We start from the raw sequence: 142,880 nt of genomic DNA on the forward strand, positions 1-142,880 counted from the left end.
CAAAGACCTTATTTCGTTGTAAAATACGGTGCCTCTGCAGAGATCTCAACAACAGTTTAAAAAACAGATGACTAGGAGAAAGAGAACCCAATTGCAAGTCATAAAATGTATATTCAATTTAATTATATATACATATTTTAATTAAATGAATTGTGCACTTTATAAGTGTATAAGTCTTACAAGATGATATTATAGTCACTAAGACATGAAAATCACTCAAATGCTATTTTTATCATTTGTAACAGTTTTTATATAAACATGTGGTTTATAAAGAGATCACCCATAACTTCATACCTCCTGTGAAAGAACTTTACCAGCCACACAAATCAACTTTAACAGTAGTTTCTATCACTTGGCACTTGAATTACAGAATTTTTAAACTCACACAATTCTCCATGCTTCATAATGGAGTTTATTCATCTTTCAGAATCCAGATGAGACTCTACTTGCCCTGACATCTCACCCCATTCATCACTCTCACCCTAACAGAGCTTGGCACTCTCTCCAGAAATGATTGTAAATCTGTCTACTATTGCTCTTATGTTACTGTATGGTAATTTATTTGCTCAAGCACTTGCCTCTACAAAATGGCTTCCTAGCAGGTTGTGACTCTATCTTATACATCTTGGAAGGAGATGGAAGAGAAAGTGCAGAATCACTTCCAAACTTAATAGGGCAAGTAAGAAAGCCCAGTGAAAAGATCATTGCTATCACAAGCATGCTTTGAATGAGGTTTTTCCTCCAGCAATCATCATTGCTTCTTCTTGTCCTGCCTCCTTCTAAATGCTTTTTGCTTCTTTGTCTGTTTGAGATTGGATAACTCCTAAATGCCAAGCAGACAAGCATTTCATACTATAACTATATCTCAAGAGAAACAGAGTAGAAGCACTCTGAAGACATAGGGGACCACCAATTCATGCAGCAGCACAGACTGCTGAGTGTTCTAAGCCCACAGAATTAGTAGCCAGGACAGACCTCCCAAATTCAGGTAAAGAGGCCTCCTGTGCCTCAGCAATTTCAGAGGCTTGGGGGGAGAGTGCAAAACCCAATAACCCACAGAATCACAGCTAGTTGGCTTCTGCTAAGTCTGGAGCCAGGGACAGGAAAACTTAAAAGCCATTGAGGTATTTGTTAACCAATCAATAAAGCAAAAAACATTTATCAAGGACTTACCATGTGCCTAGGACTCTAATGAATGCTTCCTGAGATTATAAAAAGAAAGTGTAAATCAAGGACTACACGTCAGTACATAATCAATGCTAAAATTGGTTAGAGTGAGCATACAATATAGGGTGACTACATGTGACCCAGGATTGTTACAGTTTATGCCTGTTGTCCTGGTTTGGGTTATAAATTTGTGTGGTCCAATTTCATTCAAGGGAAAGGATTTTTCTTTTTCCATTTTTTTTTTTCTTTTGCTTTGGGGTAATGATCTTTATTGCTAATTTTTTTCTAGGATAGAAGAAGAAGTAAGACATTTTCTAGTAATCAGTTATTACTTTGATTTTATAAATGTAGTCCAATCTTTTAAAGTAATTGGTGGCATTCATAGTCAATATTCATATTTCTCCTACTTAAAAAAAGACAAAGTTGTCTCTCAGGGAGCAAAAGTGGAGATGAGAAATGGGACGATTTTACTTTTGAGTTTATTCCTTTTTATAATGTTTTAATTTTTTCCATGTGAATGTACTATCTTTATGGTAAAAGTTATAATGTTTGATTTTTACTATGTAAATGTATTATCTTTATAATAAAACAATAAAAGCATTTTTAAAGGAGAATGAGGACTACAATCTGTACAAATGTTGACTTTCTGTTAACATCTCTTTTGCGTAAGAAAACCAAAAGTCTATAAGGATGTCTGAACACCCTACAGGGATTTTTAAGGCAATGACCAGCCTGTAGCCACAGCACTTGCAAGGCAGCAATTACCACTGCTGTGGAAATGTTTATAGACTCTGTTTGTTTTGTTTTACATTCACTTTAAAAATCTAAGGAAAGCAAGGGGAGGGATTAAAGGTTCATAATAAATTTTTACAAGCCTGGACAGTGAAGGAAAACTATAGAGTATTATGAGGTGTTAAACAAATTGAATTGGCTAAACTTTCTGCCCCACTGTCATGATGGTCTAAAGACACACAAACGCAGCACACAATGTGGAGGCAATTAAGTGTTAGACTCGTTTGAAGAAAGATAAATTTCCAGACAAGAGTGTTGATTTAGGATGTGTTGTGTGGGCAAAGAATTCTTGTTCTAATCAACTCTAGCCTTTAATGTTTGCAAAAATGCAAGTGCACATAAAGAAGCAAGACAGAAAATGATGACAAACTTTATACAAAATACAAATATTTTCATTTTCTTCCTCATTACTGATATTTTCCTGCAGTGACAGTGATAAAAGGACCCCAAAGGCAGAACAGAATTCTACATTCATTTTTAATTATTACTAAGAAAACAGTCTTCTACGGCATTTTAGATGCAAATTCAAAATGAACTGACAATTTTAATGCAAACTCATTTATCTATTTTGCTATATAAGCTGGTGTTCTAGTTTGTGAATGCTGCTGTTATGCAAAATACCAGAAATGGATTGGATTTTACAAAAAGGGTTTATTTGTTTACAAATTTACAGTCTGAAGGCCATGCAAATGTCCAAATTAAGGCATTAACACAAGTATACCTTCACTGAAGGAAGGCCAATGGCATCCGGAAAACCTCTGCTAGCTGGGAAGGCATGGCTGGCTGGGAAGGCACGTGGCTGGCATCTACTGATCCCAGGTTGTATTCCAGCTCCTCTCTCAGCTCCTGTGCATTCTTCAAAATGTTGCTCTTGGGGTGTTTTGTCCTCTCTTAGCTTCTCAGGAGCAAAGTGTCAGCAAAAGTCTGCTTTCAATGGCCACCTCCAAAATGTCTCTCTTGGCTGTAGCACCGAGCTCCTTCTGTCTGAGCTCTTACAGGGCTCCAGTGATTTCATTAAGACCCCCGCTGAATGGGCGCAGCCACACCTCCATGGAAATAACCCAATCAGAGTTATCACCTATAGTTGTGTGGGTCACATCTCCATGGAAACAACCCAATCCAAAGGTTCCAACCTAATCAAGACTAAATACCTCTGCCCCCACAAGATTTCATTAAAGAATATGGCATTTTGGGAGACATAATACATAACCACAGAGGCTTCTCTCATGTCCATTATATAGTCTCCTTATAACCTCATAATTTCATGCATTATGGAGACGTCTACTATAATACTAAAACAACAGCCATCTTTCTGTATGAGATCATTCCAGTCCATTCAAGTCAGTTTGTTAAAGACAGTACATGATTGATATTCTCATGGGATATATCCTAAGACCTTTGAAAACATGCAAATTTGTAAATACCACTATAGAATAAAGTTTCATTCCTACTTAAAAAAAAAATAGAAACATTTAAGCAACCCAAAAGTTCTGTTTGGGGGTGGAGACCAGGATTTGGGGGAGCCTCTTTATCCATCACCAATATGTTTCAAGTCAATTTTTTTTACAAAGAACTAAGTTTTTTTGAAGTTACCTTGTTTATAAAAATAATAGTAATCAATACAGCAATCAAATAAATACCAAGACCAACAAAATAGACAATTTTAATAAGTCAGATTAAAGAAAAAGAAAGAAAACCCAAATAATGACTTTAGGATGGTGTAGTGGATTGAATTGTGTCCTACAGATTGGACATGTTCTTGGTCTTGGCCCACATTCTAGTGGGTGTAAGCCCATTGCAAATAAGAACCCTTCAAGATATTACTTCAGTAAGGTGTGGTTAACTAAATTAGATCAGGCTTTAATCTGTATTACTGGAGTCCTTTATAAACAAATAGAGAGAGGCCACAGGAAACAACCAGAAGCTGGAAGTCAACATAACTCAGAACAGAAAGAAGTCAGGAGAGGCTGCCTTGTGCACTGCCATGTGATAGAAGAGCCAAGGACCAAAGGTCACCAGCAGTCAGCCCCAGAATGCCACAGTCTTCAGGGAGAAAACATTGCCTTGCTGACACCTCAACTTTAGACTTCTCAAAATCATAAGCCAATAAATTCCCATTGTTTAATCCAATTCATTGTATGGTATTTGTCTTAGGAGCTAGGAAATTAAAACAGATGGGACCAAGAAGAAGCATATAATGATAGCTACAAAGAATATTTTTATTTTTTATTAAATTTTAATATTTAGGTAAAATGAGTGATTGGGAAAATAAAAATTAACAAAATCAACTCAAGAAAACTTAGTAAACTTAAATGGATCCATAAGCTTAAAATAAAATTTGAAAGTAGTCAAAAATCTTTCCCATAATAAGTTACTAGCCCAAGATCATTTTACAGGCCAGTATTACCAAATCTTCAAGGAACAAATAATTTCTGTGTCATATGAACTAAGTAGCATTTTCCCAGGAATACAAGAACAGTCAACATTAGGAAATCTACTAATGCAAATGAATACATTAAGAGATTAAAGGAGAAGCTCCCAACAAAGAAAAGTTCAGAAGCAGACGGCTTTACTGGTGAATTCCATCAAATATTTAAAGAAGATTTAACACCAATACGACTCAAACTCTTCAAAAAAATAGAAGAGGAGGGAACACATTCTATGATGGCATCTACAGCTCATACCAAAAAACAGACAAAGATATCACAAGAAAAGAAAACTACAGACCAATGTCCCTTATGAATATAGTTGCAAAAATACTCAACAAAATAACAACAAAGCAAATCCAACAACACATTAAAAGGATTATACATCATAACCAAATTGGATTTGTCTCCCAAATGCAAGGGTGGTTCAACGTAAGAAAATCAATCAATGTAATACAACACATTAATAAAGTTAAGAGGCAAAAAGTATATGACTTTCTCAATAGAGGCAGAAAACCCATTTGAAAAAACTCAACACTCTGTCAGCAAACTAGAAATAGAAGGGAATCTCCTTAACATGATAAAGGGTCTTTATAAAATATCCACAGTTATATACCATTCTAGGTATATACCCAAGAGAAATGAAAATACATGTCCTCACAGACCCTTATACGCAAGTATCTATGGCAACATTATGCACATAATAGCCAAAAATATGGAACAACTTGTCCTTCCGTGAAGGAATGAATAAACATATTGTGTTATATAAATACAATTGAATATTAATTAGCCACAAAAAGGAACAAAGTATGGAAACATGCTATAACTTGGATATGACTCAAACATCATGCTAAATTAAATAAACCAGATAGAAAAGGTTGCATATTGCAGGAATCCTTTTATATGATATCCAGAATAGGCAAATCCATGGAGTCAGAAAGCAGATTAGAGGTTACTGGGGAATGGAGAACAGGGAATGGTTACTTAATAGGGATGTGGTGTTTTCTAAAGGTAATGAAAAATTTTTGAAACTAGAAAGGATGGTAGTTGTACAACATTGCAAATACACTAAATACCACTAAATTGTACACTAAATACCACTGAATTGTATTCTTTAAAATGGTTAATTGTATGTTACATGAATTTCAGCACAATGAAAAGAAATATTTAAAAACAAACATCTTATTAGGTAAGAAATAGAATAGAAAAGTTCATAATTAATTATTAAACTTAAGAAGGATTCATTTTAAAGTTAGGAATAAGACAAATACTTCTATCATCAGTATTCTTCAACATTGTTTCTGTTTGTCCTTGAAAAGTTTAATGACTTTTCGAGATTCTCTATTTTAAGCACTTAGTGATTTATATGACTGAAGATATACAGTGTAGGTCATAAGGACCAAAGATTAGTTTAAAAGTGCAATTAGTTAGAAAATGTTGTTAGAAAACAAAACATATATTTTTTAAATAAATATTCAAAATGCAGCATCTAAATCTTTTGAGAATTGTTTTCTTTTTATCAACCTACTAGAGAAGCTCTATCTATTCTAAACATAATTATTTGCTATAAAGTCATTTAAAAATTAAATACACTTTGTTGCACATTCTGCCTGACAGGAATATGAACTTAACGATTATCAGTACAGTAAGAATCATTTTAATGGTTCCATAGCAGCTCAGTTCAAATACAATATGAATTCATCTCAACAGATCTAATTCAGGGGATATGTCACCATAGTAAGTCAATGGATTATAAGCACCACAGGCACCATGCCTTCCATAGATTGGTTTTTGTTGCTAACAGAGAATGCTGACTGCATTTATTTTAATAAAAGATTGTGACTGGTGTACATGTTGGAGAGCATTTTTTCCCTGTATCAATTTTATGTGCTTTACGATCTAGGCTAAAAGCTATAGATTGGAAGAAAGCAAACTAGAATATTCTGGGCCTTCGACCCACAGTACCTCTGAAATACACAGAAATAAATAAAATAGTATTGGATTGTAATCCAAAGTATAAAATAAATATTCATGAGTCAACACTGATGTAAAGAAATGATTGAGTAAATACAGAAATGGAAGAGAATAGACAAATCTCCCATGCAGAATTCCAAATAATTTATGTAGATACTCCTTACTCAAGGAGGTGGAATGTAACTCCTATCCCTTAAGGGAGGTTTGCCCACAGTGTCTTTGTCCCTGTAGTAAGAAAAGGGGCTTAACTTCAACAGTGATTCATCCTGTTGATAACATGGACCTTTGATACAATGTGATAAAATGTGGGAATGGCACTTCATCTGTGGTTACCCTCCCCAAAACTCATAACCCGGTCTAACTATGAGAAAAACATTTGACAAATCCCAAGTTAGAAACATTCTATGCAATACTTGGCCATCAAAACTGTCAAGGCCATCAAAAACAAGGAACATCAGAGAAATTGTCACAGGCAAGAGGAACTGAGGAGATATGATGACTAAATGTAATGTGGTACCCTGGATGGGATCTTAGAACAGAAAAAGGACATTAAGTAAAAACTAAAGAAATCTCAAAAACTTAAGAACTTTAGTTAACAATAATGTATCATTCTTGGGTCATTGACTGTGACAAATGCACCATACTAATAATATAAAATGTTAATAATAGGAAAAACTGGGTGCAGAGTTTGTAAGAACTGCCTGTACTATTTTTTTCTGTGAAATTAAAACTATTCTAAAATTAAGATTATTTTTTAAAAAAAGGGACCTGTCTTCTTTTTCATTTCTCCAACAGCATCCAGTCAGTGCAATGATAAAATGGAGCCTTGCCACTCACAGATTTCATATTTATTAGATACCTTGATTGATAGATTAGCTGCATATAGAATTTTAAATTGGAGATCATTTTCCATCATAGTTCTGAAGGTATATCTCTATTATCTTCCAGCTTCTAGCACTGCTGTTGAAATGATACCATTTTAATTTCTAATTTTTCTCTTCCTCTCCTCTTCCAAAAATTTGTAAATTTCTCTTATTCCTCTTAGTGTTCTGAGATTTCAAGATGACATGACACTGTCCTGGAAACGAGGTGGGCCCTTCAACTTAGAAATTCACGTCCTTCAGTTCTAGGTAATTTTTGAAAACTATTTTCTTGATGATTTCTTACTATTCATTTTCTCTGTTCTCTCTTTCTAGAACTCTTTATTTTGCAGTTTGGATTTTCTGGCCTGATCCTCCAATTTTCTTATGTTTTTTCTCTTATTTCTCATCTGTTGCTTTTTTATTTCCTCCATTTCCTAATTAATGTCCTCAGCTTTATATTTCCACCATTCTTTTTCCAAGAAGTTTTTCCAATAACTCTTTTGGGTTTTTTTTATTCTTTCAGTGTTCCTTTTTAAATAAGTATCCTATTCTTGTTTCCTGGATAGAGTATCATCTATCCTCTGAGGTTTTTAATTGACAGTTTTTGTAAAGCTATCTTATCCCTGAATGATCTGTTGTTTTATGTGTACTTGTCTATTTGTTTGTTTTGGTCTCTCTCTTTTTAATGCAAGAGGCCTTTATCTGATGTCTGGTTAACTGTAGTTGTCTGCACATATTTAAGAGTGGAGTATTAAAAGTTGATTAGAAGCTCTGAGTTCAAAAGTGTGGTCAGTTTGCCTTGGGCTTCAGTGCCTTGTGATAAGAGGAGCTTTTTTAGTAAAGAATCCCTGACGTTAATGGCATTAGGGTGCCCAGGTTCCCCAGAGAGACATCTTCCAAACCCCTCTCCTACCTCTTCTGTGAGGAGTGTGGGGAAAGAGAGTCAGTGATTCCAGCATCAAGAATGCAAACTTTAACTCTTTCCCCTCTGCTTTCAGCATGGTCCTCTACCTCAACTGTGTTTGGGATCCTCCAGGCTAGTGACTTTCTGCTTTACCCTCTCTAAAGAATAAACGCCAGTCTTCTCCCAGTATGAGGAAGGAGCAAGCTATCCTACTGCTTTGTGGAGTTGGGACACAGATCTAGAGAATCTGCTTCAAAAGCAGACTCATTTCCCTGCCCTTATAGAAGTATCTGCCTAATTCTTGAGACTTGGGGATTCCACAGCATCAGTCTATTTTTTTATTCAACCTTCCCTATTGCCAGATTGGGGTTCAGTTTGCACAGGTCTGCTTAGTCAATTTCTACCTTCCCTTCTACTTATCCATTTCCCAAGTATTGTTATTTGTTTCCTCTCCTGTTCTTTGTCCTCAAGTGTTTATGCCTTTTTAAAAAATCCCATTACTATGGTATTAGAGAGGTGTAGCAAGAGGGTGGCAGCTACTACATAAATCCAATTCACCATCTCTACCCAGGGAAAGTGACTTGTTTTCTATAGATTCAGATTCCTAAGAATCTGAATTTCTGTGTTGAAGATGATGTAGCAGAGAGAATAAGGGCCTTAGAATCAGTTGACCTGAGCCAGATTCTGGGTCTAACACTTTTCTGTTGTTTGATAATTATTTAATTAAATTTTACTTGCTCTCAGTTTCTCTGTTTATAAAATAAAGGTATTAATTCTTGGGCTTATTTTGAGGATAATGTAAAAAAATATGGAAGGTATATAAAAATAATATACATAAAGCCTATATGAAATGTGATAGTTGCTCAATAAATATTAATTCCCCTTCCCTGTCCAAGATTAGTTATTCAGTTTACCTTCACTAGCAACTGTAACATCCTTCCCAAACTGAGTTCATCCCTCTGGTTATGACATTCAGTCTCCTTTGGCTTTTAGTTGGAATAAGTACAATTTTTTTTAATTTTATATTCTTAAAATTTTTTTTGACTAAATGTATTATTTTGAGTCTCTTAGTCAAATCTATTTTTACCTTCTTATGATATAGAAATTTTCAAAATTTACCTTAAAAAGTAAAATTAACTTGTGTTAGTTATCAAGATCTGGAAGACCATGTATACTTTTACCAGGTGAGCCCAGAGTTTATTCATTTCCTTGGAGGTAAAGAGCAGCTGGTCCTCCATGTAATTATACTTTTGTCCTAACCCACACAGTGATAACACACTAAAACTGAAGCAATGACAGGCCAAGTTTTTACAATAGACCAGGCACTAAGTATTGCTCCATACATAGAGTCAAGAAATTTAAAAAAACAGTGGTTTAGATTCAACAAATTAAATTCGACAAAACGGTGGTTTAGAGTCAACTAATTAAATTCAACAAATATTTCTTGAATCTACTATGTTCCAGACATTATTCTAGGCACTTGAATACTTAGATTTTTTTTTAAATCCTTGCCTTCATAAATATTGTATTCTAGTGGGGGAGACAGACAATAAACATAATTAATAAATCAGTAAAATATAAAGTATATTTTTAAAATAGAGAAGGGAAAAGAGGTTCAGGAGAACTGTTGGAAGAGGGGTTGCAATTTAAATAGAGTGAACATTTCTAATGTACTCTAAGGATCATCATTGAATTAGCTATACATTTTTTATTACAAGTAACAGAAACCAACTCTAAACAGAAGAAGGTATTAGTTGGGTATGAGGAAATATACAAAATTGACTAAGACTGGAGAAACAGGCTCAAAAAAGGGAAAGAATCGGGAAAGCTCCAAGGAAAGTGGAATTTATGAACATTCTCATTAAATTCCATCACTGGAATGAATGATCTCCTGCCATCTTTTACCCTTTTTGCATTACTCAAATCAAGATCAGAATTTCCTCAAGTGTCTGATTATCTAACTGGAGTCTCATGCCTACTCCCAGGGATTAAATGATACTCCCAAAGTAGAAAACATCCAGAGGGAAAGATAATCCCCCAAAAGGATATTAGTGTGCTTGTGCAAAAGAAGGGAAAATGGGAAATGGGCTAACAAAACACAATACATGTCCACCATCTCAAGTGTCAGTTTCAGAATTTCTACATAGAAGGGACTTAAAGGTAGCAATGTCTTCAAAAGGAGGCAACAGGGCATTTCTCTTAAAGCTGCGTAACAATAGCAACCACTCTTATAACTTAGATTGAACCTTCACGTAGATTTTAAAGGGTTGCCGAAGATTATTGGTTGGCTTAAAGTTCTCCAAGAGAAACCTTGGCCCCTCTACAGACCATAAGCCCAAAGAAATCCCCTGATTCTATGGCAGTTTTACCTTATTCTGGAATTTCTAGTATGGCTAGCCTTGATAAGCTGCCATATCATTATAATGACACCATAAGGCACATCTTAGATGGGCCTAATCATCAACCAATTAGTTTACTTGTATGTTTTTCATTATTCAGGGAGGAAGGTTTCAGAACTTCCAAAGAGGATTCTTAAATGATGGAGCACAGAATGGATTTGAATCCACATAAAAACAATCAAGATTCAAAGAAAGCTCTGTCATAACATAAGCTGAGGACAAGCTTAAGGAACAGATGCCTCAGAGTCTAAACTGCAGTGATAACATGAAAATATCAAAATGTACAGGTTTCAAGAAAAGACTTGAAAATATACAAAGAAACAGAAAGTGCTGGCACAGGCAAAGGAAAAGATAAAAGGTTAGAAACCATCAATGAGGGGATCAGACCTGGGACATTCCATAAGAAGACTTTTTAGAAATGGTCCTAAATATGCTCAAAGAGCTAAAGGAAAATATGAACAAAGAACTAAAGGAAATCAGGAAAATGATAAATGATTTTATCATTTATCAATGAGAATTGATAAATGAAGTATAATGTTCAAACTCTGAGAATTGAATTAAAGAGCATAGACTATCAGGAGAATGTTCCTTGATTGTAAGTTCTTCCAGCAGAAGAGAACATCAACATATGGAAATTATGCAAAGGAATGAAACAAAATTGAAGCCCACAGTAACAGGAATTAAAAATTCCCTAGAGGGGTTCAATAGCAGATTGGAGTGGGGTAGAAAAAGAATCAGTGAACTTGAAAATAAGACAGTTGAAATCATCCAGTTTGAGGAGCAGAAAGAGGAAAGAATGAAGAAAAGTGAACAGAACCTGAGAAATTTGTGGAAGACCATCAAGAGAACCAATATATATTGTGGATGTCCCAGAAGGAGAAGAAAGAGAAAAAGGGGCAGAGAGAATATTCAAAGAAATAATGGCTGAAAAGTTACCAAATTTAATGAAAGGAATGGATATACACAGTAAAGAGGCCAAATGAAAGCTAAACAGGATAAACCCAAGTGGACCCATACCATTTTATATTGTACTCAAACTGTCAAATGCCAAAGATAAAGGGAATTCTGAAGGCTGCAAGAGAGAAGCAGTGTATCACATACAGGGGAGCCTCAATAAGTTTAAGTGCTGATTTCTCATTGGAAACCATGGAGACAAGAAGGCAGTGGGAAGACATATTTAAAGTGCTGAAAGCAAAAAATTGCCAGCCAAGAAATCTGTATCCAGCAAAACTGTCTTTCCAAAATGAGGGAGGAATTAAGACATTCTCAAATAAACAAAAGCTGAGGGACTTCATCACCACTAGACCAGCCCTACAAGAAATGCTAAAGGGAGTTCTGCAAATTGAAAGGAAAAGACACTAGACAATAGACTAAAGCCATCTGAAGAAATGAAGATCTCCAGTAAAGATAATATCATGGGCAAATATAAATACCAGTACTATTGTATTTTTTATTTGTAATTCTGTTTTTTACTTCCTACAGGATCAAAAGTCAAATGCATAAAACATAATGATAAATCAATGGTTTTAGACACATAATGTATAAATATGTGATTTGTGACAAGAACTACATAAAGGTGGAGGGACGGAGGGGTACAGGGACATAATTTATGTATGGTATTGAAATTGTTAAGTTGGTATCAAAAACAAGATTGTTGTAGATTTAAGATGTTAAATCTAAGCCCCATGGTAACCACAAAGAAAATATCAAAGAATATGCAAATTCATAGAGACAGAAAACCAGGGGTGGGGGCAGGGATAATGGGGAGTTGATGCAAAATGAATGTAGAGTTTCTGTTTGGGGAGAAGGGTAAGTTCTAGTAATAGGATGCTTGGGAGGGAATATTTATATTGTATATATGTTTCCACAATTTAAAAAAGAGAAATTAAAGAGATAACGATAATTTAATGCAATACATGATACAAATGGAATCTAAGAATAAAGGCTCTAAAGGACAATATTGGAAATAAGAAAAAATGGAATATAGAATGTAAGTTTTATATCTACATTAAATTTCTTAAACTTGGTAACTGCATACAAGGTGATTACATAAGTGAATACCCTTGTTCATATAAAATGTACATGAAGTATTATGTGTTCAAGGACTATGATGTGTGCAACCTCCTCCCAAATGTCCAGAAGATAGATAGATAGATGATAGATAGATAGATAGATAGATAGATAGATAGATAGATAGATAGATGAAAGAGAGAGAAAGAAAGTCTTAAAAAAAGAAAGAGAGAGAGACATGGCAAAGTTAGCAAAATGTTAAAATTGCTGATCTGGGTATCATGGGGGGTAGGAGTATGTTGGAGTTCTCTGTATGAGGTTTGCATTATTTTTTACAATTGTCCTGTAAGTTTGAAATTATTTCAAAATAAAAATTTTTTTAAAAATCAAAACTATAAAACAAACCCAAAAAGCCACAGACAATATTTACAACAAAATGTTTTCAGTAGTCATATTGGCAGTGTTGTAATAATATTATTATTCTGAGATGACTGTGTATAATACAGTATAAAGCAAATTAGTAACAATACCTTGTTCTAATTTTCACATCCCTCACATCCTTGAAACCATGATTCCCAATTTAGGAGATTCAGATTTAACATATGAGAGCATAAGTAAAAATTTTGTATTCCTAACTTTGAATTGGAAGTATCAGTATGAACTCATGAGGTTTTTATTTTTAAATATACATATAAATTTAAGTATATATAAACACACATATTTTAAGAAAATATTTATTAAATATATGTATATATATTTTTTAAATTTAATTTCTTAGCTCTGTTTAATGAAAAAGCATAGAAACAATGATCAGCCCAGTAGCAATGAGCATCCCTACCACTGAGATTGTGGTTTTGAAATTCTGTTTACCATAAGAGAAGTCAAGTCTTCTTAGGAAAATAGCCGATTCCATTAGGTGCAGGAAATGTACCAGGTGAGTCTGGAAAATTTTGCCCTACCAGATAGTAAGAAACATATCAAGGACTACTACAATCCGTGTGAAAGGAATGTGGCAGACAACCTGAAGAGGCCCCCAGCAAAAAGAAGAGTACTTACTAAATACTGAATGAATAAATGCACCAAGTTTCCACATTTACATGGATGGGTTTCTGAGCTTTTAATTTTGTTCCAAAGTTCTAATTATCTCTCCCTGCATCAATAGTACCTTAAGATAATTACTAGGCTTAATATACTTAAAGTAACTATATCTGGGAACAGAAGTGCTATCCTTATTCTTTTTCAAAATTTCCTTGTCCATTCATAGTTCTTTACTCTTCCATATGAGTTTTGGACTCAGGATCCCAAGTCTCAGGAAAAAAAAATTTCTATTGATATTTTCATTTGAATTCAACTGTTTATATATTATTTTAGGGACAACTGCATATTTGTAATATTGGGACACCTCATCCATGAACAGAGTATGCCTCTCATTTATTTAGACCATCTGTTATATTTTTCAATAAAGTTTTATAATTTTAGAAATAAGATCTTGCATTTCTTTCATTAAATTTATTCCTAGATGCCTTACAATTTTTTGCCATTATATATGAGATTACTGTTCCAATTACATTTTCTAATTGTTTTTGTCTCTGAATAAAATACCACTCACTGTTTTATAATTATATTGTATCTAGCAACTTATTGAATTTACTTGCTTTTAATTTTCTTGACTTGTCTACAAAAACAATTACATAATCCACAAATACCAACAGTTTTGTTTCTTGCTTTCCAATTCTTATACTCATTATTGCTTTCTTAGGGGATGCACTAGCTAAGAGTCTCAGTATAGTGTTTATATAGTAGTCACTGTTATCTCATTACTTAATTTAATGGCAGTGCTTCTGTCACAGATTTTTCCAGTGACTGTGGATTTTATTTACATATGGATAAGATCTTGTATGAAATGTATATATAACCAGATTTAAGGATGAGTTTAAGTTGGAAAGCTCTAAAACATAAGCAGTCTGTCGTTGTCTAATGTCAAAACCAAACATCGAGCACTGATACCCGGAAGTGTTTGAATGAACGAGGCGTAAGAGTAAACTATCTACAGATCACAGCTCATCTGACATGAGCTGCAGTTTATCAGTTAGTATAAAAAGTTCAAATATATACTTCTTTGGGACTTAAAAGAGAACATTCTCCAATCATGCTAAATAAACTACATCTCTGTAAATAATAGTGCAGTCTGTTTCCTTTTCAAATGTATCACTACTAGTATGATGTTTGCTGTGGATTTGACAGATCCCTTTTTTAAACTTAAGGGAGAGCTCCCGGTTTCAAATTATATTTACAGATTGCCTATTGTTAATGTCTTTTATCCCTGAAGTAAAATCAACATGGGCGTGATGCATTTGTTCACAATAAGCAGAGCAAATTTTGCTCACTGATAATTTACTTAATTTTTTTTGTTTTGCTTTGATTTTAAATGCAATTTTATAGAGCTAAATTCACATACCATACAATCATCCAAAGTGTACAATCAATTGATCATGGTATCATCATATAGTTGTACACTCATCTCCACAATCAATTTTTGAATATTTTCATTACTCCAAAAAATAAAAATAAGAATAAAAATAAAAGTAAAAAAGAACACCCAAAACATCTCATAACCCTCCTACCCAACCCCCCGCCATATTCATTTACTTTTTGTCCCCATTTTTCTACTCATCTGTCCATACACTGGATAAAGGGAGTGTGAGTCACAAGGTTGTTTTTTTTGTTTTTTGGGTTTCTTTTTTTGGTGATGTAGTCAGTCTCCTTTGCACAATGCATCTGTGATAGTCTACTATAGCAGAAATGAAATAAGGTAGAGGTGATTAGGTATTAGATGGCTGGAAGTATAATAGTATGATGCTTATGTTTTCTAAGTCTTTATCAGTTAGAATGCTTATAAGAAAGATAGCATATTTCTGAGATCTGTTTTAAAACGCACCTGTGAGGAAGGTAGAGCAACAAGATTGGTGAAGGGTTGAGAATTGCTGAAGGTGGGTGATGGGTGTACCCGGGAATTGTTATATTAGTCTTACAGTTTTGCTGTATGTTTGAAATGTTGATGGTTGGATTTAAAATTAAAATAAGACCGTTTTTCAGCTTTTTAAATGTGATATAATTGAGGCCTTTTTTAAAATCAAATTTTGTGCAAATCATTTGTCTGAAAAAGGACTTTTATCAGAATATATAAAGAACCCTTACAATTCAATAATAAGGAGACAAACAACCTAATTTTTAAAATGGATATAAATTTGAAGACACTTCACATAAAAAGATATATGAGTGGCAAATAAGAATATGAAAAGATGCTTAATGTGATTAGTCATTAGGGAAGGCAAATTAAAATCAAAATGGGATACCACCACCCTCCTATTAGCCTGAAAAAATTAAAAAGACTGACCACCCCAAGTGCTGGTGACAATGTGGGGCAACCAGAACTCTTATCCATAGCTGGCAGGGGCACAAGTGTCCATAGGGATGTTTATAGCAGCTTTATTTGTAACAGGCAGAAACTGGAAACAACCTAGATGCCCATCAACAGGTGAGTGGATGAGCAAATTGTGATATATAAAAACCTAGAAAATGCAAACTAATCCATAGTGACAGAAAGACTGGAAGAGGGAGTAGGGGCAATGGAGAGATGGGGGAGGGAGGTTTTTGCAGGAGACAGAAGGAACCTTTTTGGGGTGATGGTTATGTTAATGATCCTGATTGTGCTGTGGTTTCCTGGGTAACTATACAAGTCACAAATTATCCAATTGCTCAAAAAAAATTCCAATGATGGGGGATAGGAGTAGTCCAAAGGGGCCCAGGGCCCAACTGAAAGAGCTCCCAGCAAACAAAGCCGAGCAATTTGAGTAGCAAAATAAAGTAGTATTAGATTCTAACCCAAATGCTGGGGATTGAAGCACGCCCCCTAGAAAAACAGGTTCAAGTCTTAATCCATGTTCCTCTGGGTTGAACCAACTTGACAACATGTCCCTTGGAGAGGCTATTATTCATTAAGGTGTGTTCTTCTAGGGCATGTATGGGATCTTCCAGGGTGGTAGATTGCATGAGGCCAAAGGAATTAGGGAGGCCCTTAATCTGTATGGCTGGAGGCCTTATAAAGAGAGAAATCGGGACACAGGGAAAACCACAGGAAGAGGCCAAGGAGTCAGCATGACAAAGGCAGAGATGAGAGCCAAGGAGCTCCAAGGATGGCAACAAGCCAGCACCAGAAGACCCCAGACTCCAGGAGGAAGCACAGCCGGTCTAGACTTTGATGTCAGACTTCTAGCCCTCCAAACTGCAAAACAACAAATTCTTGTTGTTTAAGACATGCTCTGTGGAGTAGTTGTCAGACAAGCCCTAGCAGACCAAGATGCCAAAGTAGAAAATAAATATCCGTGAGTCCCACTGAAATAAATGATTGAGTAAATAAGCAACTGGGGGAGAAGACACAAATCTCCTGGGCTAAAGAACTCCAAATAATTCTTGAACATCCTCTGCCTGCAGGGAGGGGGGACATACTTCCCATCAAACATGGGCTGTGCATGGTGGCCTCCTTCCAAAGAGTGCAGCATGGATGGGGGATAGAGTGCCTTTACAGTGAGGAAACCTGACACACATCCCTCAGCCAGGTAACCGAGGTCAACACCAAGAGTAAGCCATGTTGGTGGTGTGTACTCTGGATGTGATTTGATGAAATTGGCACCTTACCTCTGCAGTCTTCCTCCAAAATACATAACCCCTGGTTTAACATGACAAAAATACTAGACAAATGCCAGTGGAGGAGCATTCTATGAAACACCTGGCCCAGCCTCAAAACCGTCATGGTTATCACAGCCAAGGAAAATTAGAGAATCTGCCTCGGCCCAGAGGAGCTGAGATGTAATGAGTAAATCCGATGTGGGGTGCTGGGTGGGCTCCTTGGACAGAAACAGGACCTAATATCCTGGATAACACAACATTCCACACCAAGTATCCAAGCGGCCAGTGTTTCTCACGAGGCAGCTGTATATCTGATACCAAGAAGAGAAGCAGCCTCTGAAAGTTGGTATGGTTCTGTTCCACCATAAAGTTTTAATTTGAGAGCACTGTTTGCTTAATGTTCTGAATCTGGAAGAAATCATGCTGAGGACACCCTGCCTCCAGAGTTCCCTTGGTGGCATTCCCTCGACAGTGCGTGGGTGCGTGGCTGCCTCTGCCGGGCCTACAGCTCTGACGGGTGGGACGCGAGGGCGACGGGTCAGTAGAGGGGAGCTGCCGGGCCCAGGTCCACCCTCTCAGCGCCCCTGCACCGCGCACCCCTTCCCCAAAGGGGCCGGAGCCCTGGCTCCGCATGCTGCATCCCCAATTTATTTAATATTTTTATATCTATGTTCATTATTTTCTTTTCTTGTATTATCCTTGTACATCTTGTTTTTTCTTAAGTATATGCAAGTGTCATAAAATGGGTCTGGGAATAGAAAAATCCTTTTTTATTCAGTGCAATAATTTGTATACAGATAATTTATTTCTTCAGGCTTGTTCAAACTCACCCTTAAACTATCTGTGGGCTTTTTTATGAGGAAAGATTCTTTTTTTACTCAATGTTTTTAATGAATCTTGCTTTGTGTGAGTATTCTATTTCTTCTTAAATCCAATTTGAAAACTATTTTTTTTTAGAAAATTTTTCCTTTCATAAAAGGTTTCAGATGCATTGGTTGAAAACTGTTCATGATTATCTCTTACACTTGTTTAAATCTCTCCACCATTGGTAGTTGTAGCTCCTCTTTATCCCCTGAATTAGTTTTTTTCTGCATTCTCCCTTCTTAGTGACATGTAACATTTAATATTTCTTAGTAAAAGTCTGGGAGAATTAAACTATCTTATTCTTTCTCTGAAAATTTCTTATTTCACCTTCACACTTGAATGAAAGTTTAGCTTGATATAGAATTCTAGGTTGGCAATTTCCCTCAGCACTTTAAATATTTTGTTCCAATGTCTTTTTGGCCTCTATTTCTAGTGTGTGAAAACTGTTGTCAGTCTACCTTTCTTCCTTTGTAAATAATCTTTTTCTCTCAAGTTGATCTGAAGATTTTTCTCTTTGTCTTTGGTGATCTGCAATTTTTAAATGATATGTCTAGATGAAAGAGAGAGTTAAAAACAAGGAAGATGGAAGAACTATATTAAAGGGGCAAAAAATAGCTGGAAGTTTTCTAGAACTGATGAAAGACTACTTAATTTGAAGAAATATTGACAATGTCCCAAACAGAACAATTAAAAATAAATCTTACTACATAGAAAACATATATATATATATATATATATATATATATATAAAATACAGGAATAATAAAAGAATTTAGTAAGGTCACAACATACAATATTTTAAAAACAATTGTATTTCTACATAAGCAACAAAAAATTCTTTTCTAAACAATATATTTTATACCAGCATCAAAAAATATCAAATGCTTAAAAAATAAATCTAACGAAAGATGGGCAAGAACTCAAAACAGAAAATACCATGCCCATGGTTTGGAAGATGGCAAGTCTCCCCAAATTGGCCATTTCAATGTAACCCCAATCAGAATGCCAATACTTTGGGAATGGAGTAGGTTAATGGCCTGATTATAAAATAGCCTAGATGATCTTCGAGAGGAGGAACAAATTTGAAGGCCTTCACTACCAGATATCTAGAATTATTACAAAGCTACAGAAATTAAAGCAATGTGTTATTGCTACAAGAATACACAAACAGACCAATGGAAGACATTGAGTTCAGAAACAGATAAAAGTGGAAGAGCATAGCTGTGGAGAAAGGGTGATCTTATCAACAAATGGTTCTAAATTAATTGGGGGAAAGAAAAAAGAGTGTTGACCTCTACCCCACACCAAATAAAAATATCAATTCCAAATGAATCACAGACCTAAACATGAAAGGCAAGGCACTAAGTCTCCTAGAAGAATACATAGGAAAATTGTTCCTGATCTTAGGGCAGGCAAAAAACTTTCTCAAATGGAACACAAAGAACACCACGTATAAAGGAAAAGAACAATAAACTAGACTTCACTTAACTTTATAATTTCTGTTAATTAAAAGGCACCATTAAGAAAGCAAAAGGACCAGTCACAAAGTAGGAAAAGAATTTGCAGTACATATATCCTACAAATGACTCATGCCCAGCATTTAGAAAGAATTCCTACAAATCAACAAAAAAAAAGACAATCTTTAAAACTGGACAGAAGAGGCGGGGCAAGATGGCAGACTGGTGAGCTGTAAGTTTTAGTTACTCCTCCAGGAAAGTAGGTAAAAAGCCAGGAACTGCGTGAACTGGACACCACAGAGCAATCTGTCTTTGGGCATACTTCATACAACACTCATGAAAACGTGGAACTGCTGAGATCAGCGAAATCTGTAAGTTTTGGCGGCCAGGGGACCCGCGCCCCTCCCTGCCAGGCTCAGTCCCGGGGGAGGAGGGGCTGTCAGCTCCGGGAAGGAGAAGGGAGAACTGCAGTGGCTGCTCTTATCGGAAACTCATTCTACTGATTCAAACTCCAACCATAGATAGACTGAGACCAGACACCAGAGACTCTGAGAACAGCCAGCCCAGCAGAGAGGAGACAAGCATAGAAAAAAAACAACACGAAAAACTCCAAAATAAAAGCAGAGGATTTTTGGAGTTCTGGTGAACACAGAAAGGGGAAGGGCGGAGCTCAGGCCTTGAGGCGCATATGCAAATCCCGAAGCAAAGCTGATCTCTCTGCCCTGTGGACCTTTCCTTAATGGCCCTGGTTGCTTTGTCTATTAGCATTTCAATAACCCATTAGATCTCTGAGGAGGGCCGTTTTTTTTTTTTTTTTTTTTTTTTAAATCCTTTTTTCTTTTTCTAAAACAATTACTCTAAGAAGCCCAATACAGAAAGCTTCAAAGAATTGCAATTTGGGCACGTCAAGTCAAGAGCAGAACTAAGAGAGCTCTGAGACAAAAGGCAATAATCCAGTGGCTGAGAAAATTCACTAAACAACACAACTTCCCAAGAAAAGGGGGGTGTCCGCTCACAGCCACCATCCTGGTGGACAGGAAACACTCCTGCCCATCGCCAGCCCCATAGCCCAGAGCTGCCCCAGACAACCCAGTGTGACGGAAGTGCTTCAAATAACACGCACACACCACAAAACTGGGCGTGGACATTAGCCTTCCCTGCAACCTCAGCTGAATGTCCCAGAGCTGGGAAGGTGGAGCAGTGTGAATTAACAAAGCCCCATTCAGCCATCATTTGAGCAGACTGGGAGCCTCCCTACACAGCCCAGCAGCCCAGAACTGCCCTGGGGGGACGGCACTCACCTGTGACATAGCACAGTCATCCCTCAACAGAGGACCCGGGGTGCACAGCCTGGAAGAGGGGCCCACTTGCAAGTCTCAGGAGCCATACGCCAATACCAAGGACTTGTGGGTCAGTGGCAGAGGCAAACTGTGGCAGGACTGAACTGAAGGATTAGACTATTGCAGCAGCTTTAAAACTCTAGGATCATCAGGGAGATTTGATTGTTAGGGCCACCCCACCTCCCCGACTGCCCAGAAACACGCCCCACATACAGGACAGGCAACACCAACTACACACGCAAGCTTGGTACACCAATTGGGCCCCACAAGACTCACTCCCCCACTCACCAAAAAGGCTAAGCAGGGGAGAACTGGCTTGTGGAGAACAGGTGGCTCGTGGACGCCACCTGCTGGTTAGTTAGAGAAAGTGTACTCCATGAAGCTGTAGATCTGATAAATTAGAGATAAGGACTACAATAGGTCTACAAACCCTAAAAGAACCCTATCAAGTTCAGCAAATGCCACGAGGCCAAAAACAACAGAAAATTATAAAGCATATGAAAAAACCAGACGATATGGATAACCCAAGCCCAAGCACCCAAATCAAAAGACCAGAAGAGACACAGCACCTAGAGCAGCTACTCAAAGAACTAAAGATGAACAATGAGACCATAGTACGGGATATGAAGGAAATCAAGAAGACCCTAGAAGAGCATAAAGAAGACATTGCAAGACTAAATAAAAAAATGGATGATCTTATGGAAATTAAAGAAACTGTTGACCAAATTAAAAAGATTCTGGACACTCATAGTACAAGACTAGAGGAAGTTGAACAACGAATCAGTGACCTGGAAGATGACAGAATGGAAAATGAAAGCATAAAAGAAAGAATGGGGAAAAAAATTGAAAAACTCGAAATGGACCTCAGGGATATGATAGATAATATGAAGCGTCCGAATATAAGACTCATTGGTGTCCCAGAAGGGGAAGAAAAGGGTAAAGGTCTAGGAAGAGTATTCAAAGAAATTGTTGGGGAAAACTTCCCAAATCTTCTAAACAACATAAATACACAAATCATAAATGCTCAGCGAACTCCAAATAGAATAAATCCAAAAAAACCCACTCCGAGACATATACTGATCACACTGTCAAACATAGAAGAGAAGGAGCAAGTTCTGAAAGCAGCAAGAGAAAAGCAATTCACCACATACAAAGGAAACAGCATAAGACTAAGTAGTGACTACTCAGCAGCCACCATGGAGGCAAGAAGGCAGTGGCACGATATATTTAAAATTCTGAGTGAGAGGAATTTCCAGCCAAGAATACTTTATCCAGCAAAGCTCTCCTTTAAATTTGAGGGAGAGCTTAAATTTTTCACAGACAAACAAATGCTGAGAGAATTTGCTAACAAGAGACCTGCCCTACTGGAGATACTAAAGGGAGCCCTACAGACAGAGAAACAAAGACAGGACAGAGAGACTTGGAGAAAGGTTCAGTACTAAAGAGATTCGGTATGGGTACAATAAAGGATATTAATAGAGAGAGGGAAAAATATGGCAAACATAAACCAAAGGATAAGATGGCCGATTCAAGAAATGCCTTCACGGTTTTAACGTTGAATGTAAATGGATTAAACTCCCCAATTAAAAGATATAGATTCGCAGAATGGATCAAAAAAAATGAACCATCAATATGTTGCATACAAGAGACTCATCTTAGACACAGGGACACAAAGAAACTGAAAGTGAAAGGATGGAAAAAAATATTTCATGCAAGCTACAGCCAAAAGAAAGCAGGTGTAGCAATATTAATCTCAGATAAAATAGACTTCAAATGCAGGGATGTTTTGAGAGACAAAGAAGGCCACTACATACTAATAAAAGGGGCAATTCAGCAAGAAGAAATAACAATCGTAAATGTCTATGCACCCAATCAAGGTGCCACAAAATACATGAGAGAAACGCTGGCAAAACTAAAGGAAGCAATTGATGTTTCCACAATAATTGTGGGAGACTTCAACACATCACTCTCTCCTATAGATAGATCAACCAGACAGAAGACCAATAAGGAAATTGAAAACCTAAACAATCTGATAAATGAATTAGATTTAACAGACATCTACAGGACATTACATCCCAAATCACCAGGATACACATACTTTTCTAGTGCTCACGGAACTTTCTCCAGAATAGATCATATGCTGGGACATAAAACAAGCCTCAATAAATTTAAAAAGATTGAAATTATTCAAAGCACATTCTCTGACCACAATGGAATACAATTAGAGGTCAATAACCATCAGAGACTTAGAAAATTCACAAATACCTGGAGGTTAAACAACACACTCCTAAACAATCAGTGGGTTAAAGAAGAAATAGCAAGAGAAATTGCTAAATATATAGAGACGAATGAAAATGAGAACACAACATACCAAAACCTATGGGATGCAGCAAAAGCAGTGCTAAGGGGGAAATTTATAGCACTAAACGCATATATTAAAAAGGAAGAAAGAGCCAAAATCAAAGAACTAATGGATCAACTGAAGAAGCTAGAAAATGAACAGCAAACCATCCTAAACCAAGTACAAGAAAAGAAATAAGAAGGATTAAAGCCGAAATAAATGACATAGAGAACAAAAAAACAATAGAGAGGATAAATATCACCAAAAGTTGGTTCTTTGAGAAGATCAACAAGATTGACAAGCCCCTAGCTAGACTGACAAAATCAAAAAGAGAGAAGACCCATATAAACAAAATAATGAATGAAAAAGGTGACATAACTGCAGATCCTGAAGAAATTAAAAAAATTATAAGAGGATATTATGAACAACTGTATGGCAACAAACTGGATAATGTAGAAGAAATGGACAATTTCCTGGAAACATATGAACAACCTAGACTGACCAGAGAAGAAATAGAAGACCTCAACCAACCCATCACAAGCAAAGAGATCCAATCAGTCATCAAAAATCTTCCCACAAATAAATGCCCAGGGCCAGATGGCTTCACAGGGGAATTCTACCAAACTTTCCAGAAAGAACTGACACCAATCTTACTCAAACTCTTTCAAAACATTGAAAAAAATGGAACACTACCTAACTCATTTTATGAAGCTAACATCAATCTAATACCAAAACCAGGCAAAGATGCTACAAAAAAGGAAAACTACCGGCCAATCTCCCTAATGAATATAGATGCAAAAATCCTCAACAAACAACTTGCAAATCGAATCCAAAGACACATTAAAAAAATCATACACCATGACCAAGTGGGGTTCATTCCAGGCATGCAAGGATGGTTCAACATCAGAAAAACAATCAATGTATTACAACACATTAAAAACTCGAAAGGGAAAAATCAATTGATCATCTCAATAGATGCTGAAAAAGCATTTGACAAAATCCAACATCCCTTTTTGATAAAAACACTTCAAAAGGTAGGAATTGAAGGAAACTTCCTCAACATGATAAAGAGCATATATGAAAAACCCACAGCCAGCATAGTACTCAATGGTGAGAGACTGAAAGCCTTCCCTCTAAGATCAGGAACAAGACAAGGATGCCCGCTGTCACCACTGTTATTCAACATTGTGCTGGAAGTGCTAGCCAGGGCAATCCGGCAAGACAAAGAAATAAAAGGCATCCAAATTGGAAAAGAAGAAGTAAAACTGTCATTGTTTGCAGATGATATGATCTTATATCTAGAAAACCCTGAGAAATCAACGATACACCTACTAGAGCTAATAAACAAATTTAGCAAAGTAGCGGGATACAAGATTAATGCACATAAGTCAGTAATGTTTCTATATGCTAGAAATGAACAAACTGAAGAGACACTCAAGAAAAAGATACCATTTTCAATAGCAACTAAAAAAATCAAGTACCTAGGAATCAACTTAACCAAAGATGTAAAAGACCTATACAAAGAAAACTGCATAACTCTACTAAAAGAAATAGAAGGGGACTTAAAAGATGGAAAAATATTCCATGTTCATGGATAGGAAGGCTAAATGTCATTAAGATGTCAATTCTGCCTTAGCCCCAGGGGCCCTGGGGTTCTGTGTTTCCAAAACTGACCCGCACTTAGGATTTTTAAGTTACTCCTCCAGGAAAGTAGGTAAAAAGCCAGGAACTGCGTGGACTGGACACCACAGAGCAATCTGTCTTTGGGCATACTTCATACAACACTCATGAAAACGTGGAACTGCTGAGATCAGCGAAATCTATAGACTGAGGCCAGACACCAGAGACTCTGAGAGCAGCCAGCCCAGCAGAGAGGAGACGGGCATAGAAGGAAAACAACATGAGAAGCTCCAAAGTAAAAGCAGAGGATTTTTGGAGTTCTGGTGAACACAGAAAGGGGAAGGGCGGAGATCAGGCCTTGAGGCGCATATGCAAATCCCGAAGCAAGGCTGATCTCTCTGCCCAGGGCACCTTTCCTTAATGGCCCTGGTTGCTTTGTCTATTAGCATTTCAATAACCCATTAGATCTCTGAGGAGGGCCGTTTTTTTTTTTTTTTTTTTTTTAAATCCTTTTTGCTTTTTCTAAAACAATTACTCTAAGAAGCTCAATACAGAAAGCTTCAAAGAATTGAAATTTGGGCACGTCAAGTCAAGAGCAGAAATAAGAGAGCTCTGAGACAAAAGGCAATAATCCAGTGGCTGAGAAAATTCACTAAACAACACAACTTCCCAAGAAAAGGGGGGTGTCTGCTCACAGCCACCATCCTGGTGGACAGGAAACACTCCTGCCCATCGCCAGCCCCATAGCCCAGAGCTGCCCCAGACAACCCAGTGTGACGGAAGTGCTTCAAATAACAGGCACACACCACAAAACTGGGCGTGGACATTAGCCTTCCCTGCAACCTCAGCTGAATGTCCCAGAGCTGGGAAGGGGGAGCAGTGTGAATTAACAGAGCCCCATTCAGCCATCATTTGAGCAGACTGGGAGCCTCCCAACACAGCCCAGCAGCCCAGAACTGCCCTGGGGGGACGGCACTCACCTGTGACATAGCACAGTCATCCCTCAACAGAGGACCCGGGGTGCACAGCCTGGAAGAGGGGCCCACTTGCAAGTCTCAGGAGCCATACGCCAATACCAAAGACTTGTGGGTCAGTGGCAGAGACAAACTGTGGCAGGACTGAACTGAAGGATTAGACTATTGCAGTAGCTTTAAAACTCTAGGATCATCAGGGAGATTTGATTGTTAGGGCCACCCCCCCTCCCCGACTGCCCAGAAACACGCCCCACATACAGGGCAGGCAACACCAACTACACACGCAAGCTTGGGACACCAATTGGGCCCCACAAGACTCACTCCCCCACTCACCAAAAAGGCTAAGCAGGGGAGATCTGGCTTGTGGAGAACAGGTGGCTCGTGGACGCCACCTGCTGGTTAGTTAGAGAAAGTGTACTCCACGAAGCTGTAGATCTGATAAATTAGAGATAAGGACTTCAACTGGTCTACAAACCCTAAAAGAACCCTATCAAGGACAGCAAATGCCACGAGGCCAAAAACAACAGAAAATTATAAAGCATATGAAAAAACCAGACGATATGGATAACCCAAGCCCAAGCACCCAAATCAAAAGACCAGAAGAGACACACCTAGAGCAGCTACTCAAAGAACTAAAGATGAACAATGAGACCCTAGTACGGGATATGAAGGAAATCAAGAAGACCCTAGAAGAGCATAAAGAAGACATTGCAAGACTAAATAAAAAAATGGATGATCTTATGGAAATTAAAGAAACTGTTGACCAAATTAAAAAGATTCTGGACACTCATAGTACAAGACTAGAGGAAGTTGAACAACGAATCAGTGACCTGGAAGATGACAGAATGGAAAATGAAAGCATAAAAGAAAGAATGGGGAAAAAAATTGAAAAAACTCGAAATGGACCTCAGGGATATGATAGATAATATGAAGCGTCCGAATATAAGACTCATTGGTGTCCCAGAAGGGGAAGAAAAGGGTAAAGGTCTAGGAAGAGTATTCAAAGAAATTGTTGGGGAAAACTTCCCAAATCTTCTAAACAACATAAATACACAAATCATAAATGCTCAGCGAACTCCAAATAGAATAAATCCAAAAAAACCCACTCCGAGACATATACTGATCACACTGTCAAACATAGAAGAGAAGGAGCAAGTTCTGAAAGCAGCAAGAGAAAAGCAATTCACCACATACAAAGGAAACAGCATAAGACTAAGTAGTGACTACTCAGCAGCCACCATGGAGGCGAGAAGGCAATGGCACGATATATTTAAAATTCTGAGAGAGAGGAATTTCCAGCCAAGAATACTTTATCCAGCAAAGCTCTCCTTCAAATTTGAGGGAGAGCTTAAATTTTTCACAGACAAAGAAATGCTGAGAGAATTTGCTAACAAGAGACCTGCCCTACTGGAGATACTAAAGGGAGCCCTACAGACAGAGAAACAAAGACAGGACAGAGAGACTTGGAGAAAGGTTCAGTACTAAAGAGATTCGGTATGGGTACAATAAAGGATATTAATAGAGAGAGGGAAAAATATGGCAAACATAATCCAAAGGATAAGATGGCCGATTCAAGAAATGCCTTCACGGTTTTAACGTTGAATGTAAATGGATTAAACTCCCCAATTAAAAGATATAGATTCGCAGAATGGATCAAAAAAAATGAACCATCAATATGTTGCATACAAGAGACTCATCTTAGACACAGGGACACAAAGAAACTGAAAGTGAAAGGATGGAAAAAAATATTTCATGCAAGCTACAGCCAAAAGAAAGCAGGTGTAGCAATATTAATCTCAGATAAAATAGACTTCAAATGCAGGGATGTTTTGAGAGACAAAGAAGGCCACTACATACTAATAAAAGGGGCAATTCAGCAAGAAGAAATAACAATCGTAAATGTCTATGCACCCAATCAAGGTGCCACAAAATACATGAGAGAAACATTGGCAAAACTAAAGGAAGCAATTGATGTTTCCACAATAATTGTGGGAGACTTCAACACATCACTCTCTCCTATAGATAGATCAACCAGACAGAAGACCAATAAGGAAATTGAAAACCTAAACAATCTGATAAATGAATTAGATTTAACAGACATCTACAGGACATTACATCCCAAATCACCAGGATACACATACTTTTCTAGTGCTCACGGAACTTTCTCCAGAATAGATCATATGCTGGGACATAAAACAAGCCTCAATAAATTTAAAAAGATTGAAATTATTCAAAGCACATTCTCTGACCACAATGGAATACAATTAGAAGTCAATAACCATCAGAGACTTAGAAAATTCACAAATACCTGGAGGTTAAACAACACACTCCTAAACAATCAGTGGGTTAAAGAAGAAATAGCAAGAGAAATTGCTAAATATATAGAGACGAATGAAAATGAGAACACAACATACCAAAACCTATGGGATGCAGCAAAAGCAGTGCTAAGGGGGAAATTTATAGCACTAAACGCATATATTAAAAAGGAAGAAAGAGCCAAAATCAAAGAACTAATGGATCAACTGAAGAAGCTAGAAAATGAACAGCAAACCATCCTAAACCAAGTACAAGAAAAGAAATAAGAAGGATTAAAGCCGAAATAAATGACATAGAGAACAAAAAAACAATAGAGAGGATAAATATCACCAAAAGTTGGTTCTTTGAGAAGATCAACAAGATTGACAAGCCCCTAGCTAGACTGACAAAATCAAAAAGAGAGAAGACCCATATAAACAAAATAATGAATGAAAAAGGTGACATAACTGCAGATCCTGAAGAAATTAAAAAAATTATAAGAGGATATTATGAACAACTGTATGGCAACAAACTGGATAATGTAGAAGAAATGGACAATTTCCTGGAAACATATGAACAACCTAGACTGACCAGAGAAGAAATAGAAGACCTCAACCAACCCATCACAAGCAAAGAGATCCAATCAGTCATCAAAAATCTTCCCACAAATAAATGCCCAGGGCCAGATGGCTTCACAGGGGAATTCTACCAAACTTTCCAGAAAGAACTGACACCAATCTTACTCAAACTCTTTCAAAACATTGAAAAAAATGGAACACTACCTAACTCATTTTATGAAGCTAACATCAATCTAATACCAAAACCAGGCAAAGATGCTACAAAAAAGGAAAACTACCGGCCAATCTCCCTAATGAATATAGATGCAAAAATCCTCAACAAAATACTTGCAAATCGAATCCAAAGACACATTAAAAAAATCATACACCATGACCAAGTGGGGTTCATTCCAGGCATGCAAGGATGGTTCAACATCAGAAAAACAATCAATGTATTACAACACATTAAAAACTCGAAAGGGAAAAATCAATTGATCATCTCAATAGATGCTGAAAAAGCATTTGACAAAATCCAACATCCCTTTTTGATAAAAACACTTCAAAAGGTAGGAATTGAAGGAAACTTCCTCAACATGATAAAGAGCATATATGAAAAACCCACAGCCAGCATAGTACTCAATGGTGAGAGACTGAAAGCCTTCCCTCTAAGATCAGGAACAAGACAAGGATGCCCGCTGTCACCACTGTTATTCAACATTGTGCTGGAAGTGCTAGCCAGGGCAATCCGGCAAGACAAAGAAATAAAAGGCATCCAAATTGGAAAAGAAGAAGTAAAACTGTCATTGTTTGCAGATGATATGATCTTATATCTAGAAAACCCTGAGAAATCAACGATACACCTACTAGAGCTAATAAACAAATTTAGCAAAGTAGCGGGATACAAGATTAATGCACATAAGTCAGTAATGTTTCTATATGCTAGAAATGAACAAACTGAAGAGACACTCAAGAAAAAGATACCATTTTCAATAGCAACTAAAAAAATCAAGTACCTAGGAATCAACTTAACCAAAGATGTAAAAGACCTATACAAAGAAAACTACATAACTCTACTAAAAGAAATAGAAGGGGACCTAAAAAAAAAAAAAAAAAAAAAAAGATGTCAATTCTACCCAAACTCATCTACAGATTCAATGCAATCCCAATCAAAATTCCAACAACCTACTTTGCAGACTTGGAAAAGCTAGTTATCAAATTTATTTGGAAAGGGAAGATGCCTCGAATTGCTAAAGACACTCTAAAAAAGAAAAACCAAGTGGGAGGACTTACACTCCCTGACTTTGAAGCTTATTATAAAGCCACAGTTGCCAAAACAGCATGGTACTGGCACAAAGATAGACATATAGATCAATGGAATCGAATTGAGAATTCAGAGATAGACCCTCAGATCTATGGCCGACTGATCTTTGATAAGGCCCCCAAAGTCACCGAACTGAGCCATAATGGTCTTTTCAACAAATGGGGCTGGGAGAGTTGGATATCCATATCCAAAAGAATGAAAGAGGACCCCTACCTCACCCCCTACACAAAAATTAACTCAAAATGGACCAAAGATCTCAATATAAAAGAAAGTACCATAAAACTCCTAGAAGATAATGTAGGAAAACATCTTCAAGACCTTGTATTAGGAGGCCACTTCCTAGACTTTACACCCAAAGCACAAGCAACAAAAGAGAAAATAGATAAATGGGAACTCCTCAAGCTTAGAAGTTTCTGCACCTCAAAGGAATTTCTCAAAAAGGTAAAGAGGCAGCCAACTCAATGGGAAAAAATTTTTGGAAACCATGTATCTGACAAAAGACTGATATCTTGCATATACAAAGAAATCCTACAACTCAATGACAATAGTACAGACAGCCCAATTATAAAATGGGCAAAAGATATGAAAAGACAGTTCTCTGAAGAGGAAATACAAATGGCCAAGAAACACATGAAAAAATGTTCAGCTTCACTAGCTATTAGAGAGATGCAAATTAAGACCACAATGAGATACCATCTAACACCGGTTAGAATGGCTGCCATTAAACAAACAGGAAACTACAAATGCTGGAGGGGATGTGGAGAAATTGGAACTCTTATTCATTGTTGGTGGGACTGTATAATGGTTCAGCCACTCTGGAAGTCAGTCTGGCAGTTCCTTAAAAAACTAGATATAGAGCTACCATTCGATCCAGCGATTGCACTTCTCGGTATATACCCGGAAGATCGGAAAGCAGTGACACGAACAGATATCTGCACGCCAATGTTCATAGCAGCATTATTCACAATTGCCAAGAGATGGAAACAACCCAAATGTCCTTCAACAGATGAGTGGATAAATAAAATGTGGTATATACACACGATGGAATACTACGCGGCAGTAAGAAGGAACGATCTGGTGAAACATATGACAACATGGATGAACCTTGAAGACATAATGCTGAGCGAAATAAGCCAGGCACAAAAAGAGAAATATTATATGCTACCACTAATGTGAACTTTGAAAAATGTAAAACAAATGGTTTATAATGTAGAATGTAGGGGAACTAGCAGTAGAGAGCAATTAAGGAAGGGGGAACAATAATCCAAGAAGAACAGATAAGCTATTTAACGTTCTGGGGATGCCCAGAAATGACTATGGTCTGTTAATTTCTGATGGATGTAGTAGGAACAAGTTCACTGAAATGTTGCTATATTATGTAACTTTCTTGGGGTAAAGTAGGAACATGTTGGAAGTTAAGCAGTTATCTTAGGTTAGTTGTCTTTTTCTTACTCCCTTGTTATGGTCTCTTTGAAATGTTCTTTTATTGTATGTTTGTTTTCTTTTTAACTTTTTTTTTCATACAGTTGATTTAAAAAAGAAGGGAAAGTTAAAAAAAAAAAAAAAGAAAAAAGACAAACAAGGAAAAAAAAAAAAAAGATGTAGTGCCCCCTTGAGGAGCCTGTGGAGAATGCAGGGGTATTCGCCTACCCCACCTCCATGGTTGCTAACATGACCACAGACATAGGGGACTGGTGGTTTGATGGGTTGAGCCCTCTACCATAAGTTTTACCCTTGGGAAGACGGTTGCTGCAAAGGAGAGGCTAGGCCTCCCTGTATTTGTGCCTAAGAGTCTCCTCCTGAATGCCTCTTTGTTGCTCAGATGTGGCCCTCTCTCTCTGGCTAAGCCAACTTGAAAGGTGAAATCACTGCCCTCCCCCCTACGTGGGATCAGACACCCAGGGAAGTGAATCTCCCTGGCAACGTGGAATATGACTCCCGGGGAGGAATGTAGACCCAGCATCGTGGGATGGAGAACATCTTCTTGACCAAAAGGGGGATGTGAAAGGAAATGAAATAAGCTTCAGTGGCAGAGAGATTCCAAAACGAGCCGAGAGATCACTCTGGTGGGCACTCTTATGCACACTTTAGACAACCTTTTTTAGGTTCTAAAGAATTGGGGTAGCTGGTGGTGGATACCTGAAACTATTAAACTACAACCCAGAACCCATGAATCTCAAAGACAGTTGTATAAAAATGTAGCTTATGAGGGGTGACAGTGGGATTGGGAATGCCATAAGGACCAAACTCCACTTTGTCTAGTTTATGGATGGATGTGTAGAAAAGTAGGGGAAGCAAACAAACAGACAAAGGTACCCAGTGTTCTTTTTTACTTCAATTGCTCTTTTTCACTCTAATTATTATTCTTGTTATTTTTGTGTGTGTGCTAATGAAGGTGTCAGGGATTGATTTAGGTGATGAATGTACAACTATGTAATGGTACTGTAAACAATCGAAAGTACAATTTGTTTTGTATGACTGCGTGGTATGTGAATATATCTCAATAAAATGATGATTAAAAAAAAAAAAAAAAAACTGGACAGAAGACTTAAACAGGTAACTTCACTTCACAAAAAAAAAGTATCCAAATAACTAATAAGCAAATGGAAAGTTGCTCAGAACATTAGTGATCAGGGAAGATTATTGAGGAAGGACCACAAGGGAAGCTTCTGAGGTGATATTAGTGTTCCATATCTTATTCTAGATGGCACTTAGGTATATTTATTTTTTAAAATTGATTGAGCTGTATGCTTAAGATTTGTGTACTTTGTGTTATACTTCAACTTTTTAAAATTTGCAAAATAAAATAAATCCATATATAGCCATATTGTATTTTTATTTCTATTCTTTTAGTGCTAAACTAAACATGTACACTTAACTAAACCAAGTCTAAACTTAAGCAGTTTTTCTATGATCTTCCAGAATAATTAAAAAAAAATTAGAACACTTTAATTCCAATCACCCTCCCATCTTCCATTTATTGTTTATCAGTATTTCAGTTTCACCTGGTTTGTAAGTACCACCATCTCTCCTTTAAAAAATAATTAATAATATTTTATTATTGTAGAGTTCCTGTATAGTCAGTCAATGCTTATTTAGATTTAACCACACATTTATCAATTGCTTTCTTGTCATTGCTTCTTATATTTCACTTCTGCCTTCTTGGTTCCTTTTCATTTTCAGTGAAATATATCATGTGGCAGCGGAGTGTTTGCGCAAAGTCATTTTTGCATTGCCTTGGTAAGCACACCAGGAATTTCACTAAGCTGAGGCCAGATTTATCTTGGATACATTTGGATTCCACATCCACACATAGGGGTTTAATTTTCTAATAGAGATTTTTTTTGTTCTCCATCTAGGCAAAGGAAAACATCTGGCTAGTTGGCACAATTCTTCTATAACTCATTCTATTACACAGAGAGAAGGCTTGCAGGAGATTTGTAGGAGCTCTCCATTTTGTACAGGCTTCACTCTCCTGCTGCCGTATGGAGGTTAAAACCCCGACATCATACCATGAGGACTTCTGTCTGGGTTTGATATACCTCCAGATGGCCCTCATATTCCCCTACAATCTCATACTTGTGGTTTTAAGTATACTGTTTATTTCTGATAATTTTTCCATATTTTCTCCAGAATTTTAAAGTTTTTGTAGCAGAATAGGTAACCACATTAGCTCAATCTACAATTTTCTAATCTCAGAAATCCTCTCCAAGTTATTTCCAAATACGATGTCCATATATATTTGTTTTGTTTTGTTTTTTTACAACAAACAAACAAATGTATTGCTTGAAGTATCTGAAAAAGGGCAAAGGGCTTCTGGTATAGTTTAATCACTGCTCTGCCTGTTTCTCTGTGATTTTTTTTGCTATTGTTAGGTTTGCCTTTCAGGTAACTTTTCTCAAGGAGAAAAGATGGTTGCCAGCAGCAACATGAGGCCATATGCATTCTTGTTCCCTTTTGGAGACAGAGAGATGTTCCAAGAAGTACTGTGCTTCTTGGTGTTTGGATCACCTCAGACCCAATCCTTGTGTCTGGCAAAATACAAGCACTGATTGGCTAAGGCTGAACCATTATTGAGGCTAATTTGAGATTAGTATTATTGTGCTTGGCTTAGGTCCCACTTCTGGGTCTCACCTAAACCATAAAGCACCTATACAAGGCTGGAGGTGGGGTCCAGTGAATGTTAGAGACAACTCTAGTATCTACTTTACTCTGTTTAAAATAGAGTAAAGCTCTGTTAAATTTCATAGCCCCCATCCTTTACTTACACAGATTGCTCTTTGAACCCAAGGATAGGACTTTACCTTTATTTCTGCTAAATTTCATCAAATTAGCTTTGGCAATATTCAAGCAGATTTGAGGATTAATTATCACTATTTCTTTGTCTTTGTATGTAAGTCCCTATTTGTCATTTTTCTACTCTATTTAATTAAATTTCCACCTGGTTTTCTATTACCATGCCAAACAAAAAAAAAAACCAATCAGACTCATCAAATTTGCAGTTATGTTTGGAATCATCTCAGCATAAAATATAAGCTATATAATAATGCTCATTATATCTTTAGAGGGAGAACCTGGAAAGGACATCAAAAATACAGACCATCACTCTTAAGAATAGCTGAAACTGAGGCTTAAGATACTAAGTTGACTAGTGGTCAGAAAAACCATTTCATATTTATTAGAATTCTTTGAACAGAGAAAATAAACTATGGTTTCAAACATGAATCACAAAGTAAAAGTCATAAAAGCAAATGGTATAAGTCATACGGGCACTGGTTTGCAATGGAGCTGCATCTCATGTAGGCAACTCTATGTATTGTGCTGCAAGATGAGTAGCTGACAGCAGGGATTTATTTATTTGATGATGATGATAGCTAGTAAAAAGAATTAAAGGGCAAACACTCTGCATTGTTGCATTTTTTCTAAAACGTAGTTTTTTTATTACTATAATCATCCAGTCTATAGTGATGCAAATGACTCCATCATATTTTGCTCAGAGTATATAAACCAGACATCAGTAGTTATGCCAGAAAGCTAAACTCTTTATTTGCTATGTTAAATGTTTCATTAATTTTACTGAAAATGATACCTCAATGTAAATGGCTTTCATTAAAATCAATTATGATTAATATAAATGTAGAAATAACACACTAGCATTTATTATGTTCAATATTTATACACTTCAAAGACTTAGGTATTTCTAGTTTAAAAACAAATAGGTGAAACAGTTCTATAACTTGAGACTTCAGGATAGAGAAAAATGAGTTTGTTGAAATGAATCAAAACAGCTTTATGAAATGTATGTATTTGGGAATCAATTACCATGCAAGTAACTATACTGTCCACACATTCACCTTGATCTTATGGTAAATAATTACCTCTTACCTGTGGAGATTTAGACAACAGAATCTTTTCTTGACAAAATGGCACCAGTAGAGAAAGATGGTGTCCTCAGAGCAGAAAGAGCAGCCGAGCCAGCCAAGCGCAACTCCAGGAAGTAAAAATGTGCTGCAAGAGCTGCTGATTGCCATAGCAGTGATGTTTCTACAGAATTCCCAGGTCCATCAGAGCCCACTTGCCACCAGGAAGCATTCCTTAAGAAGAAAGGAGCTGGAATGCCAGTCTCAAAATTCTGAGCTTTGAACTTTAAGTCATTTCTGGCTGGGATTAGAAGACAAAATGGTTTTGTGGTGTTTCCTCAGTCAGCTTCATGACATCTCACTGAAGCGATGCTACAGGAGCATGTGGAGCCCTTCACCCCAGCGTGCCCAAGGTCTGCATCTCATTAGGGTTTAGTGGAGAGAGAATAAGTCCAAACATTTCATTCACAGGTAGCTACTCAGAGGCACATCCGTAGCCCCAAGGCTGGAGTCCTGTGATAGAACTGGAGAGCTGTGCTGTTGTGCTGTGTGCTTGCTGGCTACACTGGGTGCTGGTCCCCCATCATTATGAGATTATTAAAAGTTGGAGTGCATTGGTAGGCCTCTCCCCTCTGCAAGTATCCTGTCAGAAAATTAAACAATAAAAAATAATTAAATTTAAAAAGAAATATGACATTTTTCCTACTTTCAAAGAGTTTATAATTGAATGGAGGAGACAAAGAAAAGGCAAGTGAAATAAATAGTCAAATTCCAATATTGTATATATAGACGTAGAGATAATAAATTTGCATGTAAAAACCACAATGCTTTTGGAAGATCATGAAGAGAGAAACCAAAGAGGGCAGGAGTCATCAAGAGAAGTCTCAGATAAGAGGCAAGATTTGAGCACAGAATAAATAATAGGATTTAGATGAAGTGAAGAGCTGGCATTCCCGGTGAGAGAAATGACACAAGCAAAGGCACAAAAGCTTAACTGAACACAAGAGTAGCCAGATCATGACAGAGGTTGAATGCAAGGAAGAAGTAATGATTAAAATTATAGAGAAGGGATGGTTCCAAATATAAAAGGTTCATAAGGCATTAAAATAAATATGGATCTCATGAAGTTGTCTAGCAGGAGCCATTTCAATGGGGAGGCAAAATATGAATATATGTAGTTCGAAAAATGGTTCTGGGAGATGTTCACATTCTAATCCCCGGAAGCTGTGAATATGTAGCCTCACATGGCAAAGGGTCTTTTCGGTTGTGATTAAATTAACGATCTTGTGAAGAGAGATTACCCAAGAGTATCCAGGTGGGCCCATTGTAATCATAAAGGTCCTTATAAGAGGTGGGTTGGAGGGTCAGAGTCAGAGAAATAGACATAACAGCAGAAGCAGAAATCAAAGTGATGTAGGATCATGGGCCAAGGAATTTCGGCACCCTCTAGAAGCTGTAAAAGACAATAAATTGATTCTCCCCTAGAGCCTCCGGAAGGAGTAAGTCCCCTAGAACCATAAGACCCATTTTTGATTTCTGACCTCCTGAACTATAAAATACAATATTTGCATTTTTGTAAGCCACTAAATTGGTGGTAATTTGTGACAGCAGGCTATATACAAAGTCAACAGGGTAAAGGCTGAACTCAGGAGAGCCAGTCACAAGATTTTTCTAGGTAAAGCAAAGGGGATCCATGAGACGAGAATTGTTGTGACTCTTTCCTATCAAACACATATGTAGTTACTTGTGCCTACCTTCTTTCCCAAGAACCACAATAATTTAGCCAATAATTCTACTGTATATAATAAAGCTGCTACCTCAAGGGTACTTGCTTTGAGAAAACTCAAAATCCTGATAAGAAACAACTGAAAGTCCATACACATTTAGAACAGGAAATCTTGTTTACATGGACATGCTTTGGGAAGTTACAGATTTTTTAGAGAATTCAGAAGACAGTGGCACTAACAGAAATTATGCATGCAATCTGTAATCATGCAAGAGTTTAAACATGCGACCTAAAATTTTAAGTCCAAAATTACAAAATGAGAAGATTTAATTTGTCTCTCATAGACACTCTGCCATAGTCTACAAAGAGCCAAAATTTTAATTACACAAAACTACAAGCACAGAAGAGATTTTCATAGCTGAGCCCAGAACTTCAGAGAGACATCATTTCATACACAAAGTGTGAGCATGTTTGCAAATATTTTAATATATGATGTGTCATATAATATAACTGTTTTTCCAATCACCATAAACATTAAGCATAGAAGAAACACATGCAACAAAAAAGCATAGCATCAGAGAACATTCAGGGTTTTATTTTTTTTCTTTTGGTTTTAGCTTCTAGGCTTGTAGTCTTACTTGTCACTTTCAGTATCCATGAGACTTTTATTGTACAAATAACACACCAAATCTCCCCTTAAATTTGGCCCCGAACCTACCAAGAAACAAGCCCAAATCTAAATTCATAAGGCATGGACACTCAGCACCCTCCTGGCAGCACTAGAACTTAACAGGGTAGGGTCAGTTGTTTGGAGAGCAAGGTAGTTGAGGGTTCTAGAACTCAGACAACTGATCTCACTCGCGCCCTAATGGAACATGTAATCACATGTCAGGCCTTGGGCAAAAGTGATTACTGCTCAGAATGTCTATTGTTGCTGACCTGTGACAATGACATCTCAAGAAGGATCACTGCACTTAGAATTGCAAATGTTATGCCCGTTTCCTACTCCCTAGAACCATTCCCAGGGATATTCAAACGATTGAGATGTTACATGAAAGTACTTAGCACTGTGTTTGGTACAGAGCAAGTGTATTAAGGATGTTGGATGCCACGATGACAATGATGATGAAAATTGCCTGGGAGACAGAAAGTTACAACTGTGCCTTGAATACTGTAGACTTTCCCCAACAACCTACCAGAGGAAAAAACACTTGAACCCATAAGGGCGCTTCCACGAGGTGAGTGAACCCAAATCAATCACAGGGGTTACAGCCGCAATTAGAAACTAATATAGGTGCCCACAGAAGGCAATTTTTAAAAATACGCTTGACTTGAAAGCTTCATGTTAAATAGTAGCATGAGAGCCACTGATATCTGAATATGAGTCACATTTTTTCACAGTACCTACTTTAAAAATAAATCATTCAACCATGAACAACTGATTGTACACTGTGGATAAATGTATGGTATGTGAATATAACTCTATAAAATTGTAGGAAAATATATATATAGGAGTAAAAGTGTTGGAGAAAACATGGTGAGAGGGATGATGCCTCACCAATATGGACTAACTACAATGTGTAAACTCAGAATTGAATCTTAGAACATAGCCTAACATGGACACAATAATTGTAATAGTCCCTAGATTGTAAGCTCTTACAGCAGTTAACTCTATCCCTGAAGTGCAAGGCCTATCTCTAAACTTTGAGATGCTGATCCCCTAGCATATGTTGTCACAAACATTGGGACTGGCGGTTTGATGTGCTGAGCCCTCGAGCATGGGACTTGCCCTTACGAAGCTCATTACCACAAAGGAGTGTCTAAACTTGTATGTAATGGTGCCTAAGAGTCTCCCCCTGAGTACCTCTTTGTTGCTCAGATGTGGCCCTCTCTCTCTCTAACTGAGCCATCTCGACAGGTGAACTCGCTGCCCTCCTGCCTACGTGGGACCCGACTCCCAGGGGTGTAAATCTCCCTGGCAACGCAGAGTATGACTCCCGGGGATGAATGTGGACCCGGCATCGTGGGACTGAGAGTATCTTCTTGACCAAAAGGGGGATGCAAAATGAGACGAAATAGTTTCAGTGGCTGAGAGATTCCAAATGGAGTCGAGAGGTCACTCTGGTGGACATTCTTATGCACTATATAGATAACACCTCTTAGGATTTAATGTATTGGAATAGCTAGAAGTAAATACCTGAAACTACCAAACTCCAACCCAGCAGTCTGGACTCCTGAAGACAATTATATAATAATGTAGATTACAAGGGGTGACAGTGTGATTGTGAAGACCTTGTGGATCACACCCCCTTTATCTAGTGTATGGATGAGTGGAGGAATGGGGATAAAAACTAAAGGACAAATGGGGTGGGATGGGGGGATGATTTGGGTGTTTTTTTTCACTTTTATTTTTTATTCTTGTTCTGGTTCTTTCTGATGTAAGGAAAATGTTCAGAGATAGACTGTGGTGATGAACGCATAACTATGTTATCATACTGTGGACAGTGGATTGTATATCATGGATGATTGTATGGTGTGTGAATGTATTTCAATAAAACTGAATTTAATAAAAAATAAATAAATAAATAAATAGATAGATAGATAGATAAATAAATCATTCAAATTGAGAGTCCGTCAGCAGCGGGACGGCCGCAGAGGACGAGACGACCCCTGAGCGGCCGCAGCGGCACCTGGGGGAGTTCAAGATGGCGGCGGGGGCGTAGGGCCTGCGGGAGGAGCAGCGCCCCGGGCCGACGTAAGACACGTCCCGGTACTGCCCGTGAAGCTCATCAAGACAGCGGTCCGGGCGCTCCAGACCTATAAAAGCCACAAGAATTTAATTCCTTTTCGACCTTCAGTTTGGTTCCAAATGTCCCAAGGGCTTGTCAGAATTCCCCAAAACGATTCCCCCAATGAAGTACATAACTTTAACTTCTGTTTGTTAAATGTGAGTAAAGACAACCCTCAAGGCAGTTTTGACTGCATCCAGCAAACATTCTCCAGCTCTGGAGCCTTCCAGCTAGGTAATTGCCTCGGATTTATACAGGACAGAATTACAGTTTGTGCAACAAACGACTAGTATCTGATGACACCAGAAAGACCCAGGCAGAGGAGGAATCCCACAACCGTAGCAAAAGTTATCAAACCTGGTGGACCATATGTAGGGAAAAGAGTGCAGATTTGGAGAGCGCCTCGAGCTGTTTCAGATGCTGTACCTGAGAGGAAAAGGTCAACTCCCGTGGACGTAAATACGATTCTAAAGACATACAGCAGCAGTGGCCATACAGGGACAGAGTGATTCACTTACTGGTACTGAAGGCCTACAAGAAACCTGAGCACTTGCTCAATTGCAGAAAGATGGCGTTGATCAAAAAGACAAGAACTCCCTCGTAGCAATTCTGCAACAGGTAATCAATCTGAATCCTAAGGATCTCTCATACCTTAAAGAATGATATTTTTAACAAGCTTCAAAGAGACTGGCCTGAATACAGAGAAATAGACGCTCATTGGAGTCAGTGCACTCTAGAAAACTAAATCCACCTCAGAATGCTGCTGGCATCAGCCGTTCAGAATCTCCCCTATGTTCTGGTAGAGACGCTGCATCTTCTTCTCACAAACAGCTTTTGGATTCAGATTTCATTGATCATTTAATGAATAAAAAAGCTCGATATCTCGCCCAACAAATAGAGTAGCAACAACATTAAACAGTCATTCGAATCATACTTGTGAAAAGTCTGCTGAGCCTCTCCTTCTGCCCCTGCAGCTACTGCCATCCCCACCCCTTCACCGCTGCCTTCAGCCCACCTGCCAGTCTCAAATTCTCCTCAGACTGTATACTCTAACTCCAATTCCCCTAGCACTCCAGAAGGTTGGGGAACTCAAGATCTACCTGTTGAAAGTTTTAGTCAAAACTGTAGTATCTATGAGGACCAGCAAGACAAATATACTTCAAGACTTCTCTGGAAACCTTACCCCCTGGTTCAGTTCTACTAAAGTGTCCAAAGCCTGTGGAAGAAAGCCATTCAGTATCTCACAAAAAGTCCAAAAAGAAATCTAAAAAAACACAAGGAAATGGGCCAAATAAATAAACATGACATTGAGACTGTTGAGGGCCTTGAAAGAAAAGAGAACATTAACAATCTAAATAGACCAGTCTGAAATCCAATGAGGAAGTTAAAGAGAGTTGCACCACCACCATGGAGCCTTTTTCAACATTGAAATCCCATATTATCTGTTAAAATATATTGCTATTGTCTCCTATGAGCAATGCCAGAATTACAAGAATGAGTTCAATTCTGAATATGATGAGTACAGAGCCTTGCATGCCAGGATGGAGACTGTAGCTAGAAGATTTATCAAAGTGGATGTCCAATAAAAGGAACTTTCTCTGGAAGTAAAAGAGTATCAGAATGTTCACGAAGAAGTTTTACAAGAATATCAGAAGATAAAGATTAATTACCATGAAGAAAAATATAGATGGGAGTATCATTATAACAAGCTGGCTCACTTCCAAAGACTAATAGGTTATGGTGATGAATGCACAACTATGTGATGACACTCTGAGCCATTGATTGTATACTTTGGATAGATTGTATGTTGTGTGCCTATATCTCAATAAAAGTGCATTAAATTAAAAAAAGACTAATAGGTGAATTTGATCAACAGCAAGCAGAGTTGTGGTACTGTACCTCTGCTGGGACCAGAAGAGGTGAATAAACTTAAGCTTATTTATTTAAAATTCCAAATGAGTTGCACTAAGATTCTAAAAAGTTGCAACTTTGCCTGTTGAAAGTTTCAGTATTAGTAAACTTGAATTCCTTTTTTTTTTTTTTCCACTTTATTTTGCTTCCTTGCATTTTTGAAGCTGCTTTTTCTGGTCCTTTTTTCCCCTTAAGACTTGCAGCTTGTCAATAGAAATGATTTTTTTTTTTTTTTAGATAGGTATTGGAGAGCCAGTATCTATACTTCAAGCATTTTTTTTCCTTAAAAAAAAACCCGTTTGTCATTATGATTTTTTAGATATAAGGGACACAGTGTCCACAAGTCAAAGTTGTGTGCATTAAAAAAAAAAAAAGTAATGTACAAAGTGAAATGTTTTGTGATAAGCAGAGGCCTATTTTTTGACCTTAATGCAAACTCTTTGCCTTAAATGTAGAATATTTAGAAATTCACACAAAATACAAATAAAATAAAATAAAACATTGTTTTAGAAGGTTAAGAAATAGAAAAGTGTATATGTGCATATATAGATATATATACACATATGTAGATACAGGCTAACTTGATCTAGAACAATAAATAAATCTGTCCTGCAAGTTAAACTCCTATTGCAATGGTTGCCTTAAGGTGTTTGCTAGTTGTACACATAGTGTGGTTAATTATCAGCTACACTGTGGCCTACCAGTGCCTGAAGTGTATGGTCAAACTGTGTGTGTGTGCAGAGGTTGTGTGGATGTGAGCATGCATGAAAGGAAAAAAAGCTGCTAGTCTTAGTGGGTCAAATGCTCAGGTTAAACAACTTGACAAGTGTTACTGTAGGGGTTTTTTGTGGGGTTTTCTCTCTCAAATTGCTTCTTCTATTGTGGAAGACAACAGCATACCATTTCAATAGTTTGTCAGCTTTATTAATGTTGAACAAAATTGATATGTTATGAAAATGAAACAGAACTGTAGTTTTGGGGGAAAATTATAAAATTAAACATGTAGGTAACCTGTTTATATACTGCTATAAAGTATTTTTTTGAAGAGAGATATGCAAAGAGGCTATTTCCTACATGAAATGTATATTTAAAGATTTTTTTTCTTCTTGGAGGCCAGGAATATAAAAAAGAGGAGAGATATTTTACCATACTGTGATTCATCAAACAGCAGAAACTTTCCTTTCATGGAGTTTATCTGTTGACTTTGATTTAAACTATCACTTGTTTTATCATGTGGGAACATAAAATGGTCAAAAATGTAAGGATTTTGAACTAATGTTAATTCAGATTTTGTTGTCTTATCTTATTGTCATTTCAAAGTGCTGCCAGTAGAAAAGGGAAGCATTATATTTACAAATATGTTTTGAAAAGTTTGCCAAATTGTGGTAGTATCTTTAGCAAAGATATTTGGCTCCAACAACAACAAAAAATTAATGTAACACTCTGTGTGTGTAAGGTTAATTAATAGACTGCATCTGAACGAGAGCCTGTATATATCTGGGACTGGAGTTTCTTACTCCAAGCTAACTTTCAGTACCTGACCAGGGCCATAGCATCTCTAGAAGGAGGCCAATTACAAAGCTGGACATTTCTACCCAGGAGGTTAGAATCCAATGTCCAAGAGCAATGAGGAATCAGAAGCCAGTTCAACAGGGAATCACTGTCACTTAAAAGCAGAGCAGCAATTTATCTTCCTGTGTTATCCAGAATACCAAAACCATTAAATGGGGAAAAAAGCCTGAATAAAGTAACTTTGCTTTTTTCTATCAAGGCATGAGAGGGACCATGGCTTTTGTTTGAATTTTGTGTTTTACTCTCAGCAGAAAGCAATAAACGTCTGGAAGCTTGTCCACTATAAATTGTTTGCTTTCTTTCCCCATTTCATGAGGCCATGGTGATATTACAGTCTTGGAATTCCTCCTTTCATCTGCTTCCTTTCCACCAACAGTTCATAAAGGATGGGTCACACTGGGACTAAAAGTTAAGCAGTTATTTCTTAAAATGCCAAGGCAGGCTAAGCTCCATATACCTAAGACAGGATATCAGAGAGAGAATTTTTCAAAATTATGATCGTTCCAGTGCCTAGAGCTGCACCAACTTCCCATGAGGTCCTATAAGAACTGAGCCAATACTTAGGAAGTCCTAGGAAAAAGGTCAGAAAACCAAATGCAAAAATTACAAAAGGGGCTTTTACTGCCTGTTCTTGTTATTATTTGTAACAAAAATAGCTGCTATTTATTCATTATTGGTTTTCTACAAAGGTCCAAGCTCTATGTGTGCACTTTCACACACTTATTCTTGTTTAATCTTCCCCAAGACACTGTATGGTAGATAGTAGTACCCCCTGCTTTATAAATAAGTGGATTGAGGTTTAAAACCCTTAACAAATTTGAGCCTGGTCTCTACTAAAAAGGCACAGAGGTGGGATTTGAACCCTGATCTATATAAACCCAGAACCCACATTATTAAGCATTATTTACTACTGCTTCCCTCGCTAATGTGTGTATGAGAAGCAACTGGTAAATTTTGAATTAAAATTATTTAATAGGAGAGCATTTAATTAGATTAATTGGTGAAAAATTCTCTTGGCAATTCCAGTAAACCCATGATCCTTCTTTGCATCCTGTGCGCTGAAGGACTTTGGGATGTTTATGCCATAAGCAGTAGAGGTAGATAATGTGTTAGGCCTACCTACCTGACCAGACAGAGACGCCACAGGCTGCGGGGAAAGATGTGAGACATTGCAATATTTCCTTTAAAAGGAGGCCTCTGTCTTTCCCTCTCCCCTGAGGACTGAACCACCAAATCCCCTGGCACCTGTTTTCAGGAATTTGAAAGCAGAGAGTGCCTAGGTCTCTTTCCCTAGATAGAGCCTGTGAAAGTAGAAAATGTCACAGAGTAATCCTCCAGGGCCTTCCACCACCAACATGGTATAGCAGAAGGAGAGCAGAAATGGGTAGACAGGGAGGACTGAGAAAGCCAGAGTGGGGTAGGAAAACCACTGGCTATTTCCCACATTCCAAGAGTGGTTTGGCAATAATGAAGAGAGGCAGACTGGAGGGGTCCTGCGGATGGGCATCAGAGGATGCTGCTTTGATCTGGAAGGACGAAGTGACAGGAGAGAAGATCAAATTGCCTTACTAGATGTCTCACCAGAAAGCTAACAATCAAGGACCAGCCCCTCACCACTACCACCCTTCCCACACTCAGACTTTCTTTCAGCAATTTCTCCGGAGATGGGAAAATCTGGGATTGACTAAGATTATTTTGAATTAGGTTTTTGACTCACTGCAGTGGGAGATTAGTCTATATTAAATAATATTTAGTTTCTGCCTTCTAGTAGAATGCAGTCTCAAAATGGAAATTAAGTTCAAATATAGAGGGATGAAGATGATAGAGCCAGATTAGCAAATTCACCTACTACCAAAATTTATTTGTAATCCCAAAATCAGTAATCACAGTGATTTCATGGTCATTTGTAGACATGAACAAAGTAGAAAAAAATTTGAGTTGCCCCAACATGTAAGTTCCTAGCTTAGGTCAAACAGGGAGATGCTTTGCCTTCTTATTTCAGCTTGCATACTGTAAACAAGTGTCCTTTCCGCGGTATATTTAGTATAACTTTTTCACATTTTTGTGCTTTTTGCTGGTGATTTCACCATTTAAAATGGTAACCAAACATAGTCTGAAGTGCTATCTGGTGTTCCTAAGCCCAAGAATGCTGCAATGGTGACTTACGGAGAAAATACATGTGTTAAATAAGCTTCATTCTGTAACAGGCATAAGTTACAGAGCTGTTGGCCATGAGTTTGATATTAATGAATCAACAGTAACAATATATTAAGATATTTTTAAACAGAAATACACGTGAAACAAGATTTTGTATTGACCAGCTGACAAAAATGTTGCGACCAGAGGCTCACAGGAACATAACCTGTATTTCCCATAGGAACAATGGTTCAGTATTCACTAATTCAGTGTTTGCAGCAACTTTATAGACCTTAACTATCACAAAGAATGAGAATTGACTTTCCTACCTTGCACACTTGAGTTTGCAACTTAAGAAATACACTTTAGCCATAAGTAATCATAAACTAGATCATCAATATAAATTGTAAGAATATAATGTTTCTTTTACTTTTGTATGGAAAATTTCAAATATCCATAAAAGTAGAACAAAATATAATGAACCCCAGTTCCAATAGTTATCCAGATGTTGCCAATCTTGTTTCATCTATTATCCCCTCACACACAATTTTTTATGGTGGAATATTTTATAGCAATAAATAATTGGCATCACATAATTTCATGTGTAAATTCTTCTGTATGGATCTTTGACAGGGAATTTTTTCGCATTACCAAGTATTATTGGATGTATTATGTCCCCCAAAACTCCAAGTTCTTTGATGCAATCTTGTGCAGGCAGACGTATCAGAGTTGATTAGATTGGAACCTTCTGAATGAGTATTTCCATGGAGACATGACCCATCCAACTGTGAGTGATACCTTTGATTAGGGTGTGACCTCTTGATTGAATGTTTCCATGGAAATATGGCCCTGCCCATTCAGGGCGGGTCTTGATTAGTTCACTGGAATCTTATAAAAAGAGCTTACAAACAGAGAGACCTCAGGGCAACTCAGAGTGACATTTTGAAGAGGAACTGCAGCTGAGAGACACATTTTGAAGATAGCCTTTGGAAGCTGACACTGACATTTTGGAGAATGCCATTTTGAAACGCAACCTGAGAGCAAGTGGACACCAGCCACATGCCTTCCAAGCTAACAGAGGTTTTCCAGATGCCAATGGCCATCCTTCAGTGAAGGTACCCAATTGTTGATGTCCTACTTTGGACACTTAATGGCCTTAAGACTGCAATTTTGTTACCAAATAAACCCCCTTTATAAAAGACAATCCATTTCTGATGTTTTGCATTCTGGCAGCATTAACAAACCAGAACACCAAGATACCATTATCATACCTAATAAAATTAACAATATTGCCTTAATATAGCATAATATTTAGTCCCTATTCAAATTTCCCCAGTTGTCCCAGAAATGTCTTTTTACGGCTGTTTTGTTTGAATCAGGATCCAAACAATTTCCTCAGATTGCATTTAGGTATGTCTTTAAGTCCCTTTTAATGTATAAGAGTTTACCCTCTACAGTCTGTGATTTTAAAATGTCAAATGACTGGGTAATTGTGTCTGTGGACTCAGGCTGAGCAATAAATTCACAATTTACAAGCTGATCTGAATGTGGGCTAGAGTTTTGTTCCTGCTTCAGGATGGAGAAGAATTCATCAGAAAGGTGTCTGGCTCCCTCTAGTGCTTTTTCAGATTGTAATTGTCCCTGAGTCTCAAACCAATTTAAAAACAGAAAAATAATACTGTTGTAAGTAGTTCTGTGCTGTATGACCTTTTAGCTGTGTATTTCTTACATCACACCACTCAGCAATAAGAAAGGAATGATCATTTTGCTCTTTTTAATAACGAAAAGCAACTGTTATTGAATGGCAACTAGAGAGTCAGAAATTAATGTTTATTTCCTCACTCAGTTACTCATTCTATGATGGAGGATGACATATTCCATCATTCAAAGAGGTATCACCATTGTATACACCAAAATGTCTTGCTGCTGTTTACAAAATGCCCCTATTGTTTTAAAAGCTCCATTTATTTCAAGCTGTTGTTTCATTTAATTCATTACTTATTTGGGTTAGTATTAGGGAAGTAGACAGGGATTTCTCTGAAAGTAATTCCCATGTCTTATAGTTGCTTTTGTCATTGCATAGGATAATGAAAGAAAGAATAGCAAAGAGACAAGATGAAAGAAAAACATACACTCAGGTTATAGCAATCCCTAAGACCAGGATATAGCACCAGCTGGCAAGAAGGAAACACAGGCCCTTTCTCTGTGGAATCATCATTGCAGCTGGAACCCTGTACACAAATCCAGGAAACTGGGGGGCCTTCAAGGCCCTCATCGCTGCCCAGGACAGCAGGGCTCAGGTCTGTGTGCTCTCTGCACCACCCCACTTCCACTTTAGCCAAACCAACTGCACCCCCAAATTTCTCTGCAAATTTCCTGTCGGCATGGTTCTAGCATTTGAGGGTGATGATGGATTCTGTGGGTTTGAGAGCAATGCCACTGCCTACTATGTGAGCAATGAAGAGCTGTGGGGAAATACTCCAGCCAGGGGCAGCAGCCCCAGATGTTGCACTGGGTGAGATTTGCTGACAGTGACATAGTCCCCCCAGCCAGTACCTGGGAGTTCCCCACCTTGGGCATCATGCACCACAACAAGCAGCCACAGAGAACGCCAAGGAGGAGGTGAGGCAAATTCTGGGGCTGCTAGATGCTCTCTTGAAGACGAGGACTTTTCTGGTGGGCGAACATGTGACACTGGCTGGCATCACAGTTGTCTGTACCCTGTTGTGGCTCTAAAAACAGGTCCTGGAGCCTTCTTTTCACCAGGCCTTCCCCAATACCAATTGCTGGTTCCTCACCTGCATTAACCAGCCCCAGTTCCGGGCTGTGTTGGAGAAGGTGAAACTGAGAAGATGGCTCAGTTTGATGCTAAGAAGTTTGCAGGCAGACAGCCCAAAAAGGACACCCCATAGAAAGAGAAGGGCCCATGGGAGGAGAAGCAGAAGCCCCAAGCTGAGCAGAAAGAGGAGAAAAAGGCAGCTGCCCCTGCTCCTGAGGAGGAGATGGATGAATGTGAGCAGGTGCTGGCTGCTGAGCCAAATGCCAAAGATCCCTTCGCTCACCTGCCCAAAACAACCTTTGTGTTGGATGAATTTAAGCACGAGCATTCCAATGAGGGTGCACTTTTGGTGGCGCTACCATACTTCTGGGAGCACTTTGATAAGGATGGCTGGTTCCTGTGGTATTCTGAGTACCGCTTCCCTGAAGAACTCACCCAGACCTTCATGAGCTGCAGCCTCCTCACTGGAATGTTCCAGTGACTAGACAAGCTGAGGAAGAATGCCTCTGCCAGTGTCATCCTCTTTGGAACTGTTCTAGTTTGCTAATGCTGCTGGAATGCAAAATACCAGAGATGGACTGGCTTTTATAAAAGGGGGTTTATTTAGCTACACAGTTACAGTCTTAAGGCCATAAAGCATCCAAGGTAACACATCAGCAATTGGGTACCTTCACTGCAGGATGGCCAATGGTGTCCGGAAAACCTCTGTTAGCTGGGAAGGCACATGGCTGGTGTCTGCTCCAAAGTTCTGGTTTCAAAATGGCTTTCTCCCAGGATGCTCCTCTCTAGGCTGCAGTTCCTCAAAAATGTCACTCTTAGTTGCACTTGGGATATTTGTCCTCTCTCAGCTTCTCTGGAGCAAGAGTCTGCTTTCAACAGCCATCTTCAAACTGTCTCATCTGCAGCTCCGGTGCTTTCTTCAAAGTGTCCCTCTTGGCTGTAGCTCCTCTTCAAAACATTACTTTCAGCTGCCCTGAGTTCCTTCTGTTATGTCAGCTCATTTATATGGCTCCACTGATCAACTTAGACCCACCCCGAATGGGCAGAGCAACACCTCCAAGGAAATTATCCAATCAGAGTCATCACCCACAGCAGGGTGTGGCACATTCCAAAGAAACACTCAAAGAATTACAATCTAATCAACACTGATAATGTCTGCCCACACAAGATTACATCAAAGATAATGGCGTTTGGGGGACACAATATATTCAAACGGGCACAGGAACCAGCAATAGCAGCTCCATTTCTGGAGTGTGGGTCTTCTGAGGCCTGAAGCTTGACTCTTCACTGGGTCTAGATTGGCAGGTGGACTGTGAGTCATACAGATGGTGGAAGCAAGGAGACCCAGACACTGGTTTGAGAGTACTTTCCTGGGAGGAGGCCTTCCAGCATGTGGCCAAAGCCTTCAATCAGGGCAAGATCTTCAAGTGAACATCTCTTGCCATCACTTAGCTGCCTGCACCTGCCCTTCAGGGAGATGGGGGTCATTAAAGGAAACTGAACATTGGGGAAAAAAAAAGGAGGAAACATACAAACTGTTATATATAATCAACATATATTAAGTTAATATATTTTAAAATAATAATTGATTATTCAAAGTATTATAATTGGTATAAAAGAGAAAGGAAGATGAAGAAAAGGTGCATCTAGTCAAGGAAGACATGCTTACCTTAGTAACTTCCACATCTCTCGGTGTATGGAAATGGATTCATTTTCTGCCAAAATGTTAAGCTTTAAAGATACTTTTTCATATTTATGTTCAAAAACTATCATTGCTCTGCCCCAAGCCATTAAAAAAGTGCATTCCTGAAAAATGAAGAAAAACTGAATTAAAGTTAAACGAGAGGTTGGTATAAATTGTATTCAATCTCTTAAACACCTGCAAACGTCCACAGAGCTCTCAGGTAGAAATTCTCAGGGTAGCAAGAACATAGTTATTCAAGATTGATCTTGAATGTGAGAAATTTTCTCAACTGTCTCAAGGGAAGGTCAAATTTAGGAGCATATTGCCACCTTTTAATTCTGCACCAAAAGCTCAGCAATAAAATTCAATATAGTTTAAATTAAAAGTGAATTCAATCTCCAGTCCAGCTCAAACCTGACTTGTCTTGTGGACAGCATTGATTTACTCCTCACTCTCCACTGAATCCTTAGATTTTATTCTACGAGTGATATATGCAGGACCCACAGATAACTGTTTTCAGTATTTACATCACTATCTATCAGGGTGACCTTGGCCATGTACAACCAGACAGCTCAAATCATGGGAAATGTACTGGTCTCAGATTGTTTTATTTTTATAATTATATGTTGAGCGGATGAGAACAAGACAGAGGATATTCCCACTACAAATCATTTTGAGGTAGAAATGAGGAATTTTCTCCATATCTGGACCCAAAAGAGAGGCCAGAGGAGTGTGGCTCTTAGTAGAAGGCAGACTGGAGATAGACAAGGGGGAGTTGCAATATCACATCTTTTAATGGCCCTTCCACCCTGTGCTGTAACCCCACGACCCCACCTCAGCTGGTGGCAGTGACAAGGAGGCCAAGTCCTGTTGTCAAAGGAAAACATACAAGTACCAGCCCAGACAGCAAGAGGGGCAGAGCTGATCCTTTGGGAGTTAGGAGAGTCTGGTCCTTCCACAAAGTCTTACAGGGCTATTTCTGAGCCATGCTCCCTGGCACAGTGCTCCGTGGACTTGGGGAAATGGCTATTATATAAATGTAAGAGAAGAAAGCTCTGTGCCCAAGATGGAGCACTGTAAACTGGCCTAGGTCTTCTTTCTTCACCTGTAGAGACTATTACCAGGCCAGTGATGTTCACAGAACTCGGTCACCTTGATGACAAGGACTGCACTGAAATGACAGACCCTAAGGACACCTTTAAAAAGGATGGGTTTCCATGGCAAGCTGGGCAAGCTGACAGTTTTCTTTTTTATTACATAATAGCCAGGCCTGACCCCTTGGACTGAGTATTCCTGGGATTTCGGAGTTAGAGAGAAAACCCCAGGAAAGGAAGAAAATCCTTCTCACCATGGACAAAATAGAGATTGGAGTCATCTTTTAAATACTAAAAAGAATGTGAACTTATCTTGTACCCCAACATGGTCAAAGAGAATATAGCAATTAAAAGTATTTAAAGCAATTTCCTAACCATTTGGCAAGGTTTATGTCATATGGCTAGCTGCAGCTGTACACCACACTGCCTTTTCCCCCAAAAAAACATCAAGGGGGCAATTTGAAAACTAAAAGAATCTAAACTGGCCCACCCCACCCAGGAGGCAGAGGGCTTCAAACAGCCAGGGCTGTGAGTCCTCTAAAATAAAGGGGCCTAGAAAAGAATCCAACTACCCTTAACATAACAATGCCAGCGATCAGCCCTCTCCAGGGATCAAGAGGTGGAGTCACTTATTGTCATCAGCTGGGACAGAAATCACTCCCTCTTCCCCTAGCCATAAAGAACAAGACAAAATTCTGAGAATCCCTCCCAAAGTTATGTTGTGAAACACTGAATCTGCTTCAGCTTTAACTTCTCTATAGATGGAGAGATGACTTTGCAGGGCATTCTCTTTTATTATGTTTTGTAACATCAATCAGTGTCTTCCTTACCATGTTTCTCCTATTACAGAAAAAAGGCCTGAAGCAAAAGCAAATATCAGGAATGTTTTTCAAATCATCTCATTATATTTACTCTGAACTACGTCATGTGTTCTCCCATAAAAATTCAAGGTAACACAACCACGTAACTGACACAGTTTGATAAGAATAGCTACCATTTTTCACAAGGAGCCAAGCCCGGGCTGAGGACTTCATGCCCATATCACGAAACCTTATGAGGTCATTGTGATGATTCCATTTTCTAGATGAGGAAACTGAAGGCCTGAAGTCACAAAGCCCAGAAATAGTGTTGCTAAAATTCAATCTCTGATCCATCAAGCTGCAAAACTAGACTCTTACTTGCTATTTTTTGTGACTGTCACACACAGGATCGTTCTTCTGACACACAGGAGTACTTATTATAAGAAAGTGAAGTAATTTCCCTTGGGGGAGGAGGGAGAAAAGAAAGAAACATACATATTTGAAAATCAGACATCGTCACAACCCGAGGGGGCTTTGTCAGTCAAAAGACCAAAGAAGACAACAAGCATTTTCTGAAACATGAACTTTATTTAGGGCCTACTTACAGGGAGGCAGAAATCAGCAAAAATCAAATGGCTTTTCTCTTCGCCGGGCGAGTACAGCATTCAGCAGGGAAGTTGACCACACAATAAAGCTAACTGGTCAAGCTGGTTTTAAGGGCTTTCTAGACAAAGACATTCTCATGATGTACAGGTGATCAGTTACATTGTGCAGGAAGGAACAGATTGTTTTTGTAGATTACAATAAGATTAATAACATTAAAGGGGGCTCAGAAAGGAGGTAAGCTATAGACTAACTCTTGACATATGAGGTCTGGTTGCTATACATACATAATCCAACTGCACATTCTTTTCAGGACACAGAGGTAGTAGATTAAACATTAATAACTGGACCAGGTCACACAGGCTGCTGAGCACCAAGTTTCATGGGCCCCCAAGTTATGCCAGTGGCTGTTACATTCTATCCCCACACAGCAACTTGCATTGACCATAGGACAGGTATTGTATCCATAATCCACAATAATAATACACTAAGCAACACATCATTAACATTTCAGTACAGAAAGATAACAGGCCTATTAGTAAATGATGCCATGGCCAAGTCAGTGAGTTCCACTATCTAAATAAAGGATCATCAGACAATTGATCAATACTTTGTATATGATTTTGCATGTGATTTAAGGCCTGTGTTACTAACTGTTACTGCAAGGACATTTGTGGTTGGTTAATAAATCAGAACGCTGGTTTATTAATTCCTCAGTCAGTTGGCTGCAGCTGTGACTGATTACATCAATGAAGGGCGTGTTTTCCACAATGAAAGAATTCAGTCTGCTGGATTTAATCCAACCAGTTGAAGACTTTAAAGCAAGACAGATAGAGGATCTTCACTCCTTCAGCTGACCAGCAAAGAGTTTCCTCAGGAGTTCATCAAACATTTTCATCTTAGTTGCCTGTTTGCTGCCTGAGGAGTTCATTGAACACCTTCATTGGAGTTGCCAGTTTGCTGCCTGCTCTATGGAATTTGGACTCATGCATACCCACAGTTGTATGAGACACTTTTATAAAATCTCGTATTCATAGATCTCTTGTAGATTCTGTTTCCTTAGAGAACCCTAGCTAATATATTTAGTGATTTTTTTTTTAAGTTTTTCCTCAGATATTATACTTTGCAGTCATACAGACTGTGTTAAACCCCAGTCCCACCCCTCATCAGCTATAGGACTTTGGACAAGTGTTTCCAATCTCTCCCAATCCTAGTGTCTTCTCCATAACATAAGGATAATAATGCCTAAGATGAAGGATGGCTGTAAGGACTGAATGAGATGGTGGGTGTAAAGCCGTGTAACACGAGCATCGTGTCTGGCACAGTCACTGCTCACTAAGGGGAAGCAGCCATCATCATTATTGCTACCAAGATTTTATTAACTAACCTTTTGCCCAATTAATTTCATGACTTCTTTTTACGTAGGTGTCTGAAGACAATCCTATAATGTCAATATGCATACTATAAAAATTAATCAGAACCTTAAGGTACCTCAAACTTAGTTCCTCACATGCCAACTTAATGTTTCTTTTCTCTCTATTTCCCTTTCCTACCAAAACAAATGTCTCTTTTCTAAGCTCGAAGTGAAGAGAATGTGAACATTCCCCAATGAGCTGTTTAATCTGTTTTATAGTTTGGCTGGGAACTACCTTAAGCATCTTTCAGAGAAATTGGGGTGATTTCACCATTCACTTTCTCCTGACTCAGAACATTAAATTTTTTCAATTTGCTTTTATAAATCTGTACTTCTGTTTCAGGTAAAGGAGTACATCTGTGTTGAGAACAAGGGTTTCTCCAATTCCAGCTGCCTCCAGTACTAATGACCTCAATGGCTCCAGAGAGTTATTACTTCTTGGGGCTTGGTCTACTCCACATTTTCCCCTCACTGATAAAATTCCTGTTTTTTTCTTTTCTAAAAGAGAATTCACTTTTAAGAACAAACTTTCTTTGAGCCTCTTGACAAATGATTCTTCCATTGGATTCCAAAGGACTGAAGCATATAGTTGGGATTTTCTTTTTCAGGTCCATTACCAGATTTTCTAGAATATATTGATTTCAACACACAGAAAGATCAAGGACAACATTTATTGAACTAAACACCTAAAATTAAAAAAGAAAGATATCAAAACAGCATTGCTTGAAAACAATAAACAAACAAACAAACAAACAAAACCAGCACTTGCCAAGTGGAGCAGACTGCATAAATACACCAAATGTATTAGTTTTGTGTCACTTTCTCTGTCTCTGCAACAGATTCCCGAAAAAGGCCCCAGACTTCCAGGCTTCTCACCCTATAGCAGCTGATCAAAGGGATCCCATAACCCTATCAAGTCCACATTGTTTAATCTGGTGAGATCCACAGTCCCTCAATGCATACCCCAAAACAGAGGAGGTCAAAAATTTTTTAAGAGGCAAAATGTTTTTTTTGAAAGAAAGTTTTACACAGAACCCATAGATTTTAAAACTCATCTGTTTCTGATATCTGCACGCCAATGTTCATAGCAGCATTATTCACAATTGCCAAGAGATGGAAACAACCCAAATGTCCTTCAACAGATGAGTGGATAAATAAAATGTGGTATATACACACGATGGAATACTACGCGGCAGTAAGAAGGAACGATCTCGTGAAACATATGACAACATGGATGAACCTTGAAGACATAATGCTGAGTGAAATAAGCCAGGCACAAAAAGAGAAATACTATATGCTACCACTAATGTGAACTTTGAAAAATGTAAAACAAATGGTTTATAATGTAGAATGTAGGGGAACTAGCACTCGAGAGCAATTAAGGAAGGGGGAACAATAATCCAAGAAGAACAGATAAGCTATCATGGGTAAATTTAACGTTCTGGGAATGCCCAGGAATGACTATGGTCTGTTAATTTCTGATGGGTATAGTAGGAACAAATTCACAGAAATGTTGCTATATTAGATAACTTTCTTGGGGTAGAGTAGGAACACGTTGGAAGTAAAGTAGTTATCTTAGGTTAGTTGCCTTTTTCTTACTCCCTTGTCATGGTCTCTTTGAAATGTTCTTTTATTGTATTTTTTTTTTAATTATCTTTTTTTATTTTTATTTTTCATACAGTTGATTTAAAAAAAAAAGTTAAAAAAAAAAAACAAGGAAAAAAATATGTAGAGCCCCCTTGAGGAGCCTGTGGAAAATGCAGGGGTATTGGCCTACCCCACCTCGATGGTTGCTAACATGACCACAGACATAAGGGACCGGTGGTTTGATGGGTTGAGCCCTCTACCACAGGATTTACCCTTGGGAAGACTGTTGCTGCAAAGGAGAGGCTAGGCCTCCCTATAATTGTGCCTAAGAGCCTCCTCCCGAATGCCTCTTTGTTGCTCAGATGTGGCCCTCTCTCTCTACCTAAGCCAACTTGAAAGGTGAAATCACTGCCCTCCCCCCTACGTGGGATCAGACACCCAGGGGAGTGAATCTCCCTGACAACGTGGAATATGACTCCCGGGGAGGAATGTAGATCTGGCATCGTGGGATGGAGAACATCTTCTTGACCAAAAGGGGGATGTGAAAGGAAATGAAATAAGCTTCAGTGGCAGAGAGATTCCAAAAGGAGCCAAGAGGTCACTCTGGTGGGCACTCTTAAGCACAATTTAGACAACCCTTTTTAGGTTCTAAAGAATTGGGGTAGCTGGTGGTAGATACCTGAAACTATCAAATTACAACCCAGAACCCATGAATCTCGAAGACAATTGTATAAAAATGTAGCTTATGAGGGGTGACAATGGGATTGGGAAAGCCAGAAGGACCACACTCCCTTTTGTCTAGTTTATGGATGGATAAGTAGAAAAATAGGAGAAGGAAACAAACAAACAAACAGACAAAGATACCCAGTGTTCTATTTTACTTTAATTGCTCTTTTCCACTTTAATTATTATTCTTGTTATTTTTGTGTGTGTGCTAATGAAGGTGTCAGGGATTGATTTAGGTGATGAATATACAACTATGCAATGGTACTGTGAACAATCGAATGTACAGTTTGTTTTGTATGACTGAGTGGTATGTGAATATATCTCAATAAAATGAAGATTTAAAAAAAAAAACAAAACTCGTCTGTTTCTGCTCTGTGAGCAGTAGCCCCTCTTGAGTCCACCTCTCCCTCCCCAGCTTTGAAGTGCATCAGCTGGTGCCACAGAACCTAGGTTTCTTTCAGAATGAAGCCTGTAACCAGTGATTTGAATTTTAACTTTTTCCTCTTATTCCTACATCTTTCCTGCCTCTTCAAAGTCCCCTTTTCATGTTTATCCTAATTTTTTTTTTTTTCGCTTCCCACAATAAGTCTTCAGGTAGGCACTCGCCATCATCCATGACAGCACAAAAGCTCACTGTCGCTTTAGAAGCATCAACTGGACCAGGCACTAACTGAAAAATTTCAAGAGACAGGTTTGCCCTTTTACACTGACTGGAGTTATCAAGTTTGCATTTTCTTTTCTAGAAGCCAGGTGACATGAGTGCTTTGTTTCCACCTTAACGCATTAAAATTCATTGTATGTGTAATTGTGACCCTAATCATACTTTTAAAAACACACATAGGTATATCTATATATGTGAATAGAAATAAAAACCTAAAAGCAAATCCCCCACTGTTAATTTTGGTCACAACTGGTTGAATCCAGGAATATGGCACAATCTTTGTTTTACTCCTAACTCACTGGCTGACCGTGTTCTCCTTTGCTAATCTTCCTTCCCTTCCCATTCTCCATTCCTTGGTGTGCCCCAGGATTCTGGCCTCACACCTCTTTGCTAATCTACTCCTGCCTCAAGGGTGACCTCACCAATTCCCATGGCTTTATAACATCTCTACAGTTATCACTTCCAAAATTTTATCTTCAGCATCCTTTTTCCTTTCTGCCTTCTAGAAATCTCTAGTCCATGGCCATGAAATGTATCTCATTGCCCAAAACGAAACTCTTGATAAGAACCCGCCTCCAGAACATACTCTTCCTCAATCTTCTCCAACTCAGAAAATGACATCTAATCTATAACAAATCCTGAATACCCACCAGTTTTCATCACTTGCTCTGCTACCTCCCTTAGTCAAAGCCAGGAAAGATTACATTAGCCTCCTTCTCTGCCCAGCAGACAGAATGACTGTCTAAGAGAAGGCAGCCGTATTTTGTCAGTCCTCTGCTCAAACCCTCCAATGGCTTCCCATTTCACTCAGAATAAAATCCAGAGTCCTGGCCTTGACCTACTAGTTACTTTCCATAAACTGCCCCCAGCTCTGTCTTGCTCTTGCTCATTCCTCACCAGTCACACTGGCTTTCTTGATGTTCTTCGAACACGCCATGCATGCTCCCACCTTAGGGCCCTTTCACCTGCTGTTTCCTCTTTCTAAAATGTTCTTTCCCCGGTATCAGAACAAATCATTCCCTGACTTCATTCAGGCCTTTGCTCAAATGTCACCCAAACAGAGTATTTCCCTAACCACTCTAAAACAGCACCCTCCATCACTTTCTATCTACCTATCCATCTTTGTATTTTTTCATAGCATTTATCACCACCCAACATATTATATATTCATTTATTTGTTTCCTTATCTCAATCTGTCTACACCCACCAGATGTATGCTTCATGAAAGAAAAGACTGCCTGTTTCAATCATTCCTGTGTCATCAAGGCCTAGCAAATAATAGATACTCACTCAGTAAATATTTGTGATTAAATGAATGAAATGAGCCCTTTCTCAAAGTTACCAATTCAACACCTAAAATATTAATTTCCACCAGCAATGCCATCCCCCTAGAGATATAATAAGGAGAAATTTTTCCACCCTTCCTACCCTACCTTATCTGCTATATTATAACAAAGAATTTGGCTGGTCTTTGTCCCCAGGTCTTGGAGAGGAAACCTCTACATCTGTGGAATTTCCAATTATAAGAGTGCCTTTTGTTATTCATGACAAGTCCAGGACCACTCCTGAAAGTGCAGTTGCTAACAAGATGACACAGTGGGGCCAGGCATGTACCTACAGTTTTAGTGTCAGGACTGGCCACACCAGAAAGACTAACCATGTGATTAGGGTGTTGGGACTTTGAGCCAAATCAAATCAGACTGACGTCTCAACCTCCGGCAGATTGAGTTCAACAATTGCGCAATGACTCTGCCAATCATGTCCATGTAATGAGACTCTGGAGTGCACTTCCATGATTGAAAAGACACATCCTCGAGCCGGGAGGATGACATTCCAACTCCACAGGAAGAGGACACAGAAGCTTGTATTTGAGTCCCTCCCGAACCTCATCTTATGCACCTCTTCTTTTGGCTTCTTCAAATTTGTATCCGTTTACTATAATAAAACTATAATCATAAGTACAGCATTTTCAGTGACTCCTATGAGTCATTCCAGTGAATTATCAAACCCAGGGGAGAAGTGGGAAACCCTGAATTTGTAGCCAGTTGGTCATAAGTGCAGACAGCCTGGGCCCCTTGAATTTGCAACTGGTGCCTCACAGGCAATCTTGTAAAGAATTGCCCTTAATGTGTGGAGTTCCGCCTAACTCAGGGTAACTAGTGTCAGAATTGAATCTTATTGTAGCTGTTGATTGAAGTCACTGCCATATTTGCAGTTGGTGTCAGAAGTAATTGAATTTTATATACCTCTGCATCCCCACTGAGACAAATGACTTAATTAATGGTAAAAGATAAAAGTATGATAATCCATCACCTCTTGGATCTTTCTCAGAAATCTTTTTTCCCTCAAACAGAACAAGGTCTCTTTCTCTGCTCCTACTCCCATGTGATACTTTCACCTCTAAGAGGCTGGCCTGGAGCTTCTTCTTTCTCTGGCAGTCTATTCTGCCAACCACTAATTTGGAAAGAAGGCTCCTGCTCCAAGAGGCTAGTGGGGTAACTGCTCTGCAGACTCAACTCTCCTCACCTATGTCAGGGGTGCAGGGTGGGAAACAGGGACTCAACTGATCTCACATCCAATCCAACTTTACTAGTAATAAGACAAATACCATATTAGGGAATCCATTTAAGGGCTGTGTCTCTATCATTTGTTTGAAAAAAAAAAAAAAAAAAAAAACAGAAGCAGAAGGTAGCCTTATGTTGCTGAAGCTACCTCAAAACTCCCCAAGTAATTACTTCTTGTTATGAGAATACATGATAATTTTTGTGGGTTTTTTTTTTTTTTTTGTATTTTACAAGTTTTCTAAAATAAAATATATCACTTTTATCCCAAGATATAGAGGGATACAAAATATTTTTTAAAGTCTTCAAGAATTTTCCGGTCACCAACACCTTTATCATAAGCCATCTGGGCATATATTCTTGCTAATGCAATACTTAGCACTTTTATACTTGGAAAAGAATAATTTTTTAAAACTACTTAAAATTTTGCCAATCCCAAGAGTCATTTTAATGGAATGCATTTTTAAAGTTTCATTGCAACAATATTAGATTACAAATATTCATTTTGGAAATGCTCTTTTTTTTTTTCCCTTGAATGTTACATAGGCAACTCCCTTGGTTCTTGTTGGATATATCATATCTTCAGCATCTCCACCTTCATTCTCAATTTCTTGGGAGTGACTCTTGAGTAACGTGGCCAGTAGTTGATTACCAAAACAGCCAACCCAACTACCAGAAACTACAACAGTTCTTTTGAGAAGCTTCAGATTCCCTGACATTTGAAATTGATGCCTGTAATAGAAATAATAGGATTCTCTTTAAAAATGTAAGACACTCCTTAATAAAGATGACACCACACATCAATGGAAAAAGCTATCTTATTCAATAAAAGTGCAATTACGGCTGGTCAGACTTAAAAAAAAATTAAACATATATCCTTGCCTACACCATATACCAAAATAAACTCTATATGAATTTGAGTTAAATGTAAAAAGTAAAGCCTTTATAGTTTTTCTTATAAATATAAAATATTGTTAATATTTGCCAGATTTTTAGGAAGGCCTAAAAATGATGAGAGGTCACAAAGGAAAAGATCAAGAGACACGACATTAAAAAAAATTTTTTAATTAGAAATGTAAACTAACCACAAAATATGATTGTTTGGAGATGGCTATATGCTTTCTTGATTGTAGAATCCAAAGTGAGTAAGCTAATAAGAAACACATCCCCTACTTTTATTGTCAGAATCAGGGAAGAGTCACCATGAGAAAATGAAAACTCTGGCAATACAGGGAGCTGCAATGGAGTGAATCCTGCCTTCCAGCACATGTCTGAGATTAAATTCAACCAGAGAGAACACATGCTACTGCAGACCCTGCTAACATGCTAGGCAGTTAGCAACTGCAAGGAGATCCTTCCCTGGGCTCATTGTCCTTGAACTTCTTGGATTAATCTATCCTGAATTACCCCAGGGAGGACAGGATGTTTCTTGCGCCCGAGTGGTGGTTAAAGGACCAAGGTGGACTCTGTACTCAGACTAGGACCCTACTGGGGTTAAGCCAAATACTACTTCTGACCTTCCCGGGCCAAGAAGATGGTCTATAAGAATACACACTGTCTCCTATCACTCCTAAGAGCCCCTTAAGATTAAAAGAATGAAAAAGAGAATTAATCCAGACAAGGGGACAATCAGCAAAAGAGAGATTTCAAGAACTGTCTGGAAGACCGAAAGCACAGAAAAGTACATGAAGGAGCTGCAACCTAGAATAAGCAAACGGGAGTCAGTGGAAAGGTAACAACCTACATGGCAAAAGCACAGAAAGGCTGAGTAATCTGAAGGAACAGGACATGAAAAAAGGGACCAAAAACAAAGGAATCTGCATATGACCCGGCAATTCCACTCTTAGGTAAATACCCCAAAGAACTGAAAGCAGGGACTCAGATACTTGTATCCAAAGTTCATAGCAGCATTCACAATAGTCAAGAGATGGAAACTACCCACGAGTGCAACGACAGGTGAATGTGGTGTATCCATACAATGGAATACTATCCAACCATAAAAAGAAATGATGTGCTGACATACCTACAACATGGATGAACCTTGAAAACATTGGGCTAAGTGAAATAAATAGACACAAAAGGACAAATATTGTATATTTCCACTTACATAAATTATTTAGAATAAGCAAATTCACAGAGACAGAGTATTCAAGGTTACCAGTGTTAGAAATTTCGGGGTACATAGTTATAGAGGGCACGGAGACCAGTCAACTTTCAGGCAGGAAAGGTTTATCCACGCAGCAGCATGTTGGGGGTGGGAAGGAGAGGTGCCATCAGCATGGCGGGGGTCTGAAGTAAAGCTTCAGCCCGCCCGAGACAAAGGGAGAGCTGTATTTATGCTTTTCCTTTAGGGATGGTCAGTTAGTAAAGATGGACAGGGGTTTAGCTGATGGGGCAAATGGCGATTGGACCCAGGGGTCTGTCGGGGTGGGAATTAGGAAGGAATGGTGTTGAGCCAATGGAGAAGTGAGTAGTGGGTCTTATGCCCTTTTCAGGACTGGAATGTATATAGCTGGGGAAGGGCGGTTTGGGGCAGGATGCAGTGGCAGCAGTGTGTTATTCCAGCCACCAGGAAGTTTTGCATAAAAATGACTTGCCTAAAGTGCTCTATGTGAAGGCCAGTATGTGTAAGAAAGGAATAAGTTTCGTTTTCACATAGAGACAGCATGGAATAAGGGAAATGGAGGCAAAACCAGTTTAAACAAGCCCCAGACAAAGAGGAGAGAATCTGCCTGATGTAAAGAGACATGAGGTAGTATCAGAGGTGGGAACTCACAGCAAAAAAAATAAAAATTTTGGGGGGGGGGATTGGCTAATCAGTTCAAAATCTCAATAATGAGCTAGTTGGCTCTCTGGGATTGGCTGTACAAATTAAAATCTCAAAAGATGAATTAGTTAGTGTTCTCGGATAGGCTGTAACCTCTGTAGTACCCAGTCAATGAGGAAACAGGGGAGGGACTTGCGAATTAGGAGTAGGAGATTTAAAGATCGCCATTCTCTTCCTCCGGCGCGCCAGCCTTCCGCGTGTTTGGCTGGACGCCCCATCTTGCAAGATCGTAAATAAATTTTTTTCTCCTCCAGAACCGAGAGAGCGTTTATTCCCTTACAGGTACCACTTTATTTCCAACAACTTGGGGGCTCGTCCGGGATCCAAAGCTTCGGAGGGGGACCCCCGAGGTGGACAAAGGGAAGGCGCGCCCCGCTGATTGAGCGGTCTCGGACTCCGCCATTGGGGGCCCATCTCTGGCAGCTAAAGGGCCCGAGACCAGACACTTGGATCTGCCAGTTGTGGATGAGAAAAGGGGGAAAGGGCTTGCCTCTGTTTGACCAGGCAACTCCGTGCACGGACCAAGGTAAGGAAAGTAATATATTGCCTTGGTGGTCGGGAATTCCTGATAAGTCTGGAGCTGCTTGTGTGTGACTGAGACGTGCGACATACTGCACGAAGCGAGTGAGGAGTCTCAATCTGCGGTTCCCTTCTCCCGCGAGGAAAAGGGCCAGAGACAGACGAAGCGAAAGGAACTGAGAGAAAGAAGCCCAGACAAGACTCAGGATGGGAAATAAAGGCAGTTGGCTGGCCGGGGAAGAAGAAAAGGGGGCACCTATAGAGTCCCTCGGGGACATCCCTCCAGATAGCCCACTAGGTAGGATGTTAAAATATTGGACCGATAGCGATCGAACCAAGGGAAAGGACAAAAAGAAAATGATTAAATATTGTTGTTACATTTGGACTGAAGAAAGCATTTCACCGCCAGACGTATTCTGGCCAAAGTATGGGACAGAGGAGGACTGGCTCTGTGCCAACCTTGTAATTTATGTTAATGAGAAGAAACCCTTTTCTAAGGAGGAGTCTGATTATGCCACGTGCTGGCTAAAGAACAAAAAAAACTCCCCTTTACCCTGTGAAAGATAAAAACCCAAACTTGGAAGATGAGTTGGTAGAATCTAAACCCTGGGACCCCTTATTAAGCCTTCCTCCTCCCTACTATTCCCCTCCTCCCCCAGGGCAGAGATTGTTAGAGTCTGAGGACCTAATAAGGTCCGCACAGGTTCCAGGGGAATCAGGAGGCCCATCGGCGCCAACTGCCCCACCAGATATGACCCATCAATGGTTGAGGAAAGAATTAACACAGTGCAAAAAGGATGTACAGAATTTTCCATTTCCAAAAACTATTGAAGGAAAGAGAGTAAGGGAACATCACCCTGTTAAATCCCTTTACCCCTTGAGGGAGGTGCCTATGGGGCCAAAGGAAGTCAGGTATGTAAATGCCCCATTAACGAGTGCAGAAGTAAGAAATTTTAAGAAGGAGATGAAATCGCTAATAGAGGACCCAATGGGGCTGGCTGAGCAAATAGATCAGTTCCTAGGCTCTAGCCTATACACGTGGTCTGAACTTATGTCCATATTAAACATCCTCTTTACAAAAGAGGAGAGAGGAATGATAAGAGAGGCTGCTATGAAAGAATGGGAAAGACAACACTCGCCAGGGCAAGGGGTGATGGCAGCAGAGCAAAAATTTCCAAATACTGACCCTGATTGGGATAATAATGATAAAGAGGATAGGGCACAAATGAAGGATCTCAGAGACCTCATTGTAGAGGGAATAAAATTGGCGGTACCCAAATCTCAAAATTTGGATAAGGCCTTTGAGGTAAATCAAGAGAAAGATGAGTCTCCCTCTGCTTATCTACAAAGATGGAGAGAACAAGTAAGGAAATATTCAGGTATGGATCCTGAAGACCCTGTAGCCCAGGGAATGTTAAAGGTCAGCTATGTGAAGGAATCTTGGCCTGATATTCAGAAAAAGATTCAGAAAATAAATGGATGAATGAATAAGCCATTGGAGGAGTTATTAAGGGAAGCACAGAAAGTATTTGTAAGAAGGGAGGATGAAAAACAAAAGCAGCAGGCTAAAGTCATGATAGCCACTGTTGACCACTTGGTCAAGAAGATTAGAAACAGGAAATGGGGGATGCAGACAGAGGCGAGATAGGGGAGGGGGCTGGGCTGATTTAAAAAAAGGAGCAAGGAAAATGCAGAACTCTGCAGGGTGTTATCATTGTGAAAAGCCTGGCCATTTCAAAAGGGAGTGCCCAGACTTACAGAAGGAGGGTCGAGGTATACCGCTAATGAATTTTGAAGACTAGGAGAGTCAGAGGCTCCTCATCTCAGAAGCCCACCGGGAGCCTTTAGTAAATTTAAAGGTGGGCCCATATCAAGAGGAAATTACATTCTTGGTAGACACTGGAGCAGCTTGCTCCTCTGTAAATCATCTTCCAAAGGGGGCCAGGCTCTCTGGCAGGTCCCTCACCCTCACAGGGGTAAAAGGGGAGGGATTTAAAGTTTCCATTCTTAAACCTACTAACATTTGTTGGAAAAATAATCAAATCATAGCTCCCTTGTTGCACATCCCAGAAGCTGGGAGTAATTTATTAGGAAGAGACCTAATAATACCTATGGGACTGGATTTAGAGGTAAGGAATGGACGGATTGAGGTTTTGGCCCTGCTCACTAAAGAAGATGAAAAAGACATTAAGGAGGAGGTATGGGTAAAAGAAGGAAACAGGGAAGGGTTGCAAATTCCCCCAATTAAAATCAAGTTAAAAAAAGGAAGGGGAGGTCGTGTGCCAGAAACAATATCCTATTCCTCTTAAAGGAAGACAGGGACTCCAACCCATCATTGAGGGTCTCCTTCGAGATGGACTCTTGGAAACCTGTATGTCCTCTTTTAATACTCCCATTCTCCCCATTCAGAAACCAGATGGTAGCTGGAGAATGGTGCAGGATCTAAGGGCCATTAATAAAATTGTCCAGGTTCAACACCCTGTAGTTCCTAATCCTTACACTCTCCTGAGTAAAATTCCCTTCCATCATAAGTGGTTTAGTGTAGTAGATTTAAAGGATGCCTTCTGGGCCTGTCCCCTTGATCCAGAAAGTAGAGACCTGTTTGCCTTTGAGTGGGAAGATCCCTTCAATGGGCGAAAGCAGCAATACAGATGAACGGTCTTACCTCAGGGTTTCACGGAGTCCCCCAATCTCTTTGGGCAAGAGTTAGAGAGGGTACTGGAAAAATTTCCAGTCCCACCTGAAATCACCCTTCTGCAATATGTAGATGATCTATTAATATCAGGTAAAGAAAGGCAAGTGGTGGCTCAAGCTACGAAAAATCTACTGAACTTTTTAGGGGAACAAGGATTAAGGGTATCTAAAAGTAAACTGCAATTTGTAGCAAGGGAAGTTAAGTACCTAGGCCACCTCATAAGTGAAGGAAAAAGAAAAATCCATCCAGAAAGAATCCAGGCCATAGTAGAGTTGCCTCTTCCTCAAACAAAAAGAGAGCTAAGAAAATTCCTGGGATTGGTAGGGTACTGTAGATTGTGAATAGATTCTTTTGCATCTTGAACTAAAGGGCTATACCAAAAATTACTAGAGAAAGAGCCTGACAAGATAGAATGGGAGGAAGTGGAAATAAAGGCATTAAATGAACTCAAGCAGGCACTGGTGCAAGCTCCTGTTCTAGCACTTCCTTCCGTCGAAAAACTCTTTCACCTGTTTGTTACAGTAGATAAGGGAACAGCTTTGGGGGTCCTAACCCAAATCTGGGGAGGCCAAAGAAAGCCGGTGGCTTTCCTTTCGAAGGTTTTAGATCCAGTCTCTAGGGGGTGGCCTGGGTGTGTTCAAGCCATTGCAGCAACTGCCCTTTTAGTAGAAGAAAGCAGGAAATTAACCTTTGGAGGGGCATTAGTAGTTAGTACTCCTCATCAAGTGAGAACTATTCTGTCTCAAAGGGCAGGGAAATGGTTAACTGATTCTCAAATCTTAAAATATGAAGCAATCCTAATGGAAAAAGATGATTTGGTCTTAACAACAGATCATAGCCTAAACCCAGCCTCCTTCCTCTGGAAGGGGCCTGAGCAAGTAGAGACCCCTGAGCATGACTGTTTAGACCTAATTGAATACCAAACTCGAGTCCGACCTGACCTAAGGGATCTTCCCCTGCACTCGGGGGAAAGACTGTTCATAGATGAATCCTCCAAAGTCCTAGAAGGAGAAAGGCACAATGGCTATGCAGTTGTAGATGGAATAACTTGTGAAGTAAAAAAAGCTAGCCGATTGCCCAGTAAGTGGTCAGCTCAAACTTGTGAATTGTATGCACTAAATCAAGCCCTCAAATTATTAGAAGGAAAGAATAGTACAATATACACTGACTCTAAGTATGCCTTTGGGGTAGTCCACACCTTTGGAAAGATCTGGGAAGAGAGGGGATTAATCAATAGCAAAGGAAAAGAACTGGTTCATGGGGAATTGGTGAAACAAGTATTAACCAATCTACTCTTACCTAGAGAAATATCAGTGGTGCATATAAATGGACACCAGAAGGGACCTACTTTTGAGGCAAAAGGCAATAGGTTGGCTGATAAAAAGGCTAAGGAGGCCTCTCTCAACCCCCCTTTAAAAATAATGGTCCTAATATGCGGGTGACTGAGCTTGTACCTCGGCTTACCAGGCCTGGGCCAGGGGACCTGATATCACCCCCTGGGGAGGGTAGTAGGTACGGGCGTTAGTGCCCTCTGCAGCCCCCCCGAGCCTGGGGAGCGAGGTCAAGGCGGCTCCCTTTTCCTCACCCAAAATGCCACTGGCAGGGGAGGCTTGCCGGAGGGAGCCGCCTTTCTCCCAACCGCCCTTTCCTCACTTCCTTATCTTGCCCGCACACTCCCCTGTGCCAAGGCAACTCCTGCCACCGCCAGCGCGCATGCACCGTGGCCAGAACAACTCCCGCCCGCTGCAACGGCTCCTGCGTCCTCTCAGAACCAATCCTAGCCCCTCTTCCTTCAGTATTGCCATTTAAGGCTACTTCACCTCTTTTCCAGCCCTGCCCTTCTTACCAGCCTATATAACCTGTGATCACCCCTGAATAAAGCTCTTTTTGGCGCATACTCCTACTGGATGAAGAGTGTCTTGTCCTTATCGCCGCCCTCCACACCTTGCACGCCTCCCGCCGAGGACCCGGCCAAGTCCTCCGCCTCGCCCTCGCCTCCGGGAAAGAGCCCCCGCCGCCGGTACCCTTTAAGCAGCCCCGAGAGCTAAGGGCTCCGCTACCGGCCGCCACTCCCCCTAGAAGCAGTAACCGCGACCGCAACTAGTGCCCCGTGTGAGGAGCGTCTCCACACAACAGTTCGGCAGGTCGCCCGCTCGCCCGGACGCCTCTCCAGCTTCCCGTTTCCTCGCCTGCAAGGTAAGGGCCGCCTCTCCTTCGCCGCTTCCGGAGCCGTGGGAGGTTCACTGCTCCGAAGCCGCTCCTCCCTTCCCCCACGCTCTCTTCGTCCGGTAGGAGTGTGCGCCAAGGAGAGCTCTCTTCGTCCTCTTGTATGCGCACTTCTATGACCCCCGTTCCTCCTAACGCTCTCCCTCTTCCCCTCCATTACTTTGCTGTGGTTCTTTGTATCTTTGTTTCCTCATTTGGCGCCGTGTGCCTCTTTGCAACCGCCCCCCCCGACTGCTCCCGTTGCCAAAGGGCACTGCTTTCCGCTCTCGCCGTCTCCTTCGGCCTCAAGGCCACGGTTTATCTCATTCTCTCTGCTCGGTAAACAACCCCCCCTCCTCCCCCCTCAGCTATGGGTAATCGTCTATCTACGTGCCAGGCACCTCAAGTTCGTGCTCTAGCGGGTCTCCTAGACACGCATCGCTGTAAAGTGTCTGTTCGGCAACTGCAGGTATACTGGGACCTCCTGCTGCCCTTTAACCCATGGCTCACCACTTGCCATCTTTGGGACCCTGTTACTTATGATCGTCTTATTGATCGAGTCACCAACGCCATGGAACATGAGAGCAAGCGCTTCCCTCCCGGCTTGCTCCCCACCTTGATAACCATCCGCTCCTGCCTTCAGGGCTCCCTCCCCCCTGATCGAGGCCCCGTTAAATCCAAGGAGGCCCTATCAACCCAGCCAACAGATTCAGATAGCGATACTAATTCAAATCATGACTCGGACACGGAGTCCTTAGTCGAGCAGATTAACAACGCGCTCGAGGTGACTCCCAAAAAGCAAAATAACACTGCGCCATGCCAAAATGGCAAACTTCCTCCTTCTTTTTCCATCGAGGGGAGGAAATGCTCCGGCGATGACATCAGCCCTAAGCTGGGCCGGAAACCGCATACACTTTACCCCGCCCTTCCACAGGGCGGAGCTAGTCCGTCATCTTGTGCCTTGAACCCCGCCCTTTCACAGGGCGGGGCTGATCCACCATCTTGCGTCTTAGCCACGCCCACCGCGCCGCCATCTTGCGACGCTTGGGGCCTCCCACTCCCGCCTCCCCCTTCGGCGAGCTCCCCCTCGGAGCCACTACCGGCAGCTGCCGCCGCTCCTTCCACCCTGCCGACTAACAACCCCTGGCTGCCTTCTACACCTCAAGGCAACCCTTGGGGCAACGCTCCCCCTACCCTCACTCCCGCGCCAAGCCCTCTGCAAGCGCGTCCTCCTTTCTCTCGTGCTTTTCGCTACTTTCCTCTTAACCTTGCCCCCACCCCACAGAAACCGTATGACTGGTATCCCATTGACTCAGATACTATCAAGCAGCTTCGCAAGGCCATCAAGGAGGACGGGTTAGGTAGCCCATACGCTTCCCAAATACTGCAGGATCTCGGCATGGACTTTTGCATCCCCCAAGACTGGGCCTCGCTTGCCCGTTCCATTCTTAACCCTGGTCAGTTTGTTGACTGGCGTGCTCACTTCCAGGCGGAAGCAGCTAAGCAAAGTGAGCAAGACGCAGCCCTTGGAGTCTATCATCCCCCCGAAGCCTATTTGGGCACTGGAGCGTTTCTAAGTGCGTCTGCTTATATTAATGTCCCTGCCACCTTCTGGACTATCCTCAGAGGCATCGCCTTACGCGCGTTTGCCAACTGCTCTGCCTGTCGGCCTAATAAATTCACCAAGCTCTTCCAGGAGCCGAGTAAGCCTTTCACCACCTTTGTCTCCAGAGTCGAAGAAACCTGCGCTCAAAAGGTAAGTAATCCCCAGGCCCAATATTACATGTGCCCATCCTCAAATCCTGGAAAATCGTACTGTAATTCCCCCAACGAGTACTACTGTGCATACTGGGGGTGTGAAACATTAGCCACTAATTGGAAGCCTCCTGTTCCTAATCATTACCTTACCCTAAAGTGGGCCCCTACAGGGTGCAAACTCCCTACTGTTAACTGGCTCGGCCAAGAAAGTAAGGGATCCTGCACACATCTTAATCTTACAGTGCAGCTCCCCACTGATCCCTCCTGGTTACTCGGTCAAACTTGGGGCTTCAGAATCTATGAGAAAGGAACCGACCGAGGATCACTTATTCTTATAAAAAAGGAGGCTGTAAGCCAACCATACCAAAATACTGCTTTAAAAACACCCTCTGGCATAGGTCCCAATAAAGTCATTAACCCCCTTTTTCCACAGCTCTCCAGCCGCACCTCAGCTCCAACCAGCCACACCTCAGCTGCAAACAGTGCATCGCCAACCCCACCACCCCAGCTTCCTCTGCCCCCTTCTCGTTATTCCTCTCCCCTCCTCAGCCTCATCCAAGCCGCCTTTGCCTCAGTAAACTCCTCCAACCCCAATTTTACCTCATCCTGCTGGCTCTGCCTCTCCACCTCTTCCTCACTATACGAGCCCGTTGCCTCCAACCTCTCCTTTTCAGAAAGCACAGAAAACAGCCCCTTGGAATGCAATTGGAATACCTCTGCCGTCCCCCTGACCTTTCATTCAGTCTCCTATACGGGAAAGTGCGTCCGCCCTCGCTCCAGTAACTCTCCCGACCTCACTGCCTGTGCCAGCTACTCATCTCCCAGCAGCTCGGCAAAATTTCTCATTCCTCATAACTCCTCCCAATGGCTCTGCTCCTCTACAGGACTTACCCCCTGTCTCAGCACGAATATCATCAGTGAATATAAAGAAACTTGCCTCCTAATTGTCCTTATCCCTAGGGTCTTATACCACAGCGAAGAAGACTTCTTCCTCCGTCTGGAAAGAACTGCAGCTCCTGCCCTTCTACAAAAGCGAGAGCCCATCACCGCCCTCACAATTGCCTCCCTCCTAGGTCTTGCCGGCACTGGCACCGGAATCGCTGCACTAGCCAGTCAAGGCTCCGCCCTAACTCACCTCAGGGCGGCTGTTGACGAAGACATTCATCACTTACAAAACGCTATTTACCATCTAAAAAATTCTGTCAATTCCCTCTCTGAGGTAGTGCTCCAAAACCGCCGAGGTCTTGACCTTCTCCTCCTCAAAGAAGGAGGCCTCTGCGCCGCCCTAGGAGAAGAGTGCTGTGTATATGCCAATTCCACAGGTCTCGTCGAGGACAGCCTGAAAAGGGTCCGAGAGGGACTAGAAAAGCGTAAAAGAGATCGTGAAGCCACCAGTTATTGGTCCAGTTTTTTCACTCCCATCCTCCCATACATCCTTCCTTTTCTTAGCCCCCTACTAATAATTGTTCTAGCTCTCATCTTAGGACCCTGCCTCATCCGCAAAATTGTCCAGCTTGTAAGAAAACAAACGGATGCCATTTTTTCCTCGTTCGTGCAAATCCAATATCAGCGACTCGCCACCTCTGACGCCCCCCACTCCAAGATGACAGCCAACCCTCCGCGACCTCAACGCCACCGGTCGACTCACTAACCGCGAGGCCCTTCTCAATCACCTGAACATCGCTCTCACCTCGAGTTCCAGCTTCTCTGAACCCCTGAACTTTAAACCCCTCACCTTCGCCCAGCCCGCTGCAGCGAAGCCATTGTCAAGCGCCCGGGCACCACACCAACACTGAGCTCCAGCCTCGCTGAGCCACCGTCAACCCCTTTTTCCCTTCCCTGACCTCCCCCCTCCCTCACCCTTAGCGGGCCTCTCTGGTAAAGCCTCTTCCTCTAATTAGAAAAAAAAGGGGAATTGCGGGTGACTGAGCTTGTACCTCGGCTTACCAGGCCTGGGCCAGGGGACCTGATATCACCCCCTGGGGAGGGTAGTAGGTACGGGCGTTAGTGCCCTCTGCAGCCCCCCCGAGCCTGGGGAGCGAGGTCAAGGCGGCTCCCTTTTCCTCACCCAAAATGCCACTGGCAGGGGAGGCTTGCCGGAGGGAGCCGCCTTTCTCCCAACCGCCCTTTCCTCACTTCCTTATCTTGCCCGCACACTCCCCTGTGCCAAGGCAACTCCTGCCACCGCCAGCGCGCATGCACCGTGGCCAGAACAACTCCCGCCCGCTGCAACGGCTCCTGCGTCCTCTCAGAACCAATCCTAGCCCCTCTTCCTTCAGTATTGCCATTTAAGGCTACTTCACCTCTTTTCCAGCCCTGCCCTTCTTACCAGCCTATATAACCTGTGATCACCCCTGAATAAAGCTCTCTTTGGCGCATACTCCTACTGGATGAAGAGTGTCTTGTCCTTATCGCCGCCCTCCACACCTTGCACGCCTCCCGCCGAGGACCTGGCCAAGTCCTCCGCCTCGCCCTCGCCTCCGGGAAAGAGCCCCCGCCGCCGGTACCCTTTAAGCAGCCCTGAGAGCTAAGGGCTCCGCTACCGGCCGCCACTCCCCCTAGAAGCAGTAACCGCGACCGCACTAATACCCTCTATCCCTAAGGAATTTGAGGTCCCTACATTCTCTGCCAAAGAAGTAAAAGAGTTGAAACAGTTAGGAGCAACCTTAAATGATCAGGGGAAATGGTTTCTCCCAGATGGCAGACAAATGTTAAATAAACAAATAATGAGGGAGATATTAGCAGTCCTACACCAGGGGAGTCATTGGGGGGTACAAGCCATGTGTGATGTAGTACTTAAACAATTTGGATGTGTAGGCCTTTATACAGTTGCTAAACAAATCTGTGAGCGGTGCATAATTTGTCAAAAAAATTAATAAAAAGGTTTTAAGAAAACAGGTACAAGGGGGAAGAGAGCCGGGCCTGAAACCATTCCAGAGCATTCAAGTTAATTATACTGAAATGCCCCCAATCGGTCGTTTAAAATATATTTTGGTAATTGTCGACCACCTCACTGGATGGGTGGAAGCCTACCCTCTATCCTCAGCTACAGCATTGGGAACTTCTAAAGTTATCCTTGAACAAATCATTCCCTGTTATGGGTTAGTGGAAAGTATAGACTCTGATAATGGCAGTCACTTTACCTCCCGTGTATTGCAGAATGTCATGAGAAGCCTGGGTGTCACTTGGAACTTCCACACTCCCTGGCATCCACCATCCTCTGGGAGAGTGGAAAGAATGAATCAAACCATAAAGAAACATCTTTCTAAATTAGTTTTGGAAACAAAGTTACCTTGGATCAAGTGCTTACCTATAGCTCTACTAAGAATCAGGACTGCCCCTAGAAAAGAACTGGGAATTTCCCCTTATGAAATGCTTTTTGGTTTGCCTTTCCCCAGGAGGACTGGAGAGCTCCCCTCCCTAGACACAAAGGATCTTTTTCTTAAGAATTATATACTGGCCTTGTCTTCTACTTTATCATTTCTCAGGCACCGTGGACTGCTGGCTCAAACCCCGCCTCTTGAATTTGCTGCCCATCGACATCAGCCTGGCAGCTGGGTTCTGATCCAGTCGTGGAAAGAATCCAAACTTCAACCGATCTGGGAAGGACCCTATCAAGTCTTGCTGACAACTGAGACAGCAGTCCGAACAGCAGAAAGAGGCTGGACTCATTACACACGAGTGAAGGGACCAGTGCCTGAACCAGACGATAAGTATCCAACAACTCAACCTGAATCCTGAAAAGTGACTCCTACCTCAGATCCCCTAAGGATCACTTTAAATAGGCAACAGTTGAAAGAACATACTAGAAGGGAGGAAGGGCTGAATTAAACCCTATGTTTGCATTGTGCTCTGTGTATAGCTTAATGATGAAATTGCTTATACTGATCATAATGTTCTATATTCAAGGAGTAACAGGTTCTGCTAAGCTGGTTATAAGTGTAGTCAAAGGCTTAAAGTCTCAAACTGTACAATTTGATGTTTGTCAAGTAATGAGCTGTAAAAATCTAAAACATCAGCAACAACTGAGGGAGGAATATAAGCATTTATGTAAGCAGACTGTTCAAATAGAAAGCAAGATTGCTGGGGGTCGAACATTTGAAAGTATAACTTATGAAACACCTAACCCCTGTTATTCTTGGAACACTGCTTGGTGGACCACACAGTATGAGGGATGGGTCTTACCCAGGTTGGAGGAAAAACCATTAAGGGAAGCTTGGCTGGAATTTAACTCTCCAGTTCAAATTGACCCCAAGGTCATTAGAATACTTAAGGCCAAAGACTTAAAGCAAACCACAGAAATAGAGACAGGTTATGGAAATACAAATGCCTGGGTAGAATGGGGCAAATATACCATCCAGAGTCTAAACAGAAGTGACTGTTATGCTTGTACAACCAAACAACCCACTGTTCAGATTATGCCCTTCCCCTTGGGGATGAAAAAGCATGAAAGGGAGTTTAAATGTATAACACTCCTCTTTCAAAATGCTACTCCTGGTGAAAGTTGTAGTACGTTGTCCTCCCTTTTCCCTCCAGTCCAGGAGGGAAGTGTCAAAGCCATACCAGCATCTCACCTTGGTCCCGGAAACCACTCTGCCTGTCTCTCCAGATGGGAAGAAGGGCTCCAGGATCTTGGTACCATGGCTCTGTGTACACAGGTGTGGAATGTGAGCAAGGATAGTACTGGCAACTTCTCCAGCCTAACTATACCCCGAGCAGACCTCTGGTGGTACTGTGGGAAGGGCATCCTCTGGCCAACACTACCTGAAAGGTGGGGAGGAACCTGTGCTCTGGTTCAATTGGCTATCTCATTTACCCTGGCATTTGAAAGTAATAAAAAAGTACCAACCCAAGGCAAATGAGAAAAGAAAAATGTACAAAGTGTACCTAGTTCCTTCAATAAAAAAATGTTTGTAGATAGTATAGGGGTTCCCCAGAAAGTTCCTAATGAGTTTAAAGCTAAAAATCAATTAGCTGCAAAATTTAAATCATCCTTATTCTAATGGGTCACCATCAATAAAAATGTCAATCATCAGCTAAAATTTATCAACTATACCAGGAATGTCATTAAAGAAATAGCAGAACAGTTAGATGCCACTAGCCGAATGGCATGGGAAAACAGAATGGCCCTAGACATGATGCTAGCTGAAAAAGGAGGCGTCTGTGCTATAGTTGGGGGAAATTGTCGCACATTCATCCCCAATAATACCGCACCTAATGGAACTATCACCAAAGCCCTACAAGGCTTAACAGCCTTATTTCAGAAACTAGAAAAGAATTCTAGCATTAACAACCCACTCATAGAATGGTTGGAAAATTGGTTCGAGAAATGGAAAGGAATTGCAACATCTATTTTAATTTTCCTTATCATTCCAGCCAAAATGTTTATAATAGCTGGGTGCTATATAATCCCGTGTGCTCAAAGGCTAGTTCAAAAACCCATCAAAACCACTAGAATCAAAAATAAGAAAGATCCCTATGATGAGGAATGTGAAAAAGCCCTTAGCAAATTTGAGAATCTAAAATGTGAAAATTAAAAGTGTTTAAAAAGAAAGAGGAGGGAATCTGTAAGAAAGGAATAAGTTTCGTTTTCACATAGAGACAGCATGGAATAAGGGAAATGGAGGCAAAACCAGTTTAAACAAGCCCCAGACAAAGAGAAGAGAGAATCTGCCTGATGTAAAGAGACATGAGGTAGTATCAGAGGCGGGAACTCACAGCAAAAAAAATAAAAATTTGGGGGGGGGGATTGGCTAATCAGTTCAAAATCTCAATAATGAGCTAGTTGGCTCTCTGGGATTGGCTGTACAAATTAAAATCTCAAAAGATGAATTAGTTAGTGTTCTCGGATAGGCTGTAATCTCTGTAGTACCCAGTCAATGAGGAAACAGGGGAGGGACTTGCGAATTAGGAGTAGGAGATTTAAAGATCGCCATTCTCTTCCTCCGGCGCGCCAGCCTTCCGCGTGTTTGGCTGGACGCCCCATCTTGCAAGATCGTAAATAAATTCTTTTCTCCTCCAGAACCGAGAGAGCGTTTATTCCCTTACAGGTACCACTTTATTTCCAACAGTATGTGAAGTGGAATTTTCCAACAACCAGGGCCTAGGGGAGGGGGAGGAGGCGAAGGAAGAATGGGGAGTTACTGTTTAAAGGATAGAGTTTCTGTCTCAGGTAATGAAAAACTTTTAGTAACAGAAGCACAACATTGTAACTAATGTCACTGAATTGTACACTTAAAAATGGTTAAAATGGCATATTTTAGGTTATGTATATGTTACCAAATTAAAAATTAAAAAAAGAAAAAGAAAAAGAAAAAAGAAGGGTTTGTTGAAAGGCTCCTGGCAAAACAACGCTCCAGTTGGTTCCTAACACTCCCTACCTTTGCATATGCACAAAAGGAGCACCCAAATACACATACTATAATGAAGGTGGCTGGGCTGTAGGCTTAGGTGAAAACCTTGAGGATTATTTTATTTTATTTAAAAAAAAAAAAAAACTGCACGAAGGTGTAAGGGAGATGTTGACCTGCCGGTCTGGGTGCCGGCACCACAGAGCCAAGCCCTACCCTTCCCAGCATTCTTTTGTAAGAAAGGGATAAGTTTAGCTTTCACACAGAGACAGCATGGAATAAGGGAAATGGAGGCAAAACCAGTTTAAACAAGCCCTGTGATAAAGAGAAGAAGGAGAGAATCTGCCAGCTCCTTATATGGAAAAGTAACCATGGTTACTAGAATGTAAAGAGATATGAGGTAAAATCAGAGGCAGAAACTCAAAGCAAAAAAAAAAAAATTTTTTTAAACTAAATGAACTCTCTCGGATAGGCTGATCAGTTCAAAATCTAAATAATGAGCTAGTTGGCTCTCTTGGATAGGCTGTACAAATTAAAATCTCAAAAGATGAATTAGTGTTCTTGGATAGGCCGTAACCTCTGTAGTACTCAGTCAATGGGGAAACAGGGGAGGGACTTGGGAATTAGGAGTAGGAGATTTAAAGATCGCCATTCTCTTCCTCTGGCGCGCCAGCCTATCATGTGTTTGGCTGGACGCCCTATCTTGCAAAATCGTAAATAAATTCTTTTCGCCTCCAGAACCGAGTGAGCGTTTATTCCCTTACAGGTACCGCTTTATTTCTGACACTTTGAAGGGGCTCCAGCCTAAAGATTACATGCAAACTAAAATGTGGTATGATTTTGAGTAAATTATGGATAAATATATAGAAATATATATATATATATTTGACCCAGCTGCTAGGAACATGTTTCTATTAAGTGAAAAAAGGAAAAATACACATGACATTGGACCAACAGGAAAAAAAGTAATCACAGCAGTCTGGTAGGGCCTGCTGTAAACAGTATTGATGTCTACATAATAAGGTAAACACAAACAATGGCTTTTAACATTTAGAATAAATCTTTGTAAGTCTTCTAAACAACAGACCTAAATATGGTCACAGAATAAAATGGAAATATTTAGCCCTGGCAATATAAGAATAAAGGCAGACAACAGAAGTTGAGAAAAAAGATGAAAGGAAGAATAATCTCCTCTTGTATTATAGGGAAGAATGTAACACTATCAAAAAAGGTTAAGTATATTATTGAGGTTACAAAGATAACCCAAAGAAGAATTTAAAACATTATGACTTCCAATCTTGGGAAGGAGGAGAAAAATCAAAGTTCAAATGAGTGAAATCTTTGTTTTTCATACTAGGAATTCAGCAGATAACAAAAGTCAATGACCACCCCCAAGATACACACTCTCTCAGTATCTCTTGGTATTTCAGCTGGAAGCTGATATAACAAGACACTCTAAAGAAAGAAGAAGAAGAAGAAAAAAAGCAATGGAGACAAATCCAACATTCAGATCTCAATCTCAAGGAGGCAAAATGTACCTGTCTCATGAAATAGTGCTTTTAAATTCACAGTGTACAACTGAATTTCTTAGACTATCTCTGGAATATATGAATTTAAGAGAAGCAAACTTTGAAACCCAATATACAGTATTTTGTCTATAAGTCATTCAATTAACAAACACAGAATTAATTAAGGGTGTGTTTCATGCCTGTTAATACGCTGGGTGCCAGAGATGATACACACAAAGAAACAAGGTATACCTCTTGCTCTGAAATTCAGTTCAATTCATCAAAATTTACTGAGCATTATTATGTATAGGGCACTTCAACAGACTTTAGGATTAAAAGAAAACAAGGCCTCTACCTTTAAGGAAGAAAAATAAATAAATCATTTCAAGAGAGTTTGGTAGTCACAGAAGAGGGACAGCTCTTCCTCTACAAAAGGAAACAGATCAACACACAATTTGAGAACGATATAAGACCTTCCACAATAAAATGCTACACTGTACAATAAATGCCATCCAGGATTAGGAAGCAAATTAATTCTGACTAAAGCAGTCAAAGACTTCATGAAAGAGGGGCCTTAAAGGTTGAGGTCAATTTGATGAATGAGGCGAAGAAGTGAAAGCTGTATGGGAAAGACTCCACAGTATATTGCAAAGGGGAGGGGAGGGGATAAGAAAATAGTTCATGTACGTATATAAATCTCATAATAATCTATTGACTGTTTGTTACAGGAAGTACTTTAAATGGAGGAAAACAGACTTTTTGAAAATTATTTGCAAACAACTAGATTGTATAGTGAAACTGTAAAAAAGATTGTATAGTGAAACCGTAGCAAAGTGTTCCTACAGCCCACCACCTAGTGGTGACACATAATTTTACCAAGACAGTAAGCTCTAGAGGAGGGAAAAAAACGACTGATTTTTTCAGATTTACAGGGAATCTTACTTCACACAAGATTTGTCCTGATTTACTATATAATATTTGGCTCTAACAGCCCACACCAACCTCAGTGGGTAAAAGGCTGGTGAATCAACGTCAAAGAAAAACTTACAATCTACTTAAATTCAGAAAAACCTTACCCTGCCTGCCTGTATGCCCTCATCAATACTAATGCCATGTTTCTCTATTCAAGTGTCATAAATGTAATTTAGCTTTGAAACCAAAGGAACTTCTGCCTGATCCCATTTTTTTTTTTTTTTTTTTTTTAAATTTCCTGAGCCAACATTCTCAGGAGAATGTAAGGAAATCATGGCACTAAAGGTTCAAGCTAGTTTTGCTTAATTTTTAAGAATCATCTAAGGAATTATTTCAAAGACCAGCCAGTATTTTTCTTAGCCTTTTTCACCACGTTTGAGTCAGCATGGCAAACATATACAATTTTATTGAGATCAATTATGAGCAATAATTACTAATTAATCTCTTCTAAGATTAAGAAGAAAAAGAGATGTCTTGGAAAAACATAGTCCTTTAAAGAGTTATCACAAAGATAACAAGTGCCGCATTTTAGCCAAGAAATATTAAGGTGCAGATATTTTCCCTGTATCAATGATATGTTTTAAGTGACTTTTTTTTTTTTGTCCATAGTATCAGAAGGCAAAAGGATACAAAGAAAAACCGTGTGAGTTTATTTTTGTAAGCCAGGCTAACCCACAGCAACAGGGAGAAATAATTGTAATATTCATTCGCCGCGTTTTGCTTCTTTTCCCAAAATCAGTTGTTTATTTTCTCTGATGATGCCTTTGCTGCACCTCAGCAAACAAAAATGCATATGCATTTCACAACAGCTTTTGTGTTTCCGGGACCCAAGCATTTCAGACCAGCGAATAAAGGCCCTAACGCTGCTTTCAAGCGTTTGATGGAAAGAACTCAGAAAACGGAATCTTGAATTTGCTAACTCTCCTTTCTAGCCAGCACAGAGTGTGAAAATACAGAGAGTCCTTTGTGTCTTTGGAGAAAGAACTAAGACCACAAAGAGAAGAATTCACACTAAGGCAGACAAGACATCAGGATTCCTTCTTAACTCGCGTCCTTGGCGCGAATCCCTTTTTAAGTGTTAGCCGAGGCCTCCATTTCTGGGTAATTCTCCTCCCTTTTTCTCCAAGGCGTGTTGGGACAACAATCAAGCCCTTAACACAGCACGATAAGCAGAATCCTCGACGAAAACTCTGTCCCTGGACTAAGGGGCACTGGGTGCAGGAAGGAGGTTGCGACCCATTCCTCTGCAGCTGCATCTCCTTCGCAGAATCTGATCTGAATTTTGAGAGCCCAGAATTGCAACAAGGAAAATGCAGAAGGGTAAACCGAGGTTTGTTTGCTGGTTTTCCTCCGGAGTGGGAGGGTCTTGGTCAGCCAGGAGCCCCTCCGTGCGCCGCCCCTGTCATCCCCGCGCCCCTCTGGGCATCGTACGGACGCGACGAGGGCAGCCTCGCATCTGGAACACCCAGAGCAAAAGCAACTTGCCGTGGCGGAGGAGAGACGCGCCCACGGCGGCCGGCAGGAAGCCCAAATCTGACCCAAAGCGGGCGGCGGGGCGGAGGCCGGGCCCGCGGGTTTTGCTTTCGTTATTTTGTCCCCGCTTCCTGGGAAACAATGCAAGGAAAACAGGTCCTCTCCACCCCCCACCCCACCCCACCCCTGTCCTTCGGCGTCTGGATGGGAGCCCGGACTCTGGGTGGCTCCTGTCATTGCGGGTCAGGACGCCCTTAGGAATTTCTCAACTTTTGAAATCACTGTGGAGAGAGGCCGGGAGGATTTCCCCGCAGAAATTCGGGGATTCTCCCGGCGTCTGTCAGCGGCTCAGCGTAATCTGGATCCTCTTCTCCTAAACGCCCTCATGACCTGTCCCCAGCCGTCTTCCCCCAACCCACACCTCTCCCTGTTTGTCGTTTACCCAAACCAGCCCAGGGCTCGGCGCCGGCCTCGGCCAGGTGCGGAGGTCGCAGGATGAAAGGCGCACTGTCCTTGCCAGCATACACCCAGACCTGTCCAGGCCGCGTTTGGACTCGTGGCACCCAAGGTACAGGGATCTACTTAGCATCAAAGTCAGAGAGAGCACTAAGGGCGGTTGCCACATATGGTATGACGCTCCAGTTTATTCATAAGAGAGACAAACTGAAATAAGAATAGCAAAAATTTTAAAAGTGTGATAACATTCAGTGTTACCTAGAGTGTGAGGAAACAGCAGTGTCGCTTCAAGTGTAGATAGGTGCAAATAGTTTTAAGGACCTTTGCCCCTACCTATCAAAAGGTGAAGTGCAAAAAAAAAAAAAAAAAGCACATATCCTTTGAATTAAACTGCTGCCCTTTTATAACTATAAAACATGAAGTTATAGTATACCAGTGGTGCTAAGATAGTATGCAGAAATTTCAATTGTGTGTTGCTTGAAATACAGGAAATAACCTTTTAAAAGCTGCAAAACTACCCAGTTTATCAATGAATAGAGCGATTTATTATATGGCTTATGGCACATCTGTAAGGCACAAGGCTATGAAGTTTTTTAAAAGAATAAGGTAGATCTATAAGTAGTTCTCAATTTTATATTTACATCTCCAGATTCATATATGTAAATGCCCACTTGAATGTGTATAAGCGTCTGAAATTTAACAAGACCAAGCAAAACTCTCCTTCCTCCCTGTCTTCTCCCTCAAATGGCAGGACTCCCCACCAGGGGCTCAAGCTTCCAACTCAGTCGTCTTCCTGGAAGCTCTTTTCCTCATCCAATCTACCCATCATCCGGTCACGTGGCACCCAAAGCAAGGGGCCTCGGTCTCTCTCTCTCCAACTCCACCACCACCCTGCTTCAGTCTCCATCTTTTCCACCTCTCTTCAATCCATTCTGGATACTGCACCCAGATGATCTTTTAAAAATGTAAACCAGGTCTGACTTTTAAAAAACTCTTCAGTTGTTTTCCCATTGTACTTTAAATAAAATTCAAATTCCTCACTAAGAGACCAAAAAAGAGACCTTGATTCACTTTCCCACACCTCATTTGCATAGCACTTTTCTCCTAATTTCCCAGGCTCCAAGCACAGAACAAGCCATCAAGATGCCTGGGGCATTTCAAGGCCTTTGCACTAAAGTTGTCTCTGCCTGATAGCTCTGCCCTTGATTTCACTTGACTGCCATTGGGTCTTAGCTAAATGGCCTTCCAGAGAGGCTGTCTCTGATCATCTAGTCTAAATTTGGCTCTCTAGTTAATTGTTATTGTATCACCTGTTAAACCAATCTAATAGCTCTTTTTGCTTTCTAAAAATATCTTTTTCATATTTTTTTTCACTTTGAAAGCCTTTTCGCTCTTCCTAACTTATGTTAGCTTCATTAAAAGAGGAACCTTGGCTATTTCTTTCATGCTGTATCCACAGGTTCTTAAACCCATCACTGGAACTAAATAAATATTTGTTGGAGAATGAATGTGTACCAATGTGGAAACATCATTCAAAGGAAAGGGTAGAACATTGTAGTAGTATTCTAATTTTGTAAAAAACAAAAGATGTTGTTCTGGAGAAGATATACTTTCTTAAGAAAAAGTAAAAGAAATGCTTATGTGTCTAGAAATTTCTGAAAGGAATTAATTTGTATTTGCATAAATATTTTGAAAGAAATATAATCACAGTTATTTTCTTGAGAATGAAATTGAAGTTTAGATGAAGAGGATTTAACTTACACCCTAAGTGCTGTTTAATTTTTTCTTACCATGAACATTTATTGTTTTTGGTATCTATGTACTGGTTTCGAGAACAGTATAGGTAGATTGTAATATTCTTTCCAGATACTTCAATTTTTTCTATTTAGTCTACTAAATGGTCTCTGGACAATCTTTTTTTAAAAAGATTTATTGTGTTATTAGTTTGTCAGTTTTAACAAATGTACCACATTAAAGCAAAATGTTAATTATAGGGAAAGCTGTGGAGAGGGTATATGGGACTTCTGTACTTTCTGCATGATTCTTCCATAAACCTACAACCGCTCTAAAAAATAAAAAGTAAAACACGAGGGGAAAAAATTTTTATTGTGGTAACCATGCGGTGTAAAAATTTCCACTTTAATCACTTTCAAGGATACAATTCAGTGGTATTAATTACATTTACAATACCCTGCTTCAATAGCTGTCACCCAGTTTTATTCTCTTGATATATTAAAGTCAGAAAAAGACTTCAAAAAGATTCTTTTTGCTCTGATTGGATGAGGCCCACCAACATTGTCAAAGATAATCTTCTTCACTGAAAGTCAACTTGCTGTAGATGTTAACTACATCTACTAAAAATACGTTCACAGAAACACCTGGATTAATGTTTGAATGAGTAACTGCTTACTATAATCTAACCAAGTTGACACATAAAACTAACCATCACATCTACCTCAGTGGTTCTGGAAGCTCAGTGATCGTGATCAGCAAAGTCCCTCTACAAACTTGTGTTAAACATGGAGCATGAGTGAGAATTAACCTTTATTTTGTTAAGCCTCTAGGATGCCAGGGGTGTTTGCTACCACAGCATAACCTAGCCTGTCTAGACAAATCAACAAATGGCAAGAGGGACTTGGAATTCCACCTATCTATGTTTCCTGACTTCTCATGTATTTTTTTTTTTTTTAGGTATTTGTAGAAATGTTACTTCATACAACATTGGTCCTTTTGTGTCTGGCTTATTTCCCTCAGCATATGTTTTTATTTATTTTATCTCATATTTACAAGCAAACACTCTCCCTTCCCACTCTCCCCTCCTTATTGTCAGTGTCTTTTCACATATTAAGTGGAGCTCTCTCATCCTGGACATATACTTTAAGACTTCCTAACTTAATATTCAACATGTTAAAATTTAACACATTATCTTAAGTTTTCAAAAACGAGTTTCCTCCTGTAAAATCTCTAAAACCCCAGGAATAATCAGGAGTGCCAATGCTTGATTTCTGAGACCCAGTTAAATCTTAAATAGGTGGAGTAATAAAAGGAATCCAAAGGAAAAGTAAAATTTTCTAAGTTAAGTAATATTTATCAAAAAACACTGTGAATGCCCTCCCCACTACGTGGGCCATGACCCCCAGGGATGTAAATCTCCCTGGCAACGTGGGACATGACTCCCAGGGATGAGCCTGGACCCGGCACCGTGGGATTGAGAAAATCTTCTTGACCAAAAAGGGGAAGAGAAATGAAACAAAATAAAATTTCAGTGGCTGAGAGACTTCAAATGGAGTCGAGAGGTCATTCTGGAGGTAACTCTTAGGCATTATATAGACATCCCTTTTTCATTTTTAGTTTATTAGAATAGCTAGAAGGAAATACCTGAAACTGTTGAACTGCAATCCAATATCCTTGATTCTTAAAGCCTATCTTATAACTATATAGCTTATATGGTATGACTGTATGTTTGTGAAAACCTTATGGCTCACAATCTCTTTACCTAGTATATAGACAAATAAGTAGAAAAATGGGGACAAAAAGTAAATGAATAATGGGGGGGAGGAGGGGTACTGAATGTTTTGGATGTTCTTTTTTACTATTATTTTCCTATTTTTATTTTTTGGAGTAATAAAAATGTTCAAAAATTGACTGTAAAGTGATGAATACACAACTATATATGATGATACTGTGAACAACTGCTGTACACTTTGAATGACTATATGGTATGTGAATATATTTCAATAAAATTGCATTAAAAAAAAAAACACTGAGAGTTTGGAATGGAATCAAATTATCAATTTTACTGCCTAAAGAAGACCCTCAAAAAGAAACAAAAGTGACTGCTTCAAATGTTGTACTAAATATTAAGAAGAATTCTTTCTGATTTTAAGTCAGCCATGGACCACAAAAATACCCTCAGTGCTAGTGAGATTACACAAAAGGGAATTAAATAAGGTTCTTTGAAATTTCTTCTTAACCTTTCTGAGAGCTTTAAATAGACTTCCTCTTTCCAAAGAACAGTTGACACAATGAGAGCTTTAAAAAATACACACACACACACAACACACACACACACACATACAGATTTATTACAAATAATCCAGTTTTTAGGCACCATCTCGCATTCCAAGGAGAAATGTAAGAATGATGCGTGCTTCTTATGAAAGTATAACGACATAAAACCAACAAATAAAATATATCAGAAGCTTTTCAAACTCTCTGGCTTTGTTTGTTTTAGATGGCAGGCAGCACTGGATAAGTTTAGGTTTAAAAGCTTTCCTAAAAGCATCTCATTTCTGCCAGCATTTTAATATGAACTTAATTCCACTGCTTGGCTCTTCATGAAACATCCTGTATTAGAAAAGAAATTGTGCGAAGTTTCTTTGCCAAAAAGGATTTTACCTTCTCTGAATAGGAACCTTTATCATTTAACAAGTTTGTAAGTTAAAAACCTCTCTCCAGCTCAAGTTTAAGCCCCTAGAGGGCAGGGACTGTGTTTGTACCTTCAGGCATTCCCCAACATCAAGCATAATGAGTTATGCATCACAAACTACTGACTTTGCCTTTACCTCTCCTCTTTATTTCAAGGTTTTCAATCTCTTAAAATGATTCTTTCCATTATAAGCATAAAAGAAAGAAAATGCTGGTATTTACAATTTCTATTTTGAAAGGGGATGGCTTTGAAGTAATCGAGAGAACTTTGGCAAGTCTGGGTGGAGAAAAGTTCAAGAAAAAGACCATATTTTGCTCTGAGAAATGCCTTTAGAGCTGTGAAGTAGAATCTTTGCAAAGTGGGAAATGATCCTCCTTGAAGTCATCTCATCTTCAGCAAAGTCTACAGAAATCACAAAGTGCTGAATGTAACTGCATTTCCTTTGGAAAATATTGCAAGAGTCAAGTCTGCTTATGGGTGGGTGTGAGACCAAAGCAGAACTGGCCTGCATTGCCACAAAAGAATGAGCCAACATGGGTGGGGGGCATCTGTGTCACTTAAGGATCATCTCAGCAGCTGTGGAGCCAATCCATATAATTTATGAATAAAACTGTTTTTAATACAATGCTTTTATTGTGCATGTAAACTATGTTTCTTTTGAAACAAAAAAGAATAAACACAGAAATACCTTATTTATCTAAAAATAAATGGACACCAAAGAATTAAGGTTTCTCTCTTTTTAAGAAAAAGGATATCTATTTTTGCTAAACATTTACAGTGATTTGGGTTCAGAAGATATAATTTTTACATGATTCCATCAGTCTATTCTTCAAAATATGCTATTTTGGGCTGACTTAAAGAACACTTGACCACCTCTACTTCCCCACCTCCATTCTTCACCCGTTGGAAGTGGATGATAACTAAATCCTCTAAAGTTTCTTCATCCACCTGAATGTCCTTAAATCCAGTCAGAAGTACAGTCCTCTGAGATATTCCTGCAAATACCTAATGGGGTGGGGTGGGGGGATAAATAGAAAAATTGGCAAGAGCTTTGAATCACAAAACTTTTGTATTTATAAACTCTGCTAAATATTTTGGGCATGATCTTGGAGAGACAAAGGGCTTCAGGAAGATTTCAAGCAGGAAAATGTCATCTTCAGATCTGAATCTCAGAGAGAGAACTCTGGTGGCATTATGGAGAAGAGAAGGAAGGAAGGCAGCGTTACAGGAGGAAAGACCAGTTAGAAAAGAGTTCACAAGTGGAACTGACAAGAGTTAGTGACCAAATAAAAGTTGGCAGCGAGGCAAAATGAAGAGTTAAGTGTGAGCTCCAGCTTTCAGGTTGGACTAGGTAGGTGGTGGTACCATTTAATAACTAAGAAGGAACAGAAAAGAGGGGCAGGTTTGGGTACAGATAATGAGTTCAGAGAAAATGAGCAGGAAATAATATTTCTAATGCCAAATGGTAGTAGGCATATGAGAGAAATGTAGCCATGCCTCCATTTATAAAAATATTGTGCCATTATCTCAGTAATTTCAGTTAAAAAAATCATTATAGTAAATTAAGGTACAGCTTTGCATAAAAATACTCTTTTAAGAAAAACTGCACTAAGCAGAAATAAAGTGAAGAAACTACAGCATTTTCATATCCCTCACTAATAAGATTCAAATAGTAACAGACCCACAACTTTTTCTCTATTTTTGGGGGGGATGGAGATGGACAATGAGTTCCCAAAATGAAAGAAAAGGATGACTTTACCTGAAATTTTTCCAAGTGTGTTTCCATGTATGGAGAAACAGTAACTGTATAGCAGTTTTGATTTGTATAAAGAGGATATTCTTTCTTTTTCAAAATCTGGTCAGCAACTACAAGTAAATAAAAAACATTTTCTTTTTTTTATATCATAAGGATTTTTAACCAAAGTTAAACTTCTTTTGAACAGAACATTACCATCAACACTGAATTGAATGACTAATTTTTTAAAACTTCTACAGGCCACTTTAAAGACTTCACAGCACATAATTTTGACATACAGAAGAGCAAACAATAATTAGGCTAAAATAGTTCCTTTTGTTCTGAACTATCCACTACAATCAATCAAGGGTCAGAAGGCTGTGATGTCCTTAGACAAACCATGTTGAGCTACATAAAATACAATAACCACTTGCAGAAAGTAAACCACCTATCCTAAGAAGACTGTAATATTTCCCAATTTCCCGGGAAGTATAAATGAAAAACCATGACTGGAATATAATGATGTAAAGAAATTGTAAATTACTCAGTTGCACTAATCAACACATCTGCAATAATGATGTTAACCAAAAGAGAGTGGGGCTTATCGAAGACAAAGAATAGTCTAATTTATATTTCAGCAGAAATATCCCTAGGAATGGAGAAAGGTACTGTGTCCAGAGTGCGTAAAGTTTAATGGTCACAGTCCTTGAGAGAATATCCAACCACTTTTATTTCTGACTCCTCACCAGTCCACCTTGAAACAGCAATACGGGTCGAAGAGTCCTGGCTCTGCTACTTACTAACTATGTGGCTTTGGATATGTTGCTTGACTCCTCAAAGCCTCAGTTTCTTGTCCTGCAAAATGTGCATAATAATGGCACCTAACTCATAGGTTGTTGAGACAATTCAGTGACACATAGCGTGGGAAGCATCTGGCACAGGGTCCAGTGTGACAGCCTTCAGGCTGGACAATACTTTATTCTAGGAAGCCGTTCCCCAGATGGGATAACAGCACAGATTCCCAAGCCAGAATTATCTCTCACAATAGGGTTTTAAATTGCATTCTACTTTATAAATAAGTCTCAATTGATTTTTTTAAATACAAGAGATAGACTAACATCAAACAATATATGAAATTTTGAAAATTAAAACTTGGACCGTCAACTATGCAGGCTGCCCATTTCTAAAGTCACTACAGAAGGCCTTCCCCTTTCATGGCACTCTGCAACCCTAACACACCCCACCAGGAAGCCCTAAATATCATCCAAATGTCTGGATCAAAAATACATATTAATACATTTGTATGTGTCCAGAGAAAAGTATGGAAAGGCAACTAACTAACCATAAGTAACTACACAGTAGGAGAAACAGAGGTTTGAGGAAATATCTCACTTTTTACTAAGTTTATAATCTGTATGATTTCAATTTTTTTAAAGCATGTATTACTTTGTAATGGAAAAAATCTAATCAGTTCTTATTGTTTTTATTTTACAGTTGGATTTCTACTATTGGTATAAATCCAGGAGAAATCCTAAGAAATACGGGACAAGAGGTTTTTACATTGAGATTCATTTTAACATACTAACAAAGGCAACTGCAGAATCTTTTGTTTTTAATCAAAAGATGTAAACCTCCCTAAGATGATTTGGTAAAAGTCTATTTCAACTGGAAAGGGGACAGATTTCTAGCTGTTCTTTCTGGTCATCTCTACAGTCTTCCTGAAATTGATTTCTTCCATCTTAGAGACCCTTGTCAGTAATAAGGTGAGAAAGAAGACCATTTTATATATTTTTTAATAGCCTGTTGCCTTGCAAATATTTACCTTTTATGTAATTGGATTTATATTTGTTTCTGATTATTATAAATAAAGTTATATGAGCTTCCAAAGAAATCCAATAGAGTACAACAGCCTAGATAATCTGGCACTTTTTAAATCCCAGGCATAATTCAAAATCAGTACTCAATAAACTACCAAATTCCTCCAGGAAATGCAAGAGACACTAGTCATTTATTAAAATATACAAAAGTTTATTGAGGACTGGTGGTTTGATGTGCCAAACCCTCTATCATGGGACTTGCCCTTATGAAGCTCGTTGCTGCAAAGGAGAGGCCAAACCTGCTTATAATTGTGCCTACAATTCTCCCCCTGAGTACCTCTTTGTTGCTCAGATGTGGCCCTCTCTTTCTAGCTAAGCCAATTTGGCAGGTGAACTTACTGCCCTCCCCCGCTATGTGGGATCTGACTCCCAGGGGTATAAATCTCCCTGGCAACGCAGGATATGACTCCCAGGGATGAATCTGGACCCAACATCATGGAATTGAGAACATCTTCTTGACCAAAAGGGGGACGTGAAATGAAATGAAACAAAGTTTCAGGGGCTGAGAGATTCCAAATGAAGCCGAGAGGTCACTCCGGTGAACATTCTTATGCACTATATAGATAACCCTTTTTAGGTTTCAATGCATTGGAATAGCTAGAAGTAAATACCTGAAACTATCAAACTGCAATCCAGTAGCCTTGACTCTTGAGGATGATGGTATTGCAATGTAGCTTACACGGGGTGACAGTATGATTGTGAAAACCTTGTGGATAACATTCCCTTTATGCAGTGTATGGATGGATGAGTAGAAAAATGGGGACAAAAACTAAATGAAAAATAGGGTGGGAGGGAGGACATGATTTGGGTGTTCTTTTTCACTTTCATGTTTTATTCTTATTTTTACTTTTTCTGGTACAAGGAAAATGTTCAAAAAATAGATTGGGGTGATGAATGCACAATTATATGATGGTACTGTGAACAACCGATTGTACACTTTGGATGACTGTATGGTATGTGAATATATCTCAATAAAATTGAATTTAAAAATATATACAAATGTTTCTATTTAAAAATGTTTAAATGGTACAAATTGAGTAAAATTACTGACCTGCCACTCTCAGGTACAACGTAAAGCCAGAGTGTGGTCTGAAACAAGCACGGACTTGTGAGAGGGGCCTGAGTTCACATTTTGGCTCTGCGACCCACCCACTGTGTGATCTTGGGTGAGCTACTAACCTCCCTTGGCTTCAGTTTCCTCGTCAATCCTGAGTTGGGCTAAGGATCAGAGTAGATAATGAGGATAGAACACCTAGCACTGTGCCTGACACACACGAATTTAGTAAGATTTATATATTTGTTATTGTAATATTATTATTCTAGCAGCATTCATGGAAATCCTTTTCAAGACTCTACCAATTCACAGGATTAAAAAAAAAAGCCTCAATTATTGTTGTTTTATAAATTTCAAATCAAAGAAGAATAGGGATACTTGCAGATACAGTGGAACACAATTGAAGTGGTACAATATTTGTTAACTTGCTAAACGTACGAGTACCTCCAAGCTCCACAAATGTGATGACAGCACTCCGGGCCGGTTTATCATACTCCACGCTTTCCACCTCACCACCTCCATTTCGGGACTTACAGAAGCTCAGTTCTAGCTTGTCTCTCATCTGATCTTCAGGTAGTATGTCAGGAATTTCATTAACTCTGACCTTCATTTTAGAAACTTCTAGATGAACCTGGAAAATAATTTCATATTATGAAAAATGGATGTTAAAAGTAAAAGTGCCCATGTTTAACTGAATTATAAAAAGGCTTAAGCACCGTGTTACCTGGAATCTGACTCCGGAATTTAACGGAACTGGCTTGGCCATAATCTCCACAGCTTCATCCTCTATCTGCACATGATGTTTCCTCATTCTTATCACATTTTGGGCAACTGAAAATAATTTGAAAAGTATTAATTTCCAATATTTCAAGGAACTTTTATGCTTTTTATTTGAAGACAAATTACTGAAATATATCTTAAATTTTCCATAATGTTAAAGGATCTAATTTTTAAATTTTTCTTAGAATTTCTAAGTGATAAGTCTTGCCACCAGTGTAGGATGTATTAATGTCAAAATACATCAGCAAAAATCATAATGTAGAAATTCTAATCAAGTTCTAGATTCATCTCTTAAGAGAAAAGCCTGATAATACTTCAGAAATTCATACATTATTTCACTTCAGCCCCACAATCTTCCTTTCCACGGTTGAAAGCATTACCGAGAATTAAAGCACAACCAGAAATTCTTCCATGGTAAATAAGCTGTGAAAACTTTTGTGTGTCAGTGTCATTCTTACAGTTAATCTCAATTATATTTAACTTCAGCCAAAAATCATTAGAACTGCAAATACCAACTATAATTCAGTTTCAAATGTTTGTAAAAGTGTGTATTTTTAATTACATGACATAGAGCTCATAAATTTCACTTGTTAATATTTGGGGCTGCTTACTGTAACTTGTCATAAAGATAAAAGATGTTCATTCCCTGTCTTATAAACCTCACATGTGTTGATAACAACCAGATGGCACACCACAGCTGGAGGGAGGAAGAAACAGGGCTAGAAGGCAGGGCGTTGTCATCTGGGAATTCAGACTCACTGCACCACAATATGACTCTGTAACTTGGATTACGATTTTTTGTTTTTGCTAATGACAACAGACAACAATAATAGAAAACATAAATGAAGCAATACTCAGATGATGCTCTTTCCCTTCTACTCCTCCCAAAACACGCAACAGCTGGTGATCTGACACCAGAGAGTGAGACAGACCTCTTTTATTTCAATCTTTTTGACATCTCAAAAGCCAACTCTTGCTTAATTGTGCTTAAATCTAAAGTTGTCACAGGAATAGGGGCCCTCATAGCCATGCCAAAGGTGGAACAAGTGACACGGGTTTTTCTGAAGAAACTCCCACTCCCATCATTCCCAGGTAATTCCTGCATAGAATCCTTTCCTCATGCATACTCACGTACATCTGTTATACCCCGATCACCACTGCCAACTGCCAACACAGCTTGTGGCCTCCTACCTCCACCTTCTGCTGCAGGAGTGGACCCTGGTTTGACCAAGAGCACCCTGCAGATGTATGCCTTGTATGTGCATAGAATGACCTACTGGAATGCCTCTCTCTTCAGTTTCTTTTTAAGTTTTTATTAGAGATGTTGTGGGTTTGCAGAACAATCCTGCAAAAAATCCAGTTTTTTATAACTGTACCATTTTTTTAAACATTAGTTACACTTGTTACAATTGATGAAAGATTACTTAAATAGTATTATTAACTATCAGCCATAATTTGCATTAGGTTTATATTTTTTCCCATACACCTCACCATTATTAACACCTTGCATTAGGGATGTACATCTGTTATAATTTATGAAAGAACATTCTTACACTTGTACTATTAACTATATTCTTTTGTCTATAACAGGGCTCATCATGCTGTACAATCCTGTTTTATTCTAGTGACATATACATCCTAAAGTTTCTCCTTTCAGCCCCATTCACCTATACAGTTTAGCGCTGTTACCTACACTCACAGTAATGTGCTGCCACTACCACCATCTGTTTCCAAACCTTTACCATCAGCGCATATAGAAAATCTGTACCCTAATCTATCTCCTGACCCTAATCTATCTCCTGGTAACCTATATTCTAGACACTAACTCCAGGAGATTGCCAATTATAATTAGTTCATAACAGTGAAATCATACAATATTAGTCTTTTGTGTCTGACTTATTTCATTCAACATAATGTCCTCAAGGTTCATTCATGTTGTCGCATGCACTACAGGACTTCATTCCTTCTTATGACTGAATAATATAACATCATATGCATAGACCACATTTTGTTTATCCGTTCATTGGTTGATGAGCACTTGGGTTGCTTCCATCTTTTGGCAATTGTGAATAATGTCACTATGAACATCGGTGTGAAAACATCAGTTTGAGTCCCTGGTTTTAGTTGCTGTGGGTATAAACCTAGTAGTGGGATTGCTAAATCATATGGCAGTTTATATTTATCTTATTGAGGAACTGTCAAACTATCTTCCATAGCAATGAATGAGTATTCCTATTTCTCCACATCCTCTTGAACACGTGTAGGTTATTTGTTTTTTTAATAGTGGCCATCCTAGTAGGTGTGAAATGGTATCTCGTGACTTTGATTTGCATTTCCCTAATAGTTATTGGTGCTGAGCATCTTTTCATGTGCTTTTCAGCCATCTGTATTTCTTTGTTGGAGAAATGTCTATTCAAATCTTTTGCCCATTTTTTTAACTGGATTGTATGTCTTTTTATTGTTGAATTGTAGGGTTTCTTTACATATTTTGGATATTAAACCCTTATTGGGTATGTAGTTTCCAAATATATTCTCCCATTTAGTAGGCTGTCTTTTCTGTTTCTTGACAAAGTCCTTTGATACACAAAAGTTTTAAACTTTAAGGACATCCCATTTATCTATTTTTTTCTCTCATTTGTACTTTGTGTGTAAAGTTTAAGAAACCAATGCCAACCACAAGGTTCTGAAGATGCTTCCATACATTTTCTTCTAGGAGTTTTATGGTCCTGGATCTTATATTTAGGTCTTTGATCCATTTTGAGTTAATTTTTATATAGGGTGTGAGATAAGGGTCCTCTTTTCTCTCTTGCTTTTGGCTATGGATACCCAGTTCTCCCAGCACCATTTTGGGAGAGTAGACTTGGCAGCCTTATCAAAAATCAATTGACCATAGATGTGAGGTTCTATTTCTGAACTCTCAATTTGATTCCAAGGTCAGTATATCTAGCTTTATGCCAGTGCCATGCTGTTTTGATCACTGTAGCTGTGTAATATATTTTAAAGTCAGGAAGTGTGAGTACTCCAACTTCTTCCCTGTTTTTCAAGATGTTTCTGGCTATTCAGGGGCCCTTACTCTTCCAAATAAATTTGATAATTGGCTTTTCCATTTCTACAAAGTAGGCTTTTAGAATTTTGATTGGGATCATGTTGAATCTGTAAATTGCTTTGGGTAGTATTGACATCATAATGATATTTAGTCTTCCAATCCATGAACACAGAATGTCCTTCTATTTGTTTAGGTCTCCTATGATTTCTTTTAGCAATGTTTTATAGTTTTCTGGGTATAGTTTTTTTTTACATCCTTGGTTAAATTTATTCCTTTTAATTCTTTTAGTTGCTACTGTAAATGGAATTTTTTTCAGATTGCTCATTACTAGTGTATAGAAACACTACTGGTTTTTGTGTGTTGGGCTAGTATCCTGCCACTTTGCTGAACTCTTTTATTAGCTCCAGTAGCTGTGTTGTAGATTTTTCAGGACTTTCTATATACAGGATGAATTCACCTGAAAATAGTGAAAGTTTAACTTCTTTCCAATTTGGATGCCTTATATTTCTTTTTTCTGGCCTAACTGCTCTGGCTAAAACTTCTAACACAATGTTGAATAACAGTGGTGACAATGGGCAACATTGTCTCATTCCTGATCTTAGAAGGAAGGCTTTCAGTCTTTCACTATTGAGTACTATGTTAGCTGCGGGTTTTTCATATATGCCCTTTATCATGCTGAGGAAGTTTCCTTCTATTCCTATCTTTCAAAGTGTTTTTGTCAAGAAAGGATGCTGGATTTTCTCAAATACCTTTTCTGCATCAATCAAGATGATTTATTAATATGGTGCAATATATAAATTGTATTGAATCACCCTTTCATACCTGGAATAAAACCCACTTGATCATGGTGTATAATTCTTTTAACATGCTGTTTGATTCGATTTGCAAGTATTTTGTTAAAGATTTTTGCATGTATATTCATTATAGAAGGTGGTCTGTAATTTTCTTTTGTTGTAGTATCTTTATCTGGCTTTGGTATTAGGGTGATGTTGCCCTCACAGAATGAGTTAGGTAGTGTTCCCTCCTCCTCGATTTTTTTGGAAGAGTATGAACAGAACTGACATTAATTTTTCTTGGAATGACTGGTAGAAGTCATCTGTGAAGTTATCTTGTCCTGGGCTTTCCTTTGTTGGGAGGTTTATGATGACTGGTTCAATTTCTTTTAATTGGTCTGTTGAGGTCTTCTATTTCTTCTAAAGTCAGTGTAGGTAGTTCATGTATTTCCAGGAATTTCTCCATTTCATCTAAGTTGTCTAATCTGTTGGCATACAATCATTCATATTATTTTCATATGATCCTTTTTATTTCTGTGGAGTCAGTAGTAATGTCCCTCCTCTCATTTCTCATTTTGTTTATTTGCTTCTTCTATTTTTGTCAGTCTAGCTAAGGGTTTGTCAATGTTATTGATCTTTTCAAAGAACCAACTTTTTTGTTAACTCTATTTTTGTTTTGTTTTGTTTTGTTCTCAATTTTATTTATTTCTGCTCTAATCTTTGCTATTTCTTTCCTTCTGCTTGCTTTGGGATTAGTTTGCTGTTCTTTTTCTAGTTCCTCGAGGTGTGCAGTTAGGTCTTTGACATTAGCTCTTTTTTTCTTTTTCAATGTAAGCAGTTAGGGCTATAAACTTCCCTCTCAGTACTGCTTTCACTGCATCCCTTATGTTTAGATACGCTGTATTCACATTTTCATTTGTCTTGAGATATTTACTAATATGTCTTGCAATTTCTTCTCTGACCCACTGATTGTTTAAGAGTGTGTTGTTTAACTTCCATATATTTGTGAGTTTTCCAGTTCTTTGCTTGTTACTGAGTTCCAGCTTCATTCCATTATGATCAGAGAAAGTGCTTTGTGTAATTTCAAAGCCAGCTGCCCTTGACCATGGCGGGTTCAAACTGAAGCTCAGAGCCAGGATCCAGTAATCTGAATTTGCTAATCAAAAGCCATGACTGGTGCTTAGCCATGTCCCCCTAATCCCCATGCTTGGGGAAGAAGACTTTTATTTCAGTCAGGGACTGGATCCCCAGACAGCCTGCTGCTACAGTGCAGGGTAGGCACCAGCCTATGCTGCATGGAGAGTTTTACTCACAGCTCTTCCCACAGGTTATCAGTCTCTTCCTTCCGCTTTTCACTGGATATTATACAGTGTACTTCTTGGCTTCCAGAGCCCCAGAACAGTTGTTTCAGACAGTTTCTGGCTGTTTACTAGCTGCCCTGGAAGACAGCCTGAGTCCTGGAGCAACCTATTCCACCATCTTTCCCAGAAGTTCTCTGCCTCTCTTTTTAATATTTATTTTCAGTCTATAGTGGTAGGTGGACCAGGTGTCAGGAGATGTCTTAGTTTTCCAGGGCTGTTATAACAAAATGCCACAAACTTCTTGGTTTAAACAGGAATTTACTGTCTCACAGTTTAGAGGCTAGAAGTCCAAAATCAAGGTATCAGCAGGTCAGACCTTCTCTGAAGTCTGAAGCATTCTGGTGGTAGCTTGTTGGCAGTCAGTCTCTGCCTCTGTCACACAGCAATCTGTTTATTTCTATCTCCTCCTGCGGCTTGTACTTCCAAATCCAAATTTCCTTTGCTTATAAGGCTTCTGGTCATCCTGGATTAAGGCCCACAGTTTGGCCTCATCCAAATAGGATCTTTGAAGATTCCTCATACAAATAGGATCTTTGAAGATTCCTCATACAAATAGGATCTTTGAAGATCCACAGGACTGGAGGTGAGGACTGGAACAGGTTTTTGTGGGCGACAGGATTCAATCTACCACCGGAACATGGATTAGAATCATAGATTCTCACAATCTGAGCACTGAAAAGGCTGATGAAGGCCATCTGGTCCCACCTTATAATTTGACAAACACAAGAAGGAAGGCCCAGAGGACTGCTGGTTCAGTAAGAAGCACATGAGCACTCAAGGCTTGGCTCTCAGCTCTTATTATTAACTGTGTTGACCTTGAACAAGTTACTCACCTTATTTAAGATTCTCTTTCCTTATCTGGGAAATTCCTAATATGTAGCAATAATAACAGCTAACATTTATTAAGTGTTTATTATGTGTCAGACACTGTGCTAAGCATTTCATAAACATTTTCTCATTTCATACTCAAAGCAGCCCTATTAGGTAGGTTACACAATACCTGTTGTAAAAATCTAAAATTTAGAGTGTGATTAAAGTACTCACCCCAAATCACACTTCTAGGAAGGGGAAGAGCTGGCACCCAAAGCCAGATCTTTCAATTCTGAATAGGACCCTAACCATGGTGGACTTAGCAACCTTCAGGTCCCATCCCCAACCTCTGACTCTTAGGCTCTTGCCATTCACTGGTTATGAATGCTTAGGAAAATCCCTTAAACATCCTGAGAATCTGTTTTGTTTTGTTTTTTCTTGGCTATAAAAAGCAAATAACACTATCTATCCTATCACTTTCAGAGTCATGTGAACCCAATATGAGATAATATTTGTGAAAATATTGAGAACTGCATAGAGCTCTACTATGCTAGGACATTATTACTATCATCATCATCTTCATCATCATTATTATTATTTGGAGGTAGAGAGTGGAGTAGAAAGAGGCTGGTATTTGGCATCCCAACTCTTGGATTAGAGTCTCAGAACAAATGTTTTCTGAACGAGTGATCATATTCAAGTCACTTACCATCTCAGAATTACAGTTTTCTCAACTGCAAAATGGTGAAAATCATATCTGCATCAGGGTGTTGATATGAAGAAGAGATGAAATTACATATTTAAAGATTGTAAAACAATAGCCAAATAGCTATGAAAGTATTTGAAAGTCCAAGGACTTTCTAAATACAATGTGGTTGTATGTTTGAACATTAGCCATACCTTCTTCTTTTTCAAAGGTGATAAGGGCTTGTCCTTTTTGTAGTTCATAAGGAATTTGAGAGCTCACTTGAAATGAATAAGAGATATTTAAAAACTGGCTATCATTCTCAGGATTCTGTACAGAAGTGAATTTCATCTTTGTTTCAGGAATATCTTCTTTAATCTAATTCAACAGAAATGTTTGATTAAAATTAAGACAAGAAATAACTTAAATCCTTCCAATAATATTGAATTGTGAACATCCAACAGTTCATTCTCCACTGATTATAGAACCCCTTAGAATACTGAGTGTGGTCTTATTTAATATTGTTAACAATTGCTTCTTCCCAGGTAAGACTACTCAGTCATGTAATCAAATGCTGATCCTTTAATATTATTTCAAAGGTGAAATTATAAGTATAAAAATCTCTCACAATACTGTATGGTATTTGATTCTAAAGACTATATCATTTATGTAGATAAGTACCTTTTAAACAACTGTCAATAACAGGCTATTTTACAAGTAAGCCATTAGACAGTATGTTTAATCTCACTGCAAAAAGGTATAAATCTAGAGTCAGGTATGTATTAAGGTTATTTGATAGCAAACCCAGATAATTTAACGCAAAAAGGAGGATTCCTGAATTATATGGTTTAAAATTTATCATATTTAAATTCCCCCTGCCCTAATACCTGCCCATCACTTTTTTTAAAATTGTGGAAACATATATATATAAAACAAAAATATGGTTAAAAGGGCAAATTTTAAGTGTACAATTCAGTGGCAGTAGTCACTTTTACAATATTGTGGAACCATCATTACCTTCCATTACTAAAAATTTTTCATCACCCAAAACTTGAAACAAGCACCCAGATCAAGAATCAAAATATGACAAATACCCCAGAAGCCCCTCATGTTCCTTCCAGTTCCTAATCACTATCCTAGCTTCTAACATCCTGCTTTTGTCCTTTATTTAAATAAAAGCATACAGTTACTCCCCTTTTATGTGTGTCTTTTTTGGCTAAACACTGTGTTTCTAAGATTCATGCATGTGTTGCATGTCATTGTAGTTTGTGCGTTCTCATTGTTGTGTAGTATTCTACCATTGTGTGAATGAATGTATCCCAATTTATTAACTCATTCCACCATGGATGGACATCATGGTTTTCAATTTGGGACTATTACCAATAATGGTGCCATGAATAAAACCTAATATTTTTAAAGTGAATTTTGTATAATTAAATTGTCTTTTCTAAAAAGTGTTGGCCATTAAAAATGTGATACATAAAATAATTAAAGAAGTACTGTACCTGGAAGCCTCTGGTAGCCTCTTGTAACTTAACTTCAAGCTCCTGGATCTCCTCCTTTAGCTGAATATTTTCCTTTTCAATTTTATCAATTAAACCCTAAAAAAATATTAAATGGTACCAAAAAAATTAAACATCATTGAACTATTTTTCTAAATAAATGAAAGAAGCAAAATTTCTCTTGTCCCATGTCTGAAGTAAGGCAAAGGAAGACAGTAAACAGTCTCACAGAATAAATATGATCATGTGAATAACACATTTGTTGAAAGTTTATTGCATCATCTGTTGATTCCCATAACACAGGCAAGTATTATTATCCCCTTTATATGAACAAGGAAACCACCTCTCACACTAGACCAAAATCACAGAAATTTTAATACTGGAGCAAGGATTGAGACCCAGATCTTATGAATTTTAGTTCAGGACTCTACCAGGTCCTTTCCTAGCTATTTGTGACTATGACTATGAAGTGACTTAATTGCAAAAGTGGGCTACATTGAAGCAGTTTTTTGTTTTTTTTTTTAGCCATGATATCCATAGACCCCAGAATACAGGTGCCTCCGCATGCCAGGCACACAGCCACTTAAAGTAACTGGGCCTCTGCCTGGGGCCTGACCAGGTAAGTCTCTGAACTTCTTTCTAGTTGCAAATCAAACAAACGAGAGAGTGAGGAAGATATTGTAAGCCTTATAAGAGAAGAGAAAGAAGAGAAATATGATTCTCTTTGTAAGGCTTGAATAAAATAATGGAAGTGAAAGAGTTTTGAAAAGTCTAATATCTTTCCAAATCCAAGGTAGTGATGGACAAAGATATAAACATGCCTCACGGAAAAACTACTAATGTAAATTAATTTTTAATACCATCCAATAATTTTCCTTTTTACCTCATTTTTTTCATCTTTCATAAAGTGCTCTGCCCAAAGTTTCTCAAAAGCTTGTAATGGGTGATCTTTACCAGCTTCCATGATTCCCTAAATATTATAAAAAATAAATATCATTAAAATTGCATATGTACACACATTTAAGATAGAATAACAACTTTTGCCCATTTATGGAAGAAACATCTCCTCTTTGCTATGTCTTTTTTTCTTATCATCAAAGTCTATATCATGTGGCTATGAAAAAAAATATTTTTTAAATAACTTTCACATCCATAAATACATTTCTAAAAATCCCTTACCTTTCAACACAATAATACACAGAAAATAATGGTTATGAATGCTCCTTTGTAGTTTACGTCCCAGTCATTTGACGTTCCACTTTCGTCTTCTGTACTTTTTCAAAGGTTTAGATTTAATTATTTAATTCTCCCTATTGTTCTCAGGACCATTCACTCCCCAAGTGTAGACAGAGTAGGCCTTCAAAACACCCTGCCTCTACACAGGGGTTTTTAACCTGGAGTTTTAATACACACATACCCACAGGTCCATAAACTGGATGGGAAAAAAATGTATCTTATTTCCAATAATCTCTAGGCAGCAAACCACAGTAGAATTCATAGCACCTGCGACATAGTAACCAATAGAATGCACAGATATTTTCATAGACTGTTATAATTATAGCTGCAGATATTTTGAAATACTGTTTGTGCTTAACGCTGCCTTTGAAGCTGGAGGAAGGCAGCCAGAAGCCATGGAAGGCAGTAGCCTCTATACGCTGAAAAAAGCAAGAAAACAGATTCAGCCCCGAGATCCTCCAGAAAAAACCTTGGCCCTAACCACACTTTGCATGTAGCCCCGTGAGACCGTGTTAGACTTCCAACCTATGCAATTGTAAGATGATAAACTTGTGTTGCTTTAAGCTACTCTTTGTGGTCATTTATTATGACAGCAAATAAAATAACGATACAAATCACCACCACCGATTAACCACCTATTTCCCTAATCTACTGATATCGTTGTGGTGGGCTTCCCATATATATAAAATTAAGGAATCCATTTTCCCAAGGACTATTTCAAGAGATACCACAAGAATAGTAGGGGAAACAAATCATTTTAAGTTTCGATTTCCTTAATGAAGCAAAGCAAGCTAAGGGATCAGGGTCAGAGGCCAGGACCGCACAAAGAAGGAAACGTGGACCCGCGGCAGGTGCACCCCTGGGCGCCTATGTCGCCGCAGCGACCCGGGGTGCGGCCAGCGCAGGGGGTCGGGGTCGCTCCGCCAGGGCACAGAGCAGCAGGGCGGGTCCTCTCGGCTGAGCACCTCCCCGGCGTCGTCCTTCGCTCCGCAACTTTCCGCTCCACCCACGGCCTATTTAGCCCGGCGCTACTAGTAGCAGGGATGGCAGCCTCACAGCAGCCGGGACACCGGACGCCCCACTCACCAGCGTCGCCCGCAGAGCACAGCGACCCCACACCAGGCCGCGTTCTGAGCCCCAGCGCGCCGCCCTTTCCGGGAAATCACGTGCGGCGGCGCGGGGAGGAGCCTCAGCCAGGCTTCCCGCCCAGCCCGAGAGCACCAGCCTCCCCAGCCCCGGTCGCCCGGAACCCCCGAGGGGGCTGGGCGGGAACGTTCCCAGGTCTCCCGCTGCTGGCGACGCCTCCTCAGGCAGCGTGTAGGGACCTCTGAGGTGCCATTCCGAGTAGGTGTCACTCAGATTAACCGCATGTTTCCTTGTAAAAGGCCGGGGGCGGGGGGAGGGGGGATAAATGGTGGTGTTGCCAATGATTTTATGCTGTGTCACTAACGACAAAGGTTACAACCAATTTCACTTTTGATTTGTAAAACGTCGTTTTGTAAATCTATCCCTGAAGTACTCCCGACGTTTCCATAAATACTAATTTTAGGACTTGTTTTTAAAAATCATTCTTTTGTGTATGTGTGTATTACTGGAGAGTACTGTTGGAAAAGTGGATAGAAACCAAAGTCAATGAACAGTACATGAAGCAGGAAATCTTCGAGAGTGCCTTACAAATTGTAATTCCTGATGTAATTTATTGGTCTGTGTAACCTTAATCTACAAATGTCAACAGCCAGCACAGAGGATGGGCGTTTCTGTTTGTCTTTTGCAATATCCCCTGGGCCATGAAGTTGGGAAAGCTGCGGTGTTCACTTGGTTTCTATGACCCATGTCCTTTGAAAGTTTTCTTAGAATCTTTTGTTTTGTTGTGAAGCTTGTGAACAAATATTTCATTTAGGTGTGAACGTTTCCTTTGAAAATAAAAATATGTGGCTCATTTCAAGAACTACAGTGTTTCTTAATCCTACACAAAGAACCACCCTACAGCGGTACTTTGGGGTGAGGAGGGGAGGAGGAGAGAGGATGTATCAAAATAGTTTAAAGGTACAAGTTCTGTAGCATTATATAGTAGTATAAAATCTAAAACAACAAATTAACAGAAGTAAAATTCGTTTATGTCAAGAAAGTTGATGGAACCAGTTTCCAATTGTTCCTTTCTTAAAGTGGCATTTCTAAGTGGGGAAGGAGGGCAACTGCCCACTGGTGATGAGGATTTCTTTGTGCTCATGGGCCCAGTTACAAAGTACAAAAACTCCGTCTGTTGCAACCTGAAAAAAATTACTTTTTTTTTATCTTGGAATTTTAGAAGGAGCATGAACACTAGAGGTTTCTTAGTTCAACTTCATTTCTTCTTTTATTTCTTAAATGAGAAGATACTAAGCAGCAGAACCATGACCTGAACAGGAATACCTTCCAAGTCCAAGGAGCTAATTGACTCAAATCCTAAGTAGAAACTGAACAAAGGGCAAAATATACAGGTAGTAGGGAAGCCTTTTTTGACACCTACATTCTAAAGCTGAGACGTGCTAAATCTGAATTCAGCTCAGCTTCAAATCGGGTACTGTGCAAAATGCTGGGGATCTAAAGATGAATGTTCAGCTGCTGGACATATTAATAATATTAATTGCTAACATCTACATAGAACTCCCGGGCATTTTATAAACCTTTTTATTTTGCCAACAACTGTATGAGATATAGGTATTATTCCCATTTTGCCGATAAGGTAACCACGGCTTAAAAAGACCCAAAATCAAGCAGTTAGTTTGTGGCAATGTTGGCATCATGCTCTACTCTCAACCACAAAACCAATGTCCCCCAAACTATATTCCACAGGATATGGAGAAGAAGGAATTGTGTGGTCAAAGAGAACTGGGAAATGCTGAATACTAGATTCACTTTTGGAGTTTCACAATGCTCTTCAGCCTATTCAGTTTGGGGAAGTATTGCAGAGGAAAATTACAGCACACATGAAAAAGTAAATTTGTTCAACCTGGAATTTATCAAACTAATTTGACCACTAAATAAATCCTTTTTGTCAAGGGACAGATATTAAACTCTTCAGGAGATTCTAGTGGGGCAATTTGAGAAATGCTTTACTAAATTATACCATCTCCTAATATAAAAGTGCCTATCGGAGTGAATCTCCCTGGCAACGTGGAATACGACTCCCGGGGAGGAATGTAGACCTGGCATCGTGGGACGGAGAACATCTTCTTGACCAAAAGGGGGATGTGAAAGGAAATGAAATAAGCTTCAGTGGCAGAGAGATTCCAAAAGGAGCCGAGAGGTCACTCTGGTGGGCACTCTTATGCACACTTTAGACAACCCTTTTTAGGTTCTAAAGAATTGGGGTAGCTGGTGGTGGATACCTGAAACTATCAAACTACAACCCAGAACCCATGAATCTCGAAGACAGTTGTATAAAAAGGTAGCTTATGAGGGGTGACAATGGGATTGGGAAAGCCATAAGGACCACACTCCACTTTGTCTAGTTTATGGATGGATGAGTAGAAAAATAGGGGAAGGAAACAAACAGACAAAGGTACCCAGTGTTCTTTTTTACTTCAATTGCTCTTTTTCACTCTAATTATTATTCTTGTTATTTTTGTGTGTGTGCTAATGAAGGTGCCAGGGATTGATTTGGGTGATGAATGTACCACTATGTAATGGTACTGTAAACAATCGAAAGTACGATTTGTTTTGTATGACTGTGTGGTATGTGAATATATCTCAATAAAATGAAGATTAAAAAAAAAAAAAAGTGCCTATCATGCACTCGATAAGTATGTCAAATATTGTCACACCTGAGATGCAACATTCTGTGCCTCGGACATCTCATGTAAAACTACATAGCAATGATATGACATATATCTTATATTACACATTTGTCTCTCCTACTAGATGGTAATGAACTTCCAAAATTCCCCATAAACACACACCAATAAGTTTTAATATCCAATGCAATGTATGCTATGAAGAGGTGGGATACCAGGAGTAGTGGAACACAGAGAAAGTGGTCCTTTCTACTTCAAGAAGTCAGGATTTCCTTCACAGAACAGCTGACCATGGAATTGACTCTTAGATGTGGAGTAGGTGGACCAAGACAAAAGGTCAGGTGGAAAATCCCAGAGGCATGAAACAACTTGAGAGGCACCAGAATGGGCATGCAAACCAGGAGAAAAATACCTGATATCTACTATATTATATTCTACCTACAGAGTTAGGACTTGCCACACATTACAATCACCTGTGTCAGAATTTCCACGTTGTGGCCTGCCCTACTCAATTCGGTCTTGCCAGCCTTCATGGTCACAGGTTAATTCCTTATAATATGTGTCAATTCCTTATAATATGTGTATCCTGTCAGTTCTGTTTTTCTGGAGAACCCTGACTAGTACAGACTCCTCTTGTTGAATTTAGCCTGAACCACTATTTCATCATATAAGCATAATGAACAGTCATAAAATTCTGTTGTGCTAAAGTATTTAGAGAATGAAGCTACTATCTTTGACAGTGTTGTAAAGGGAGACAGTAAGTGTGTTACTTATGAACCAGAGGTTCAAAAGCAAGCACTGTAAGGAAAATGTTCAAAAATAGATTGGGGTGATGAATACACAACTATAAGATGGTACTGTGAACAGCTGATTGTATACCATGGATGATTTGTATGGTATGTGAATATATCTCAATAAAACTTAGTTAAAAAAAAAAAAAAAGCAAGCACTGGTTTATAATATCCAAGCCTAATAGGATACAAAAAAGTAAACGGCAATATTACATTAAGGAAATTATTTTAAGGAAATCTAGGCATACTGCTAATGTTTTCTTGCTATGCCTGTCTAATTGCAAACTGACAACCTCTTCTGATATAACTCTCAGAATGAAATGATGGTAGGATAAGCCCAATTGTTTGGCTGAAACTTTAAACACTGAGGAAAAAAAAGCTATAAGATCCTTGAGAGACTTGGAATCTTAAAGAGGATGTAGTCTCAGAATGTTGAAAAAAATATATGAAATTCTGAATACATTATCACCTAAAATCCCAAATGAGAAACAATAGAGCAAGGCATCCAAATAAATCAATGCAGCTCCTAGGGGAGCACAGATTTTAAGAAAACATACATAAAAATACTGAAACAGTTAAAGAAACAGAAGAAATTTATTTTGCTTGACTATATTTTGTTTTGAGAGTCTGTACGTTTGTTTTTGTCAAAGGGGCTGAATAAGAAGTTCATGAAATTGCCAAGCAGCAAGTTTTGGATTGGTATTGAGTAAGTTGTCTCTATTTCCCTGGCTCAAATAGAACTCCACAAAAGGTGTCAATTTCTTGCAACAAAGAAGTTCACTAATCTATTCAGAATGTTAAAAAACATAACCGAAAGAGCTCAACTTTTTGTTCAGAGTTAAATTTGTGGAAATATTATTTATATGATTTCTTTTGAATTCTCTCAAAATGTGTACCACAATTACAAAAAAAGAGAAATGGTGTTTGTGGGCAAGAGGATGTCCTGTAACCCAGTGCTTCTCAAACACATGAATTAGCTGAGGTTCTTGTTAAAATGCAAATTCTGGTTCCATAGGTTTAGGATGGAAATTCTGCATTTCTAATGTTTCCAGGTGATGCCCATCATGCTGGTGGTCCTTGGACTACACCTTGGATTACACTTTGAGTAACAAGGCTGTAGACCAATTAGTTCACTGAAAGAGCAAAGAATAACCAGGAATGGTCATTCTGGTTGAAGGGTTCTATGTGCTGCGTGGCTCTACCTGTCCTATTTGCCAGCTGGTTGGTAGGTCCAAGGATGGAAGGCAAGGTTCTTTTCCTGAGTAAAGAACCAGGGCAGCTGTTCCAGTCTTCTGAGCCATCTCCTACAGAGAGCAATGGCTATTGTCTGCAGCTGGGCTGCTGGTACTACTCTGAGAAGGGAAGGAAGGAATAAAACATGAGGGTGAATGCGTCAAAATGACTGCAGGAGAGTGGAAAGAGGAAGTACAGGGAAGCCAGAAAAGAAGAACAAGAGTAGTGTATAAATCTTAGAAGGAATATTCTTTTCCCTTTTCATGAATTACTCATTTCAATTTATTCTAAATAGTTTCCTCTACTGTATAATGTAACAAGATAGAATGATCTCACATGCAGGACTCATTTTAATAACAGAACGTCTGCATGCGGAGTTCGAAGGTGTTGGATACACAAAACCAGAGTTAATTCATCCCTCTCAGGGCTTAAACTCCACCAGGTAAATTGTAAGTAAAAACAAGCTTTATTTCCAATAGAAATAAAACCAAAAAGTAACCTTCAGATGTTATTGTTTGGTCACTTACGGAATTGGAATGGAACGTTGACTTCAGGTGGTTTCAACCATTTGAAGACTAAGAACTCTAACTCTGGACTCTGGTGCCAATACTCAGAGTGAAGTTTTCTCTGGTGGATGAACTACAGTTGGCAGGTTGGCTTGTCACTGAATATGCACCATCTTAAAATCTTCAGGAGAACCAAGAGTGAGACTATGCTGTGATTCTTACTAGGTCTTTGAATTTAGGCTTATATAATGGGTCTGATATAACAAGTGCTCAAAACTAGTAGTTCTAATCATATTTCCCTTTAGTTCTTTGAGGTTCAATTTTTTGGCTTCCTCAAATGTAAAAATGAAGATAATAATATGTACCTAACAATTATAAGGTGTTTTGTGAGAATTAAATGAGCTAATTGTATATGAAAATGCTTTTTGAAGAGTAAATGCAAAGTAAGATAATAATATTGCTAATATCAATAAGGTCTTCTGGTTTTAAGCTCCAATTAGAAGAGCTGATTTCAGGGGTGATGGGATAGGAGAAAATAACTAGATAACCTGTACAATAAAATGTAGGAGGTAGATGACATTAACAAAGCAATGGCATAAAACCACACTGGATATACAACCGCACTGATGTTCGCTGGAATCATGCAGTGCATTCTAGGGAGGGATTCTGGGTTGCTGAGACTTGGTTTGTCACTGGTCTAGAATAGGATAGAACAAGTAAGTCAAATAACAAGTCTAAAATTACTGTCTCAATTTTTTTTTTCATACTACTTTATGAACTAACTATACTTGAGAGGGACAGGAAGTTTGTGAGAGGCAATTTTGTCACCCTACTACCCAAAAGTGTCCCAAGCATCAGTGCTACCTTTCCCCAGTCCTCACAGAACCCCCTTCTGAACTGATCAGTCCCCCTCATAGGGACAGTGTGACCAAATAGCCCAGATTTCTAAAACTCAATTTCAACATTGTACTCATATTTCATTCAGTGTGGCACAGCCTGTGTCTCTTTTTGTCCACACATTCTTGCATTAAAATTCATAATTCATATGGATTATTTCATTCCTACACGACTTTTCAGGATGGCTAATTTATATCCTGAATTTAACCTGCTAATGACTCCTTTCCTTTTATCCTTCACACCCTCCAAGATTATTCTTCTAAAAGTGCTCCTTTCATCATGTCATCCCACATCTTACACATTTGCAGATGACATCCAAAACATGATGTCCAAACTCCAGAGTTAAAGATGACATACCTCCCTCCCCCGATCCCCAGTCCCAAGCTGTTTTCATTACAGACTCACTGCAGCTTTCCCTTCCAACTGTATCATTTATTATTCCCCTTCACTGCATCCAGCCAAATTAGTCAGCTACCCAACTCCAGAACTGTATCAACAAACTGTGTCTTTTTTCCCCTTCACCAGAGATGTTTCCCTCTCCTTTCTAGCTATTATTTCAGTCACACAATTGCAGAAGTGAACTTTCAGCAAACACATATTGCACACTTTAAATGCAGTGGTGATATTCAAAATATTAACAACTAAACAGCTTAGCCATTGAACCATCAGAATCGCTCTAGCCATAGTGCCAGAACTGTGTCCTAGAGAATCCTTGCTGTCTCCAGCCTTAATCCTTCAATTGCTAGGTTGGGGAAGAGGGAAGTGGGTGTTTGGTAGTTGCTGGTGACGGGCATGTTCTGGTTTGCTAAAGCTGCCAGAATGTAAAATACCAGAAATGGATTGGCTTTTACAATGGGGGTTCATTAGTTCACAAATTTACAGTTCAAAGGTCATAAAAAAATGTCCCAATTAAGGCATCAAAAGGTAAGATATATTCTCTGAGGAAAAGCTGATGGCATCTGGGGTTCCTCTGTCACATGTGAAGGCACATGGCCAGAGTCTGCTTGTCTTCTCCCAGGTTTAGCTTCTGGTTTCCGTGACTTTCTCCAAAATGTCTCTGAGCTTGTCTTAGCTTCTCACAGCTCCTGTGGGTCCTCCTTGCTTCTCCCAGGGTCAAACTGTGGGCCCCATCTCTTAGCATGTCCAAACATCTTTCTGTCTGCCTCTCCAAGCATCAGGGTCTGTTGGCTCTGAACTCTCTCTCCCTGAATTCTCTTAACGACTCCAGTAAACTAATTAAGACCCACCTTGAAAGGACAAGGCCACATCTCCATGGAAATAATCTAATCAAAAGGTCCCACCAACCATTGGTCTGCCCCTACAAGAGTGGATTAAAAGAACATAGTCTTTTGTGGGATACATAACAGATTCAAACCAGCACAGGGCAGATATGGCCAGGACAGTGAAGGAACTGGAAAGGAAGTAGGAGAAGATTGCAACTATTTACCAATTGACACAAAAATATCTCAATATTCAATACTGGTATGGACATCCAGAGCACATCGGCTAAACACCCATGTCAGGCTTTGCTCCAGGCTCAATTTAAGCTGCTTTTCCAACAACCCTAAAAGCAGTGACCCCTCCTTTCTCTAAATTATTTCAGCACTTTATGCCTATACTACTTACCAGGCACATTTATAGCCTTGCATTGTCAACGTTCTTAGGGAAATTATTGTACAAGTAATCCCCCCAAAAAGATGGTAATCTTTTCCATAGCAACAGTTGTACTGTGTCTTTGACTTTCCCAAAATGCCTAACATAATGCCTTTCTCATGTGGTCACTCATCCTATATTTATTAATGAAAATTGATTGAATGTATGTTTGGGAACTTCTTACACCATAATGCAGTTGTTCTAAATCACATAGGGAGTGACAGACATCTTTGAAATGCTGATGAGAGTTATGGACTCTTCCCAAAACATCCAGAAACACACACAAAAACATTTCACTTATCCCCTAAACCATGGGAACCTATGGAACATAGGTTAAGGACTCTAGGATATTGTACTGACGACTTAGGGTTTCAGCTAAAGCATGCTCATTACCACTTACACTCATAAATGTGAATAACGAGTGCCAAGTAACAATCTGGAAGGGGATCATCTTCTACTGACTGAACTAATTAATAAGTGCCATAGACCAAACTATGAAAAATGTGATTCATGTCTCACTAGGAAGAAATAGGGACATATGAAAATGCAAAAACAACTGTCTTAGGATTTTTTTTCATCAGGAAAAACAATCTTGGTACGTAAGCTGAAGTGTAGACATGAGGTGTAAAATAGTAGTGAGTGAGATCACTGTCACCAAAACGCTGTGCGGGATCAACTCCCACTGAGTTACACACCATGACTCAAAGAGATGGGACTTCCATCAACTCCCTGAGGTAGTTAGTAAGTCTCCTTGTAATAAACTTCTTTCTGGAAGGAAAGAGGCAACTCCTTTACAAGGGTGGCTCCCTGCCATGGTACAAACATAAGAGTTTTGAAAGATTATACTTTCTCATATTTCATACTGACTTGTTTCACCTCTTGGGAGAAAAAGTAGAAAATCTTTTATATACCGTTGATCTTTGGATTGGCTTATGTTGTCTGAAACTTCTTGGAGCATTCTGCTGCTACAAACACATTAGAAATGGATAGAGAAGAAAACTCCAGAAGACAATTATATGGAAAAATAACACAATAGATGTTAATTGAGAGTAGAGCCAAGCTTTGCTTTTCTGGTCATAAATCAGCATGATATTACTGGGGACGCAAAAAAGTCACTGTGTTCCAAGAGATCTTTGGGAGAAATTACATCAGTTCTCTGGACGCTTGTAGGAGAGAGGGTGAGCAATTGAGGAGGCTGATTCAGCACAAGCATATTTTTCATTTGCTTTGATGACTGTGGTAACTTACGAAAATGTCTAAAAGTGCCATGCCCCATGCGACATGTGGAATAGAGCCTTAAGGAAAACACTGTGATGGTAATATGAGGTTCAGGGGAGCTTATACAGTGCAGGAAAATGGAATTCGCAGAAGCATCTTTCCCGATCCTATTTTGCCACTAATTTACAACGGACCCTCAAAACCGAGCTGCTGGAGCAGGGCAATGGGGTGAGATGGTGGGGAGGATGGGGGAAACAAAGGGTTACCCGGCCCTCTTCTGCTTTTCCTTGATTTATGGCTATCCCTGTGTATGAGTGAAAAGCCCAACTTCTCTCCAAGAGTCTATCTTTGTTATTGGGCACAGAGTCTGAACAATTTAAACTCACGGTTTTAGCACTTATGTCCACTCTTTCCACCAAAAGGACATCTGGTCATTGTGGATAGAGTGCCCACCATAGTGAGTAAAGTGGTATAATCCACACAGGAATGACATGTGGATATTTGTTGGACCTAACTCTGGCCTTGACCTGACTCTTTTCTTACTTACACCCATGGTCCTTGTCCTAAGATGCCTTGCTCCATGGGAGAACAGTAGCTATGTCTGATAATATAAAACACCACAAAGAATTCTAGGCTTTCCAGTAAAATCTGGAAATGTTGGGAAATTTGTAAGAGGAACAGTGGTAACTTTTCTAGGCCCAAAAAGCAGGATAAGGCCCTAACAGAACTATTAGTTACAGGTTAACATCAAAAAAAATTTAGTGTGTCCTAGTTGCATGTGAGTTTTTGCATAGCTATGTCAAATGACGTGGGTAAAATTACTCATGTAATTATGTCATTGTGAGGAGGAGTTACTGTTTTCAAATTCATGGGAAAACATTTCTGTATCTAACATTGTACTTTCCGTCATTTTGTGGGACGTGAGCTCAAGTTATTTTACATGGGAATACAACAAAGGAGGTTCAGAATGTTGAGAGAACTTGATCATCATTCTGGATGTAAGTTAAAGAAAAGAGGAAGAGAAAAAGGAGAACAGGAAAAAGGAAAAGGAAGAGAAGCAAGAGGAAGAAAAAAAAAACCTGAATTTCACACCCTTCGTTTTTTGCAATGTGCTCTCAGGACAAATGTCTCTCAACACATACTTATATACCCAGCTTTGAACTGAAGATACAAAATGCAACCTGGCTACAATCTGCCTCCCAGTTGAATTCCCCACAACTCCCTTAACCACTTCCATCCTATCAGTCCAATAAGCCCTACAAATTCCTGCCTTCTGTCTTCACTCACAGAATCTCAGAGTTGGAGAATTCAGAACTCATCTGTTCCAACTGTTTGCCAGATGCCTGAATCCTCGCTACACATTTTTTCTTAGTTAGGCTGAAATCTTACCTAGTTGAACTTTCATTCGTTTTTCCCAGTGAAGCCCACAGAATAATTTTACACAGAATTGCTCTCAGGAAAAAGCTAGAAAAGAAAAAGTAAGAACACTATAGTTTAAATTCAAGTCAAGTTCTTCTCACTTCTTAATTATAATTTTAGGAAAAAAAACTTTAATCTGATTAGAAAAGATTAAGTCTACAGTAATTTCATTTCTGTCCAAACACACATATACATGCAGAGAGACAGAGAGAGAGAGAGAGAGAGAGAGAGAGTTGCTACATAAATACATAAAATATCACTGTAAATAAAGTCATGGATGTTAGATGCTTGCTTTCTTAATTTGTTTATTAAAATAGCATTTCCTGTTTTAACCCTTTAAAGTGAACATTTGTGTTGTTAGTTACATTTACAATGTTGTACCACCATCACAGTCATCCATTACCAAAACTTTTTCATCACCCCAATAGAAACCTATTAAGCATTAACTCCACATTCCCCACCCCCAATAAGGTTTTTTTTTAACTTTTTATTTTTAAATACTTTCCAATTTACAGGACAATTACAAAAAGAATACAAACCCTAAAAAGAACTCCAACATACCCCCATCTCCCCAGATACCCAGATCCACCAATTTATACATTTAGAAACATTTGCTGTATCATTCTATCCATCATTCTATCAATCTATCTCTCTATCTTTCAATTTATTTTCTGAAACTTGAGTGTAGGTTTTATACATTATGCTCCCTGAACACTTAATACTACCATGTATTTTTCCAAAGAACAAGGATACTTACTCACGTATCCACCCTAAGTGCAATTATCAAGTTCAAGAAATTTAACATTGATATAAAACTTACAGTCTATATTCCAGTTTTTCATCTGTCCCATTAATGTCCTTTTGAAACTTCTCCCTTCTTAGATCCCATCCAGGATCATGTATTGCCTTTAACTGTCATTTTTAATTTTGCTGCCACTTTTTAAAAAAAAAATTATGGAAACACATATAGAACATGAATTTTCCCATCTCAAACACTTCCAAGCAAACCATTCAGTGGGATTAATCACTGTGTTGTGATATCTTCACTATGTTCCATTACTAAAACTTTCCCATCTCCCCTAGCAGAAACCTTATATCCATTTTGCATTAACTCTCCTTGCCTTGTCCCCAACTGGCAACCTGAACTCTAATTTTTGTCTCTGTGAGCTTGCGTAACTCCAGTAGTTACCATGGGGCTTTAAATTTAACATCCTAAATATGTAAAAAATCTCCTTTGCTTTGATACCTAACTAACTTCAATAGTATACCCAAATTATGTTCCTATATCTCTCTGTTCCCCAACATTTATAAGTTCTTGAAAAAGATTACATTTATATTATATATTATGAGTCCAAAACCACTGATTTCTCATTACATTTTATGCATTTGCCTTTTAGATTCTATAGGAAGTAAAAAGAGGAATTACAAACCAAAAAATACAATAATGTTGGCATTTATATGTACCTATGTCATTACGCTTATCAGAGATCTTTATTTCTTCATGTAACTCCTATCTATTGTCTCTTGTCCTTTCCTTTCAACCTGCAAAACTCTCTTTTGCATCTCTTGTAGAGCCAGTCTAGTGATGACAAAGTCCTTCAGCTTTTATTTATATGGTAATGTCTTGATCTCTCCCTCATTTTTGAAGGACAGTTTTGCCAGATATAGAATTCTTAGTTGGCAGCATTTTGCTTTCAGCACTTTAAATATGTCATCCACTGCTTTCTTACCTCTATGGTTTCCAATGAGAAATTGGCATTTAATCTTATTGAGGCACACTTATACATGACACTTCGCCTGTTTCTTGCAGCTTTCAGAATTCTCTTTATCTTTGGCATTCAATAATTTGATTATAATATGCCAGGATGAGTTCTATTTGGGTTTATCCTTTTTGAATTTCATTGCGCTCCTTGGCTGTGTACATCCATTCCTTTCATTAAATTTGGGAAGTTTTCAGCCATTATTTCTTTAACTATTCCCTCTGCCCCTTTCTCTCTTTATGCTCTTTCTGAGACTTCCACAATGCGTTTATTGGTATGCTTGATCGTGTCCTATGGGTTCCTCAGGCTCTGTTCACTTTTCTTCATTCTTTCCTCTTTCTGTTCCTCAGACTGTATGATTTCAATTGTCTTATCTTCAAGTTTACTGATTCTTCTGCCAGCTCCAATCTGCTGTTGAATCTTTCTAGGGAATTTTTAATTTCTGTTACTGTGGCTTTCAGCTGTTTGTTTGCTTTTCATAATTTCCATTTCCTATGGATATCCTCTTTGTGTTCATCTAGAATTTTCCTGGTTTCCTCTAGCTGTTTGTTATTTTCCTTTAGCTCTGTGAACATATTTACGACACTTTAAAAAAAAGTCTTTTTGGTGGAATGTCCTAGCTCTGATCATCCTCATTGATGATTTCTAATGCTTTAATTTTCTCCTTTGCCTAGGCATCACTTCCTATTTCCTTGTATGTTTTGTAATCTTTGTTGAAACCTGGACATTTTGATGTTTTAATGTGTAATCATTGGAATTTAGCCTCTGAGGTGTCTATTCCTTAAGCTTGTCTCCAGCTTGTGTCATGACAGAGCTTTCTTTGAGTGCCAGGAGCAAACAACAAAAGAAAAGGTGGAATAAAAAAAACACCTTTCCCAGTCTTTGCAGATTGACCTGTGCAAGTGCTCTCCATCAGAGCTTACCCATACAATTAGTTTAGAGAATAGTTACAGGCCGGAGCATAGGGGTTGCCCTGATCTTTTCTGTGTATGCATCTTGTTTTGGTTATACACATGTGGCCCTAAGAATTCCCCCATTTAAACAGATAAAAATATCCCCTCTTTCTTAGGAAACAGTTTCCTCAAGTTACAGACACTGCAGTTTAAGGTCTACTACCAACAACTATTTGCCCCAGGGAGCCACTTGACTGTTCTCCCACAATGTTCTGTAGGACAACTCTCTGAGCTGCCTTCTACATGTATGGCAAGATATGGGGCAGTGAGTCCTACAGGCCACCACCAGACAGATTGGGCCAGACATACTATGTATGTGTATGTACTCCCAGTATGTGCATTAGGGTTACTCTGCTCTCTCCAGAACCAGGACCTGGGAAATAAGCTCAGGCCAGCTCCATGCCAAGCTGGTGAGGGGGAAAGGAGAGGCCAGCAAGGATGCCAGGAGATCCTACCACTATTAACTAGCATTTTTCTTTCTTTCTTTCTTTTTTTTTTTTTTGGTGGGAAACCAAAAATTGTGATAATTTAGAATTGTGCAATTGTTTTGACACCCTGCTCACCCTATCCACACATTTAGTCTCTTAAAATTATAGGAAAAAGCCAATCACAGGTATAATCTGTTAATAAATTTACCTGTCAGTTCCTATTCACAGCATCCAGCATTCCTTTGAAATACCAGGCAGACACAGCAGTGGCCAACAGTAAATTTCAGACCTCTCAGAGTTTAAAAGTTTAGGTTCTCTGACCATTCAGTATTGCAGTGGCACTTGTCCAGAACTGGTACCTCCCCACAATTGGGGAACTTTAAATGTATCAATGAAAAAAGCTTTTTCTCCTTCAAGGGGAAGAAAGAAAATCACTCCTCAAACCCCAGCAGACCTGACTGGGAGGTCTTTCCTCCTATCTCATGTCTTCAGGCTCATGTTTGCAATGGAGCAAGAGACCAAAACCTAACTTGATTTACAGGAAACAAGACAGTGATATCTATAAAGGAAGTGACCAGAAACAATTCCTTTACCCCTGCATCCAATGTATGTGTTTCACAGAAAAAAAAACCAAAAATAGCAAATCCACTAATTGCAACAGCTAGATTTACAAAATCCATTCATCCAAGGGGAGTAGAAGGCAGAAAGCGGGGGGGGGGGGGTGGGGGGGGGGGGTGGTAAATGGCACAGGGAGAAAAACAAAGGATTCAAATCAGTCCAGACACAGAGGCTGGAAAAGCTAGAAAATAGCTGCAGAGAATCCTGTGGTCCTTTCAGACTCAGTAGTGTTAAAAAACCACATACTGGTCCCTTCTCTCTCTAAGCCCACTCAGCAGGTAAACTCACTGCCCTCCCTCCTACCTGGGACATGACTCCCAGGGGTGTGAATCCCCCTGGCAACACGGGAATGACTCTTGGGGATGAGTCTGGACCCAGCACTGTGGGATGGAGAGGATCTTCTTGATCAAAAAGGGGGAAGACAGATGAAACAAAATAAAGTTCCAGTGGCCGAGAGATTTCAAATGGAGTCGAGAGTTCACTCTGGAGGGTATTCTTTATATAGATAGCACTTTTTAGTTTTTAGTGTTTTGGAATGGCTAGAAAGAAATACCCGAAGCTGTCGAACTGCAACCCAGTGGCCTTGATTCTTGAAGATGATTGTATAACTATGTAGCTTGCACAGTGTGCCTGTGTGATTGTGAAAACCTTGTGGCTCGCGCTCCTTTTATCCAGTGTATGGACAGATGAGTGGAAAAATGGGGACAAAAATTAGATGAAGAAAAGGGCGGGATGGAGGGGGTGGAAAGATTTAGGTGTTCTTTTTTGCTTTTATTTTTAGTTTGGAGTAAGGAAAAGGTTCAAAAATTGATTCTGGGGATGAACACACAAATGTATGATGGTGCTGTGAATAAGCAGTTGTACACTATGGATGACTGTAGGTGTGTGAACATAGCTCAATCAAACCGTATTTTAAAAAGTAAATGAACAATGGGGGAAGGAGGGGAATGGAATGTTTTGGATGTTCTTTTTTATTTTAATTTTAATTTTATTTTTTGGAGTAAAGAAAATGTTCAAAGAATGATTGTGGTGAGGAATGCACAACTATATGACGATACTGCGAACAACTGATTGTACACTTTGAATGACTGTATGTTATGTGAATCTATCGCAATAAAATTGCCTTTTAAAAAATCCACATATGGGTGTCAGGGAATTCTGCCTTATATGCATCTGAGAAAAAAATTCCAATTCCTCAGACAGAAGGGAATATGCAGGGGGCTCTTGGCAGAGTGGGTCCTGCCTTCCCTGGGTAAACAGGGTAAAGATCTGCCACAGCCTCCTTCCAATCCCACCCACCCCCTTCAGATGACAGGAGATTCAGTGGCCTGCAGCCACCTTCAGTTTGGCAGGCAATGTATATGGTGACAAGAACTTCTCTGCAGAGGTTGAGCCACTCATGGCAGACTGCAGACAGACCATCTCGTGGAATAGTCTGTTGTTTAAGAAGCCCACCAAAGAGAAGAGGCACAACTGGAAAAGGTATGCTTTGCCAGGGGTCTTTGCTTCATTGGTGCTGATAGTGAATAAAGGAAAGAAGACAAAGAGGCAGCCACTGATAATGTATGAAGACTGCATTGCTGTGGGAAACGCTAAGGGTAAACCAAATCCTAAGTAGTAAGGCCAATTCCTTTCTATATTTGACAACCTCTGGTGCATTTCAATTCCGTTATTGAACCAACAATATTCGAAGCAGTAAAGAGAGTAGAGAAGGGACATATGCAAGAGATTAACCAGCTGACCAATGAGATGGATGGGAAAGAGACTCACAAACATCCCCTGAATGAGGAAAAGAGCCTGTAGCAAAAGATTGAGGAGCATGTCAGCATTTATGTTGGCGACATTAGGGAATCAGTGTTACCTCAAATGCCAGATCAGCTATATCCTGAAACCAAGTGGCATTGACAATTTTGCTAAGCACAAACAGGGGGAGCACCCAAAGAGCACTGAAAATTGACACAAGGAAGAATTCCAGCCACAACCAAACATCGCCATGTAGCAACGAATCACCAATAATTTGTGCTGTTACTGACTAAAGCACAGAATAAACACTCAATAAAACAGGAGGAGACTGAACCAGAATACTCCACCATTCCAAGCACAGCACTGGAAAATTCTGTTAACATTACCTGGTTCACTCTCCTGCTTCTCTCTATGCTCTTGGCTCTCCACTGTGCCAAGACACTACTTGTTCTTCTCCACTGCTGCTCCCCTCTCTTTTGCTGGACTTGAGCACCCGGCTTTGGGATGGTACAAATACCCCAGATGGAATCTTTGATTCCCCTGCCAAGGTCCTGGAGAAAAACTTTGACACTGTCACCATCTCTTCACCGCCCCAACTACCCACTACACAGAGGCGAGAGAAGCACCCCCAAATCTCTCATCTTGCAGGACCAGACAGCACTACCGTGAGGGCTTTGGCCAGCGGGCGCTAGCTCAGCAAATGACCTCTGGGCTACCCTGCGCTGGCGCTGCTCCGGCAGCGGCTCTCCCAGGGCCCGCGTTGCAGCCGCACTGGGCATGCCCAGGCGCAGGGGCTGCTGGGAAGTCCGGGAACAACTAGCCCAGGCGCTGAGCCGGGGCCGTGTGGGTGCGCAGTACGTGGGGGATGTGCTCCCGGCCTCCTCTCCAATCTGCTTTAAGTAGACTTTTCCTTAATCCAGCACTCACCCTGTTACTGCAGTCTTTTAGCTGTTTTATGGAGTGTTGAGAAAGATGTTTCTACCAATTCTTGCTGATTGTTCAAAGCTTCTGCTGGAGGATGGAGCCCTGAAACCTCTCACTCCGCCATCATCATCAAGGTTGGGGACGTTTTAGTTTCTGTTTTTGTTTATTTGTATTTTCTTACTTTTCTTCAGTGAAGGTGTATTCGTTTCCTAGGGCTGCCATAACAAAGTACCACAAACTTGGTGGCTTAAAACAATAAAAATTTAATCGTTCACTGTTCTGGGGGTCAGAAATCAGAAATCAACTTGCTGGCATTGTCACGCTCCCTTCTAGCCTCTTCCAGCTTCCCTGATGGCTCCAGCTGCTCCGTGGCTTGTGGCTGCGTCACTCCAATCTCTGGCTGTCTTCCCAGGCTTCTCTTCTTCACAGTCTCTTCTTCTGTCTGTGTCTTGTCCTCTTCTTATGAGGACATTTGTCATTGGATTTAGGGCCCACCTGGACAATCCAGGATGATCTCAGCTCTCGATTCTTAACTTAATTATGCTCTACACTACTTTTCTACAAACAAGGTTATATTCACAAGTTCCAGGTCGACATATCTTTTGGGGGGCCAGCATTCATCCCACTTCATAAGGTTTATTACTTCTTTAATAAGGGAGGGAATTATTTACAAAGTATGTGAATAGAATTCACATGACAATTAGTTATAAAATAATACTTAATTTGTAGTGAATAAAAAATATGAATTAATTTTTAAATGTACTTGGAAAACTTGGGTTTAGTGTATTTAATTAAAGAAATGGAGTGAAAGAACTGAAGATAACCTCATATATCCAAGGAAAGAGAAATTAGTTTATGAAGATCAAAGCCAATCCATAATACATAACTTTGATGTTGAAATAACAGAGCACAAAGGACTGGTGTATTCCCAGGACAAATGTCATTTTTCTTTTTGCTTGAGCCTCCACCTAGCTCTTCATTCATTCTACACATATTTCCTAGGATTTACTTTATATCAAGCTTGTGCTAAGTCTTGGGTGGGAATTCAAAGATAAATAAGAGATGGTTCTTTTCCTCAAGGTGCTTACACCTGCCTGTTTGGCAAGGAAGCATCCAAGTAGGTAACACAATACTCCTCTTAGAAGCCATTTTCAAGGGAGTTCAGTTAACCATGCCTCATTTTCTCTCTACATCTCACGGTCACTGATGAACCTAAAAGGAGGATTTAGGAGGTCTTTTTGTGTAATATCTTTAACTTCTGATATTGCTAGCAGGGTTAGATTCTGTTAGTCTCCTGTGTCTTTTCCCTGCAAGTATTAAGCATGGGTAGTCAGGACATTCTGTCCAAAAATAATCTCTTCACCTTTACATTTGGTTTAATAGCCATAATCAAGATCTTTTAGTCTCCTTCCACATCATTTTCTCTCTTGAATAATTCTTAAATACTAAAATCCTGGTAACATAGGTGAATGAGGGAATTGAACTCATCAAATTATCCATGAAAACTATTCTTCCTTCATTCTGTTCATCCAATTCAACAGTAAACCTCCTTTTCCATTGCTTCCGCCACTGTCCATGCCTTCCTCAATTCTCCCCAGACAACTGCAGTAGCCTTCTTATGGGGCTCCCTGTTTCCCCTCACTACAAGTTATTCTCTGAATAGAACCCAAGAGAATCTAATCCATTGTATTTTTTTTTTTAATTAGAGCAGTTGTAGGTTTACAGAAACTTCTTTCAGAATGTACAGAGTTCCCATACACACAGTTTTCCCTATTATTAACATCCAAATTTATGTGTTTTAAAACATAAATTAGACCATGTCACTTTTGGGGAAATAGAATTTTTTAAAAATATCTTCTCCCAACTGAGAAAACCCCTCCACAAAGGTTGAAGAGAAAGAAAAACAATTTTATTATTGGGGAAGTATTAAACCAGAATGTGATCATCACTGGCAATTCACAAAGAGATTGCCAAAACAGAAAGAAAGCTCACCCTTTTTTAAGCAGCTAAGTGCATACAACCCATTACATACATGTTCTCAAGGTATCTTTATGACCTGAAGTAGGTTTGCAATTTGGAGCCAAAAGCCAACTGAAGTTATACTCATGTCCTCCCAGGAAAACTGGGAGATAAGGGCACTGTCATCCTTGATGAATTACATTTCAAAGAAATGGCTTGAGAAAATATTTCTTGAGTTGTGAAATTTGCAAGGGGCTTATTTAACCTTTAAAGGAAAGATTTACATACATTTCAAAGGGACAGAGAAAGAACTTACAAGTTTTCTAAAATAAATGTTGAAAGAGAAATGAGGAAGGAGGAAGTCTCTTTGCTTTTTTGCAAAAGGGAAGATTAATTCCTTTTTTCTTTTATTGATTTGTATTTACTTTTACACACTCCTCTGCTTGACACTCCTCTGGCTTCTTATTGCAGACAGAGTAACGTCTATGACCCTGAACTGGCTTGCAGAGTGCTACATGTGTTGGCCACTGCCTACTCTCTTCCTAGACACTAAGCTCCACCACCTTGACCTCCTTTGGTTTCTAGAGAGCAGACCAAATTCATTCTTGAACAAGAGCTTTTGGTCCAGCCTTTCCCTCTGCCTGGCATGCTTGCCACTGACTTTTGCATGGCTGGTTCCTTCATGCCATTCAGATTGAAGCTTCAGTGTCACCTCCACAAAGAGTCCTTCCCTGACTCTTCTGAAGTAGCCACCCAGCCTTTCTCTACCGTATCATTCTACTTTGAATCTCTGCAACGTACTTATCATTACCAGATAATCCTCTTCTTTATTTCTTTAGTGGTTTATTTCCTGAGCTGTCATTAGAATGTAAGCTCCACGAAAGCAAGGACCTTGTATATCTTGTTCATTGCTTTGCTACGATTGATGCATGACACAAAGTGGACACAAAATAATTAATGGCAAATAAATATGTGAAATGAACAAAAGAAGATGGTTACCACTCCAGAGTTGAAGATCTTGATCTTGTATCCATTATACAGGCTCTTTCATTCATTCACTTTTTCAGAAACATTTATTTTCTATTATATTCCAGGAACAAAGATGGATTTAATTAATTCCTTATCCTCCTGAAATTCAAGAGTGGGGACCATGGCTAAGAAAATGTTTATAATGTGATATGCTAGGTGTTATGTTCGAAGTGTGGAAAGGTTGACTGGAGATGCCTCCGAGAGGAGGAGAGGCTATACCCGAATATTAAAGAATGAATTCACCAAATGGAGGGGGGGAACAAGAGCCCAGAGAGTTGAAAAGAGGATAGACTTTCAGGGAAGATGGAAAATATAGACTGCCATCAAATCACGGAAGGCCATATTCAGGAGTTTGAACTTTATCCTGGATGGTTTTAAGAAGGCAGGTTTCACTGAAGGATTTTAAGAAGAGAAGGAAACTTTCTGGCTTTCAAGTAAAAAAATCATTCTTGTAGTGGAGTAATAAATGAATTAAATGGGGACAATGAATGCAGAGAGATCCATATGGAAGTTACTAGAATAATCAGATGATTACATCTGGACTACGGAAAGGGCTGAGACAATGGAGAAGAAAGATAGATTCCAAAGATATTTAGGGGGTAAAGTTAATAGGACTTGGTGGTCAACTGGGGATTGTCAGGCTATAGAATCCATTAAGATTGGATTGATATCTTGTCATAGTTGTATGCCCTAACACAAAGTATCTGAGTCAATGGAAGTAAGAGAGGATGGAAGGAAGAAAGGAAGGAAGGGAGGGAGGGAGGGAGGGAGGAAGGGAGGAAAGGAGGAAGGAAGGAAGGGAGGGAAGGAAGAAGGGAGGGAGAGAGAGAGGAAAATTATAAGGTTACTCCCAATTTCCAGTGTGGACAACTGGGTGGGTCCTGATACCATTATCAGTATTTGGGCACAAGAAGAGAAGTTGGCTGGGGTAGAAGAAGATAAATTCTATTTAGGAAATAATGAATTTATAGCACCTGCTGGATAGCCAAGTAGGTACATCTAATAGTCTTGGATTATGAGTCTGAAACTTGAGAGAAAAGATGAATACAAGTGGCAGGTAGCTAATATTCTGCAAAATGGTAAAATCATTTGGGCAGAATATGTAGAGGGGGAAAAGAGTGAGCCATGAACACAGTCCTGGATAATATGAATTTTTGTTGGGTAGATAGAGATTGGAGAGTCCCAAGGGAAGACTAAGAAAGAACAAACAGGTAGGGAGAGAATCAGACAGTAATACTAGTATTATTACCACTAGTAATAACAGCAATAATAATAACAATAATCAAAGCAGCAGCAATAATAATGGTAGCTGCCATTGATGTAAAGAGCAGGGCAGAAAAGTGATACAATTCAGTTCTGATAGTCTGGTTTTGTTTACTGGGTTTTTGTTTGTATGTTTTTGATAATTAGGAGACCAGGTTATGTGCTGAAATGGAGATAGGAATGAAGCACAGTGTTGAGAAAAACAGGAATTTAGAATAGCTGTGATGGAAAAAGGAATAAAACACTTTAATGTGTGAACACTTTAATGAACAATGAGGACCAAATTAAGATTAGGGAACAGAAATTTCTAGTGACAGCAAGCATCGTGATTATTTGTGTTATTTTGGGGGACATTGTTCAGCCTTAGACAAAGCAGGGATCTGAATTTATATTGGATTGGGGAGTTGGGGATATAGGTATGATGGAAAAATAAGAAATAAAGAGTTCATATTTAGTCCTTAGTGATCAGTAATGAAGATAGACAAATGTAACTAGGAAAAAAAGTCATGCACAGAACTGTGGTAGCTAGTCTCCAGTAAGACCCCCGGTGATACTCTATTCTTCGCATTAACCCCTTGTGTAGCCTCTTCCACACTGTACCAGGGTTGGTCTTTGTGACAATTTATATGCAAGCTGAAGTGATAGGTATATCATTCCTGAGACTGGGTTATAGAAGACTGGCTTCCATCTTGTGCCATCTCTAAATTGGTTGCTTTTGATTGGATCATTCACTGTGTTGGAAAACATGCCATGTTGTGAAGAGAACACACACAGGGAGCCAGTGAAAATGCCCGCTGACAAGGAAAAGAGGCCTTTCGTCAACAGCCGAAAAGGAAGTGAGGCCAGCCAACAACCACGTGAGTGAGGTTGGAAGCAAATTCTCCAGCAAAGTGAGCTTTGACATGAGTACAGTCCTGGCCAACAAGTCTACTGTGACCTGGTGAGAGCCCCTGAACCAGAACCAGCCAGCTTAGTTGCTCCTGGATTCTGACCCTCAGAACCTATGTTAGATAATACGTGTTTGTTGTTATAAGTTGCTAAGTTTGGGCTTAATTTTTTATGCAGAAATAAATATCTAATACAGACACACACAGCTGACTGAGGAAATAGAAGTCTCTTGCCTAAAAATTAAAAGAATCTTTTCAAGTTTAAATTTTAAAGCTTCAGTTGATTTTCATGGAGTTAAGAATGGTAGGTGTGACTCGTGGGGGCAGGGTGGGTGCTGGCACTATGTTTCTTATTCCAAAAATTGTTGAATCCAAAAATGAAAACAACCCAAGTGTTCATCAACCAATGAATGGATAAACAAAATGGGGTAAATACATGTGATGGAATATTATTCCAGCAGGAAGAAGAAATGAAGTCCTGAAGCACATGACAACATGGATGAACCTTGAGGACATTATGTTGAGTAAAATAAGTCAGACAAGAGGATAAATATTGTAAGATCTCACTAATGTGAAGTAATTATAATATGTAAACTCATGGACATAAAATCTAGAATATAGGATACAAAGAGATAGAATGAGGCTGGAGAAGGGGGAGTAATTGCTTAATATGTGCAGAATTTTTAGCTAGGTTGAAGTTAAATGTTTGGAAATGGTTAGAGGTGATGGTGGCACATTATTGTGAGTATAATTAACAGCATTGAATTGTGTGAGAATGTGGTTGAAGGGAAGTTTAGAGTCATGTATATCACCAGAAGAAAAGCTGGAGGTAAAATCATGGAAATGTATATAACACAGTAAATCTTGTGGTGGACAATGACTGTGATTAAAGTACAAATATAAAAAAAGTTCTTTCATGAACTAGCACAAATGTACAACACTGTTACAAGGAGTTAAAGTGGTATATGAGGGAAAAATGCACCTATTGCAAACTATGGACTATAGTTAACAGTAATATCTTAATATTCCTTCATCAACAGTATCAAATGTACCACACCAATGCTAGGGATCAATGATAGATTGGTATAGGGGTATGGGATGTTCTGGGTTTTCTTTTCTTTTCTTTTTTTTTTTTTTTTTTTTTGGAGTAATGAAAATTTGTAAAATGACTGTTGTGATGAATTGCATTGTATGCACTGGATGGATTGTATGGTGTGTGAATATATCTCAATAAAATTGCATCTTTTAAAAAAAAATTGTGGGACGATCCATGTAGAGGAAGGAAGCAGAGAGGAGAGACGCAAGAAAGGAACTAACACTGACTTGCAACATAATGTGCGTTTTTAGCACCACTGCCAGTGTTATGAAAGAAACCACTGCCAGTGTTATGAAAGAAGTGGCCCCACATATTATGAATAGCAGTCAGGAAAATGATTTTCCCTTCCTTAGGGCCTTACATGAGGCTGCAATAGGAAAACACCCTAGGAGTCTTTGAGGCCCTTTTTTCTATCTGAGGTTCTGCTAGACATCACCTTAAACCTTGAAGAGGTCCTCAGGCACACCCTGATTTACTCTTTCTTACTTTGAAAATGTTTTGCCTTCTAGTAAAATATTTTTTACTGTGGGTGAAAAATTATCTTATTTTTCAACTTAGTAAGTCCTGGGCTGTTCATATTTCCTCTGCATTCTGCTTGCAAAGCGTACTGTTCCTTCTTTAGGCCATCTCCCTTTTACAACTTGTTTTCATCCACAGTTAAAAGAAGTCATTTGACACTTCCAGTGTTCTCATCAGCCAGTTCCAATTTTTTATGTACATTTTCTATTTTCCAAATTATAGCCTGAAAACATTACCAAAGAAATCATTATAGCAACTGCAAAGACTGCTGAGTCACTCAATCTCATTCAATTCTCGACTCTAACTAGTGGAGCTAGGCCAGACCCCACAGAGTTAGGACAATCCTCTGCAAGATTGCCTCTCAGGTATCATTTTCAAGTTCAGTGACCAGATGGCCCACACTTCTGACTAATGAGCTACCAATTTGGGAGTTCCCATCCCCCCACACTTGGGTTTGGTAAGAATGCTCACAGAACTCACTGAGTACTATGGTTGTGATTATAGTTTTGTTATTGTAATAGGCTACCAGTAAGAAGAAACCAATAAAAGAGATGCATAGGGCAAGGTCTGGGGAGAGTCTCAAATGAAAGTTTCTGTGTCCTCTTCTTGTGAAGTCAGAATGCACCACCCTCCTGGTGTATACAGCAGAAGGCACATCAATCATCAGAGCATAAGAATCCTGAGTTTATGTGGGGTCTCATTGCATAGGCATGATTGATAGAATCAATGCCCAGGTGATTGAACTCTGTCTGCAGCCTTGCTGCCCTACATAGGTAGGGAAGTGGGGAATGATGTGAGTCCACTGAAAGCCACTAGTTACATGGTTAGTCTTTCTGGTGGGGCCAACCCCCTCCCTAAGACTACAAGTGTGGTTCGCCCCTCTCTGTCATCTCATTAGCATATCAACTATCAGGTATGCTCTGGGCCCACCAGGAAGAACAAAAGACACACCTATCACAGGAAATTCCCAAAATTCAGAGGTTGCTTCCTCAGGAACTGAGAACAAAAAGCAGGCAAGTTTTTTCACTATTTTGCATAACTGGTGAAAGTTTTACTAGTTTTCCCACTCTACATTACACCAATTTCCCTTCATCCAGCCTCAATAGCAGTTTTCTTCATTGTTTTTCCAGCCTCAACTAGTAGTTAACCTAGCAGCCTCTGCCCACAGTCTGATCCCAAGCCATTGTTTTAGGTTTTTGTTGCAGCAGCACCCCAATTTCAGTTTTGGTTATTTACTGCTACATAACAAACCACCCTAAACCACCTTATTATTATTTAGTGACTTTAAACAATAATAATTTATTTTTCTCCAGTTTCCACAGGTTGGCATTGTGGATGATTCTACTGGTCATCCCTGAGCTCTGGTCATGTGGCTGCCTTCAGGTGGAGGCCAGGCTGGGCTGGAAAGTTCAAGATGGACTCCCTCATATTTCTGGGACCATATTGCTGGCTATTGGTTGGAGACCATTGGTTGTCCACCATGTGGCCCCTCATTCCTGTAGGGCAGATTGGGTGTCTTCACAGCATGATGGTCAAGGCTAACCTAGATTCCAGAGCATGGAGAAATAGCTCCATTTCTTGATGAAGTGAATGGAAAGGTCACATTGCACAGGTACATGGACACAAAGAGATGCAGTTCATTGGAGGCCATTATTATAATGATCTCTCACATCCCTTCAGCCCTGTGTCTAATAGACTGTTTATGATTCTGCTATAACTAAGAAGTTTGCCACGCAGCTACCAACCTCAAAACAACACTGCCTTTGCTGAGATTCATGCTGGTAAAATGGATGTTCTGTGTCCTGCCTTTTTCACCAAATAGTTCATTTCTGTGCTGGTCTCATGTGATGCATCTGATTGGCACAATTTATATCACATATCTGCACCCAGCAGCAAGGAAGCTAGACACTGTGTTTTTGGCTTCTTCATTGTGATGGAAAGGCTTCTCAAAATGTGGAGAGGGTGTTCAAAAGATTCAGGGTATCCTCAAATGACAGCTGTCTGCTACCTAATAAACCATTCTGTAAAATCTAAAAACTTATTATAACTCTAAGTGGTGGTGTTGTGGAAAATAAAGAATAGGGCAGTAAATGGAAGTGAGGCTTATCACACATTCACGTGATGTGCAAGCAGAAGAAATAACATATTTTATTGCAAATCTGTGCCCAAGAATCCCAGGAACTTAAAAGCAAGTGAATAGGGGTCCATGCACGACTGGGAGCAGCAGAAAGAGTACAAGATTCCAGATTGACAACATACTAGAGAAAGGTGATCCTCATTAAATAATACATCTTTAGAAAGGATAAAATAAGGATTCTCAAATAAATGTAAAATGAACATGTACCAAAGATTTTATTTAACTCATTTATTAATCAGGGATTCAGTAAAATGTGAAAAAAAAAACACGGTTCAAATGCTAATCCATAGATATAGGCAATTAGGAATGCTGAAATGAAGTTACTAATAGATGCAAAACTGGCCACTATGCACAGTACAGTGCCCAATTGCAACTCTACTGAATAGTATTCTTTTGCACCACTATGGATAAGGATGGTTTGCATTACTGTCAGTGTTCCATAACTTACAAAGTAGCTCAAAGACAACGAAAGGCTCATAAACCTATAAAATCAGATAATTTAGAGATTATTCTAGACAATACCTAATATTCCATTGAAAAAAATCCCCAGCAAACTTCTGCTTGTTTTGAAGTCTTTCACAGTTTTTCCTGACATCCTTAAAGGGAGAGAAAAATTAACACTTGGGTTAACACAGGTCGATATTTGCTATCATTTGCACAACTAAATACACTAAGAATAATAGGGAGTTCTACTTCAAATTAAGATTTAGAAAGTTTTCAGAGATACTCGTTCCTATCCTAATGGTAAGAACAAACTAGATTACTCACAAAATCAGAGATTTTAAACACATATCAGAGAGCTAAGGGCATTAAAAAAACCCTGAGTTAACCAAATTCCAGAAAGTGACGACCCCAACCTAAAAGAGAAGTGACGCACAACTGCTTTTATTACTAGCTGAGCAGAGGGAGTAGGAAAAATTCACAGATGACATGGACTCAGCTAACCAGACTAGCCCCCAACAGAGGAAGAAATACTGTTTACTTCTTTGTTTTTGCACAAAATATTTGGCATATAATAAAATATTACAAGACACATGAAAAAGCAAGGTAATGTGACCTATGGTCAAGAAAGAAAATAGTCAGTAGAGCAGACCTAAAGATGAAATTACAGACCCAAAGTAACAGACTTTAAATAAAGCATAAGTTCACAAAAACTTGTACAAGAATGCTCATAGTAGTCTTATGTATAATAGCCCCAAATTAGAAACAACCCAAATGCCTATTGTAATAGTTACTAATTGCTGTATAACAAATTACCCCCAAAATTAGTGGCTTAAAACATTATCTCACAGTTCAAATGGATTAGGAATTTCAGGGTCTCTCACAAAGTTACAATAAGGCTGTTGGCTGAACTTGGCAGGTGAAATCACTGCCCTCCCTCCTACGTGGGATCTGACTCCTAGGGGTGTAAATCTCCCTGGCAACGTGGAATTTGACTCCCAGGGAGGACTCTAGACCCGGCATCATGGGATGGAGAACATCTTGACCAAAAGGGGGATGTGAAAGGAAATGAAATAATCATTGGTGGCAGACAGATTCCAAAAGGAGCTGAGAGGTCACTCTGGTGGGCACTCTTAAGCGCAATATAGATAATGCTTTTTAGATTCTAATGAATTGAAATAGCTAGCAGTAAACACCTGAAACTATCAAACTACAACCCAGAACCCTTGAATCTTAAAGAAGCTTGTGTAAAAATGTAGCTTATGAGGGGTGACAATGTGATTGGGAAAGCCATATGGACCACACTCCCCTTTGTCCAGTGTATGGATGGATGAGTAGAAAAATGGGGGAAAAAAAAAAAAAAAAGGCATCCAGTGTTCTTTTTTACTTTAATTGTTCTTTTTCACTTTAATTTTTATTCTTATTATTTTTGTGTGTGTGGTAATGAAAATGTTCAAAAATTAATTTTGGTGATGAATGCACAACTATATAATGGTACTGTGAACAACTGAATGTATGCTTTGTATGACTGCATGGTATGTGAATATATCTCAATAAAATTGAATTTAAAAAAAAAAAGAAAAAAAAAAGGCGGTTGTTGGCTGGGATTGTAGCCGGGACAGTATTCCTCTCAAGTCTCCACTGGGGAAGGAGCCACTTCCAAGGTCACTCACATGATTGTTGGCAAGGTGAATCCATTTAAATTTTATAATTGTGCTTGTTTGAATCCATTATGTACCCCATAAAAGCCATGTTCTTTTAATCCAATCTTGCGGGTGCAGAGCTTATTGTGGGTGGGACCTTTTGATTAGATTATTTCTGTGGAGATGTGGCCCTGCCCATTCAAGGTGGGTCTTAATTAGTTTACTGGTGTCCTCTGTGAGAAGATAAAAGGCAGAGACATTTTGGAGAGAGCTCAGAGACACTTGCAGAAAATGTTCAGACATTTTGGAGCCAGCCATTGAAACCAGAACAAAGAAAGAAGCTAAGAGATGAAATCCAGAGGTTGCCCTTGAAAAGCTAACAAAGGACCTCCAGATGCTTAGAGAGATAAGCAAGGATGCACAAGAACTGAGAGGGAGAGAGAGAGAGAGAGAGAGAGAGAGAGAGAGCCATTGAACAGCAGACATTGCCATGTGCCTTCCCATGTGACAGAGGAACCCCAGATGACATCGGCCTTTACTCAGAGAAGGTATCCACCTCTTGATACCTTAATTTGGACATTTTCATGGCCTTAGAATTGAAAATTTGCAACCTAATAAATCCCCTTTATAAAAACCAATCTATTTCTGGTATTTGCATTCTGGTAGCTTTAACAAACTGGAACAATAATTCAATGGTTTTTAGAATATTCAGAGTTGTGCAACTATCACCACAATCAATTTTAAAACAGTTCATCACCCCAAGAAGACAGTCCACATCTCTTAGCTATTATTTCCCAATCCCCCCATTGCCACAGCCCTCAGCAACTGTCTCTGCATTTTTCCATTCTGGACATTTCATATAAATGGAACCATATAATATGTGGTTTTGTACTGGCTTCTTTCACTTAGCGTACGTTTTTCAAGGCTCATCCATGCTGCAGCATATGCCAGTACTTCATTGCTTTTTATGGCCAAATAATATTTCACTGTATGGATATTTGTATGGATAGTCCATATTTTGTTTATTCATTCATCAATGGGCATTTGATTTGTTTCCATCTTTTGGCTATTTTGAATAATACTGTTATTAACATTCATATACAAGTTTTTGCGTGGGTGTATGTTTTCATTCCTCTTGGGTATATACCTAGAAATGGAATTGTTGGGTTAAATGGTAACTCCATGTTAACTTTTTGAAGAACCAGACTCTTTATCGAAGTGGCTGCACTATTTTACGTTCCCACCAGTAGTGTATGAGGATTCTGATTTCACCACTTCTTTGCCAGTACTTACTATTATCTGACTTTTTTATTCTAGACATCCTAGTGGGTATGAAGTGATATCCTATTGTGGTTTTGATTTGCATTTTCCTGATGATTAATGATAGTGAGCATCTTTTCATGAGCTTATTGGCCATTTGTATATCTTCTTTGGAGAAATGTCTATTCAGATCCTTTGCCCAATTTTTTAGTTGAGTTGTTTGCCTTTTAAAGATTGATTTGTAATTGGTCCTTATATGTGCTATACACAAATTTTTATAAGGTATATGATTTGCAAATATTTTCTCCCATTCTATGGGTTGTCTGCTGCATGTTTAGTTTTATAAGAAACTGCCAAACAGTTTGCCAGAATGGCTGTACCATTTTACATTCATACCAGCAATGTATGAGGGATCTAGTTTCTCTGCATCCTCATCAGCATTTGGTATTGTCACTATTTTTAATTGTAGCCATTCTGATAGGTGTGCAGTGATATCTCATTGTGATTTTAATTTGCATTTCCCTAATGACTAATGATGTTGAACATCTTTTCATGTGCTTATTTGCCATCTGTATACCCTCTTCGGTGAAATGTCTGTTCATGTCTTCTGTCCACTTTCTAACTTTTTTTTCTTTAAACTGCTGAGTTTTGAGAATTCTTTATGTATTCTAATTACTAGTCCTCTGTCAGACTTATGGTTTGCAAAGTTCTCCTAGTCTGTAGCTTGTTTTTTCATCCTGTTAACAGGATCTTTCAAGTAGCAAGTATCTTTATATTGATGAGGTCTAATTTATTAAGTTTTCCTTTTATGGACCATGCTTTTGGTGACATGTTTAAGAAGTCTTTGCCTAGCCCTAGATCTTCAAGATTTCTCCTATTCTTTTTCTAAAAGTTTTACAATTTTGCATTTTACATTGAAGTCCATGATCCATTTTGAGTTAACTTTTTAATAAGGTGTGGGGTTTAGGATGAGGTTAATTTTTTTATTATTATTAAATTCAGTTTTATTGAAATACATTCACACACCGTACAATCATCCATGGTATACAGTCCACTGTCCACAGTATGATAACATAGTTATGCATTCATCACCACAATCTATCTCTGAACATTTTCCTTACATCAGAAAGAACCAGAACAAGAATAAAAAATAAAAGTGAAAAAAGAACACCCAAATCATCCCCCCATCCCACCCCATTTGTCCTTTAGTTTTTATCCCCATTCCTCCACTCATCCATACACTAGATAAAGGGGGTGTGATCCACAGGGTCTTCACAATCACACTGTCACCCCTTGTAATCTACATTATTATATAATTGTCTTCAGGAGTCCAGACTGCTGGGTTGGAGTTTGGTAGTTTCACGTATTTACTTCTAGCTATTCCAATACATTAAAGCCTAAGATGTGCTATCTATATAGTGCATAAGAATGTCCACCAGAGTGACCTCTCGACTCCATTTGAAATCTCTCAGCCACTGAAACTATTAGGATGAGGTTAATTTGAATTTTCTTGCCTATAGAAGTCCAATTGCTCCAACATCATTTGTTGAAAAGGCTATTCTTCTTTTATTGAATTGCTTTTCTGCTTTTGTCAAAAATCAGTTGGGTTTATTTGTGTGAATCTATTTATGAGTTCCCTCTTCTGTTCCATTGATCAACATGTCTATCCCTCTGCCAGTACCACACTGTTTTTATTAGTATAGCTACATAATTGGTGTTAGTATCAGGTAGAGTGATTCTTCCCACTTTATTCTGCTTTTTCAAGATGGTTTAAATTATTCTGGGACCTGTGCTTTTCCATATAAATTTTTAATAAACTTGTCTAAGTCTACAAATACCCCGATTTTTAAATCAAATTATCTAATAAACAAGCTATGTAGAAAATGTTATTTTAGTAATTTATTTGTCTTCTTTAATTATTTTGAGATATGTATTGCAGAGTAGATTTGTGTATATGGTTAGCGCTGATGGACTCCTTGACATTGCAATTTAAAAAATTGAGTAAATGATTAGGTTTTATATTGCTTAAATTAAGGGAAATGGGGTTAATGAGATGAAAATTGCTATTTTCTCACAGACTTCTATTGTATTTCATGAAAATATTTTACTATGAAGATATTACTCGGTCAAATCTATTGAGATACCCAACTCTTTATAGAAAAGTGGATAAATAATATGAAAAGGCAATTTCACAATAAAGATATGAAGAAATATGCTTCAGACTCTCTAGAAAGCAGAGAAATGCAAATTAAAACTACAGGATACTGTTTTTGGTTTGTTTTTTAGCAGTATCTTTCAAAATGTTAATATTTCATGTGGCCCTCTCTCTCTCTAGCTAAGCCAACTTGGCAGGTAAAATCACTGCCCTCCCCACTACGTGGGATCTGACACCCAGGGGAGTGAATCTCCCTGGCAACATGGAATATGACTCCCGGGGAGGAATCTAGACCCGGCATCGTGGGATGGAGAACATCCTCTTGATCAAAAGGGGGATGTGAAAGGAAATGAAATATGTTTCAGTGGCTGAGAGATTCCAGAAGGAGCCAAGAGGTCACTCTGGTGGGCACTCTTACGCACAATATAGATAACCCTTTTTAGGTTCTAATGAATTGGAATAGCTAGTAGTAAATGCCTGAAACTATCAAACTACAACCCAGAACCCATGAATTTTGAAGAAGATTGTGTAAAAATGTAGCTTATGAGGGGTGACAATGTGATAGGGAAAGCCATATGGACCACACTCCCCTTTGTCCAGTGTATGGATGGATGAGTAGAAAAATGGGGGCAAAAAAAAAAAAAAAAAAGGCACCCAGTGTTCTTTTTTACTTTAATTGTTCTTTTTCACTTTAATTTTTTCACTTTAATTTTTATTCTTATTATTTTTGTGTGTGTGGTAATGAAAATGTTCAAAAATTAATTTTGGTGATGAACACATAACTATATAATGGTACTGTGAACAATTGAATGTACGCTTTGCATGACTGTGTGGTATGTGAATATATCTCAGTAAAAATGAATTTTAAAACATGTTAATCTTTCAAAATGTTAAACATGTACACTCTTTAAACAATTCTACTTCTGGGAATAATTTATCTTATAGAAATACTTATGTGCATATGGAAATATAAAACTCAGGATGGCCAAGTTAACATTGTTTGTAAAAGCAAAAAAAAAAAAAAAAGCAAAAACACGTGCTCATAAATATGAGACTCACCATATTAATTATGTTTAGCCATATTGTGTAATACTGTGTAGTCTTTAAAAAGAATGAAGATCTATTTGTATTGATGTGAAAAGATCTTCAAGATATATTGGATAAGTGAAAAAAAGTAGGCCACTGTGTAACATGTGTAATAAGACTACACATACAAAAAAATGTAGATCTATTAATGTGTGGAATAGAAAGACACTTCCAGTTATGGAGGCACACACACATCTAACTGTTAACAGAGATGTTATCTATGGGGAGGGAATGAATTTAGAGATAAATTGGGAAAGGCAAAGATTGGAAAAGAGGACTTTCAGGTTTCACTTTATATATTTCTGCATTGTTTAAGACTGTGTTACAATAAGCACATTTCATGTATTTCTTTAATACTTTTAATATTTCAAAAAATACTGTATGTGTGTGGCAGATAGCTGCCAACGTCAAGTAACATATTATTCGGCCATAAGACAAAACAAAGCTATTTAATTTAACTGAGTGTGTAGGAGTGATATAATATTGATAGCCTGAAAATCTTTTAAATTTATGCTGTTTTGCAGGGATTGTTCCCAAAGATTATTAAACAACTCCTTGGCATTTTAAACAAAGGCAAATCTGGTGTTCATTAATGAGTCATTCCCTCTGGCTCTGCTAAGCAAACATGGGATTTCACAGGCACAGAAATGAGCTGTTGAACCTACTCTTAGACTGTAGGCAGGAAAGACGGTAAAAGTACGCCATTGTTTTCATACGCAGAGGATGCTTCTAAACCATTCTTCATGTGGCGAGATTTTACGTTCATTTTCTGAAGACCTGTTGAATTTGTGTCTATCCATCCCAGCCTCTCAGCCTCCTGTGGCACTTGCACATTGGTTTCCCATTCTTGCCATGTGTGTCAGTCAGGAATCTTGGTTGCAAGTTACTAAGACTTTGCTGCCTATCCTAAGCAAAAGGGAAATGTATTAGGTCATCATTTCTGACTGAATTGATAAGAGGCCAGATAGCCACTCCTGAGAAATGGGAACAATTCAAGGAGGTCTGTATAAACAGGTCAAGCAGAAGACACCTCAGCAATAGTCACCCAATGGGAAACTGGGCCTCTGCCCATTGATGAAACTGGCCTCCGTCTTCCCAAAACCTTTCATCCCTTGCACAGTAAAGTGCAGGAGAGAGTGTTCAATGGGATGGTCCAAGGCCATATGCCATATGAATCTCCCAAGTCCAGGAGAAGGGGCATCTGACCCTTTTGGCATCTGTGCCGGTTTGGATGTATTATATCCCCCAAAATGCCATGTTCTTTAATGCAATCTTGTGGAGGCAGACGTATTAGTGTTGGTTAGTTTGGAATCCTTTGATTGAGTGTCTCCATGGAGATCAACTGTGGGTGAAACGTTTGATTAAATTATTTCCATGGAGATATGGACCCCGCCCATTCAGGGTGGGTCTTCATTTAATCACTGGAGTCCTATAAAAGAGCTCACAAACAGAAGGACCTCAGAGCATCTGAGAGTGACATTTTGGAGAGCAGCTGAGAGGGTCATTTTGAAGATGGATATTGAAAGCAGGTTTTTACTGATGCTTTGGAAATGCTAGCCCAGAGTTTGTTCCAGAGAAGCTAAGAGAGGACAAAACACCCCAAGAGCAACATTTTTGAAGAATGCACAGGAGCTGAGCAAGGAGCTGGAACACAACCCAGGATTAGCAGATGCCAGCCACATGCCTTCCCAGCTAACAGAGCTTTTCCAGACACCATTGGCCTTCCTTTGCTGAAGGTATACTTATGTTGATGCCTCGATTTGGACATTTCCATGCCCTTCAGACTGTAAATTTGTAACCAAATAAACTCCCTGTATAAAAGCCAATCCATTTCTGGTATTTTGCATAATGGCAGCATTAGCAAACCGGAACAGCATCTGAGGGAGGAGGTAGATACTACCTCCCACTACATACACATGTACTGGGGGATTTCTCAAAAAGTAGAGGAGAATGCTAAAACAAAATGCCACAGTTTACGTAGCAGTCATGGCAGAGAGCAAAATTACCCAGCCCAAATAAGGACTTACTAGAGACTTAGAATGGTGCTCCAGCAGTGATACCCAGAGCAGAATTCTTGAGTCATCCTTGCTTTTTCCATAAATTCACTCATTTCCATGCAAGAATAATATATCTTACAAGTCTCAACAAATCATAAAGTGGTCTTGTTTCAATAACAATCAACAAATGGCCAAATATTGGGAAAGGGGGTGGTTTAAAATATATAGAAGGCAAAAAACATGCTATTATAGATCTCCCTTATCAGCCACAAGAAAGAGAAAGTTACAATCAGTTTTAAAGGGTAAAGATGGCAGATTTAACAAGTGCATTAATATAATTTCCCTCCTGAAATCCCACTAAAATGACTCCACATTTATTTTTATTGTAGCAACATATATAACATAAAATTTGTCATTTTAACCACTATTAAGTGTACAACTCAGTGGCATTGATTTCATTTACAATGTTGTGCTGCCATACTGCCATCCATTACCACAACCTAAATATCACCAAAAACAGAAACTCTGTACCCATTATGCAATAAATCTCCATTTCCCACCCCACCCCCAGCCCCTGGTAACTACTAGTCTACTTTCTGTCTCTTGAATTTGCTTATTCTAGATAACTAGAAGGATATATTTTAAAAGCAACAAAATTTTGGAAGCTGGAAAGCAGATGTAAGAGTAGCAACTATCTTAGGAGAACAAGAAAGCTAAATCCTGTCCTAGAAATAAGGAAATCTGAGAAATAAGTGGTTTATACTACAGAGAAAAAGAAAAAAGCTCAGGGATTGGTAGCAGCATATATTTGGTAAAAATGTTAGGATTGGTTGAAAGTGTGTTGAAGAATTATCATAGCCTTTAGATCCATGCCCCAATTCTGATCAGCTTGGCTATTGCCCTTTCCCTTCCCCTGTAGAAGGCTGCAGGTCTCTAGACAGGACAAAATCAGTTATAACAGAGAATGGATACAATGTACAGAAAACAAGGGGATTAAGTGAATATTTGCATAATCAACAATGAGGCCCCCAGCCTTATTCCCCCACTCAGCTCTCAGAATATGGCAGCCAGGCTGACTCTACCTTCCAAACAGGTGAGTGGAAAGTTCTTATCTGGAGAATAAGATCAGTTCAAAACTTCAGACCTAAAGACAATGATATGGAGGGTTTCCCAATAATACAGACCAGCTAGAACCACCCTATTACTCCCTATTCTTAAATATGGACAAATACCCAAGGGTTACCAGGGAGTGAGAAAGCATCTAATATAAAGGCAGTGATGAAAACAAATGAACAAAAGGAACTTGGAGGAAACAAGTTTCATTCAAGTAGCAGAAAAAAGATCGTGGAATTTTAACACACATGATGACAGAAATTAAAAACTCAATAGAACCATAAAACTCCTAGAAGATAATGTAGGGAAACATCTTCAAGACCTGTATTAGGAGGTCACTTCTTAGACCTTACACCCAAAGTATAAGCAACAAAAGAAAAAATAGATAAATGGGAACTCCTCAAACTTAAAAGCTTCTATACCTCAAAGGAATTTGTCAAAAAGGTGAAGAGGCAGCCAACTCAATGGGAAAAAATATTTGGAAACCATGTATCTGACAAAAGATTGATATCTTGCATATATAAAGAAATCCTACAACTCAATGAAAATAGTATAAACAGCCTAATTATAAAATGGGCAAAAGATATGAAAAGACAGTTCTTTGAAGAGGAAATACAAATGGCCAAAACACATGAAAAAATGTTCATCTTCACTAGCTATTAGGGAGATGCAAATTAAGACCACAATGAGATACCATCTCATGCCAGTTAGATTGACTGCCATTAAACAAACCGGAAACTACAAATGCTGGAGAGGATTTGGAACTCTTATTCATTGTCGGTGGGACTGTATAATGGTTCAGCCCCTCTGGAAGACAATACGGCAGTTCCTTAGAAAATTAGGTATAGAGTTACGCTTTGATCCAGCAATTGCACTTCTCGGTATATACCCGGAAGATCTGAAAACAGTGACCTGAATAGATATTTGCACACTGATGTTCATAGCGGCATTATTCACAATTGCAAAGAGATGGAAACAATCCAAATGTCCTTCAACAAATCAGTGGATAAACAAAATGTAGTATATACACATGATGGAATACTATGCGGCAGTAAGAAGGAATGAGGTCGTGAAGCATATGACAACATGAATGAACCCTGAAGACATAATGTTGAGTGAAATAAGCCAGGCACAGAAAGAGACATACTATATGTTACCACTAATGTGGACTCTTTGAAAAATATAAAATAAATGGTTTATATTGTAGAATGTAGGGGACCTAGTGATAGACAACAAATAGTGAAGGATAATCTAATAAGAACCGATAAGTCATGAAGGGTAAACTTAATGTTATGGGAATGCTCAGGAACAACTATGGTTTGTTAATTTTGGGGAGTTATGGTAGGAACAAGGTGGCAGAAATGTAGTTATTTTAGGTTGTTTTTCTTATTCCTTTGTTTGGTTATAGTTTGTTCATTTTCTTGGGATAGGGTAGGAACATGTTGGAAGCAATGTAGTTATTTTAGGTTATTTGTTTTTCTTATTCCTCTGGTTTTGTTTGAAATTTTTTTTATTGTTTGTTTTTTAATTTTTTGATAAAGTTAAAAAAACAATGAATGTTAAAAAAAAGTAAATGAACAATGGGGGGAGGAAGGGAGTGGAATGTTTTGGATGTTCTTTTTTATTTTATTTTTTTTTTGAGTAGTGAAAATGTTCAAAGATTGATTATGGTGATGAATGCACAACTATATGATGATACTATGAACAACTAATTATACACTTTGGAGGATTGTATATTATGTGAATGTATGTCGATAAAATTGCATTAAAAAAAAGAAAATCTTGAGATACAAGTGGAAATGAAAATAAAACTAGTTTTAGACTGAGTAATAACACAACAGACCTGTTTGTGTATAATAAGAAAAAGGAAGTCATAAATTCAATTGAAATAGATACATATGTAGAAAATGAGTTTGATACCCTTGCAAATGAGTCAGTCCTTTTCATAAGTGTCATGTCAAAATAATCCTCTATGTTATGAAATGGGAAGAGGTGGTGATGAAATATCACAAGTACTTCCTGCTGGGGATACATTCAGACACCAGTATTTAGGGACTGATATAGAGACAAATCCTTTGATTGGGAGCAGAGAACAGAGGATTAAAAAAAAAAAAAACTCAATAGAAGTTTTGGAAATAAAGTTAGGGAAGTCTCTCATAAAGTAAATTAAAAAGACGAGTATAAAAGACAGGAGAAAAGATCAAGAAAACTAGAGGGCAAGGCCAGAAGTTTCTAAAATACAGTAATATAAATGCTAGAAATAGAATTTGGAAAGCAGAGAGGAAGAAATAACATTAAAATAATCAGGAAAAATTCCCAGTACTCAAGGGCATAAACTTCCAGATTAAAAGAATCCATTGTCAGACAAATATCATATGATTCCACTTACATAAAATATCTAGAATAAGTGAATTCATAGAGACAGAAAGTAGACTTCAGGTTACTGGGGGCTGGAAGGAGGAGAGATGGGGAGTTATTGCTTAATAGGTACAGAGTTTCTGTTTGGGGTGATGAAAAAGCTTTGGTAATGGATAGTAGTGATGGCAACACAGCAGTGTAAATATAATTAATGCCACGGAATTGTACCTTTACAAATTAGCCAAGAAGAAAATTAAAAATGTATTCACAAAGTCCCTTGAGGGACTGGAGAAAAATGTGGAACTGTTAAACTTCCCCACATATAGAATTCCTGATATTCTCTCAGGCACTAGAGATTCCCAATTTAATAAGCCAAGCCCTTGATCTTGCGGCTTGCCCTTATGAAACTTATTTCTGTAATGGCAAAGCTAAACCTACTTATAATTATACCTGAGTCACCCCCACAGAACTGCTTTTGTTGCTCATATATGGCCTCTCTCTCTAAGGCAAACTCTGCAAATAAACTCCCTACCCTCCCCCAGCATGGGACGTGACTCCCAGGCATGAACCTGGCCCCCGCATTGTGAGATTGACCAATGCCTTCCTGACCAAAAGGGGGAAGAGAAGTGAAATAAAATAAAGTTTCAGTGGCTGAGAAATTTCAAACAGAGTTGAGACATCATACTGGAGGTTACTCTTAATGCAAACTTCAGCCAGGTCGTGCAAATGCCATAGTATGCCAAGCCCCAACGAACAGTATTCCTGAAAACCCCAAAGAATACCCTGGGCTCTATCTAAGACTCTATAAACATTTTAACTATGAAGTTTGTTTTTTCAGAAACTTAAAGCCTTCAGATGGATCCTATGCCAGATAAGCACTGAAACGCAGATGTACCAGTCTCTCCAAGAACGTCAACTAGTTTCATTCCTCTACCCCATAATACTGACACCTCTTTTCAGCATAATAAGATTAGAATACTTATTGTCCAGATATCACAGAAGATTGAAAAAATGATGAAATGAGAGGGAGGAGTTGTAGCTAAAAAGTTAGGAGTTAACAAATGATCACGATACTGACTCATTATATAGATACTTCTTTTTTAGTTTCTAGTGTATTAGAATAACCAGAAGGAAATATCTGTTGAACTATAATCCAGTAGCCTTGATCTTTGATAATGATTGTATAACTATATAGTTTTCATCTTGTGACCATGTGATTGTAAAAACCTGTGACTAACACCCACTTTATCCAGTGTATGGGTAGATAAGTAATAAAATAAAGACATGCATAAAAAAAAAATAAGTTGGGAATATGGGATAAAATACCCCTACATAAACTACGGACAATAGTTAATAGTACCATGTGCTGGTTTGAATGTATTATGTCCGCCAAAATTCATTGTCTTTGATGTAATTTTGTGTGGGCAGAGGTATCAGTGTTGATTAGATTGTAATTCTTTGAGTGTTTCCATAGAGATGCGCCCCACCCAACTGTGGTTGATGACTCTGATTGGATAATTTCCATGGAGGTGTTACCCCACTCATTCAGGGTGGGTCTAAGTTGAATCACTGGAGCCATATAAATGAGCTGACAAACAGAAGGAACTCAGTGCAGCTGTGAGTGACATTTTGAAGAGCAACTGAGAATGACATTTTGAAGAGGAGCTACAGCCAAGAGGGATACTTTGAAGAAAGCACAGGGGCTGCAGATGAGAGAGTTTGAAGACAGCCATTGAAAGCAGACTCTTGCTCTGGAGAAGCTAAGAGAGGATAAATACCCCAAGTACAACTAAGAGTGACATTTTTGAGGAACTGCAGCCTAGAGAGGAACGTCCTGGGAGAAAGCCATTTTGAAACCAGAACTTTGGAGCAGATACCAGCCACGTGCCTTCCCAGCTAACAGAGGTTTTCTGGACACCAGTGGCCATCCTCCAGTGAAGGTACCCAATTGCTGATGTGTTACTTTGGACGCTTTATGGCCTTAAGACTGTAACTGTGTAACCATATAAACCCCTTTAATAAAAGCCAATCCATCTCTGGTGTTTTGCATTCTGGCAGCATTAGCAAACTAGAACATACTACTATAATAATCTCTCATCAATTGTAACAAATGTTTAAAAAAGTAGAATTGCAAAAAAGTGCTATCATCATAACAAATTTTCCTCACCAATGCAAGTGTTGGTGGGGGAGGTTATGGAAATCCTGTATTTTATACATGATTGTAAATCCACAACTTCTCCAATAAAAATTTATTTTAATTAAAAAAAATGTAAAATATGAAAAAAAAAAATGAGACCAACAGCCTCAACCTAGCAGGAAGGAGACCAGGAAATAAATGTCCCAACCTCACACTCCTCCTGCCTCCTTCCCATTAGCTATTAACCCTGGAAGCCAAATAGCAAGTGACCCCAATGATGCTGGCAGTAAACATCAGTCTCCCAGGAAATGGAGTAGGGTAGAGAAGGGTAGAGAAAGTTTAAAGATTCAATTTGTTAAAATGCTTAAAGCCTTTAGAATAATGTGTGTCACCTTTTAAGCACTCAATACATCTTTGCTATTATTATTACTATTGTTAATTTCATCATCATATCTTTAACAGGGAGTTTATATCATTCACATAAAATAAAAATTGATGTACTTCTTCCCATTTTCTAAATCTCTTTAATCTGTCCTTACTAAAATTCTTCAGCACAGATACAAAATGTGCTATCAAATTTTGTTAGTGTAAAAATAAAATTTCCAATGACTCCCATGGGCTTTTCAGACTTTTTCCAGACGTATTAGCACCACGTCATTTGGAATAAATTTTTACTGGATTTACTAGTAGTGATGTGTAATTCAGGAGTAGTGTGACTGGGCAGAGAGAACTATTGAAAACTGACTCAGAACTATCATTTTCCAGGAATATATCATGGCCTTAAAAAGATCTTCCCAAGAGATAACGTAATCAGATAACTACAGTGCAATGTTTTGCAAAAGAAACATTATAATCCCCAGAGGTGCTGAATAGTATGGAGGTAAGAGGTTGGAGTGGTTGAGACACATTTTAAAAATAATAGAATTAGCTTCAAAATATGACTAGTTCAAAACACAAATAGCTATTAGTGTAGAAAATGTTCAATGTTTAATCTCAAAAGTAATCAAAGGTGAATCCCTGGAACTTGGGGTATCTGTGTGACACCTGAAACTCAGAGTTAGAGGTCAGCAGATATGAATGTCAGTATTAGTGCATACAGCAGCTGTTTAAAAAGCTGAAAAAGAGTCTAGACTTCAACTAGAGATATGAATGAAGCAGATGTGGTTAGAACTAGGGCAAATTGGGCCAAAGGGTAAAGGACAATACTGACTGTGTTTTAAAACTTCAAATTCCATGTGAGACCAAGGAAAGAGACGCTTAGTTGGTGCAAGATCTATATTTCCTATAACTCGTACAGTTTGTTCAAATAGCATAATTACATGGAACTTCTAATAGGAAGTGAGACCTGGTAGGTTTGCATAGATTAGTGTGAAATAGTGACATATCCCAAAGTAATTTGGACAGAGAACAAAAATATATATGCAGATCCCCACTGAGGAGCTGGGGGAAAATGCAGAGGTGTTGGGCTTCCTCACCTGGATTGTTGCTGATGTCCTCACAAACATTGAGGACTGGTGGTTTGATGTGCTGAGCCCCCTGTCATGGGACTTGCCCTTATGAAGCTCCTTACTGCAAAGGAGAGGCTAAATCTGCTTATAATTGTTCCTAAGAGTCTCCCCCTGAGTGCCTCTTTGTTGCTCAGATGTGGCCCTCTCTCTCTAGATAAGCCAATTCAGCAGGTAAACTCACTGCCCTCACCCCTATGCAGGTTCTGACTCCCAGGGATGTAAATCTCCCTGGCAATGCAGGATATGACTTACGGGGATGAATCTGGACCTGGCGTCATGGAATGGAGAACATCTTCTTGACCAAAAGGGGGGTGCCAAATGAAACAAAGGTTCAGTGGCTGAGAGATTCCAAATGGAGTCGAGAGGTCATTCTGGTGGGCATTCTTACGCACTATATAGATAACCCTTTTTAGGCTTTAACGCATTAATAGCTAGAAGTAAATACCTGAAATGATCAAACTACAACCCAGTAGCCTTGACTCTTGAAGACAATTGTATAGCAATGTAGCTCACAAGGGGTGACAGTGTGATTGTGAAAGCCTTGTGGATCACACTCCCTTTATCCAGTGTATAGATGGATGAGTAGAAAGATGGGGACAAAAACTAAATGAAAATAGGGTGGGGGGATGATTTGGGTGTTCTTTTTTACTTTTATTTTTTATTCTTATTTTTACTTTTCCTGGTACAAGGAAAATGTTCAAAAAATAGATTGGGGTGATGAATGCACAACTATTTGATGGTACTGTGAACAACTGATTGTACACTTTGGATGATTGTATGGTATGTGAATATATCTCAATAAAATTGAATTAAAAAAAAGTAATCAAAGGGTTGTAAAACAAAATGACCATGAGATGCTAATTTTGGTTTACCAAATTAGCAAAGATTTTAAAAACTATGCTATCTAGTGTTCATAGAGTGAAAGG

General features: G+C 39.2%; 2 protein-coding genes and 3 pseudogenes across 2 annotated transcripts; 2 read left to right on the forward strand and 3 right to left on the reverse strand.

The window, feature by feature from the left end:
- The first annotated feature begins 36,774 nt into the window (after window positions 1-36,774).
- On the forward strand, window positions 36,775-41,795 carry LOC119543712 (annotated as a pseudogene).
- A 1,230-nt stretch (window positions 41,796-43,025) lies between these two features.
- On the forward strand, window positions 43,026-49,697 carry LOC119543713 (annotated as a pseudogene).
- Window positions 49,698-50,025: 328 nt separating this feature from the next.
- RBM43 (RNA binding motif protein 43) lies at window positions 50,026-73,992 on the reverse strand. The gene is given in 7 exon segments (XM_037848634.1): window positions 50,026-50,072; window positions 53,835-54,088; window positions 54,090-54,192; window positions 54,195-54,263; window positions 54,376-54,547; window positions 59,912-60,128; window positions 73,975-73,992. Coding segments are annotated over 6 exon segments (849 nt in total). The 5' UTR covers window positions 60,116-60,128; window positions 73,975-73,992.
- Window positions 73,993-85,310: 11,318 nt separating this feature from the next.
- NMI (N-myc and STAT interactor) lies at window positions 85,311-100,679 on the reverse strand. Its single transcript, XM_037849424.1, has 8 exons — window positions 100,534-100,679; window positions 99,095-99,181; window positions 98,215-98,310; window positions 96,925-97,087; window positions 89,979-90,085; window positions 89,699-89,885; window positions 86,348-86,454; window positions 85,311-85,593 (listed from the first exon to the last, which is right to left on the reverse strand). The coding sequence occupies exons 2-8, from the start codon at window positions 99,173-99,175 to the stop codon at window positions 85,411-85,413; spliced, it is 924 nt and encodes a 307-aa protein (XP_037705352.1). The 5' UTR covers window positions 99,176-99,181; window positions 100,534-100,679; the 3' UTR covers window positions 85,311-85,410.
- A 15,340-nt stretch (window positions 100,680-116,019) lies between these two features.
- On the reverse strand, window positions 116,020-121,670 carry LOC119543715 (annotated as a pseudogene).
- Between the last annotated feature and the right edge of the window lie 21,210 nt (window positions 121,671-142,880).

This window comes from Choloepus didactylus, chromosome 9 (assembly GCF_015220235.1).
Source record: "Choloepus didactylus isolate mChoDid1 chromosome 9, mChoDid1.pri, whole genome shotgun sequence".
NCBI lineage: Eukaryota > Metazoa > Chordata > Mammalia > Pilosa > Megalonychidae > Choloepus > Choloepus didactylus.

What these genes read in the sequence shown, in the direction of transcription:
- NMI (XM_037849424.1), bottom strand. Translation starts at nt 99,175, where the DNA reads ATGGAAGCTGGTAAAGATCACCCATTACAAGCTTTTGAGAAACTTTGG. An exon ending in AGGCTACCAGAGGCTTCCAG is followed by an intron (nt 97,088 to 98,214) that starts GTACAGTACTTC and finishes CTGTTGAATTAG; the next exon opens with ATTAAAGAAGATATTCCTGA. An exon ending in ATTCCGGAGTCAGATTCCAG is followed by an intron (nt 89,886 to 89,978) that starts GTAACACGGTGC and finishes ATTATTTTCCAG; the next exon opens with GTTCATCTAGAAGTTTCTAA.